Source organism: Pecten maximus, chromosome 3, assembly GCF_902652985.1.
Source record: "Pecten maximus chromosome 3, xPecMax1.1, whole genome shotgun sequence".
Classification (NCBI taxonomy): domain Eukaryota; kingdom Metazoa; phylum Mollusca; class Bivalvia; order Pectinida; family Pectinidae; genus Pecten; species Pecten maximus.
The window spans coordinates 15,580,891-15,713,212 of record NC_047017.1 but is presented as its reverse complement, the minus strand read 5'-3'; the positions used below and the strand labels follow the sequence as shown (position 1 = coordinate 15,713,212).

Genomic DNA, 132,322 nt, shown 5'->3' with positions numbered 1-132,322 from the left:
TCTATCGCGCTCGCTTATTGGTCAATAATAATAGAAAATGAAAGTAGCTTTCCATACAGGTAGCAAGGTGCTTAACGAGGTTCTTAGATCGTAAACGACACTACTATTATACCTCCGTTCGTTTCAATCTGATCAAAACGTTATCATGACCACAGACCTACATACACTCGGAACTCTTCGGATACAAGCTGAATCCACAGTGAGCTGGATTGTACCTCATGACCTGACCTGCATTAAGAAAGATATTTCTGTTTAAATGTTACCACCCCTCTATAACTCCTTGTGTCCCTGCACACACACAAACATGGAAATGGTGTCAAAACAAAATTCTCTCACTTGAATAGATATTGCACTACAAATATATGTTAAAATTATGCACATATCTGTAATAGCTAAGTCAGGAAAAATTATCTAGTAACATACCTCAAATTTACTTTTGCACAACATTCGTACCCGGAAGTATAATTGTGGTCTGAGGCCTGTATATTCTGTTCAAAAATAAAAATTCTATGGTCATTTTACTACCCCTACCCCTGGCCAGGGGCCAATTTTCACTAACTGAGCAGGGTCACCATGCAAACATTCCTGTTTTGCACACAATGATGATGGAATAGTTGCAATGAATTTATGACAATAACACACATTCAGCAGATTAATTTGTGTCATATTTTTATTATGCTCTTGAAAAAAATAAATAAGTTATAACATGTTAATTAAGAAAAACTTAAAAATTCAAGATTTTAAAAAGATTTTTGTATATATTAGTGAATAACTTTTTTATTAGATTTTTCAGCCTGTCTAACTTTTTGCATTCTGAAAGACCAGTTTTTAAAGATAATATTTACATATGATACTCATCGCTGCTTGCGAAAGCATCGCTGTTACCCCTGGAAAACTCGAGGACGAATTCTTTCCTGGAGGGAGAGTATGTAACCCTGGTAAATACTAGCCGCAATATACCGCTCGGTTAAAGAGATCGATCGGTTGAGCGTAAATCTAGTAAGCCAGAGGTCCCGGGTACAATCCCTAGCGGAGGCAGTGATTTAAATTTAATTAATCATGCGCTCTGTTACATTCTATGTAATTGATCTGTATCATGATTAGATATTTAATCTTAATTTTCGTTAGAAGAAACTTGTCGCAGAATTTTGTTTTGTTTTATATCCGTTCCGGTCATTAATGTTATATACATGCATTTCACTATCGGCTTATTTAAACAATGCAACCTCTTTAATGCTATCGAAATATTCGTTACAGAAACGAGCTTGATTTCGCCACATAAACACTTCAACCAGGTCAACCTGCATGCACCGTAATATTTTTTTTTTATGCCTACTTCTTGGAAATGACGCCAGAGCCAATCAGACGTATACTATTTTCGTTAAAAGTGTCAAATGAAGAAGCAATCGGAGGTTTCACTTATCGATTGGCAATTGAAAAATCTGAGACAAAAAACCGTATTCGACGGGTGTGAGTGCCATTTAGAGTGTGTACGAATAACCTCCCCTCGCATAAACCAGGTAGCAAGCGTAATGAATCATGCAGAAATTAGTTCGGAACACTTGGTGATAAAACAGGTCTTCGTCTATGATGTTAACGTTTTTCTATGATTTATTTATCTAAACAGATGTTACCACACATTTAAAAATCAAATCACAAACAAATACTTCGCAAAGTGTTTTGTTAGTTTTTTTTCGGGGGTGTCTCCCTAGAGTTCCGAACGAACAAACCCGCGAGGATAGCTTTAGGTAGCTGTTACACAGCCAAGGCTTGAAAATAAGCCTCCAGTTCTTTCGGTATGTCAAATGTGGAGATGTGTTAGTTAAAGATGCCAAGGTTGGTTTTCGAGAAAGGATGTTATGAAAAGACATCAACGAAATGTTTATAGACATCTGAAACCACAACCTCCGCGGGAATATCAAAAGAAATCTCGGAGCTAGTATCATACTGATATTTTACGTTTTTTTTGTAACTTACATCAAAAAGTATATAAACTTGTTTATTACTTTGAAACTGAAATCTTTTACTTTTTAAAACATTTTTGTACACAGTTTGGACACAATTATTCCAAATTAAATAACTCTGTACTTAGACACGTTAATTGAGCTATAAGGCGGCTTGTCAAACAAGATTTACATTCACAACATTTTTTGGTTATTTGTCCACTTTCCCCACTCTGTTAGATTCTCATAATCCCTTTTGTGTTGTCACTTAAGAAATCTGGTCCTGTCCTAAACATATTTTCTACCCTTTGTTACCAAATTATCGGCGTGTCAGAGTCAATTAAGGCTCAGGTAGTGTTACGTAATCTTTCGGCCAGATTGGTGTTTTTCTCTCAGTTCTTTGTCCGAACCCACGCTAAGATTCGACCAATCAGCAATAAGGTCCGACTGGACATACATTTTTTTATGAGGCCTCTCAAAGGTAAATCCAATACCTCACTTTAGTAAATACTGCGAATAACCCTCCTGGAACCTCACCGATATTGGGGGCACCTGAGTATGTAGTGTGTCGCGTGTCCAGCTAGTCACTTGAAGCTGCGACCACAATAAAGACCACATCAAACTTACCAGGCTGTCTCCATTATAATTTACAGGTGAGCAATTGTTTTTATTTTTATTATGTTGTATTTTTGTATTTTGTTTTTGTAAACTGACTTTATTCATATTCATGTGTATGAGATTATTGTTTATTAGTATTATAGACTTTTCATGCTCACGATGCATTTTTACCCACTTACTTTAAGTCACACGTAAGATAAAGAGTTTGTAATTTTCCCACTTGTTATCTGTTCGACCTTCAGATTGTTTTTTTTAACTACGGTAGAGTTCTGTTAAGTTTTGATAGGTAGAATTTTATTTAATACCCTACAAAATAATCATATTTTGGACAAAAACATTGTACTTTTCTGTAACAAAGGTCTTACACCTTTGAGAAACTAGATTTGGAAAGGATTGTAAAGATTCAAGCTAAATAGATCATTAACTAAAGCTTTAACAATTTATTTACATTAAATTTATTATTATCAAAGATTTCGGTATTGTTACCGCACTTGTTCGCACCAAATTAATCAAATTACTAGAATAGAGTTGCGTCCCCTGATGAATTCATAACATCCGCCAAAGGACGGCAAACACATGTTTGTATGATTTTAAAAGATGCAAATCCATCTGTCTAGAATTACTCAATCTAGAGTAAGTAAATTTTTGATTCTATGCATCTAATTATTATAATGTTACTAAAATTATACTCGTAAATAACTGATAATGTATTTTTCCAAAACCATGCTTTTAGAATAGTGCGTGAAAACATTCTTATCACTTTTATATGACTGAGAATTATTTATCTTGTACTTTGAAATAACTGCTAATGTGTCATGCTCATTGTAAATGTAAAGTAGACATATTGGTTCAAATAATTGATAAAACAGATGTTTATTTGTCCTTTTATAAGTCAGCAATTGTAATCACCCCTCTAGGAACTTTCATTAACCTTTTTTTTTATAAACCGGAAGTTCACTTCAAAACCGGAAGTTGCCGATGTGAACAAAAAGTGGGCGTTTCCCATGTAAACAAATGCACGTGTTATCTTCCTTTTTTTTCTTTGTAGCTGGTCTAGATTGAAAATGTTTTCAATGTCTTATTTTTATCTTGAACCAGAACAGCACTATATCAAATTCATGTAATAAGCCTTCCTACCTCATTCAGATTGAATTTATTTGTTATATTTTTATGTTGTCATGCTCGGTTAATTGTTAAAATGTTTCTTTGGTAAAGTCTTTATGCATAGAAAAACTTAACACATTATTTATCATTTTGAACGTGAGAGTACCATGCACCGAATATGACAGTACACAGGAAAAACAAACAAAGTCAAGAATGCCTTTTCTGCAATCACATTCACGTAGTAGGCCTAGACATTTTATACTTGAAAATAAAAAAAAAATAAAAATAAACGGGAAATGGATTCGCATACTTTTGTCACAAAGGTACAACAAAATGCTTATTTATAGATTGACTTTTGTCAGTTTACTGAAATCTGGACGAACAAAAAGAAAAGTGAATCACGAATAAGACTAATCAGGTTACCGGAACGTATACATGTGTACCAACATTACTTACTTCAGACCTGTTCATTTCTTTCTACACATTTTACAAATATCATGTCGTCGTCAAATACGAAGATCATACTTCAGACCTGCCAAACAATTTGTACGTTGTGATCGATGATCCATCTTCAATTTATTTTCATTTCCCACAATGCTAGATTTAATGTTTGCCAGAAATTCTTTGAGTTCAATCAAAATTTTATGAGTATATACAAGACTCGGGACTTACTTTTAGATCTATCACTGTATGTTTATCGAAATATTGAGGAGTTTCATTTTATTTTAAAACCCTTTTTATTCAAATTTTCGAAACAGTATAACTTACTTATTTGATTTCGATTTTAATAAACTTGATAACAGATAACAATTGGCCGCTTAGTGTCAACAATCATGGGCGGACACAGGATTTTCAATTAGGGTGCGTGCGAAATTATAGGGGGAGGGGGGGGGGGGGTCCGGAGGTAATCCCCCTAAGAAAAATTAGCAAGTAAATGCAAAATCCTGCATTCTAGTGTATTTCACGATAGATTCATACCTGGTGTGTTTTATAAAAACAAGTATATGAGATATTGATTTTATACTATCATTTGATTGATACGGGAATTCGTTTTTTAAGATACCTTTGACAATTATAGGGGGGGGGGGGGGCTTTCAATCCGCCAGTGACATTAGTGCATTGTAAAGTATTCTTCGTAATACTGATTATCTATGTAATTCCACTTTACATCGCATATATGATATTTAAGTTATTGATGAATTATCTGATTAATTGAGTGTGTAAACATCCAACACTACTCTAACAATGATGATCAAACTGGCTGAAGTGCTTACAGAATAAAGAAACTGAATTTAAATGAGAAAGAAAAGAGAATACTTGAGGGGTAGTAGTAGTTATTTTGTGTCAACGCCAGAATTTTATAGTATTTAGGGCTAACGTCAGAACACCCAGAATAACCTCTTATTCTTACCGATACATGTGTTGTGTGTGGTCTATATATTTTTAACTAGTCATGTAGTGGTCCATCTTTTTTAAATTGAAGATAGGCATAACCCTAAATAGATGGCAAGTTCAATAAAAAACAAAATATCAAACAACTATCAGCTATTACCCCATCCAAATTTTAACTTCGAAAAATTTCAAATGATAATGCCCCGGTCCTGTCTTGAACAAGTTACTGAGCACCGTTACATGCAATCTTTCGATTTCAAAACGAAGTTCAACAACTACCGAAATGATGCAGTTGAAGAAAAGAAAAGGACGATCTTATCACTGGCATTAAAACATGCTATCTTATTAGTCCGTGATCTCACAAACGACGTCCTGTACATGCACATGTAAAATAAAGTATGCCGAGATGACCCCCAAAAGTGCACCTGGCGGCAGCCGATTATACAATCACATGACCTTTCAACTTCGTATGTAAATGAAGAATCTGGACAGGCTGAGGGAGCCGTTTGAAAAATGGCATTCAGAGCGAGGAATTCGGCGATGTTTTCACGGATTATTGTGTTTTGGATGTAACAATTCGTATTGAGTGACACGGTAGGTTAAAGATGAATGTTTCCTGATGACGGTGGCATATAGTGTGCACCGTGTCAGTTTGAATAAATGTGTTTTTTAGTCGATTTAAGTGAGATGGGGTGCCGTTTCGCTCGTGGCGTTGTTACCAACCTTCACCTTAACAGATTACACATACCGCTGTCATATCAAAAAAAAAAATCGAAAGTAATATTTCCTATGCAAGCGCCTGTGCATCGGCGTAGAACGTTTCAATGGCGCAGTGATGGTCGGCCCGATACCTTGACATGATCATTGTGGAAGTCGTCTATAAGATTGGATGAATACCTGGATCGCAATGTACATACATGGATACGAATTGTACATATATTAGATATATTTCTCTCGGTACAACTATGACAGGAAATTCAAATCTATATCTTCGGATCACCAACACATAGTGCATATGATACATTGTGCTAATAAATAGATATATTTATGTTAGGAGAGCGTGAATGAGCATCTCGGATTGCCATTAATACATATGTGTGCAACTAGAATTTTAGTTTGTGAGTATGTGGCTTTAAGGGACTCGGTTGAATTAGAACGCAGTTCTTACTACGTTAAAAATCGAAGCTAAATGAATACCTGGATCGCAATGTATAAACATATATGGATGCCAATTGTACACATATTGTAAATATTTCACAACAAACAATTCAAAAGAAACAAACCTGCTATATCATGTGTTGTTGCTGCTGAATCTATATATAGATTCACAGATTTCCTCTACATTACAAAGGCCTCAAAATAGCCAGCCAATGGTAAGCATTCAACTAACCTCGGCCAGAGACCTATATACTAGGGACTCGCAACAACCGCTTTTCTCGCAGAGTCACGACCTCACCTTTTGTTCTCATGACCGGAAGTATATTTAGCACGAGATCTAGGGTCCCCGTGATTTTGTGTACGCCGCACCCGGTCCCGGACCCGATCCCCGTACCAGGAATATTGATGTTATTTTTTTTCTCAACAACGACTTAATGAATAAATCTCATGTTTTTCTTGTAAATCCAGATTTATATTTCCAAAATCTGACATCTCAAATGAAATAGAAGTTATACATACAATTTTAGTAATCGTCGATTTACATTTTTCAGGGTGTGATTTTGTGTACGCCGCACTCAACCGTGAAAAATTACGGTTTTTGGCTGTTTATTCGTAAGCAAGGGTTTATTTTTATGATATTTTCGATTCCATACTTCAAGTAAACCTAATTGTTGATACAAATATAAGTTTTGATTACAAATACTACTTATTTCATTTCAAATCTTGCCTTTTTTGAGATCGCGGCGATGATCACGGGGGGTTTTGTTTAAGCCCGGTCCCGTACCAAGGGCAGACTACTCCCGATCCACCGTGCTAGGACTACTGGTTTATGAGTAGCGTGTATTGTCTGTATACATATACCAGATGTTATATGGCAACCTGACTTATGAATGTTAATGTCTTTATCTAAAATGTGTAGAACCTTCAGTCATCCTATAAAGAATGTTACCGAGCTCTGCGACGAGGACGCAGTTCTACAAAGCGCCCATTGCTATATTTGTTTTACCTACCTGCCTACCTACTTACCTACCTACTTACCTACCTATACCTATCTATATCTAACTAACCAACCTACCTACATTACCTACCTACCTACCTACCTATACCTACCTACCTACATGTACCTAACCTAACCTAACCTACATACTGTACCCTGTACCTACCTACTTGCCTAGGAACATTTACTGCAATGCCAAACAAAACTATCCCTTGAAAAATGTAAACCTGACTTATCACTGACACATCTATTATGAAACCATCTGTTACAGCCAGCGTCACAAGTATCCATATCGTCAAATACATTAGAAAGATGACATCCCTCGGATTCACAATCCATAAAAATATCAAAGGATAAAGTTTGAGAATTTTTCTTTTTCCTATATTTACTGATTTTTTTCCTTGGAAATTTTGAAAATCTACCATTTGAAATGCATTCAACAAGATGACGTCTCATACAATCAGTATCGAATTCTAAATCCTCATTCCCGTTAAACCCATTAAAGCAAAATTCTACTAGGTTAGCAATAGCGAAAATTCCACAGTCAACCCCATTTGTCTGCTGATGTACGTTAGGTAAAATCGTTTTTAAAAGTTTCCTATTTTCCCCATATGCTGATGATACCTGCATTTCTAAAGAAGCTGACAAATGACCATTATGTTTAGTATTACCTATCAAACTATCAAGTATATATACTTCGCTCCCATCTACCTCTTTTACTGATACTACCCAATGGTCATCACCTGTATGATGGATTTGTGCTGCTGCTGCTGCTGTAGTTGGTTACATTCGCAATGCATAATCCAACTTACCGTTTTTCAAAACTGGTGCGTACCCTGTATCTGTGTCTACCCGTTTTCTGGAATTACGTCTAAGTTGGGCCATGTGGAGTTTTTTCTTACCTGCTGTATCATCTATTCCTATACTTAACTTAGCAGCTATAATATGGTAACACGTACCGATAGAGGGACACTGACATTTCTCTTTTGGGTGCAACTGAACAGCATACTTATCTCCCTGCGAGCCTTCAACTATAAATGTCCTGGCAGATGGAACATGGGTTACCTTTTTAGCTTGTTATTTGCTAACGCGGCTAGTGCTAACGATCTTTGCGAAGTCTGCTTATCTGTCTGCTGAATATCGGACGGCTTGTCGGTTTCTACCTCACCTACCTCATCATCACTATGATCACTTGTCTCTCGCTCATTTATCTTACCCTTAACTAAATCTAGGACATCGTCAGGATGACAAACTATTTTTGGAAACGTCTTCTATGGCATTTTTTATGGCTAATTCCCTGTCTACAACAATGACATGACTACCCTTCGATAAATTAGGAATAAGAGACTTGATACACCACCAAAAAAAATCGTGAATCCTAGTAGATTTCTTATCATGAATTAAAAAAGCTACAGGAATGGTTTTATTATTTTGAAATAAAACATGTGCATAACTATATATAAATATTCGTAGTATACACAATATTAACTTTTTTTTCTCTCACTTTTTCACTTTTGTAATTTTCGCGAAATCTTTCACTAACATCACAAAAACATTGTCCGATATAATTGATTACTAATGTATCTAGACTAAAAGTCATGTATAAATATCTGGTATTACACAATACACGCTACTCATAAACCAGTAGTCCTAGCACGGTGGATCGGGAGTAGTCTGCCCTTGGTACGGGACCGGGCGTAACCAAAAAAAACCGTTATCATCGCCGCGATCTCAAAAAAGGCAAGATTTGAAATGAAATAAGTAGTATTTGTAATCAAAACTTATATTTTTATCAACAACTAGGTTTACTTGAGGTATGGAATCGAAAATATCATAAAAATAAACCCTTGTTTACGAATAAACAGCCAAAAACCGTAATTTTTCACGGTTGAGTGCGGCGTACACAAAATCACACCCTGAAAAATGTAAATCGACGATTACTAAAATTGTATGTATAACTTCCATTTCATTAGAGATGTCAGATTTTGGAAATATAAATCTGGATTTACAAGAAAAACATGAGATTTATTCATTAAGTTGTTGTTGAGAAAAAAATAACATCAATATTCCTGGTACGGGGATCGGGTCCGGGACCGGGTGCGGCGTACACGAAATCACGGGGACCGAGATCTAGCGAGACCAAGCGCTGCGGCTGCGCAATAGGTGGATATCGGAGTTGTTTATATTAGTGACATGTGCCGTGCCAAGAGATGGCGACGGACGACCGTCTGTCTGAGATAACTTCACACTGGCGATAGTTATACCTATTCACTGTAATGTATATCGGCAGATGTGAACAACGATATTTAAGTAGAGCAAGGGTACGTAATTTCGCACAGTACGTAAATTCGCACACCTGACGATTTTTTGCGTTTTTCCTCTTAGTGGTCGAGGACTGTGTTTTTTTGTTTATATGTTGACTAATGTCAACCTTTAGTGGAACATTTCCCATTTTAAGTACATCTTTCCAGATTAAGTTCGTTTTGAAAACAAATTTTAACTGATACAACTCTCTTCCGATAAAATTGTTACCGGATGATTAAATATTTTATTTAAAATAATCCCAGTTGTTGATTGGCATGTGAATTTGCAAATATTTAAGGAAAATATCATTTGATCAGATTATAAACAAAACTGAATACAAATCCACCAAGTATAACCAATAACAGCGCTGACCTGCTGACACCCCGTCATTTTCGCCGCCTTGTTTACATTACCTCTGTAGGGAGCGGTCATTATTTAAAGCAAACATGGCAGCAAATTGACACTTTCCAATTTTACATTATTTTGTTTTTAAAGATTTTTTAATCATGGCATTGGGCTTAATCTTAGTTTAGGATGTTGTTTGTCTACAAAATGGTTGAAAACTATTTTTACTAACAAAATTTAAGAAGTTAGATGGGTGTGCGAAATTACGTTCCCGATCGACTTCAAACCCAGCAATAAACACAAGTTAACAACAGCTCCCATGCGCAGTGTTACGTGTGCGCATATCAGGTTGCACACTTGTATGTTACGAAGCATTTGTACATCTAACAATGTGAGGTATTCTTTTTTGATTTGAAATTGATTTGATGGAAATGTATTTAAAAACATACCGAAAGTGTGCGAAATTACGTACCCCCACTCTAGTGTCCGCCGAAAAAGGCACCATTTTCCGTTAAAGATTCATATAAATGTCGTTCGATTTTCTGCCATTAGCCGTACTCCAACAATGTTAGAGGTTTTACACGGCGAGATACTTTTGACAGGCGCCGTGTAACCTCTAACTGCCCATAGCTGATTTTCCCGATGCTGACGATGAAATTTTCAAAGTTCGTTTATTGAAAAAATATAGCGTGTCAACTTACATTTAAATGATCAACGGTGTCCAATATATATTTCTTTCCATAATCCAATGATTAAATGAGAATAATTTCGTAACAAACACATATTATGAAGTTTTCTTCTTCCGAAGCGGAGCAGAGCGCAAGCAGACAATACTGTCGTTAGTGATAGTAGAAATACCACGTGATTTGCTGGTTAATACAAAAATGGATTACAACCTATGTCCTACAAGCGGAATACAACAAAGTCCGTATCATTTCGTTCCATTTGAAATAACCAAACCTATTTTGTATCAACCTTTAGGCAGCCATTTTTAAAAACGACTAGAAAAGTGCTACAACGACATGGGCATGTATTTTGTGTGTTCTACACCGTATTATACTGTATATTTGTGTCTGTGACATACATATGGGATAAATATTGCATACATGATACGTATACATCGTTGTAATGACCTGTCAACCACTTAAGTGTTTTTTTCGAGCATATTTCGTTCCGCCCGGATTTCGGGCGGAAACTGCATCAAAGAATTAGTGCTTCGGAAATAAGAGGTCGCAGTCGGCAAAATAATATCCGATAGAAAAAGAGCCGACCAGCGGCCTCTTATGTTATAGGAGTACCATTAGCCGATGATCTAAATTTAGATGTATAGAGAAATATACTGACGACGATTCTTATATTTTCGATAGTGATACTGACTTCAGTCAGTGCTTCCCTAATTATACCGGACTCTCACAAGGGGAAATATAATCACCTGTTATTTTCTTTGTATCTAAATACACTTTATTAATGACAACTGTCCAAGTATTGAATTACAGATGCTTGATCTTTTCTTGCTAATGTATATATACTGACGACATGGCTTTATTTGTTAACTGCCCAGAAGATTTACAAATTATGTTGGATTCTTTATATGCATATACCATAAAATGGAATCTGGAGGTCAATGTTGATATAACTAAAATCATGGTGTTTAGAAATTGTGGACAAATAAGAAATAATGAGCCATGGAAATATAATAATGACAATATAGAAATTGTTGACAGTTTTGAATTATTGGGTATGCTGTTCAACTACAATGGGAAGTTTTACAAAACACAAAAACATTTTGCAGAACAAGGCAGAAAAGCTTTATTTTCTCTGACTTCTCTCAGAAATCATAGCTTGAATGTAGAAACTTAATGTTCTAATTTTGATTCGTATGTAAATAGTATTTTACGTTATGCATCGGAAATATGGGGATTTCATAAAGCACCGGATGTCGAAAGCGTACATTAGAAATTCTGTAAAAAAAATACTTAACTTAATAAGGTGCCTAAATCAACTTGCAATGACTTCGTTTACTGTGAATTGAGTAGATTACCATTAACTATTATGAGAAAATTAAGAGTGTTCAAATATTGGTGAAACAGTCGGATAATCTGGTATTGAAAACATGTCTTGATGAAATGGTAAATGAGAATGATGTGTGGATATGTGACATTAAGAATGAATTTGCTGCTTTAGGTATTGAGTACATGTTTTATTCTTATTCACCAGTAGACTATGCTTTTAAAAGCATTGAGCAGAGATTGACCGATGTTTCAAAACAAAACATGTTAACAGATATCTAGTTCGTCGAAAGGTATATTATATATCGATATCTGATAGATAGCCACTGTGTACAGTTTTAAACCTATAGAAACTAAATATAAATGTATGTGGAGCATCCTCACACAAATTAAATATAGAAAAGATAGACATAATAATATTACCCAAAGAAATAGAACCTGTAACAATTGTGATTTGGGTGACATCGAGGGCGAGTTTCATTTTATTTTGATATGTCCATTATATACAGGTCTGAGGGTAAAATGTATAAAACAATATTACTACAAAAGACATTCTGTTTTTAAATTAATCCAACTATTATCTGTTAATAATGTTAGAGAGTTGTCAAATTTAGGTTATTATCTATACTTGGCTTGCAAAAGACAAAATTTATTAGTGTAGATAATTTTATATTGAACAGTTTTCATGTACATGTACAGTTTATGTAACACTCTCCTGTACACATCTGTAGTTGTTTAATGTTATATATCTTGTATACCTATAGGCCTTAGAGCTCATCTGCACCCACCACTAGACCAGTGATTCGTTGATTTATTTCACCAGCAGTTTTACAGTATAAAAACCAGCATTAAAACTATGCCTTTTATCTTTTTTTTTAGAGATATTTCTTGTTTATTAGACAAATGCTATAGCAAAAGTCTTAAGTAAAATGAAAAAAAAAACAAAAAAAAAACACTGTCATGTTTGATGATTGATAATATTTTATTATTTAGTATTGAAAACTTTGATAGTACTTAGGTCATGTACCAATGGTAGATCTTTTCTTCTTTGGCATTCTGAAAAAAAAATCAAGTTTAATAAGTATTGATACATTATGGTATATGGTAAGATTTAAATTTGAAACATTCAAATTTCAAATACCCTGCAGTAAATTCATATACCCCAAATGTTGATTAAACAGATTCGTACATTCAAAATTAACCTAAAAACATATATATCTAAATATGAATGGACCCATTTAAGTTTAATTAGGAAATGAGGACACACCTGAGGGATTTTTGTCTTCCAGAGTACAGGTAAATATTTAGATTGTATACTGCACAGCATGCCTTTAGTGAACTCTAGTATTTTGGGGAGATGGACATGGGCAGCCTCAGGGCATGTGTTGACAATGAGACACACCTGTTGATTGATGTATATCTCAAAGGTAATAAAGGTGTGGCCAATGTCCTTATGGTTTGGATGGATTGGGGGAGCCCAGGTGATCACCATGACAATATTTTTTTCTGTAGACCCAGAAGTACAGGTACATGCTCTACATATATTCTGAATGGACCCCCTTTGAGTTTATTAGGAGATGCCCCATGACTAGGTGTTAATGTTTTTTTATCAAAGGTGAGGTGTGATCAATGCCCCAAAGGTTGGGGGGGGGGGGGGGTATATATATCGGTCATAATGGGGAAAAAATATATAACATTTTGATTTTATTAATTTCCCACACAATACAACAAAATATATACCGCAGTATTTAATGTTTTGCTATGTGCAAAAGATATCATAGCTATTATATTCCAACACACTCATTCCTCGATCAATCCCTGCAATTCTGTATCAAATATCTGTTTTGAAACACTAAATAATTTACAAAAAGTATAATATTTTATTTTATTTACATTAGACTGATTTATGCTTTTTTCGATTAGTTTCAATTAATGCATTTCTTTCAATAATGGCTTAATTATTCATGAGATCAATGTTAACAGAAGTCATGATTATACTATATAAAATTCTACAGATTATAGCTATCAAATCACTAATCTAATCATAAATATGATATTAAAGTTGAATTGAATATAATTAATGGATAGTTTAAATTATATACACCTTCCAGTTAAAAACAAAATAGACGAAAGTATACCAGCCATCTTTTTCTCTTGTTTTGTTTACCAATTTTCACCGGGCAATAACTAAATATTCACAATGAATTACACAACAAATTTGACTAAACGCGATAGAGTAACTATCGAGCAACAATTATTTGAAAACAATTTTGAAATTGGTCAATAAATAAAAAAGGAGTTAAACTGAAACCATGTAGCACTGTCCTTAACACCAGACATAAGCGGCCCGACATAAGCTAACCAGCGCGGTAATCGCCGTGAAAAGAAGTTGAACGGTCACATGTGCAGTCTTCCGAACATAAAGTACGACGGAATACGTTTGAAACACTAGTTTACATAAAAAAAATGCACTTACGTTTGATTCCCGTGATTTGTTATCGGACAATAGTCTTCTATGAGCTGTGATAAAGCTGACCGTGTTTCAGGCGTACTTTCAATATGGCGTCTAAACAGTAGGAGCAGCAATGCACTCTGGGATAAATCACCCGAACTTCCGCTCGGCGGTGACGTTTGGTAAGCCAATGAGCTTGTTGCGAATCCCTAGTATATAGGTCTCTGCCTCGGCCGATTCGGTATCTTTCCATCTTCGCTAGCCAAGGCTTCTGATTACGTTACACTACACGAACCAGAAGCCTTGGCTAGCGAAGATGGTACCTTTCATCAAACGTTAGATGAACAGCGCCGTGCCAAAAGTATCTAACGTTTGATGAATATTTCAGAAATACAGCAAAATAACCAATTTATCTATCTTCGCTTCTATTGGAAAAATCGGCAAGTTTCAATGAGGTGATAAAAAGGTCAGCTCTGATTGGTCATTAACGAAAAACATATTTTCACTGCAAAACTTAATGTGATTGTGGATCAAAGATGCAGTAAAATAGTCATGGCATTTTGTTTCGATCGGTAGTCTGAATGGAAACAAGGTGCCATACTTGTGTTTATGGTGACCAGCAGTTAGAAATATTTACAAGAAATGCACATATTATCAAGAAGAACTATCCCGTTTTGCATCGGGTTGGTATCCTTAGAAACATGTACAGGATGTGAATATGTTTCTTCACTGTTGGGTGATCTTTGTACCCCACGAAAAGCGTCATACTGGTTACACAATAATTCCGAATGGCCTTTCTTTACAGTAACTGTGTCCATCGTAATTCTCCATTTTCAACCATATATACCGTATCGTCATTTTCGATCAAATTTAAATTTATCATTTTGAAGTTATGACTTCACCATCTCTGCAAAATAACAAAAATAATCAGAGGATGGGTTATGCTCCTGACAGAAACATACGCGCATGCATATTGTACATTTGATCAAGGCGAATTAAAAATAGATGCCAAACTTGTATCAAATGCACATGCATCAAAAAGTATGATTTCAATAAGATATACTTTACTCATTTAATTATTAATATCAACATGTTTTAGTTTCATAGGGGCATGAACAAAAAATTGTTTGCAAACTGTGTGAATCCGCATAGCAATTTTATATATTTAATAAGGGATTCTTTTGAACAAATCAGTACGTAACGTCAATGGTCGTATTGTGACGTCACGTTTTTCACACCATTTACGTTAAGGGTATGAAAAGAAAAGCACAACCAATAAGAAAGCTGCATTCTGCTGAAAACAATGGAAAATTTATTATAATACGCTCAACGGAATATTTTTGGCATACAATTGTATGTGTTACTAGTAACACCATTGCCAATTCGTTTTATTCGATTGTTTCGCGTAAAATTATGTTTTAAGGAAACAAATTTCCATAACTATTAACCATTACTGTGTCTCTTTGAGAATGGCCTTCATAATCATAAGAAAAACTGTCTCAGCAAAAAATCAATTTTCACAAATTTGTATACAGTATCGTCTGTTGTCTCTGTCCTTTTTGACGTAATGCCATTGTTTTGTTTTTTTATTTGTGTATCAAAAAGCTTACCCTTTCAGAACACATAGCTCTGTCTCCATCTTTTCTTGTCGCTCGTGATATATTTGATTCGATTTCACTATTCTAATTAATGTCCAATTCTTGGCTTTTTCCTTAATACTGTATTCCGCTAAGCACACGTGCCGGGTCCCACACTCTATGCAAGGAATGTCGTCACTAGCTGAAAATCTGCTCAGGATTGGTATGTGTCTGCGTTGGATCCTAGCCCCTACAAATAGAACGTCCGAACATGAGATACCCTCCACGTTGCACGATAGATGACTAAAATTGATATTTTCCATTTAGGTCAACTGCTTACATATTTTCACAGTTCGCCGAGCCTCGTAAACGTTTCTATTCTCATATTCTTATATTTTCTGACGGCATTTGTAGATGATTACTAATGGAATGCGTATTTAACAAAATGCCAGAAGGACTTGCATCGATAACCTGGATATTTCATTAATCATGACAGTCAATTTATTTAAGTTCTATAACAAATCCTTTTCTTGTTTGGGATCTGATACCATGCATTGCAGTCAACAATTTCCTTTAACAAAACATTGATTTCCTTCCATTCGGCCCCTGTCCCTCAGTTTCTTGGGGGATATTCAGTTCATGTTTCCCAACAGATATACCAGAATCTAGAGGAAGGAAACACAGAAGATTCCATGTACAAGCGCTTTTCGGACACGCACCATGGCTTTATACCTGGAAGATCAACATGTTGTACGTACTTTCAAATGGAGAGAAGCTTTGACAATGGAAATTACAGATAGCTTAGAAAAATACAATGACAATATAAACTTCAATACGCTTCCACATATAACTTACTTTTCAACAATTTTACTGCTTTAAACTATATAATTGTATTGCCATCAATCCATCGCTTATCAACATAATGTGAAAAATCACCAACATAAAGTAAAAGTGAATCGCAGATTCCGAATGAGATCAGCTCTATTTTTTCAACTCGTTTGTGTTTGAAAACAGCATGCAACATACGTATTTTGAAAATATCTTTTAAAAATATTGTAATACATACCTTTTCAAGCAACTTTTCATGCCTGTGGAATATAATGAGGCAAGCGTGACTATAAAACAAACAAGAGACTCCTGGGCCTTAATATGTGATATGACACATGAATTAAACTCAAATTTGTATGAATATGAATATTATTTGTTATGATAACGACGGAATTAACATGGATGTCACCAGAGTTGTTATTTTGATACGAAATTAACACGAGGGATTTGAATTTGCGACTAACGCTGCTCGCATATTAACGCGAAAATAAATCCCACGCAAATAAGAAGTAATCTACAATATTCCAAAAGCCCAAATATGACTTGATAATTTACGACAAAATCAGCAAGAAATATATGGCCATAAGTTTCTTCTAACCTGCTTCAAATACAAAGTAAAAAAAACACAAGTCTGTATTTCTTGACCACGATGACAAAGCCACACTTATAAGGTCTGATTGATAAGTTGTGAGCCTCGTATTGAAGGAGGTACTCAAGGATCCTGCTATTCTCTGACTATATAGAGCCATGTGCTCAAGAGGCTTTTGAAAAATGGTCAAAATCGATGAAAGAGTAATGATCCAATATTTGCATAAAAAAGGTTTAACACCTAATGATATCTATAATAATATGGTAGCAACACTAGGGAAAGATGCCCCTTCATATGCTACAGTAAAAAGGTGCGTGGCGGAATTTAAGCGCGGTCGACAGAGCCTTGAGGATGGTCCCGTTCTGTTGCAACCCCAGAAATAGTCCAAAAAGTTAACGATTTTGTTATGACTGACAGACGAGTCACAGAAAGTTATATAGCCAGTATAATTGGCATTTCACAGGAAAGAGTACATTCCATTCTGACCGAGGATCTTGCAATGAGAAAACTTTCGGCCCAATGGGTGCCAAGACTTCTGATAGTTCGTAAGAAGCACACCAGGCGCACATTATTGCATGGTAGTCGTAATTTTTCGGTTTTCTGGGACGTAGATGGCATGCTGCTGGTAGATTATCTCCAAAAGGCACATACAATACTTCACTTCTGAGGCAGTTATGGGAAAATACTAAACTTAAGTGCCGCGGAAAGCTCACCAAAGGTGTATTATTCCATCAGGACAATGCTCCTGTTCACAAGTCTGTCATTGCCATGGCTGCCATTCACGATTGTGGCTTTAAATTCGCCTTATTCACTTGATCTAGCTCCATCAGACTTTCATCTACTTCCAAAACTGAAAACGGCTATTTCAGGCACCCACTTTCAGTCCGATGATGACGTCAAGTATGCATTGTATGACTTTCTGAACAGCCAAGAAAAGGAGTTATATAAAAGTGGTTTTGAGGCCCTTAAACATCGCTGGCAAAAGTGTACAGATACTGAAGGGGATTGTGTTGAAAATAATACAATATGTACAGCAAAATTCAAATCCTTCAATATGAGGCCAACAACATATCAATCAGCCCTCGTAATGTGTACACCACTTTTCATTAAGATGCTCTTAGAGGTTAATAAGTTATTGGAATAATTCGCACTTATTTGACCTTTAGTTGAAGGCCACAGTGACCTACAGCAATGTACTGCACTTCATTTTAGAGTATCCAACTATCGTAAAAATTTCATCAATATCTTCAAAAGCATGAAATGTTTGGCATGGACAAGAAATTGCTTAAAATATTGCTTTTGTTTGACCTTGAGATCAAGGTCTCATCGACTAATGCACTGCACTGACATCGGCCCTAGATGATGCAAGTAAGTTTAATTAAAATATTTTCAACGGTTTAAAAGCTATGGCACGGGTCAGAAATTATCATTGCCATTATTACTTTATAAAGAAAATGAAGAACTGGCGTGGTACTTCGAATCATATCAAGTTACTTTTTTATTTATCTTCCTTTTTTTTCAAGTGACTTTTTCATCAAATCATTATTATTTTATTTCAATTCATAATTCTAAAAATAATAAAATCAACAAAATTGGTCTGTGATAAGTGATTTAAATGCGAGTTATGTAAGGGTTATGTAAGGGGGGTGACTTTACCATGACCATGATAAAGTGACCCTCTTACCATTAAGTAACTTAAAAATGATTTGTTGTTTTATTCTATATATATGTACATACAATGTACATGGAAAATTGAAAACAAAAGTTTGGAAGGTGTCGGGAACGGAAAAAGTGAGGATGGGTCAGGGGTCGCTTTACAATGACGATAGTGAAATGAGATATTTTACCATTTTTTGGCTAATTTACTTTTTTCACAGAATACTTTGCAGTAAACCTCAATTCATTAATATATACATTAAAACAAAACTAAACTGATCTGTGATAAACGAATTTAATGCGAGAGAGGAGGCTACTTTACCATGGCCATGGTTAAGTGAAACCTCCCCCATCCATCTCTTTTACGATACTTTGATATCTTTTTCACCAAATCTTGTATATGTTTACTTCTTTCAATTATTTTTATACACCAGAACATAAGGTATCTGCAATATTGGTCCAGACTCTAGCCTTGTTTTGAGCATTTCACACAGAGATCTTCACCTCGTGGTATTCCGTTCATACAGTGCACTGTGGTTATGATGGTTTCGCTTCGCTCCTCGGACTAGACAGGGGTCTCAGGCTGCGCTCACTCCAACAGTACCCCCTAGAGCCAGGGGGCAGCTTTCAACACTTCCATCAGTTGGTGAAAGTGCCCCAGGTCAGCAGCTACAGGTTCCTATAAATGGAAATAGAGAAGTTGGAGTCGACATACTTCCACAAGATCAGGATTCCCCACTGCCACTCTCTGACATTGTGTTAGGACCGGTTGCCAATGACATTGTAGGTTCGGGTCAATGAATGTCTTTTAGCAGCATTAGCCACTCCCTAGAAGTGTAAGTTGGTTAACGCATAAAAAATCAGATCAATAGTTTGGTGCCCTTATCAAACACAACAAGTCTGCAAATTTTGACATTACTTGCCAATCCAATACATTGTCATTAGTGACTAAAACAGGACATTTCCTATTACCGTATAGCGGGAAATTTTAGCGGTCATAAAATTTGGCGATTTGGTCATGAAAACTGAAAGTGAAATTTTGGCGGGTTAAAATTCAGCGATTTCCTTAAATCTAGGGTTTTAATTTGGCGTTGAGCATATATATTACCTACCGGTATATATAGATAATTATGTTATGTCCATACATCCAATCCATGTTTATTAAGTGTTTTGTGTAGTATCGATCCTCTGCCTCGAAACCGGAAACTATTACCAAAAAAAATCAGACGAACACTTACATGTAGATTTGTCAAATTAGTGTTTATATGAGTATGTGTACAAGCAACAGACAAAGAGAATTTAATCAACCGTAAGATATCGCCATGGTCATCTATTGTATGATGTGTATACGTACAGGTAAGTTAAACAATGAGTCTACAGGTAAAGTGTTAACATCAGTTCATTGAATGGTATGGGTAGATGGCTTTGTTTTCACAAAAATTAATTATGATGCGATATATATCATACTTGTGTTGCTATACATATATCGTGAGTAGTTGTTCACTAGCTCTTCGCATGTACCTATCGGCATTTTGGCCGACAATTGCCAGGCAACATCCAACGTTACTACCAGTCGTTACTCTGGTTATCAAAGGTAAATGGCGGCCGGAACGGAAACTATTGGGTAAATTGAAATTTTCGCGTCTTTTTATTTGGCGGTGTTAAAATTTGGCGGGTTAAATTTTGGCTATCTTTCTACGGACCCGCCAAATCGCTAAATTAAAGCCCCGCTAAAATTTCCCGCTATATGGTAAAACCCTAGACCAGTGTCAGAATGTTTTTAACATTTTTATCATTGTGACCACTAAAGCTTAATATCCACAGCGAATTAAACCTTGGTAGGATTGCTGGCCCTTTCTCAGTCCCATCATTCACAACTTGAATATATCACCGTAAGGTACCCAAAAAGATCCGGGTGCATTTCACGTTATTTAACATTTTTCATACAAATTAAACCTTCAATAAATTATGGCATTTCAGACTCTGATGAAGTTGTACATTATTAAACACTAGAACACTACGCCATTGAATTAAAAAAAAATGGTCGAGGCTCATTATTAGCAAAAACTGATATCGAATCCGCGTTCCGTATTTTTCCTGTGTATCGTAAAGATTATGAATAATTAAGTATGCAGATAGAGAATCGGTACGATTAAGACAGATGCTTGCACATAGGATTCGCCGTCAGTTTTTTTGAGAAATTCATTTCAACGCTATACTGGTTGTTAAGGAAACATTTTAAAGACTTCTTGTCAAACAAAAAGGTAGCTCTACGTGAGATTCAGTCCGTTTACAAGAATGTCTTTTTTGAACTTTGCCTGTCCTGTCAATACTCCAGGACGATAATTTTTTTCGAAGACTGATATCTTTGACTTGTGGTTTGAGTAAATCTCATCATCATGTTTATATACTATACTCGCGTCAAAATGTCACTTAAGATTGTGGTAGGTTTTCCCAGAGCATTTTAACGGTACAACTCTGCTATTACCAAAAGTACATGTATAGCGAACCTCGGATACTTTTTGGATGTTTACCGATACCAGCAATTTAGGTAATGGGTCTTTTTTCGGCATTCATTGGTTTTATGGTGTTTGGCCTGATGATTTAAAAGTACACCAAATTAATATTAAAGAGGTTTTTTTTCCAATAACTAAAACAAATCGTCCATCTTAATTTAATCTGATAATTTATCTTTTGTTCACATAAACTTACAGTCTTCGATTGACCCAACAATGAGTGCTTCGTTTAGTAGTGGGAACCAGCTACTTTTAATATTCAATTTTTGGCTAGGCATATTCCTGGGCAGTTGGATGTTGCAGCTGGTTTCTTGTCTCATTTAGAGGTGCAGGCTATTCAACAGTGCATGCTGCACATGGACAGGTGTCCACCTCAAATTCCTAGGTAATTACAAATTTGACCCGGGAAAACCACAACCTTGTAGAACATTCTACTTGTCTTCACACAGTTTCGGACACAGTGTGATGCACTTCTGATACCAACTTACATAACTGGTAGTGCTAGTGACCCTCATTTAACACAAACATAAATGTGTCAAGTTAGACACATGGGATGAGCCTTTTCTGCTCTTACTGGTCTGCATCCCTTCTACATTTGTTTTTCACTAATCTGTGGTTCATAGAGGATTGTAACACTTTGTTGGAGCATGGGGTGATGCATCTCTGCTCCAAAACAATATGCATGTATATACATATTATTGTTCATTGTGCAGTGTTTTATCATACTTGTTAAATATGATATTTTCGTTAAAGTATTTCCTGTCCTACTGTTGCGGGTGGGGATGCAGGCAGTCGGATCACGGATATCTCAGCCTGCATAGAAGCATGATCCCCCGCACCGACACTTTATTGTTTTCCTTACAATGATATGAAGTGGAACACTACATGGTTATGTAGTTATGTGTTGACATATAACGTAATGTTAGGTTAGGTTATGTCGTTGTAATAAACGGCCATTTCAATCTATAATATGTTTTGTTGATTACCGTGCTTAGCTTGTAGTCTGACTAGACCTATGAGAAACAAAGAACGGAGGACAAATAGGGCTTTCTTATTTACCCCCTCCCCTCCACTCCATCTTAAAATTCTCAAAAGATAAAATAAATGTCCAATATTTGACAAATTAGCATTGCAATTTATATCAAAACGAAAACTCTTAATAAGGTCAAAATATGAGCAGAATACGTAATACATACTATACAATATGAAATCATTGCTCCTCAAGAGAAATGCAACAGATTCTGAAAATAAAAGGAAAACCTCAATTAATCGTTAATTTAGATTACCATTACAGTTTGTAAATATTTCATGGTTGTTTCATTTTACAATAAATCTAATTTAAAAAGTAATTTGATTTGAACCAATGTAAATGAAGGAGTTCCTGCGTTTTTCTCCACACGAATTTTTTTTCTTCTATTTTTCCTTGATTTATTAGTTACGAGTTTGCGTTAACTCGCAGTATAAGTTATGATATGAAAATACACATTTAATTTCTACCAGCAATATCTGCACGATATGAGAGAGGTAAACCGTTGGGTTTTTTTCGACGTTTTTACTGTACACCAACACGTGCTTTGTGCAATGTTGGCACCATTCTGTCCAAAAAATGGGGATAGTAATACCATTACTCCATAACAGTATTTTGGGTAGTAATATAGGGCAAGTTGATTGGGCACAATTTATTTCAGCATCGCAAATGTCCTCTAAACAATATAGGAGAAGAGCCATGAAATAGCGCCTTCAACAGACCCTTGTGCTATTGTAGCATACCTACTCAGTGGCAATATAGTAGTACTAAAAACAAATGGCACTGTACAATAATGTATGTTAGCCATGGGGGCCATCTTGGATAACTGAACAACCCAAAAAATAACAGCATTTGGTCAAAACCAACTTAGCATCATCATGACAGGCAAGTTTAAGTTTGGAAGTTTGAAATATGTTTATTTTCCAAAATGGCGGGAACTGCAGTTATCATGGATTTCAAACTGAACTGAAAAATAACAGCAAATGCCTAAGACCATCTCATGATCATTTCAGGAAAGTTAGAGCAGAATCACACAGATGGATGATTTCGTGAAATATTTTGAACTGAATCCCACTGATGGAACTTGAGAATTTAAAATATGTGTTGTTCAGGAAAACCATGATATTGCGCAATCATGTTAAACAATGACCCCCATAGCCGCAGTGTCAAATTTTTAAACAGGCCGGGAGAATAACAACATTTTGTCGTCTTTCCTTACTTAATAACCCCACTAATTTCCAGCTCAATTTTACCACCGAAACTGAAGAAGATTACAATAGTACAGAGATATATTTTAAGTTTTGCATTGTAGAAAGCATGAATCATTATTAAGGAATATATTTGAGTCCAGGAAATAATAGAACATTTTAGCATTCACATATAATTTCGTGACACGGTCAATTTTCACTCTTCGGGCTTTACCCTTTTTCATTATCTGGTCACAATGAATACAATAAATAATACGACAGGTATAGGATGATTGCAGGAAATATCGTATCACATTTGCTTAGCTATTGGCTGGATTTAATGCAATTGTGCACATTTCTTAATATTGAAGTGTTTATTTCTACCAAACATTTTTTCATGCTAGTATCTATTTCAAAAACAACACCCAAAGGATTCAATTTGGTCCATTCTGCGGACCCTCTGTGACAATAATTTTTGCAGCAAGATGCATATGGTATGCAACTCAAAAGAATTCTATGGGTACGTAGAAACTAAATTAATTTTTCAAAGTTTAAGTTCAAACAAATTTGATATTTGTGTGAACATATTAGTTTTTTGCTGTTTCTGCTAATGATCGATAACGTTTTACATTAAAAATCAAGGTAAAAAACATCTACAATCGAAAAGGGTCACACCGTCATAGCAACCTTTCGGGATTCAGTAATACCTGTACATGAACATATAGACGTGAAATATAAACTTCTGTTCATCTAGGTCATTAAATTTAAAAGGACACTAGGTTGATCAATAATTTTCGTCATACATTTTATATGGTTTGCTGAAAATGCACAAAAACACCACAGTGAAAAGAAAGCTATGTACCTAACAGATATACATTAACAGATGTCCGGGAAGGGGATATATAGTGATTTCCATTACCTGCGTATCGAAAGTTCACTAAAGTAATTAATGGGTATTTTCATCTTCTTTCCACCAATAAACCTTTCATAAAGGCATTTCAGCATAAATAATTGGATATCGTGGAAGAAAAAATATCCGAAGATACGCGGGAACATGATGACATTTCAAAATAGATTCACTTTACTTGCTCCCATGGCCCCATGCGAATAAAGTAAAGTGCGACGTACATGTACTTACCTTTGCATATTCAGACGACTACTCGTTTCTTCTACAGAATGGTTTTCCATCTGTTCTCGCGTTTTTCTTTAACATTCGTGGTGAAACGATAAACATTTCGCGTTAAAACCGTCAATATTTTAGCGTTTAAGCAAAACTCTGCAAAATGTGAAACTGTGCACACTTTTCCCTGTATGTTTGCATGAACATACTCTTCGATATGTCCATAAAATTGTTATCAATTTGTGTACGCTATAGCGCTACAAATATCCTAGTAAGGATCGGCCTCATAACAAAGCTTAAAGGAACCTCAATAATTAAGTAATACTACCTTTAAACATTATATTTCAACAAATTGAGCATACTTTTCCACCAGTCAGATGTGGCGTCCATTTTTTAAAATCCAGAAATAGAAGTCACAGCTGTAGCATCATGAATTATCTATATACCTAATGTCATAGAAAGCGCACATCTACATATTTGGACCAATTAGAAGCCACAATGCATTACCATGACAACAAAACTTCGAAACTGTTGTCACCGTGTTCTGCATTAAAAAAAAAGCATGTGCTTATTTTTGGCAAAACCATACATCATCCAAATTTTAACCGACAAGATGTCTTCCTTTCATTACCATGGTATCCGAGCTATTTGAAATTGCCATTGTTTTAGGCATCCTTCAAACCCCCAATGTGCAAAATTGCAGCAAAATCAGGCAACACATGTACCTAAATTTTCTTCAATCTGAAGTCAGAAAATGGCAGCCATTTTTCAAAATCCAGAAATAGAAATCGCAGTCGATTTCTGATGTCATAATACACAACCTCACTACCAAAATTTCAGTATTCCCACTGGAACTTCTGAGGTAGCCAACAAAATGAAACTTTCATGAAAATTGATATTTACATTTCGATAGATTAATTTTCATGAAAATCGGATAAAATCTAAATTACGACCGATGAGAAGCCTCAACTTGGCAGCCATTTATATTTGTTGTATCTTAGAGCATATTTTATGCTTATCCTTTCTTTAAGGTTTCATATACTTACTTCGTTTCTTAGCCCATTATCGCTCTGAAATGAGAAATATAAATTCATATTACAGAAAACACAGTTCATGTATTCTTTAACGGATATATCGATCAGCCGCTGAACATACGACATACGACATTCAAAACTTCATATCTTGTGTTTTTACCAGCCAACGAGGTAACTTTTGAATGTTCAGCGGCTGAACATACGACATACGACATTCAGATTTTGAATGTTCAGCCGCTGAACATACGACATTCAGATTTTGATTTTGAATGTTCAGCGGCTGAACATACGACATACGACATTCAGACATTCAAAATCTGAATGTCGTATGTCGTATGTTCAGCCGCTGAACATTCAAAATCAAAATATGAATGTCGTATGTCGTATGTTCAGCGGCTGAACATTCAAAATCTGAATGTCGTATGTCGTATGTTCAGCCGCTGAACATTCAAAAGTTACCTCGTTGGCTGGTAAAAACACAAGATATGAAGTTTTGAATGTCGTATGTCGTATGTCGTATGTTGAGCTAACTTCACACAGCCAATATTCAGCCACTTCGTCAATGGGGTTCGACAAATAGAACAGCCTATTTTTTCAAAATTCATTTGTCACCTGCAGATTGGCAAACAAAAACGTGCATTGAAATAATACGAAAAAAGCACAGTCTGTTCAACAATTTTTATTATTTGTGTAACAATATTGTATAAAATTTCTTTTTGAAACGTTTTAATTGACATAATAAAAACGACGTTGTCCTAGGTTTTTTTTCCATAGAGCCATAGGCCTATAATTCTTTACGTTAGTTACAAGTAGTTCCGGTGGGTGAATATATTCATGCGCGGCATGGATTGGTGTCATGTTTTGGATGTCAATTATGCCCAGATAGACTGCAAATCTTTTTGCTTAGTTTATATCGTGGCTTTGCCACCAAAATGTATATATAGGTCGATATCTTTCAAATAGCAAACTATTCGATCCAATGCCACAATCCTTCACCGAGATGATACCTACTATCGACTGTTCAACAATGGTAGCATTCGTAGGGTTTCCGGTATCCTAATTCTCCATCATCCTTCTGGCTTCAGGAAAGGAAACTTTCTGGGAATATATTTCACCCTGAGTAATTCCTTCTCTATCTTCCAGACAGGATAGTCTTGAGAGGAGGGTGCATAATTACACTGGCAGTTGGCCTTCACGTCCGTAGTGTTCACAGACACTACTCCTTCCACATCCGTTCTCGTGTTGTGTTGCCTTTACTTTTGATAGAAACACATTTCTCAATTCTGTGGAAGCTGCGGCACTGCGAACCTGATGACAAATGTGTTTGCTTTTATTGTTTGACCATTACCCCTGGACTTGATGCGTCTGGTTTCTGAAAGATGGATGTTTCTACTTACTGGAATTACTCCAGAATGTCGGCTTCTTTGTCTTTTTTCAAAGCAGGACATCTCACTACCCCATTTGAAGAACAAAGTAAAGCATGAGGTTTCATCTTGACGTTGAAGCTGCCGAAACTGGAAATGCCCATGATTCATCGTCTGTTGTCGAACAACAACTGTAAAAAGCCTGCATGTTGCAGCAAATGAATCATCCCTTTATGACAGAAAGGAAAAACTTACATTACAGTTTACAGCGCCACAAAAAATAAATCCTAAAAATCCTGTATTCAACTAAAAATAACAAATTATATTTACTCAAACCCAAATATTTATTTGTTATCCGAATTTCAAATCTCTTTCAAGAACTTAACAGAAATTTGGTCGACATAGCTGAATTTCTCCATGGAACATGCAAATATGTACATGGTTTTAACTTTACGTTACATGAGAAAGGTAAATCCAGTATAATATATGGAAGCAACGTCAGTCTCTCTAGACAAGCAACACACTTTGTAAAGCACAACCGAAACATCAACTCCTGTCGAAAAGATCGTAGAGAGGCAGTTGTCCTCTCTCGGCTCCGTACCAGACACACATATCTGACTCATTCGTTCCTTTTAAAACGAAAAGATCCACCAACGTGCCATGCACTACATTCATAGTGCAGCATTTTCTTATAGAATGTTCCGATTTTAAACACGTACAACTTTCGAATCCCCGATATGAAAACTCCGTAGATTCGAAGGCACTATATAGCTATTTGAAAGGCATCGATGTATTCTATAGATTTTGATTAGTCTACTCTATTCGTTATGTCTTTTACTATTTTAGATTTTGATTTGATTTGATTTGATTTGATTTTAATGGTCAAAATATGCAATGCTAAAAGCTTTAAAATGATCATTTTTATCTTTTGTCTTCGCCACCCACATGTGTGTTCACAATAAGGTACTTAATGAATCACCATGACTATAAATGACCGCATCCGTCGATGGGCCATTAAACAAAAACAACCAAACAAACAAGGCCTATTGGAGGTGGTAAACCTCAATTTATTAATGAGAATATCAGACCTTGTCTGTTTGACGGATTTAACATCACCCACTATTTCCTGAATTCTTTCCAGGATGGAAAGCAACTCTGCAGTATTCTTACCCGAATTCCCAGAGGATATGACCAGGAAACGAGGAAAAAACGGAGTTTGTTGATTCGCGTCATTGTTCTTATTTTCTTATTTAAACGCAGATGTGTGTGATTTTATTCACTTTTTATGTCCCAGTCACCAAGGGCACATCTGTAAGCACGGTATAATCGAGGTTCTCCCTCGATTGCTCCTAAGTCACTGTCGTCTAGAGACGTGACCTGCTGATTGATAATATAGGGACCATATCACCATCCATATAGTCTGGGTCTGAAGCCAAAATTGTGAGAAACAGAGTGGCATGATTTTTAATCAATAGCCACTATTCAACCACAACGACTTTCTCCCCTAGATTTATGGGACGCAAATCACGGCAAACGGTTTGGCTCGAAAAAGAGCTACGGAATCGGATTACTTTTTGTCTGGTTCCTCAACTTAGACCTATCTGGCATGGTTCGACCTAACAAGACATAACAATACATGTAGCTCTCAGAGGTCCGGCCAGGAAAGCTCCAAGTTTCAATGAAACACGCAAGCCTTCGGACTACGGCAATGAAGCAATCCTCCCGAAGGAGAATATACTAGAGAATGGACAGGACGAGAACATATATATACAGTATATATACTTCGTTGGATTCACTTTCAGGGTGGATTGAATTCATTTTGTACAAATGTTTTTCTATAATTCACATTAATTGTAAGCAACCTATCGTTTGGCCAGTAGGTATTAATGATCAAAAGGACTTGGTTAAACCTGAAGATAGTTCATACACCGAAATAATCTATTTTGTTAAGCATGTCACTAGTCATTTCGGTGGCCACCTTGGAATCTGTATCTATAGTATTAACCTCAAAGTGTGTGTTTAAGATATAAAAACGTTTGTTTATGATTATGAAAATGAAAACGCCAACCCAAACAGATAGCATGGTGTTGTTTTATCTTAATTACCGCATAACACAATTCTACAAATGTAAATTATACAAACTTTTGGCGGCCATTTTGAATTGTCATTTCGACCACTTTAGAGTCATTGGTCGGCTTGGCACAACTCTGCATTGGATTCGTCACACCCAAAAATAGTTAAAATTTATGAGAAACCAAAATGGTATTCAGTTCTACTTGGGATCAATATTTTTCCAAATCTCTAATAGTCTAAAAATAAAAAAAAAATGTTTAACAAGGGATTTTCATCTTAACTTTAGTAAAGGATCTGAGCGAAAATATATTCGTAACGGAAACGTTAAAACTAAATGTACGCAATATCTGACGGTACATGTACCGTTGTTGCTGACGTCACTACTAATATTAGCCTAATTACTTATCGTCAGGTAAAAATATAGATAAGATTTCACATGAATTCTAATGATTTTTCAATGAATCTTGTCTGTCTGTGCTTAGAACTTGGGGAATATCCCGACGTTTATACAATAACATGTAACATTACTACAATCTACTATGTATACTATTCCTTTGACCTGTCATTCGTCTGCATGAATTGGAATTTAAAAGTTAAAAACCCATAAAATATAGAAGAAAAAAATACTTATTTTAAAGTAAATATACACGTATGTGTAAATTAAGAAATATAAAAAGGTAAAAAAAAAAAAAGCCTTATAAAATGTAACAAAGTTACCAGTAACGTTTATTCAAACTATTTAAATGCTCTAATTATTTAAATGCAATATATTAAGTTCATCCATTTTTCCAGAGTTGAAAAGGGTTGCGTTCAACTAGTTTTGATCCTGCGATGTCGCGTTCCTTCATATGCTGCAAAATGATAATTTCATTTCTCTAGTTATAACGACCGCTTCAATTATGAAATTAATAAAAGACGAATATATCACTTCCGAAACAAAGAAATTTGTGTTGTCATTCACACACATATATAGAATGAATGAAAACATAAAGCCATTGTAACACGCATGCATGACATACACATGAAAATGAAAATCCTCGGGTTACTGTAGTTGTGAACCACCAACTGTAAACCAACCTTATGGACACTTCTGTTTATAGTAACGAAAACAAGTGTTGTTCTTTCGAATTAAGGACAAATTCATTACAGTTGTGTCCCTGCTAGATTTTGTTTTCAATATGTAAATGTTGCCAGCATCAGTATTGTCAACTGGTTATAAATAATTAATGAATAACAGAGTGATATTTCAAATAATTTACACTATTACCAAACAAAATACAATTGAGGTAAATAAAAATAATAAGATGTAGTTGTATGATTAATGTTCATATGGTATTTTATTCAATTTTACATTCTAACGTTCACAACAACAACAACAACAACAACAACAACAACAACAAAGTTTAGATTCGGTAACTTTTATTCCGAAAATAAAATGATTTCAAGATCACATTTCGATTGACATTTATCGAATAATTAAGAACAACCTCTAAAATTTTTGAGATTCAACTATTCAGTTTATATCGATCAATGAACAAATTAAAATCAAATCATATAATATCATTAACATATGTAATGTCAAAGGAACAAATATGTTTTTTTTTTACAGTTTTTGTTATGTATTCAAACGTATACCAAATAACATTCATCGCGGTTAATTGTTTTAACATGTAAATATCATTTCACATCTTTGCTATAGGTCACAATAAAACATTGCTTTGACATCACCGTGTCCACAATGTTATAACATACATCAAAAACATGGATGCAAGATACAGTTACATTTATTTGGAGCACGTAACTGACTAATGTAGATTCCAAGACAGACTTCCGACAATTTAATGATATCTTATTCAGAACACTAAATAAAATTGTTCTCTAAATATTTAAAATCAATAAAAGTCATTTCCATGTAAAGTAATCGTTTCATGTCTTTCTATATATGTATTCCTTTATCATAATGGATGTGACATCACCGTGTCTACAATGTTGTCACATACATTAGTGTACCGCTTTATAACCCTGCCTTGTGGACACCGTGTCCACAATGTTTTCACACACATTAGTGTACCGCTTTATAACTCTGCCTTGTGGACACCGTGTCCACAATGTTAACACACATTAGTGTACCGCTATATAACCCTGCCTTGTGGACACCGTGTCCACAATGTTTTCACACACATTAGTGTACCGCTTTATAACTCTGCCTTGCGGACACCGTGTCCACAATGTTAACGCACATCAGTGTACCGCTATATAACCCTGCCTGGGAGCCTGAAGTTGGTTCTGAGTTCCGAGTTCCGTTTAAGTAAATGGAACTCGGAACCAGTTCCTAGTTCCGTTTAAGAAAAACTGAAATACTATGAATTAGCTTTATTGATTAAGGTCCCAGTTCCGAGTTCCGTTTAAGAAAAACTGAAATACTACGTATTAGCTTTATTGATTAAGGTCCCAGTTCCGAGTTCCGTTTAAGAAAAACTGAAATACTATGTATTAGCTTTATTGATGAAGGTCCCAGTTCCGAGTTCCGTTTAACCAGTTTCGAGGTCCGTTTAAGTAAAAACGGAACTCGTAACCAGTTCCGTTTAAGTTAAACTGAAATACTATGAATTAGCTTTATTGATTAAGGTCCCAGTTCCGAGTTCCGTTTAAAGTATTGTTGGTATTTATAAGCTTTACGGGTTTTGGTCCCAGTTCCGAGTTCCGTTTAGGAAAAACTGAAATACTATGTATTAGCTTTATTGATTAAGGTCCCAGTTCAGAGTTCCGTTTCAGAAAAACTGAAATACTATGAATTAGCTTTATTGATTAAGGTCCCAGTTCCGAGTTCCGTTTAAGAAAAACTGAAATACTATGAATTAGCTTTATTTATTAAGGTCCCAGTTCCGAGTTCCGTTTAAGAAAAACTGAAATACTACGTATTAGCTTTATTGATTAAGGTCCCAGTTCCGAGTTCCGTTTAAGAAAAAAACTGATATACTATGTATTAGCTTTATTGATGAAGGTCCCAGTTCCGAGTTCCGTTTAAGAAAAACTGAAATACTATGTATTAGCTTTATTGATTAAGGTCCCAGTTCCGAGTTCCGTTTAAGAAAAACTGAAATACTATGTATTAGCTTTATTGATGAAGGTCCCAGTTCCGAGTTCCGTTTAACCAGTTTCGAGTTCCGTTTAAGTAAAAAAGGAACTCGTAACCAGTTCCGAGTTCCGTTTAACAAGTTCCGAGTTCCGTTTAAGGTAATGTTGGTATTTATAAGCTTTACGGGTTTTGGTCCCAGTTCCGAGTTCCGTTTAGGAAAAACTGAAATACTATGTATTAGCTTTATTGATTAAGGTCCCAGTTCCGAGTTCCGTTTAACCAGTTTCGAGTTCCGTTTAAGTAAAAACGGAACTCGTAACCAGTTCCGAGTTCCGTTTAACCAATTCCGAGTTCCGTTTAAGGTAATGTAAGTATGTAGAAGATTTACGGGTTTTGGTCCCAGTTCCGAGTTCCATTAAAGAAAAACTGAAATATTAATTATTAGCTTTATTGGTTTTGGTCCCGGTTCCGAGTTCCGTTTAAGATAAACGGTACTAGAAACCAGCTCCTAGTTCCGTTTAAGAAACTATTGCATGCGTTGTAACTTCTGGGGAAAAGGATAACAACACGACTGGTGTTGTAAAATTACGAGACATTGTTGTGTTGTAACCTCCAAGAGAGAATGTTGCAACGCAGTTTTCGTTCATGGTACATTTCTTTTCTTTTTTTACCCTTTCCTAAATTACAAGTAGCTTGTTAAAGCAGCTTTCTAGATATCGCGAAATATGGGTCCATGGAGGGATATATGAGTTTTTATTTGTAGTTAATATATCTATATGTGTGAAGTTAAAGTACACAAACAAAGCAATAACTGCAAAGTATATTTCATACACCATTTTGTTTTTCAATATGGCTTCTACTTGTTGAGGTGAAATGTCTATATGACGACTGGGGAAAAAAATCTTTAATTGGTATTACTGAAGTTTTATTCAACACAACTAAAAAAATACAATTTCATTGAATAATATTGAACAGTTCTTTCATTGGTACCTGGAAACATAGAAATACGCGGGGTAGCAGGAAACTTCTAAGGAGCTGTTGCCAAAGGCCTTCCTTGTTATTCGCTGTCACTGATTAGACTAAATGATTAGATTAAATCTACAATTTGTGATATCACTAATTCGAATATATGGTTTAAGGATATCATGAATTCTAATTTATGATATCATTTAAAGAATAAATTATATCAACAATTCGTATTGATATCACTTTATTCCTTGAATTAATGATATCAGTAATGGAATTATTCATATAAATAATTCGAATAAATGATAACCATTAATTATGTCTCCCCCGTAAGTTTCGGAGAGACATATTGCTTTGTTCCAGCGAGGAGGGGATGCTTGGGATTGCATTTGAGTTTTGTAAGTCAGAGCTCACATGATCTGCTACTGAACATATTAAATGTATTCATACGTTTGTTTCCGTGCGATATCTTGTATTCTTGTTAACAAATCGCCTCCATTTTTTTTTTTTTTGTATTTATTTTATTTTTCAAGTTTTTCAGCATAGTAAAATACAAAAATACAACCCATATACGTTTATCTTAAACGGAACTCGGAACTGGGACCAAAACCCGTAAAGCTTATACATAGTTGTTCCGTTTTTCTTAAACGGAACTCGGAACTGGTTAAACGGAACTCGGAACTACTTAAACGGAACTCGGAACTGGTTTTACTTAAACGGAACTCGGAACTGGGACCTTAATCAATAAAGGTAATACATAGTATTTCAGTTTTTCTTAAACGGAACTCGGAACTGGGACCTTAATCAATAACGCTAATTCATACTATTTCAGTTTTTCTTAAACGGAACTCGGAACTGGGACCTTAATCAATTAAGCTAATACATAGTATTTCAGTTTTTCTTAAACGGAACTCGGAACCCGGAACCAACTTCAGGCTCCCCCTGCCTTGTGGACACCGTGTCCACAATGTTTTCACACACATCAGTGTACCGCTATATAACCCTGCCTTGTGGACACCGTGTCCACAATGTTTTCACACACATCAGAGTACCGCTATATAACCCTGCCTTGTGGACACCGTGTCCACAATGTTAACACACATCAGTGTACCACTTTATAACCCTGCCTTGTGGACACCGTGTCCACAATGTTAACACACATCAGTGTACCGCTATATAACCCTGCCTTGTGGACACCGTGTCCACAATGTTAACACACACACACTAAAACAAGATGCGAGATATAATTACACATATTTGTGGCACGTACCTGATTTATACCGATTCGAAGACAGGCTTTCCACAATTAAATAATATCGCGATCAGAACGCTAAATAAAATAGATTTTGAAAAAAAAAAATTAAAAAAAAACCCGACAAAATCTATCTTCAGACACATGCTCTGTATTGTCATGTTAGTCTTCTATTCTAATGTGTCTGGAGCCTGATGCTGTAATGGAAATATTTAATATTGAATTGATATATACATATAAAACCAAATGAACCTCTGAAAGCAATTAATTATTCTCTGTGACGTATGTTTGTTATAATAAAAACTTGCTTGATGGAGTCCTCATTTTTTTTTTAGTTATAAAACATTTATTGAGGGTAACTGCGACCACATGCACACACTTAAAAATAAACAGAGTCAAAACATCATTTCACATATTTGCTATACATTTACATTTATCAAAAAGGGAGCCTGAAGTTGGTTCCCAGTTCCGAGCTCCGTTTAAGTAAAACTATAAAAATAAACGGAACTAGGAACCAGTTCCGAGTTCCTTTTAAGAAAAACGGAACTAGAAATTAGTTTCCTAATTCCTTAAAGAAAATATTCTACGTACTGTATTTCACTATGAGACCCGAATCTGAAAAAGAAATGATATGTCAAGGAGTCTAGGGACACTTATCAGTCGGGTATAAACTCTACGGGTCTTGGTCCTTGTTCCAGTTCCGTTTAAAATAAATGAAACTAGAATCCAGTTTCGAGTTCCGTTTAAGAAAAACGAACTACTATGTATAAACTTTACGGGACTTGGTCCCAGTTCCGAGTTCCGTTTAAGATAAACAGAACTAGGAACCAGTTCCGAGTTCCGTTTAAGAAAAACAGAACCAGGAATTAGTTTCCAAATTCCTTTTAGAAAATATTCTACGTACTTCTCTCATTACAAGACCCGAATCTGAAAAAGAAATGATATGTCAATGAGTGTAAGGACACTTATCAGTCGGGTATAAACTTCACATGACTTCGTCCTCGTTCCCAATGTATGAGCTTTATGGGTTTCGGTCCCAGTTCCGAGTTCCGTTTAAGAAAAACAAACTACTATGTATAAACTTTACGGGACTTGGTCCCATTTCCGAGTTCCGTTTAAGATCAACGGAACTTGGAACTCGGAACCAACTTCAGGCTCCCTATCAAATATGCATTCACATCCCTGTGTCCATAATGTTATTATACACAATTGTGTATTGCTATATAATCCTGCCTTGTGGACATCGTGCCTACAAGGTTATCACACACATCAAAACAGGATGCAAGATACAATTACAATTATGACATGTGAATGTTCAATTTTACTTGAAATATACACGTAAACAATTGTATTCGACACAGAGACAAAATAATGGCTTCAGTCTATAAGTCAGACAGATAAGTAAAATAGATTTATGATTATTTAAACTCAAGAAAATTGTAAACAAAGTAATGATTATATATCTGTCTTCAGACACATGTTCACTTTTATCACTGTTATATAATGCATCTGTCAGGATCTTGGTGTTCAAATATAAACATTTAATATTAAATTGAAATATTCATTTCAAACAAAAAAGAACTTTGAAGATTTAATAACATATTTTTGTGCCATCTTAATGCGAATCAATCAGAGAGACAACAAGCATTGCTTCAGTCTATATAACCAAAGTAATAATTACATTTCTGTCCTCATACGGGTGTTTTGTTTTTCACTGTTAGTCCCTGCCTCTAATATACAAAAGTCTATTAGTGTTAATAAGATAAACTACAGTTAATTGATACACCCTAAAGCGCGAAAAGAACACGTTATTACGAAAAAAAGTCGCTTGTTTTCTTTATAAGAAAAAGACGTAAAAACGGCAAAAACCCCACTTAATAACGCAAATCGGAACACTTTATAACGCGAAAAAAACCGTAATAACGCAAATGGACACACGTTATAAGGGAAATCGACACACGTAAAAAAGTAAATCGAAAACGTTATAACTTCAATCGATACACGTAATAACGTAATTCGAAACACTTATTAACGTAAATCGAAACACGTAATAAAAAAAGTTTGTCATACAATATCCATTGACACATCAAATATTTCAAAATGATCCGTTTCATTTATGATGATTTTTTTTTTTTTTTTTTAGAGTTAATTTAGTGGCTGTCGGATGAGTCATATTCTGAATGCGATTCATGGAACAACTAACTTAATAGTGCTTCAGTTGTTGAGATTTTGATATATCAAATGCTATTAATTTTTTCGATTCTAAATTACATTAGAACAAACTTTTGTGTGTGTTTATTGCAAAATGGTCATTGCCGACGAACATAACATAAAATAGGCACATGCATCATCATTTACAGACTTGGTTATGCCTACGGAATCTATTCTGGAAAGAGTCCAAGATGAAACGGTCTAATTTATTAGTTATTTCCAACATACATTTGTGTATTAGGAGTTCATTTTATGATTTTAAATGAGCCTTGTATACAAGCATCTACATTCACATGTATGTTCTTCTGAAAAAGCCTGTTTTGATTTGCATTGTTACGTGTTTGTTCGTGTTATAACGCCTTTTCTGCGTTATCACGCCAATAAGCGGCTTTATTTCTACTATAGTGTGGGTTTTTTCGCGTTTTAACGTGTATCAATTAACTATATTCTATCCTATTCACACTAATGAGCTGTACTAATGAGCATGAAGGTTGGTGCTGAATTCCTTTTTTTTAAGTTGACGTTTTTTAGCAAACGCATCGAAAGAACATTCTGTATTATTATTTGTGGTTGTTTGATTGTAAATTTTCATATAAAAAAATGCTTTGACATTTTACACATGTTACACTTGTTGACAACGTGTCTACAATGATGCCACACACATCAAAGCAAGATGCAACATACAAATGTGCAATCGAAAAATTACTTTGATTTGTATTTTGTTTGTTGTTATGTGAACACTATACTAATGTTAATATGTGGTTTGATAAGGTAACATTCAACTGTTGCGAAATATACATTTTTGTACAGTTTGAATTTATGTTATTGTTTATTGTTCCTTTTTTCTTTGTGGCCATTCTGCTAACTATGTACTCATAAGAAAACAAATATAAATCAGTTACTAGTTGTTATTGAATGACATGAAATTGGATGTTGTGTCAAGTATGGAACTAAGCAAACGAAATAATTTGTCACTTTTAACGGGTAAGTCGCAATTACCAAGTTTAATTTAACAAACAATTTCAAGGCCAGAATACTGTTGGTTATATAACTCGCTCAATTAGTATTTTCCTCCCTGGGTTAGTCATCGATGCCATAGTCATTTCTTAGCCATCCTTTTTGTAAAATATCAATATTATTTTTTAAAAGAAAGGAATAAAATCTTATGTAAAATGAATATGCCATTTTGAGTAGCTATTCGGTACATCGGTGACACTCGTTTCACGGTCAGTTAAGTTTATCTTTAGAATTCAAACGAAACCAGTTTTAAAAAAAAGATGTTTTGAAAACAATGTCAAAAGCTGTGAAAGTTGGTCACATACATATATCGTATAATGTCTACATGGTTTGGGTAAATCAAAACTGAGGCTGAAAAGGCAAAGACGTGGCTATCCATTTTAATCGACCAGTTTTATCGTTGCGTTTGCTACACCACGTTTAGCATGATTGACTTTCTCATGTGGTCAGTTAGAGTTCCTCCGTGGCATCGATCCTTAAAAAAAAATCAAAAAAAATCAAGATTAATGTTAGATATTGCGAATAAAATATCAAAGTCGGAATCACAATTTACATATTTACTTGAATCATGGGTGCTCGTTTCTATTAATATTTTCGTAATTGTGTTTGATCTATTTCAAGTTGATGTTTTAGCTGCCTTTCAGTATCTACATTTTTTTTGTTCATATCATCACTGTTGAGTCATTGAAGGACAAACATCTGAATTGTGCAATCTTATTTAAATGCTGTTTAATATCGTGTGTGCCTTTTGTAAAATCCTACAATGTATACCATAGCCCGAAGTTGGTTCCGAGTTCCGAGTTCCGTTTAAGAAAAACTGAAATACTATGTATTAGCTTTATTAGTTTTGGTCCCAGTTCCGAGTTCCGTTTAAGAAAAACTGAAATACTATGTATTAGCTTTATTGGTTTTGGTCCCAGTTCCGAGTTCCGTTTAAGAGAAACGGAACTCGGAACAAACGGAACTAGGAACGAGTCCCGAGTTCCCTTTAAGAAAAACGGAGCTGCAATGTATTAGCTTTACGAGTTTTGGTCCAAGTTCTGACTTCCCTTGAAGAAAAAAAAGTTCCCAGTCCCGTTTAAGAAAATATTCTATGTAATTTATCTAAATATGAGACCCGAATCTGAAGAAGAAAAACTACATGTGTCAAATGGATGCAAAGTCATTTATGAGTCACGTATGAATTTTACGGGACTGGGTCCTAGTTTTCAGTTCCGGTGAAGAAAATTAAAACTAGAAACCAGTTCCGAGTTCTGTTTAAGTAAACGGAACTCGGAACCAGAGTTCCGTTCCAGTTCCGAGTGCCGTTTAACCAGTTCCGAGTTCTATTTAAGAAAACGGAACAACTATGTATAAGCTATATGTAAAATCAATTAAGCTTATACATAATATTTCAGTTTTTCTTAAACGGAACTCGGAACTCCGTTTATCTTAAACGGAACTCGGAACTGGTTCCTAGTTCCGTTTTACTTACACGGAACTCGGAACTAACTTCAGGCTCCCGATATGGGACTACTATATCTGCTTTATAAAGTTGGTATCTGGAACATACTTAGTGGCCTTTCCTTTAATGAGTTTCCCGGCATACTCAAGAAGAAATTAGTAAACAATCTGAGGACGAATACTCCTTTACCTGAGACAAGCGTTCAAATTTGAATATTATACTATCATGTTACTTATTTAAATGAAATACAATACTTATTTTGCATGGTATATGAAAATTCAAACAGCTTTTTGCATTTCCAGAACACCATCATTTGTTTGGTGATATATGTGATTCAACATCAAATTGGAAAAAAAAGAAACTAGTTCATAAATAGTACTGTCAAAGAAAATTTTGAAGGGTTTTTTATTTTATTTTTAAGGATAAAGGTTTTTGCATTATCCTCTGGTTTATAACGCTTTCTCCGTCTTGGTGTGATATCCACCTTTCAGGTGTAAAATTTGACAAATATAATATATCTCAGTACTTTCCAATTAATAGACCACCGACATCACTTTTTTCATTATATTCTACAAATGCTTAAAAACTTAACGAATGTATTTTCGTTGTAATAATTTAATATAGTATTTCCAAATTACATGAAATCGCCATTAAAACATTATATTAATCTGAATAAGATAAACTTGTGTTTATTGACATATCAAACATTGCTAAATCCTTAAATATAGTCACGCTAAATATTTGTATAGCATTATTGCATTACATTTGTATATTATGTGGAATTTGTTACTTGTTTTAAATACACAAACATGTTTAGAATTGCGACGTATGTTCTGTATCCTCCGATAATCTCATTAAATACAATGCGCGGCATGTTTTGTTTTATTGTTAGAGAGTAATAATCAAAAATCTAATATGTATTGCTAAGTCAAAAATCTTTATATTGAACTATATATGCTAAAAAAAAGGTTGACAATGACGTACATCACTAGTAGTAAGTATATGTATGAAAAACTACAATATATTTCCCATTTTTTCCTGTTAGATTTCCAAACAAACATGTGTCCAGCCAGAACATAATCATTTGACAAACAACAAAATGGTCGAAATTCATCAAAAATATAAAATTTACAATGCTTCCGCATATAATTATATAATGCCAATGTTATAAAACAATCAAACAGAATATCATGTTTCAGCTGATAAACTTTTATGTACATCATTTACCACAAAATATTCTTAGCCATATTAAATCCCGTTAGATTTATACCCTGTTTATAATATGGGTATACATATATTCTACTTTAGTAATTACATATAAACTTATATTTACACCCTCCATATTCAGTTTTATATATTATATATACAGATATACAACAAAGTAATATACAAAACATTTATCTTGTATCATCATTAAGAAAGTAATAATAGAATAACATCAACTCACCAATGTCCAGGTGTAGTATCGGCAACTAAACTAGGTTTACTGGTGCCTGGTTTTCTTGACATTTTTGCGGGAAAACTACGGGGTGCTCAGTAGGATAGAATAGTGTTTCTTATATAGATTTACTAATGCAATCACGTTATATACCCCGTTGGTGCCTCTCATAGACAGTAAGAAACTGACCGGCGCTAGCCACTGCAGCAGGATCAGCTGCAGGTGACCCATATAGATAACGTAATTCGCTAGGTGTGTATGTGAGGTGACTTCACACAGTCTACTCAACATATTTTTCCAGCCCTATACACACGGTGTGTATCAGGGTGGTTCACAACGCTGTTATACAGTTTTCCCTTAAATATATTAAGTAGAGTTATAGTAGGCCACTAGATGTGTGTACACTGTGGACACCAAATTATGGTGTCCACAATGTAAAATGTGTCCACAACGTTGGTCTATACACCGCTTATGTGTCCACAACTCCGTAATTCTGAGAGCACACACACACACACACACACACACACATTTTTTTCAATTTCCTTGGCCACTGTAAAAATGTCTCGATTTTAACACACATACGTATGATTTTTGTGTGCAAGTCCGGGCTAATGTGCTTACAGTACATAGCAAATTAGCAAATAATATAAGGCGTCCCATAATGGCGCCACATACTACTGTACATGTACCTACCAACAGAAATTACAACAACTTCACACAATTTTAATAATTGATAATTAATTTTAATAAAGGGACGGTTGAAATGATTATACACCTATTTATAAAATGGTGCGTGACGATTCACACTAAACACACGAGTTAAATAAAAATAGGAATCGGTACATATCTTATGATTATTTGCTGTGAGTATAAATAGCTAGATCATTAACATAATACATGAATACCCTACATATTTACATGTAGCTATATATAGTGTCAATGTACAATACTTCTATTAGATAACAAAAGTATCCGTCTTGTAGATTAAACTTACACTGATATTTTGGCACATATAGCTTTGGCACATTTGGCACGGATATATCATTAGGCCATTTAAGAACGAGACTGAGTGCAAATTAGTCTTACTCCAGCAGAACATATAACAACAACAACACTATCAATAAGGTTTTCATAAATATTCAGAAACCTTATAAAAATCGAGCTTATCGACATTTATGATGCAAGTATCGATTATTTTTCTATCAGATAATAAAATGCATCGTGTGTGACCAGGAAGACAGTGATATATGACAGTAAATACATGCATAGATACCTACCTTGGACACCAGTCATTACATGTATATCAAAAGGTAACTACGCATGTGCATTAAATAGAAATATTTTGCATTTACATTATGTATGTAGGCGTAATAGTAGACTGCAAGCACGGCAGTCATGGTTCACTGACCTAACCACTGGTTGTGTGCTGAGTTGTAACTGGGTTTCGTTGGGTGTGGTTCGGTGTGTGATAGGGTATATATATCACTGGCACTTATTAAGTTTATGTAGCAAATGCTTTTGCGTAAATTGTTCAAATTTTGCATAAATAAATCGCTGATTTTACATAACATATTGGACGCTTAGTGTTCGTTGTAAACAACAAGTATTATCGAAATAATACTTCCTTATTGTGAACCACTTTTCTCCAAAACTACTCGTCCAATCCTTTTCATTTTTGGATTAATAAAAAACTGAAAAACTTCCACGGGCTCTGAATAGGATATTACAGTTTGTTTGTATCCTCACATCAGAACAGAGAAGGAAGTTGCAATACTCTATAAACAATTATAGCACTACCATTGATACCCTTCAATGTGTTAGGAGATGCAATAGAGTAAGATGATGTAAAATGTATGCATCGAGTATCCAATTATAAATTACGGTACATGAAGCAATCGCATGGTACATGGTACATTGATGAAAAGTAAACCATACTGTAAGCTCATGTAGAGCAATGACCGTAAACTATGGTATGATAGTTGCATCCACTGAAGGTTGAAGGGGGGGTATTAGAGCATGATTTAGTCCACCAAATGCAATTACCTTGATATAGCAGTTTGAATATAGATTTACTATACACGTACATATTTAGCAGTAATTTTGAATTGGCACTTTTAGCGCTGAAAGCATTCCGATGAAATATGATGTCGATAATTGCAGTTTGTGTATACTTTTTATGATACTAGATTGTCCTTACGTCAATTAATCATTGTGTATTCATATCAAAATTTGACTGCGCTAACATTGTGTTGCTTCAAAATAAGTATACGTTTACAATTTGATCCAAATGTTTCAAAATCAAGGGCGATGTAATCACAGAATTTCCATGTTGATTTTAGAGTTTTAGATAACTGTTTGATGAAACAATTCAATTAGGTGAAAAATCAGAAAGTAAATTGTTAATTATACTGCAATATCAAGATACAGTATGTAAAAGTCTAATATCAGTCTGTGATGCAGGCACATGTATTCAGCAATCGAGAAATTGCTTATGCTTAATTGAAGAAAATAATGAAAGATGCAATAGCTTATGAACGTCTCTTAGAATTTAAATGAAGCAAACATAACATAGAAAAACTTGTACGTGTGCAACAGAAATATTTTGAATGCATCAGCTATTCACATTCATTTGAAGTATATAGTTGTGTTCGTAATACAAATGTCAGTTAAAGAGAATCGGTTCATATTTCTAAGAAGATAAAAGAACTTTTTTTTCAAGTTTAATCAAATGTTTGGAGCCTTGGTGAAGGTATCCGAATTATGTGACCTTGAATTATAATTTTGTCTACTAAGTCTACCAAAGTTGTGGATTAGTAAACCTAAGTCACAGATTACTAATGCTATGCATTAGAGCAAAATATTATTGTATTGCAGTTATGGAGAATAAATAACATTTATGCAAATAATATCAAGCCACAAATTAACTAAGTACATAATATATTTTACTTAAATATTGAATCTACTATTCTAATACTTGAAATATTTATTCAAACGGCCGTCACCTCATACACGCGTATTAGAAAAATGTGTACCTGAAAATGCGTACCATGACACCTCGTACAAGCTTATTACAAAAAAATGTACATTAAAAATGCGTACTGTAACACTTCGTGCACGCAAAATAGAAAAAGCTAAGTAAAATCATTTTGTTCGCTATGATAAGTTGTGTGTGGAAAAACGTAGTTTCACATATGATATAGATGAAAGTTGCTTGGTCTCCTTAGACAGGAAGGATGTGCCAGAATGGTTATTTAACAGTTAGGGATGTGGCCAAGGCTCCAGGACATGTGACAATGATGTTAATAGATTTGTATCAAATGAGATGTGTAATGTAAATAATCTCACATTAGATATTCCGTCATTGAATGTAAATGGCCTTCGTAAGTACATTAGCCCATCTTTTATTGCTTTCTTAAGAAAGTATAATGTTGTTGCTCTGTATGAATCTTTCTCTGTGTGTAGACAAGAATTTGATGATCTTTTACCGGGTTATGACCATTATGCTTTGGTAAGAGAATATCAGGGGCGTGGGCGAAGGGCCGGTGGTGTAGATGTATTTGTAAGAAAAAACAGTAAGCAACTGCTTTCAACGTATCAATGTAGAACTTAATGACGGTATCTATTTAAATGTGACATCTGATGATGTGCATTATATGTTTGCTTTGTATATATTCCTCCTGAAAAATCATCATATTATTTAGATAAGCAGGATCAGGATGGTGTTGAGACACTTTGTAAACATGTTTATAGTACGGTACATAGTGAGAAAATATCTGGTATACTTCTCGCTGGAGATTCCAATACACGGGTTGATACTGAGCAAGACTATATTGCTGATGATGATATTAAACATCTGCAACTTGATCCAGAAATTTATGATTACGATAATTTTAATGTAAAGAGGAACTCTCGTGATGAAAATATGAGTAAATTTGGATATTTCTTGTTATCGATGTGTAGGTGTACGGGCATTCATATGTTGGATGGGCGTGTTAATGACACAAATGGAAATTTTACCTTTATGTCCCATCTTGGCAGCAGTGTTAATGACTATATACTTGTCTCATCTACTTTATTTTACAATATTTCACAATTTAATGTTTTACGTGAAGACTGTTCTGATCACTTTCCATTAGAGTGTTCTATTTCTATACCGTGTGATGTTGTACAGACAGTTATTGATGAGGAACAGTCACACACTACAACATGGAAAAGACTTAGGTGGAATTCAGAAAAACTTTTAGAAAAAAATTATATAAAAGCAAGCTTGAAAATTGTTTGTCATATTGCCAAGATGAAATATTCTCTTTCATTGAGCAACTGAATGTTAAAAACTTTGTTGAGATTTTGACTAATTGTTTAACTTAATATGTTTCCTCGTGTGGTATGTTGTTAAGTGATGCATGTAGCAAGTCAGAATTTGGTATTGTACAACCAAAGCGGCGGTGAGTGTGCGACACTGAAGAAGAACAAATTTGCTCTTTTGTACAGGCTTAAATTGTATAATAGTGAGATTGACCTGAAAGCATGTAAAAATACTAAGAATAAATTTTAACTCTATCCATAAGGAACGTCACATGTAACAAAGATGTATGGCCATACATTAAAAGATTTAAGGAGAGCAGTGTGTCTGTCAGTTGTAATATTATCCCAAGTGATTGGCTGAACCACTTTGTAAACCTTCTTTCTAATGCAAATTTTTATGTTGACCAAGATTTTTATGATCATGCTTCTGAGGCTGTTGGTAATCATGATACGACAGTAGTCGATGAGGATGAAATTCTCGATTCTGTTATCATTGACAAAGAAATTCATGAAGCAGTTATATCCCTACCTAATCGTAAAACTCCCGGTCCTGATGGCATAATGAAGGAGCATATGAAGTATGTATATTCACTGCTGAAGCCATATCTCTCTATGTTATTCAATGCTATACTTCGATCTGGATCTTTCCCGGCAACTTAGTGTTAAGTTATAATCTCTCCATTGCATAAGAAAGGTGATACGAACAAGCAAAACAATTATAGAGGTATTTCTTTATCTTCAGTAATAGGAAAGATATTTAAATAACAGATTGAGATTTTTGTGTGAAGTTTATGACAAACTCTATGAAAATGAGATTGGTTACAGAACTGGTTATGGTACTGCTGACAATATCTTTACATTATTTGCTATTGCACAAAAGTACATCACTTACAGCAAGGGTAGGTTATATTGTATTTTCATTGATTTTTCAAAAGCTTTTGACAGTATTCAGGATACATTATTAGATAAGTTCTTTTGAAAAACAATGTCAAGGGAAGATTTTTTCCTGTTATATCATCTATGTACTCTCAGTTAAAATCCTGTTTGAAGGTAGCTAATTGCTCTGTGGGTACAACGCAGGGTTATAAAATATGTACATGAAAAATGCGTACTGTAACACCTCGTGTACGCAAAATAGAAAAAAGAAACGTGTGCTTGAAAAAAGTGTAACATCATGACACTTTAGTACAGGTTCACATTACAAAACATTTCTGCTGGTACTCGAGGTGACGTCTAAAACTCGTCTACAAAACTTCAAATGTACATATTCTATTGCATTACTTCAGCACAATAACAAAGTATTGGAGTAATTATTATTGTGCTGAAGTGTGGGGTTTGATGCGGAGTGATGCAATATAATCTGTACGTTTGAAGTTTTGTAGACGAGTTTTAGGCGTCACCTCGAGTACCAGCAGAAATGTTTTGTAATGTGAACTTGGAAGATACCCCTACATGTTATATATACATTAAGACTAGTAAAATACTGTTTGAAAATAATGTCTATGCCAGCTATAAGGTATCCAAAAGCCTGTTATGAAATGTTGTATAGACTTGATCTTGCAGGTAGAATAACTTGCGCCACTTATGCGAGACAAATTCTTGGCTTTAATGAAGCTTGGCTAAGTCATGGTGTTGGAGACATTTCTGTATTTCTCTTAAAAAGTTTAAAAGTATGTTTTGTCAAGAAGATTATCTTATTCAAAACATGAGCAGTTATATGCGTACTGTACTGGCGCGTTTCAGAAGTCGAAATAATCATCTTGTGATTGAAACAGGTAGATGGAATGGTACTCCTAAAAATGACAGACTTTGTATTTACTTTCTCAATGATTGTAGAAGATCTGTGCTTGAAGATGAGATACCTTTTGTGTGCTTTTGTTCTTTGTATGATGAACTCAGAAATGAGTTGTTGTTTTTTTTCAATTTAACTTGAGAAGTTTTCTATCTTAGTGAGTGATGTACGATGTTCTAGATATTTTTTGTACTTTTTTTATGCGAGCAATAAAGCTCGTGAAGGCTATGTTCGAAATCCCATAAATTGATTATATATGCATTCATGAGAGTTATGTTACTTACTCTCTAATTATATTACGAGAGATCCATCTAAACTCACTAATATATCTATGGGCAGTTTCTATTGTACTTATTGAACTGTATATACACACATTATTTTTGAGCTTACTTCATTGTATGAAACTCTCAGAAATGAGTTGTGTTTTATATTATTATATGATGCATCTAATTTTGAGCACAAGTTAAATATATTTTATGCAAGATAAGTTTTGCACTCTGATAAATGTATTATCTATGCTCAATGCTTGGGAGTTAACTTAATAATTTGATGTTTTGTGTAAATTATGCTGCAATGTGCGATGTATATGAATTGTATGACTCAATTCATGTTACTTTTTAAAAAGTTTTTTAAGTAATGATAACTGTTTTGCATTTGGAACTACTTATATTTGTACTTCCATGTACTGTGGGCTGGAGGCCTTTGATACTGAAATAAAATGAAACTTGAAACTTAATTTTGTAGGTATCCTTTGATCAACATTTTGTTTGGTTTGGTTCATTATTGTTACGTCCTAGCAATAGATTAGGTCATTTAAGGACGGCCTCCCGTGCGTGCGACATGCATGCGTGTGGTGAGTATACATGTGTATGGGAGGCTGCGGTATGTTCATGTGAAGTCTCCTTGTGATAATCCGGAGCTTTTGCCGATTTATAGTGCTACCTCACTGAGGCATAATGCCGAAGACACCCAGCAGGTCACCCCGCCCGGTCGGATTATGCTGACAACGGGCAAACCAGTCGTCCAACTCCCAAAATGCTGCACGCTAAGCAAGAGTAGCAACTACCATTTTAAAAGACACAGGTTTGTCTCGGATAGGGGACAGAACCCAAAGCCTTCCTCGCAGGGACGAACGCTCAATTAAAGGCCAAAAGCGAGGCTGTGTCAAGGGAGACATTAGGAAAAAGGAAGTTATTGCGAAAGAAGAGAAAAGATCAGATCACAAATTTATTCGCCTCGTAAGATCATGCAATGGGGGCAGCAGATACAATCTTATAAACATTGTCATCAACTTTATTACATTTAGTATTGGAGAACAAATTTGATATGTGTTGAGCAAAATGTAGGCCGTCTAAGATTTACGATTGGTTCGAAAAAATGTATAACCATCTTGGCATTATCTTATTTAGTTTTCATTGATGAAACTGATGATAAGTAATCTTAATTTAAATCGCTATTTTTAGTTCACAGACAAAAGATATCGGACCACAGATTATGTTTATTTGAGGGAGTAGGAACTCCGAGATCACAGGAAAAGTGTACATACGATTTGTCATGGCACACATTTTTCATGTACACGCCTATACGAAGTATCATGATGTTACATTATTTTTCAAGCACACATTTTTCTATTTTACGTGTACTGGGTGACACGGTACGCATTTTTCATGTTCATTTTTTTTGTAATTTGCGTGTACGAGGTGTCACGTGTTCCATTTACTAATAGGCATTTTATTTCAGCAGGAATGATGGCCGAATTGCTGGCGGCCAGCATTTCATCCTTGTCAAAGACTATCTTATAATCACTGGCATTACTATTTTTTTTACAGTTCGCAGCTTGATAAACATTCGGAGTTGTAGTTAGGACATCGCATCAAGAACCCCTTTTCTGCATTAATTGTATAAGCTCCTTAATGTTGTAAACATCCTCTTTTGGGACAGGAAAGGTAAGGATCAGCCTCAAATATGGCTGACAGTTGCCCCTAGTAGATGGATGGATCAGCTAAGAGGTCGGATGATTTCAACAATGGGACTGATTCGAGTTTTGGCCTTAAAACTAATTGTGCCCAGTCGTGTCATCTAAAATTTACGTCAATACCCTTCATCGTATCTTTTCTTTTTAACATCAGTTGGGAACCACATGTGTTAATTGCAAACATTAGCTACCGCCGTGCCGTGACATTTATTTAGCTGAACATTCACTCATCATCATTCTTTATTTCTTTTAATAATTTCATTTATTCTATTCCCTTATTAGCTTAGCTTAATATATATTTCTGCTTTTAGACTTAGGTTTTTTTTTATTAATTTTCTGGATGCGTGTTGTGTATGTATACAAGAAAGTTACGATTTTTAATAGATAGATACTGTGTATTTATATGATAATGGTTGTTCTACGCCTAGCGAGATAAGCCATTAGTGTGAGGGACAGTGAGGTGATGGAACACATCTACACTCGCACATGCGCATCATTATTTTTCTCCATAGACCAAACCAATTAAAACTCTAATAAACGTCTCTGACAATATATAAGCCTCTACAAAGTTTATTCAATACATCACTGGCAGAATGTATAATTATATCCAGCTTTGTGGAAATTGTCTATAGTTATGCAGGTAATTCAAAAAGAATGAAAAAGACTTGCCATCTGATAAATACCTATTTCTTTACTATAAGTAGTAGGCAAAGTCCTCGATCGTGTTATTTTAAACACATTCATACTTACACAGACTGTATTTCCATGAAAATGATATATTGTATGCTATGCAATCATGTTTTATGCCAAGTCACTCACCTGTTCACCAGTTAATTGAAAATCATTATAATTGTATGAATATGGAAGAGAAGAAGTATACGAGTATTATCTTTGTGATGTTTCCAAGTGTTTAAAAAGAGTTTGTCACAGAGATCTGATAGCAAAGTTAAAAGCATATGGTATTTCGGGTAATATTTCAAAATAGCTAGAAAATTACAAAATTACATTAAGACAGAAAGCAAAACGTTCTTATCCATGAATCTTACTCTGATAATCAGGTTTTAGGAGCAGGTGTGCCTTAAGGTTCAGTGTTATGACCCCTGTTGTTTTCGATTCTTATCAATGGTATGACCGATAAACTCTTAAATGTGTCTCGACAATTTTTAGACGAAACCTCTTTAATGTATGCCTCTTCTTGTTGTTTAGAAACTGAACCTGAAATTAATCATTACCTAAATGGCTAGTTACATTTAATCCCAGCAAAGTATTATTTATTTCAAATATAACACATGATTATGATTTTGAAATGTATTTTAACGGGACAATTCTGCAATAACCAGAAAACAATTCTAATCACAAAGGAAACATACATCCGTCAGATGGGGAAAAATAAAATGAACGGAGAAAGTTGAAATTCTTAGTAAATAGAAAAGTATTCAGTAAAGTTTATTTATGTTTTATACTTCTAGCTAGTAAACAATCGAAACAGGATGGGAAACTTTCGCCCCCGTTTAGTTTTCGTATTTTTCGTGTGAATTTAAGATAAAGGCGAAAAATTACATCTGAATTGAAGGATTTATAAACCATAGTACATGGGCCAAGTGTAGTCGGATCAAAAAAATACCCTCTTACTTTTTAACTGTGTTTTATTATATAAAATCACAAGCAACATGTGCTATTTATCTACAATAAATTTATAAAATAAATCATTGCATTATTCAAATATACGTATGTGAAATTGAATCTAGATCTAAATCTAGGCCTAGCACATTTGAAATATGACGTTGATTTGAATCGAGAATGTGATCTAAAATCACAAATTAGGCTTGGTATTTTCAATTTAAAGAAACGATACATAAGTATTTTTAAAAATCAAGTCATTTTTTACAATCATGTAGTCCGGTTATGATAAAAATGAAACACAGTGTGACATGAAATTCCTGTCATGGAGAAGGCTAATGTTATGAGTTCACCGCCGATCAAGTGAAAAAACACGAGTAAGTAAAAAAGTAAGGAGAAAACTTATTTAACAAAATTCAAAACAAACAAACGCCTTAATACCTGTTATTACCGGGTTTAATTGGAGAAAGAAAACCATACTTTCTGCGAAATAATAAAAATGACACTATTTCAAATTATAGTATTACAAGTACTAGATCATATTTTATACCAACCACGAATATAAAGCGATATAAACTAGATAAAATGCATGTTGTTATTAATGTTTCTCTATACTGATTGCGGTTAAAGAGCATAAAACAAATTGAAATTGAATTTCTGCCTGGCACATGAAACAATACCTTAAAGGAGCACGAGTGTACTTATTAGTATTAGATATGAGCATTTACATGAACAATTTGAACAGAGAAAGTAGAAGTAGCAAGAGTGTGTAGCTACATTATTATGCAACATATTGTTGTAAGTGATAAATTGCTTAAAATGATATGGTCATTTGCCTGCACTTTTTAAGCTGACTCTTCTTTCACTCCACTGACTTCCCAATTCGTTTCAATGTATATAATGTGCATAAATGTCTATTGCTGCTGTCACATTTCTGAATCAAATTGTGGAGGAGAGTTTCTATAAGTTGCCATAGCTTATGTCTAATTCTCTTGTTTAACTTTGAGAAGCACTAAATATCTTTAAACTAAATAAAATATTTTGCATCTATATTCTAAAACAACGTTTTTCTCAATCAATATATTTAATTAATCTAAGGGTTTACCACCAACACCGTCTACTATCCCAACATAGAATCGATATGCAATTGGCTGCTTCCAGCATCATTTCTTAATACATTGTAACAATTCATTTAAAGTTTTTCTTTATATTTTTTGAAGTAGAAATATCTTATATTTGTAAAATGCTTTGTCTGCTTAGAAAAAATACTTAAAATACCAGAGACGCTCTACTGGAAATTTATAAAATAACCCTTTTAAAAAATACATGTCTGATTCTAAATTGAATTGACAAATACTTTCATTCACATTTGAAATTAAGAATAATAAACAAAAAATATTCATAAAGCAATCTGTATGCATCTGGTGTCACGATTCTGTACAGAAAAAAAATAAAACAAAAGTGAAAAAAAAGAAATATATACATTTATAAATCAGGAACCCAACAGTTTGGTCGCTACACCATCGTCAGCCTTAACAATATTGAAATGTTTACAGTTTTAGCCCATCATAAAAATCAATCAAAGTTCATATGTAGGTTTCCCTTAGTCCCTATTTGTGCCCATTTGACTGACCAACAGGCGGCCATCTCTAAATTTGACGACTGAAGTTGTAATCGATATTTCTTGCTGGGAGGAATTTTCTCAAAAAGCAAAGTCAAAGAAACTGCAAGTTTCGGAATGGGTGTATACTGTCTTTGTAAAGAGAAATTGGTTTTGAAGCAAGTTTTGGATTGTTTCCTCTCGTTTTAAGTTTTTTTAATGATGTGAACTATGCGTTCAACAAGTTTTCATTGATCTTGATGATTTCATTGTTTAAAAGATCAACTTTTCTTCTTAGCTCAACATCCTGGATAGAATCATTTGGATCCAATACTTCTTTGAAGTCACTCAACTTTCGAACGGATATACGGCAGTCTATGAATTTGAACGTCATTGGCTGTTTTCCCGTTATTTTTGTGGCGCGCTCGTTCTGTCTCTGTTAAACTCTGTTAAACGTCATTCAAGTTGGTTACAAGATTAAAAGTTTGTGCACCATAATCACACAATTTAAACAATTTAAGCCATAAGAAAAACCCGCTGAAAGTGACCAGTAATCATGGCAACAAAAATTTTGGAATTTGAACAGCTGCATGCACTACACATGGTACTTTACATTTTTTACATACTAAAGCAACCAAAACTTTGAAATTTAAACAGCTACATGCACATCTACACATGATCCTTAATACTTGTGTGAAGTTTCATTGGAATCAGTCAACCCGTTTAGGAGGAGTTGTCAGGACAAACTTACAAATTATGGCTCTTATTGGTAAACCTGCTTATAGTGACCAGTTACCATAGCAACCATAATTTTAAGAAAACAAAGTGGCATTCGCATTTAAACATGGCCCTTGACTGGAATTGTGGTTGTGCTGACAAGATGTATCTACAGACAGACAACCCGATTCCAGTATACATCCCCCCCACCCCAACCCCACCCCCTCCTAAGTTTGTTGCGGGGATATAATTACAAGATTCCCCATAACACTCAGCATTTTTTTCACCAACCTTTGTAGAGGTGGACTTCAAGGTCAAATGTGTTAAACAAATAGTTATCACACACTGATGTTACGTGTATGTCTTAGGACTTGTTTTACTATGATTAAACAATTACGTTTCTAATTCTATTAGGTGATATAAATAACAAGGATGGATAGTATTGCAACAGCAATACAAAGTCCCCTGCCTGACCCAGGAGTGCAACTATTTATTTCCCATTTTTTAAACTACATGTTATACTGATAACGTATACCAAGCTTCGTTAAAATCGGAAGTAGTCCGGACACGCCTCAACCAATGAAAAGCCGGCGGCCATTTTGATTTTTTTTTTTTTTTTTTTCGAAAAGAAAAATTGGGATGCACAACTACATGTTATACTGATTATGTATACCAAGTTTCGTTAAAATCGGAGTAGTACTTTAGGAGGAGTTGTCCGGACAAGTCTCAACCGATGAGAAGTCAGCAGCCATTTTGAAAATTGGTTTTTCAGACAAAAAATGTAGGATGCAAAACTATATGTTATACTGATCATGAATACCAAGTTTCATTAAAATCGGAGTAGTACTTTAGGAGGAGTTGTCCGGACAAGCCTCAACCAATCAGAAGCCGGCAGCCATTTTGAAAAATGAATTTTGAAAAAAAAAAATATGGGATGCACAACTACATGTTATACTGATCGTGTATACCAAGTTTCGTTAAAATCGGAGTAGTACTTTAGAAGGAGTTGTCCGGACAACTATTGCGTGACAGACAGACAGACAGACGGACGGACGGACAAAACCTATAGTCCCCCCGTTTTTCAAACGGCAGGGGACTAATAATGACAACAGTAACAAGAGGGACAAAAGGTAGACCCATCCCTCACCCTAATATAGGTCTATGTCCCTCTCTTTCCCTATTTCGATACTACTGTTAAATACTTGGTCTGATACCAATCTGCTGTATCCCACTGCATGTTGGTCGCAAAATGCGACTATAAATAGGTCCCCTAAAGAATCGGGGGATTTTCTTCCGGATCTTCTTTTTATAGGACATTGAAGATACAAAGATAGATCTTCTGTCTCAATTGCAACACTCGGGATCTTCATGTCTATTTTTTTCGCTAATCTGTCTTTGTTTTCTTACTCTGTATGTCTCCTTCACATCCGTCCTCACATGACTCTGACATTACATGGCTGTTGCAAGGACATTAAACTCCTAAAAACAAATACACCCTGATGGCTTCAAGGTTGAAGCAAATGACAGCAACACTGCTTTAAGACCATAAAATTTAATGTACATGAAAAGAAACCAGAAAAATGATATATCTATATGATAAATAAGAAGTTGTGTTACCTTTTATAAAACAATAATGGAACAGATTCCATGTCCATTGACATTGGTGTTTTTATGTGTACATGTTTACATATAGATATCCTTAATAATACATGCTTTGCAGAAAATTACAAATAGTTTGTGTGATAACTTGTGAGTGCATTTTCGTATTCAAGATATGTTTACATGTGTTATGTGTGGTGTAATGTAAATTATAAAAACCAATATCACTGACATGACTGCATAATACGTTTTGTCTCCTTACAATAACAAGTGCATCAATGATGTGTGACCAGACGCAAAGTGGATCCATCTTTTCTCGTTTAGACATAGATGAACAACAGTATCTACCAAGATAGTAACTTACAAAAACAATCAGTAAAGAAGGACTAAAGTCTTAGAAGCTCTGTTATATACTCTGTACATAAAGTACTAACTACTTTCTTTCCCATACTGCATTGTAACTTGTCATTACTCTAGTATACATACGTATACTCAAATATTATTAAATGCAATGTACATCCTTTTGACTGCTCATTTTTCTACATGGAACTTAAAGTGGGCCTGGATTTTCTTTCTTTTACTCCCGTTTTTACCTATGCTTTGCTTTGTAAAACTTCTTCGTACGACCCTGCAGAGTTCAGTGTGTATGTGGTACTCCCTAATCAAATGATGAGGTACTAAATCTTCTTTAACTCAGGAGGACTCTTTACCATTTGACTCCTTTGCTGCGTTTGCAGACAACCCTACAGGTACCCTCTGTCAGTGTAACCATACTCTCTGGCCAACAACAAAGTCTGGTTCTTTTGCCTTCTTAATTATCATGTTGTTTCTTGTATTTGAGTTGTGCTTTCTGTATGTTGTTTCTTGTCACTATTTGGAAAACCTCATGAGTTTGTACGAGTTTCCTTACATGAGTTTCTGCTGTTTTGGGAAGTTTTTCATTTGGGATCAATGCTGTATCAAGAGGCATACAACATTCTCGTCCAAACAAGAGGAAATAGGATGAAAACTGTGATGATTGTGTAGATGGAACTGCTCTAAAGCTTGACATGATACTTTGTAGTATTTCATCCACTTGCTCTGTTTCTCATAACAGAATAGCCTTAATGTAGTGGCAATAAAATCATTCATGCGTTCACAAGCTGCATTTGTCTGAGGGTGATAAGAAGAAGTTTTCATCTTTGTGATTTGAAAAACCCTCCAAAGTTCCTCCACTATCTTTGATACAAAGTTTTGTCTTCTGTCTGTCAGAATAGCCTTGTGAGCACCATATATACAGATAAACTCATTACTATTTCTATTGCTTCATACGAGGCCAAAGGAAATGCCTTGCACCATTTTGAGAATGAATCTACAATGAGCAGTATGTACCTATGACCTTGTGTGGTTTTAGGTAACGGACCCAGTATATCCATATGTATCCTACTGAACACACCCTGAGAAGGAAGATGTTTCAAAATTTCAGTCAATTTGACCCTTTTTAGCCCCGCCCATCAGCACCTACGGGTCAGTCAGGGCCAACATATGCATGCCATCAAACTGTTATCCCATGCTGATAATGTTGACCAGGTTAGAATGAGTTCCAATACAAATCCGACAAATTAGAGTCAAAAATGTGATTTCCCTATATAAACTATAGTAAAGTTTACCCACTCCCCAGGGACAAACATGATACCCAAAGGGTCATGAAATTTACAATTTAAGTAAAACACCATGAAACCCTTCCTTCTATGAAAAGTATTTGATTCTATCTTATATAGGTATTGAGAAGAAGATTTTTGAAATTTCAGTCAATTTGACCCTTTTTAGCCCTGCCCATCAGCACCTACGGGTCAGTCAGGGCCAACATATGCATGCCATCAAACTGTTATCCCATGCTGATAATGTTGACCAGGTTAGAATGAGTTCCAATACAAATCCGACAAATTAGAGTCAAAAATGTGATTTCCCTATATAAACTATAGTAAAGTTTACCCACTCCCCAGGGACAAACATGATACCCAAAGGGTCATGAAATTTACAATTTAAGTAAAACACCATGAAACCCTTCCTTCTATGAAAAGTATTTGATTCTATCTTATATAGGTATTGAGAAGAAGATTTTTGAAATTTCAGTCAATTTGACCCTTTTTAGCCCTGCCCCTCAGCCCCTGGGGTTCAGTCAGGGCCAACATGTGCATTCCATCAAACTGTTATCCCATCCTGATAATGTTGACCAGGTTAGAATGAGTTCCAATACAAATCCAACAAATAATGGTCAAAAATGTGATTTCCCAAAATAAACTATACTAAAGTTTATCCCCTCCCCAGGGACAAACGTGAGACCCAATTAAGGGTCTTTAAATTCACAGTTTTGGTAAAGCATCACAAGATCCTTCCATCTATGGAGAGTTTTTGATTCTACCAAATATGAGAGTAGAGAAGAAGATTTTTGAAATTTCAGTCAATTTGACCCTTTTTAGCCCCGCCCCTCAGCCCCTGGGGTTCAGTCAGGGCCAACATGTGCAATCCATAAAACTGTTATCCCATGCTGATAATGTTGACCAGGTTAGAATGAGTTCCAATACAAATCCAACAAATAATAGTCAAAAATGTGATTTCCCTATATAAACTATACTAAAGTTTACCCCCTCCCCAGGGGCAAATGTGAGACCCCAGGGTCATGAAATTCACAATTTTGGTAAAGCACCATAAGACCCTTCCATCTATGAAGAGTGTTTGACTCCACCATATCTGAGAGTAGAGAAGAAGATTTTTGAAGTTTTAGTCAATTTGACCCATTTTGGCCCCACCCTCAGGCCCCTGGGGGATGGGGACCATATAATTCACAATTTTGGTTGACCTTCAGCCATAGTAACTTTCTGCCAAATTTCATTGAATTTGGTTAAGTGGTTTTGGAGAAGAAGTCGAAAATGTAAATAGTTTACGGACGCACGACGCACGACGACGGACAAAAGGCGATTAGAATAGGTCATTTGAGACTTCGTCTCAGGTGACCTAAAAATATTAGCCCCTACTCCTGCTATGTATGTAGTAGAGGCTAACAATGTTTTCAATAAATCCTAACCAGATGCAGACATCTCTGGTGTCGAATTTAAATTTGTTGTAGGTTCTTCGCTAGTAACAAATGAAGAATATCATCGCTATTTTTTTCCTCTTTTTTCATCAATCTTTATATCGGATTTCATATGTAGGTTTCCCTTATTTTCAAATGGTTACGAGCAAAAGAACGATGATAAGAAAAGTAGACAAAAGACCAGTCTCATAGACCCAATAAAAGTAATCCAATGGGCTTGTGCACATATCCGTCTGTGATCTCTTTCTTGTGATTGTTCCCAAGGTAAGCAGATTATTGTATCCATCTATCAAACTGGTATATTTTTTCAACTGTGAGAAGAACTGAAACACAAGTTATATAATTATTACACCAGTGTCAACATCATCAAACCACTTACCTCGAAGGAAACATTGTGATATATTGGTTGAGTGTCAAACTCCTGCCTTTGAAAAGTGGATGCAGTGTGGTGTTTGGTCACAATTACCATACGTCTTCATTTCAACTGTTTCAATGATGAGTTTAAATGTGCAAAGTACAGAATCATTAACAATGAAAATGAAGATAATCATCATCATTTCGCTGGCACATAGCTGCCTATATACATATAAGCAACTGCATATACATCATTACAAATATTGTAACAAATGTTAATTTATCTACAAACGAAATATGAATGCTATGTTTAGATAATACGGATATGACTCCAATCGAACAGGGTAATTCATACAATTAGTCATTCTATGGTAGAAAGCGCAACCATTCTTTGGAAGAAATTTCAATTCACCCCGCAAGAACCACCAGCTTTAACTGTAAGTTACAGTAGAATTGGCCTGTTTGTTAAAGTATTTTGAGATCTTACTACTATAAGGCTGCATCCCAAGTTTTATGGAAATCTACTTACTAAAGTTATCATGTTCACAAGGGACATTCCAGCATGCTACAGCTGGGCTCAATATCAGGTATCCAGTCTATTTGGTTATTGATCATGAGAAAAGATTTAATCAATTCTAAAGTCTTCAATGTTGATAAAGAAGATGCATAAAATAACTCCAAAGTTATTTATATATTTTATTTATTAATTTACCAATAAACAATTGTGAAAGCATAACATTGTCTTCACAATTTTGTTTGTCTGCAAAGACTTGCACATCATTTTAAGATGATATCCTTAAGAGAAACATCCCTAGACAAGGAATATTGATCCAATGTATATACTGGTCTGACTCATGTTGTAGTGGTATATGATAACAATACATTTTCCAGAACAGCACCAATAGCTGCATGCTCAAGACATACATGAAAGTAACATTATATATTAATTCACAATATTGGCAATTTAACAAAACCCCAATTGCAGGTATTACATGACAATAATCCATAATGTCTACATCTACCAGAATAGGTTTTAACCAAGAATTTATTTCACAATTATGGACAAATACATATATGACTGAAGATTGTGGAAATGCTAGATAAAATAATTAGGTTTATTTGGCCTTTAAATCTGTACCAATATTTTCTCAGCCTCTTGATATATATTTTATGGCCTTTAAATCTGTACCAATATTTTCTCAGCCTCTTGATATAAATTGTATGGTCTTTATAAATCTGTACCACTATTTTCTCAGCCTCTTGATATAAATTGTATGGTCTTTATAAATCCCTACTACTATTTTCTCAGCCTCTTGATATATATTTTATGGCCTTTAAATCTGTACCCAATATTTTCTCAATATATGATATATATTTTATCACAAGACATTGACATATGAATTTGTTTATGAAAAAGCTATAAAGATGACTAAATATCTGAGTCACAATGCTTGAGACCGTGTGACAATCCTTTAAGTGTTCTTCAGCTATATTTATACAACATTTAATGTAAATACAAAAATATTTCTTCAAACAAACATCTATCTATGATACTTCATATGAAGCCTTTATAATACATACTGTTGGCATATTGACAAATATTTGTATAAATGATATATATCACGATGTACATTTTGCATCAATTACTGGACCCGGTTCATCTTCATACATGTATCACAGATATTGCTTTCAATCTATAAATATAATAAATATCAATTGCAACATGCATCATGCATCACAGCTGCACATGTACATACCATACTTAACCTTATAAATACCACAGTGCTTTAAATCATATTGGAAAATTAAATGATTTCAATGAAATGTCTATATGCTCTATCATGAAAGTTAATTCATGTAATGTAATGTAAATGGGTAAATACAATGAATTATGTTGAGACCTGAAAAAAATGCTGCATAGAACAACGAAATTAAATATCATGACAGAGCACTTATTAGGTAAAGCATGGTATAGCTAGAACAAATTGTATATATATACAACTCTCTCATGGTGAGGGAGTCTGTTGTGTACTCATACATCCCTGAATACATGTATATATGATACGTACTTATTGATCACCATTGCAACAGATGCACTATCGTACATATATGTATATATATGTATATATATAGGTCTGATGCATGATTCATATCAAATATCCGTCAATCTGTCTATTCACACTCGTACTTTGTACTAAGTGTACTGTACATGTACTTTGCATGCATGCGAGTATACTTTTAAATAAATCATATATTTTATTAAACACGTACATGTATATACATATGTAGTCTACAGGCAGAGATGGGTTTTATATACATTTTAGATAATTGCGAGAGGTACAATACATTTCAAACATGTTCTCTCTCTCAAGATCACTTTAGACAAAATGTAATAAATATATACATGTATCTAGTTGCCATGATCATCAAGTAATTGCCAGTCATTCATTTAAAATCATGAAGAATTTTTCCCAAAAATGCTTCAATAGCTTACACAAAACAGCTACCAGTGTTTTTCACTTTTCATACATACATTGCTGTGTACAACAGAAAACAGGCTCATGATACTTATAGGTCAAACATGCTTTATACAAGTCTATTGCTCCCAAACATATCAATCAATTAAAATAATAGCTGCCATTTGTGTTTATTATATTTTTAAAAGGTAGCTGTCAGACATGCCAAGCTTAGAATTTTCTGTTCCAGCCTTTATAGGCATGACACAGAAACACATTGGTCTTGTTGCTTAGTAACCATTTAAAACATCCTTGTAATCCTGATGGGAAGTCTATAGGATCTTGATATTGGCATAGGACAGCCACTTCCATCCTTTCTCTCCTACAGACAGCCAGCACTTGGCCCGATAGCTGACCCTTGTACACTCCAGGATACATGACCTTCTACCTAAGACCCATGCAAATAAATGCAAGGCGAGGCTTGCCACAACATCATGAGCTGCTTAAGGATCGGTTTTCTTTCAGATCTTCTGGAGTGGTCTCCCCTTTCAGGTCATTGTTACATGGACAACTTTCTTAAGCATCTTCCTGAGTGCTTTACATTGGTCTTCAAGTTTATAGCAACGTGACACCGCATCCTTTTTCCTCTCCTCCATCATAAAAAGTGTCTCCATCATATCTGCATTCTCCTTGTATAAGTCCACCACCAGCATATTTCGCTTGTCACAGTCCGAGTACTGAAACACAAAATTGTTCTGATTTCAGGCAACTATGCGTGAAAGTATACCGATATTTATCCGCAAATAAAGCCCTGGACACAAATAAGTCCCCTAGCTTCTTCATCACAGTTTCAAAATAGTAAGCAAAAAGAGGTTCACAAATAAGCCCTCCCAAAATTTTTAATTGAAAAAAAAAAAAATCACTTTCTCAAGTTGATAAGTCATCGTATTCACCTGAAAACAGGTCGATAATTGTATTATATTGTTTATTTCTAAAGGGCAATTACGTTAATGCAATCAAGCTTGTTAAGAACATCTGATCAAGTTTCGTACAATTATATTATTAGTTGTTATACTGTATGACTATGAAATATTGACCTAAACAGGCTACTTCATAGCTTCCGATAACAAACACAACTTTAGAGATACACTTTGTGCATCAACGTACTGTCTTGAAAACCTAAATATATATATATATTTGACCTCTTGTTGTGAGACAAAGGATCTAGTGTTTTATATACATGTACTTACATGAGATTTTATTTTCTCTAACTGTTCATCCAACATTTCTTGGGTGAGTCGCAGTTTCCGTCTCAAGTTTGTTTTCTCCTCCTCCAAAGCATCCATGATTTTCTTGAACTCCTCCTCTTTATCTGTGAAAAATTGAGTTTAAGAGCAAAATGACATTATCCTTCATTAGACCTGTATCAACATTCAATAATATTACAGTATCCATAACAATAGTATATAGTGTATAGAATAGTTTACTAGGTGTCTTAAGTCTCGGTGTTTGGTTTGGGTTGTTTTTGTTTAACGTCCTATCAACAGCCAGGGTCATTTAAAGACGTGCCAGCTAGGTTTTGGAGGTGGAGGAAAGCCGGAGTACCCGGAGAAAAACCAAAGGCCTAGAGTCAGTACCTGGCAACTGCTCAACGTAGGTTTCGAACTCGCAACCCAGAGGTGGAGGGCTAGTGATAAAGTGTTTCGGGACACATTTACCACTCGGCCAACACAGCCCCTCAGTCTCAGCATAGAAAATCCAGGTAATATTGTAAAAAGGAGCGATTACAACACAAGGGTTCTTTCTTAGATCCGATTTATAATTTTAACACTTTGACAATGATACACTAAAAGTAACACCAGTGCCCCAGTCTTTACAGATAACAAATACCTACAAAGTGTATATACAACCACAAATAAAGAAAATTAAATTCTGAATAAAATTGTATGCTATTTCAGTAGATAGTCCATGACATAAAAACAAAAACAAAAAAACAATTCATCCACAAAATAATCCCATACCAACAAAAAAGCCCTTAATTCTTCTTTTTGCAGAATCTTCAATTTTAAAAAGGTGAGCTAAAATTAAGTGGTTCACTTTAATTCACCCCTTCCCTCAAACTTTTAATGCTCAATTTTTATACCAAGGAAGGGGGCTTAGTTTAGGATAAATACAAAAATACAACAAAAAAGTTTAATACAAAAATACAACAAAAAAGTCAAAAACTGTCACTTTATGATTATACATTTTAAAAATTAACACTGACAATCCTATCAGCCATCTAACTTAATTGTAGCTAGTATGACTGGACACTGTGCTTGTAACATCATGTCATACGTGTATATAGAGAGTTCTGTGGTATACAAACTTTCATGGATATATGCCAAATAAAACAATAAGTAGTCTGGCATTTCAACTAAATTTTTTATATTTATTTTCATTGTTCCTCACCACCATGTAAATAGTGAATGCATATGTACACAAGGAACTTTGCTTATGTTATACACCTAGTATTCAGGAAGCTTTGTTGACATATAAATTTACATTTATCTACAGCCTGGTGTTTAATGTTAGATGTTATATGATAATTGTTTTATTTTCATGTTCCTGTTAAGGAGACAATTTAATTCAATTTAATATAGAAACACTAAAACACGGACAAACATGTAGATTAGATATAATTTAAGGCCGTACTCAAAACCAGGACATTACATTGGTGACTAGAAGATCCAATCAAACAGTGTTACATTAGCACACTCGTAACTTATAATGAAATCTATACAAGGAAACAATGTTGTCTACGTCGTGTTCAGGACTTAACATACACTGAATAATCAAATCTATACAGGGAAACATCGTCTAGGTCGTGTTCAGGACTTAACATACACTGAATAATCAAATCTATACAGGGAAACATCATCTACATCCTGTTCAGGACTTTACATACACCGAATACAATCAAGACTCCAGTACTTAAGTGATCAGGAAATATGTACCATTCTGAATGTCTATTATAGCAGTAAAAATTTCCTCATAAAATTATAGATTACACTATTGTTTATTTGTTTCCTGGGTTTATTGCCCCATGAACAGTATTCTGAGGTGGGGATCTCCTTGTAGTAGCTAGTGGCTACCTCAATGAACAACATACGGGAGGCCCTTAATTTGCATGCCATCCAGAGCAATTAGGGTAAAGTGTCTTTACCCATGCACACAACCATGACAGCCTCCCGAGAAACACAAACTGACTTTGGTAGGGCTCTTCGAACCACATACCTCAGACCTTCACCAGGGGTTATGTGGCCGGTGTCATATAAAATTTTGACCCCCATAAAATGACACCGGGTCAGTATTTCATGCATAAATATGTGAATCTTTACCTTTGAAAGCCTTGGTCTTCTCACTCTCCTTGGCCTCCAGGACATCGTGGAGGTCACGCAGTTGCTGTTGGTGCTCCACCAAATCTCCCTGTAACCTTGTAAACTTTTCAAGGTCGATCGAGTTACTGTTCATGTCCTTCAATTTATTGATCTCCGATTCATGGTCAGCTTTGTGATCAGCAAGTTTATGATTCATGTCTTCCAACTGTCAATGTAAAGTAATTAAGATATTTTTTTTATTTTTTTTTTTAAATTCTAAACATAATATTTTTAAGCTGAAAACATATTTGTGAAAAAGGTGAGGTAAAGGAAAATTTAGTCAAAGTCTAAATACATGTATTGTCAAAATTTGGAAAAATACATTGTATCAAAATTTTCTTTGTGACATAAGTATATAAGATTCAACACTGTAAAAGAGAAACGATATTTAAGAAAAATAAATTGAGTACCTGTAAATATCTTTTTACATAATTAATACTCTTTTGAAATTGTAAATGTCTTTCCGTTATCCTTTTTGTTAATTAGATTATAAATCCATGACATTTTAAAATACACACACACAAAAATACCTCTAATTTTTTTTTTTTAAATAAGACTTCATTTGAGTATTTAAATCATATGCTACTTACATGACTGGAGACCTTTGCTAATTCATTTTCCAGTCGCTCTTTCTCTAACTGAAGTGCCATCATCTTTTCCTAAAATGAAAACATCCGTTTGTATCAAAAATATTTGTATTTGGTGTAAAATAAAAAATAAGTTAATCTTCCAAAATATTACAGACCCCTACTGCACAGGGACTTGGCACTTATTCCGAACTTGTAGCCCATATATAATTATGTATTAATGGATCATGGGTTTGGAGTCCCTGTGTCACCTGCTACTTTTTGACTTACCTTTTCCCGATCCAGACTGCTAGATGTCTCCCCTAGGTGGTTGCTAAGCACATCGACCTTGACCTGCAGATTCTTGTTCTCCGAGCTGATAGTTGTATTTGCTGAGTTATAGGCCATCTGTTAGAAAGAGAATTTATCAGTTAAAAAATGTTAAAGAGATATAAGTGAATTTGTCCTTCATTATCAAGTATCTCACAAATGTTCAGTTAAATACAAAATGTATCTCTGTAGATAAATTCAAAAAAGACTTGACATTCTCTCCTATCTCCCACTTTAAACTTAATATTTTTTTTATTTCAGAATCTCTGGCATAAAACTAATGTTAATGTTAATTGTTTTAGCTGTGAAACTTTTTATTTCAGAATCTCTGGCATATATAAAACTAATATTGATGTTTCAGTTATAAAACTTTAAATTTCAGAATCTCTGGCATAAAACCAATATTGATGTTTCAGTTATAAAACTTTAAATTTCAGAATCTCTGGCATAAAACCAATATTGATGTTTCAGTTATAAAACTTTTTATTTCAGAAACTTTGGCATAAAACTAATATTGATATTTCAGTTAAGTGCAGGCTGACCACATTAACTGACCACATTAACCTAGAGATAATTGTGCAACCATTCTTATATTACAAAGAAAGTTACCCACTAAGGATGACTCCATATTTCAATACCCCTATATGTACTGTATGTACATATAAAGAACAGCAAGCTAAAGTAGTTCTTTCTCAGAACATTTAGAGAATTCAACCACATCACAATCAGAAACATGCTAAAACATCGACTGTTCACAGCAATCTTACAAAATCAGTGACAAATACCTTATCATAGACAAAAATTATAACAAAAACTTGGCAGAAAGGTAAATGTGGTCTTAAAAATTTGAGGTACACCTGTTGCATACCTTACTAAATGGTATTTATATATATAAGCTCTTTCCAAATAATTGATCTTATAATTTTTGTGTACTGTATTAAAACAGTTTTCTACATTTAGTACATGTACTTTGATACAGATTATTAGTGTTTCTCGCTATTTTGAGTCTAAGTTTATACGTTGGTGACCCGCGGCTCAAATTTCAGGATAAAAGTGGGTTTAAACATTTTTTTTTATTTTTTTTTAATATTCAACATCAATATCATCAAAAGTAAGACAAAATATAGATTTTTAAGGGTGAATTGTCTATACCTGCTGTTCAGTCAATTTTTTGACCGTGTCATCAACATGCTGTAATTTAGTTTTGGCCGAGGCCAGTGTACTGTCAAGGTCATCACGTTCCTTTCGTAGACTGTCAATCACGCTCTAAGTAAAGTGCAGGAAAAACAAACAGTGAAACACACAACACATCAATACTGGGGGTGTGGGTGGGTGTGAGAATGGAGGTCAGGGTGCTGGTGGCAGAGTAACGGGGGAAGGGGAGTACCACACTATCGTAAATTTATAAAGCATCACTCTCACAGATGATATAATGTATTTTGATGCAATCTCAATTTATGCTTGTAACAATATTATTTTCAATAGTTAAAAGCGATTTTTTAAAATTCTAATAGACTTTATAAATTCAAAAGTTCTTCTTAAGCCCATTTTTTTCAGAAAACACTCTTTTTGTATACAATATTATATAATCTGAGCAATGTATATCAATATTCAAAATGGTAGGAAATTTACTTAAATCTTTTAATCTATTGCTGTAATAAATTTCAAGAATATTTCTTCATACAAATTGGAATAAACACATTTGGAACAAATGAATGAGCTTCATCTTATAATTATATATAACCTTCTTTAATCACTGTCATATTTCCCAGTTGTTTCAAATTACATGTGTATGGAACTACGTTGTACTATTTAACAGTGCATATTAAAAATGTGCAATAAATGGGATGTATTGAAGACAACTTGAGGGGAAATGGAAATGGATGACTACCTGAGCATGAGGTGATATTGATTCTGAAGAGTTGTTATCCTTTAGCTGTTCCTCCAGCTTCTGAATTCTCTGCACATACTCGATCTTTTCTTGGTCCCAGTCATGGAATGCAGTCTACAACAAACAACAGTCGTAACAGAGTTATCTCCCTTCCAAGCCAATTCACTATAGAGATGGATAGAGCTTTTCTTGTTGTTTATTCTCTTTACAGATTGGATAGAGCTTTTCCCAGGATATTCACTGTTCTAAAAACTGACATAGGTTATCAAGGCATCTCAGCAAATATATTTTCAAGGGTTTGTGCCTTATCTCCTGTAGAGTGAGAGTCTCTAATTGTCACCCTCTCCTCGGGGTTTGTGACTTACCTCCTGTAGAGTGAGAGTCTCTGATTGTCACCCTCTCCTCGGGGTTTGTGACTTACCTCCTGTAGAGTGAGAGTCTCTGGTTGTCACCCTCTCCTCAAGGGTTTGTGACTTACCTCCTGTAGAATGAGAGTCTCTGGTTGTCACCCTCTCCTCGGGGTTTGTGACTTACCTCCTGTAGAATGAGAGTCTCTGGTTATCACCCTCTCATCGAGGGTTTGTGACTTACCTCCTGTAGAATGAGAGTCTCTGGTTGTCACCCTCTCATCGAGGGTTTGTGACTTACCTCCTGTAGAGTGAGAGTCTCTGGTTGTCACCCTCTCCTCAAGGGTTTGTGACTTCCCTCCTGTAGAATGAGAGTCTCTGGTTGTCACCCTCTCATTGAGGGTTTGTGACTTACCTCCTGTAGAATGAGAGTCTCTGGTTGTCACCCTCTCATCAAGGGTTTGTGACTTACCTCCTGTAGAGTGAGAGTCTCTGGTTGTCACCCTCTCCTCAAGGGTTTGTGACTTACCTCCTGTAGAGTGAGAGTCTCTGGTTGTCACCCTCTCATCGAGAGTTTGTGACTTACCTCCTGTAGAGCACTGAGTCTCTGGTTGTCCACCTCTAGCTCCAGGGCTTTTCGTCTCAGTTTAGACATCTCCTTTTCTAAGGCAACCTTCTCCTTGACAACCACAGAGTGCTGTAACTGTAAACAAATAAACAAAATTAATTTCATTTTTTTCACTATGATTTCTTTCTCACTACTTATTTTCAACAGAATTGCCAGAGAGCTGCCTGACCTTGTCTACCGATTCCTTGGCTTGGTGGACTTCAGTGGCCTTGGCTGCTGTGATGACCTCCTCTCTCTCAGTCAGAAGACTCTCTACCCGTGACTCCAGACTAGATTTACTCTCCTCCAGAGCCTGCTGGGTCTCCTTGTGAGCCTTCTCTGCCTGCAATACCCACGGACATGTTTTGTGATAAAACTTTCTTAAGTTCAGATCGGATTGAGTTGATGATAAAAATTGCAATATAAAACAAAAGGCCCATGGGCCATAACGGTCACCTGATTTTTGAAATATTTCAGTAAATTTGAATGAAAGAATGAATTTCAAAACAAATAAAACAAATGATAGTCAAAAATGTGATTTCCCTATAACTATAGTAAAGTTTATCCCCTCCCATGGGGCAAATGTGAGACCCCAGGGCTAGGGAATTCACAATTATGGTAAAGCACCTTAAGATCCTTCGATCTGTGAAGAGTATTTAATTCTACCTTATTTGGGTTGTAAGAAGAAGATTTTTGAAATTTCAGTTAATTTGACCCTTTTTGGCCCAGCCCATCAGCCCCTGGTGGTCAGTCAGGGCCAACATGTACATCAAACTGTCATCCCAAGCTGATAACGTTAACGAAGTTAGAATGAATTCCAATAAAAATCCAACAAATAATAGTCAAAAATGTGATTTCCCTATATAAACTATAGTAAAGTTTACCCCCTACCCAGGGGCAAACGTGAGACCCCAGGGTCATGAAATTCACAATTTTGGTAAAGCATCATAAGACCCCTTCATCTATGAAGAGTATTTGATTCTAACATATCTGAGAGTAGAGAAGAAGATTTTTGAAATTTTAGTCAATTTGACCCTTTTTGGCCCCGCCCACCAGCCCCTGGGGGTCAACCAGGGCCAACATGTACATAACATCAAACTGTAATCCCATGCTGATAATTTGAACCAAGTTAGAATAAATTCCAATAGAAATCCAACAAACAAGAGGCCCATGGGGCCTGTATCGCTCACCTGGTTGGATTTGACCAAATGTCAAAATAATGTTCATGTTCAATTTATTCATACACATACACTCTAAGAGACTGAAAGACCCTATGGATTATTTTTACAACCTAATTGTGTTTGAAGAAACTAAGTCCCTTAGGCTGGGGAAAGACCCTTGGGCCTCTTAGACTCCGCCCCTCAGGCCCCTGGGTGTTCAGAGTAAAATTTATACAAACTCTGTTCCCCTCCCCCCAAGGATGTTCCTGACAAAATATGGTTCTAATTCATTCATAACTTTATGACTTGTAGCAATTTAAAGACTAATCTCTATTCCCCTATTTGGCCCCGCCCCTCAGGCCCCTGGGGGTTCAGAGTAAAAATTTATACAAACTCTGTTCCCCCTTCTCCCAAGGATGTTCCTGTTCAAATTCATCCATAACTTTATGACTAGTAGCGATTCAAATGATTAACCCTATTTCCTCTATTTGGCCCCGCCCCTCAGGCACCTGGGGATTCAGAGTAAAAATTTATTCAAAACTCTGTTCCCCTTCTCCCAATGATGTTCCTGACCAAATCTGGTTCAAATTCATTCATAACTTTATGACTAGTAGCGATTTAAAGGATTAACCCTATTTCCCCTATTTGGCCCCGCCCCTCAGGCCCCTGAGGGTTCAGAGTAAAAATTTATACAAACTCGGTTCCCCTTCCCCCAAGGATGTTCCTGACCAAATCTAGTTAAAATCCATTAAAAACGTTATGACTAGTAGCGATTTAAAGACTAATATCTATTTCCCCTATTTGGCTCCGCCCCTCAGGCCCCTGGGGGTTCAGAGTAAAAATGTATACAAACTCTGTTCCCCTTCTCCTAAGAATGTTACTGACCAAATTTGGTTCAAATTCATTTATAACTTTATGACTAGTAGCGATTTAAAGGATTAACCCTATTTCCCCTATTGGGCCCCACCCCTAAGGCCCCTGGGGGCCAGACCAACCATTTATACAAAATTGGTTTCCCTTCACCCAAGGATGCTTCAGACCAAACATGGATCAAATCCTTTTATTCCTGCAAAAGAAGAAGGATTTTAAAGAATATGCAATATTCCCCTATTGGGCCCCACCCCCCAGGCCCCTGGGGGGCCAGACCCACCGTTCATACAAAATTGGTTCCCCTTCACCCAAGGATGTTTCAGACCAAATATGGATCAAATCCCTTTATTCCTACAGAAGTAGAAGGATTTTAAAGAATTTGTTATATTTCCCCTATTGGGCCCCACCCCTACGGCCCCTGGGGGGCCAGACCCACCGTTTATACAAAATTGGTTCCCCTTTACCCAAGGATGTTTCAGACCAAATATGGATCAAATCCCTTTATTCCTACAGAAGAAGAAGGATTTTAAAGAATTTGCTATATTTCCCCTATTGGGCCCCGCCCCTAAGGCCCCTGGGGGGCCAGACCCACAGTTTATACAAAATTGGTTCCCTTCACCCAAGGATGCTTCAGACCAAATATGAATCAAATCCCTTCATTTCTACAGAAGAAGAAGGATTTTAAAGAATTTGCTATATTTCCCCTATTGGGCCCCGCCCCTAAGGCCCCTGGGGGGCCAGACCCACCGTTTATACAAAATTGGTTCCCTTCACCCAAGGAGGCTTCAGACCAAATATGAATCAAATCCCTTCATTTCTACAGAAGAAGAAGGATTTTGAAGAATTTGCTATATTTCCCCTATTGGGCCCCGCCCCTAAGGCCCCTGGGGGGCCAGACCCACCGTTTATACAAAATTGGTTCCCCTTCACCCAAGGATGCTTCAGACCAAATATGAATCAAATCCCTTCATTTCTACAGAAGAAGAAGGATTTTAAAGAATTTGCTATATTTCCCCTATTGGGCCCCGCCCCTAAGACCCCTGGGGGGCCAGACCCACCGTTTATACAAAATTGGTTCCCCTTCACCCAAGGATGCTTCAGACCAAATATGAATCAAATCCCTTCATTTCTACAGAAGAAGAAGGATTTTAAAGAATTTGCTATATTTCCCCTATTGGGCCCCGCCCCTAAGGCCCCTGGGGGGCCAGGCCCACCGTTTATACAAAATTGGTTCCCCTTCACCCAAGGATGCTTCAGACCAAATTTGGTCAAAATCCACTGAGTAGTTTAGGACTAGTAGCGATTTAAAGGAAAAGTTGACGGAAGGACGACGGACGACGGACGGACGACGGACGCTGCGCCATGCCATAAGCCCCTTCGGGCCAGGTGAGCTAATAATAGTCAAAAATGTGATTTCCCTATATAAACTATAGTAAAGTTTACCCCCTACCCAGGGGCAAACGTGAGACCCCAGGGTCATGAAATTCACAATTTTGGTAAAGCACCTTAAGACCCTACTATCTATGAAGAGTATTTGATTCTAATATATCTGAGAGTAGAGAAGAAGATTTTTGAAATTTCAGTCAATTTGACCCTTTGTGGCCCCACCCACCAGCCCCTGGGGGTCAACCAGGGCCAACATGTACATACCATCAAACTGTCATCCCATGCTGATAATTTGAACCAAGTTAGAATGAATTCCAATAGATATCTAACAAATAATAGTCAAAAATGTGATTTCCCTATATAAACTATAGTAAAGTTTACCCCCTCCCCAGGGGCAAACGTGAGACCCCAGGGTCATGAAATTCACAATTTTGGTAAAGCACCTTAAGACCCTACTATCTATGAAAAGTATTTGATTCTACCATATCTGAAAGTAGAGAAGAAGATTTTTGAAATTTTAGTCAATTTGACCCTTTTTGGCCCCGCCCCTCAGGCCCCTGGGGGGTGGGGACCATATAATTCACAATTTTGGTTCACCCTCAGCCATGAAAGCTTCCTGTAAAATTTCATAGAATTTAGTTCAGCAGTTTTTAAGAAACGACGCACGACGCCGGACAAAAGGCGATTGCAATAGGTCAACTGAGACTTCGTCTCAGGTGACCTAAAAAGAATTTGAGGTTAAGTCAGTTTTTAGTTTTAATTTCATTAAACAACTGAGATGAATAAACCCAGCTTGCAATAACAAGCTCAAAGATATGTACCCTCCAAATATTCAAGTCATCAAAAGGCATCTAAGTTACAAAATGAATGGTAATTGTTAGTATGTAAAACTAAACAAACAATAAAGCAGTTTAGTATAAAAATTAAAAACTAATGTCTTACTTTACACAAACATTAAATTGATTTTATTTCATTTGTCTGTATGATGTTCATACCATCTGTTTTTCCCGTCGTAATGTGGAAATGGTGAGATGGAGTTCCTCTTCTTTTCCAGCAGATGTCTCCTTCATTTCCAGATCTTTCTGAAGTTCTTCAGTCTCCTCCCGGTACATATCAATCTGGCGTTGAAGTTCTGCCTTCTCACTCTCAAAGGACATTTTGAGATGCTCAATTTGCTGGGTAAACTCATCCTATGGACAAAAAGTTATTCCGTATTATCATGGGAATGTTAAAGGACAGTCCTTCTGTCAGTCAAATTTTGCAACAAAAGTAGACTTATTTTCAATGCAAATAATAATCAACATCAGTCTAGGTCACTGAAAGTCTTTGATTAAAATAGTAACATTCAGGGTTGCATCCAATCACTGAAGTGATTCAGACATGTGTAAGAACAGCTGGGGACAATACATGTACTTTAACTTGTTTCTGGTAGAAGTATTCAAGGCTCAGACCCACATCAGGCCCTTCTGGAGGTTATCAATTGATAGATACAATTTTTAATAAACCAATATTAACAGTTTTTTTCTTTTTAATAAAACACCAAGGCTGTGGTTATAAACATGTGACAATTGTGAAACACATACAGGAGTTACATGCCATTCACAAAATATTAATAAAACACACATTCCACAAAAATTCACCAAACACTAGGAAACATGATGTCACAATAATTTCTTAATCCTGCACTCTGTTAATAAATTAATTTCCTGGAAATTCAGTGATCCCCTTTTTTTTTAATCAAATTCAAACTCTTATAAAGTTTTTGTAGATCCCTTGAAAAACAATGTTATTTTGCCAACAGAAAAAGAACAGCATTCAGAGTCACACTCGGTATGATGATGTTGTTGATACCAACTATAAAACCAAGCAGCAATATGCAACAATGGCAAAATTTGGCACAAGTCTACCTGTGAGTGGTTCACTCGCCCAGTCCGCACAAAGAATTTCTTGCCGATGCCTACCACGGATATCTTGATTTTCAGAAAAATGATTAAAAAAATATTTTTACAGTACTGAGTGAATTCTATTAATCAATTATATAAATATAGATCAGAAATATAAAAGCTTTAAATAATTTTTGTCTAACTGAATGTGCATTGGGTGGAGGGAAAACATCCAAACAATGGTATGTGTTTGACATAAAAACAGTGACAATAGAACACCAGTATCATTAGACAGGATGTCTGTGTGTTTTCGTTAGATTATTTATGGGTTTAAGGTCCACTTAATTTATACGACACTTATGTTACCTCAAATCTTGTATTCTGTCTCACTTTGTGTCTCTGTTTAGTTTTCAAAAATAATGTTAAAGTCACAATTTATATTTTTTTTTTAAATGATAACTGTTTAAGGTCTTAATTTTTTGTTTCACTTCTAAACAGAAAATGACAGAAATAAAACTGAATCGTCATTCATATGCATGTGCAGCTTTAACCAACATGGACATTTTTAAATTCAAACTAAATTTTAGCATATGGCTAAATATGAATACACTTTTATAGATACAGGTAAATACATACAGGTATAGCTACAACTTAATCTTGATATACATAACCAAATATGGTTTGGTTTTAGTCACCTGGGACTATAATGAGAAAGTCTCATTGAACTATCAGCTATTACTTATCTCTAAACTTTGTTCCAATCTGGACATTATTTAGGGTATACACATCCTTCGAATCCCGACCATCGATAGCCTTACAGACTTAGAAAAGACTGATCTCCCTCCATCCCGCCTAAAAACCCTGTGTCCCACATGTAGATCTTTCTTAATGAAATGGTCTATCTCTGCATGAAATTTAGAATTAGCCTGATCTACAACGACTACTTTAAACCTTTTCACCCCTTCCTAGAACCAAATTCATGTGTGAATCATAAATCATTATTCCCAATTAGAGTTAAAAACCAGTGAAAATATGACCTTGACCTCAAGGTCTTCTATTCAGATAGTGAGTGATCAGAGACAACCTGAGTTAAGAGTTACGACCTTGACCTACCTCTAGTTCCTCCTTAATTGTCCGTGCCAGCTCCTGCTCAAGGGTTTCCCTCTCCTCCTCAAACCGCTCCTCCATGGCTTCTCTTTCCTCCTCCAGTCGCACACTGAGCCGGTCCAGCTGGCTCCGGAGACTCACAATCTGACCCTCATACTTGTCTCGGAGGTCCTCCTTCTCCTCGGCAAATGCTTTCTCTGTAAAATATCCAAAGTCTTTATTACACCAATCCACTAATTAAGATACTAGATTCCTTTCCAGTTGTTATGCTGTAGAATTCAGCAACCATGCAGTTAAACATTGAAAAATTTTCTTCTTTTATTTTTGAAAAATGAACCTCAAAAACATACCTGCGCACTATATGCGAACATTTACGGTAGTCAGTTATACTCCGGCCGCCATATCAGCTACTAAATCAAAGGTGATGTGTTAAAAATCGCTTGATCTGCTTTATTTGACATTTACCACTATACTCAATTTCAATGCCAAATAAAAAAAACATGAAAAGCCTGTACAAGTGTTTCATGCTGACTGCCCTATAATCCAATAGGCATTCTAATGAAACAAGTTCAATACTCATATTTCCCAGATTTTAAATCTTTAAGTTCGCTCACAGAAATTTTCTCATCTAATAGTCTAATCGATAAAAATCAACCATTTAAATTAAACAAGCATGATGCATATATTGCTAAAGCAATACATGTCCCCCATCGGACCCTGCTAAAAATAGTAACAGTGACCTAAACCCTGGAACTCAAACTTGATCCCTAGCTACTTATACTGAAGCTACATACTAACTTTCACCAATATACCTTTAAGCATGGCTGAGAAAAGTGCAGAAAACTGAGTGGATGGACTAACAGATGGACGGACGGGAAGGAAACCTATAGTCTCCCCCGCCTTTACCGGTAGGGCACTAATAATTGTTTGACAGCTTATAATGTAATAACTAGGGTGTGTCAATAAAGATGTGTTATATTACCCAGCTCCTGAATGCGTCCAGTATATTGCCCCTCCAGCTCCACTTTCTCATTCTCTATCCCTCGGGACACTTCTTCCTTCTGTCTTACCGCCATCAAATCCTTCTCGCTGGACAGAATGTTAAAGAAGTCCTCCTTTGTCTTTCCTTTCAGAGCATCGACACCCTGAATAATTAAAATGTCGTATTCCTATCAGTGTTTTACAAATTCAGAAATAGTCTATAGATTCAGAGCCTGATCTTTATAGGATGCTCATATAATTAATGATTTTAAGACACTAAACCTTAGGTGACCTTTAGGTGACCTTGTATGACATTGAGACCCATCCTAGATACTCTAGGGGTTATGTACACTTTCGATCTCTGCACCCCTGGAACTAATCTGAAGGTTTCTGATATTTTCTCTGCATTTAAAAGAAATTCTGATGTTGATTACAAAGTTAATTGGCCAATGTCATAATTTTAAAACTGATTATGTCATGGTAAAATTAAAGGCACATGACTAGATATTTGATTGATGTCATGAAAAAAACCTGACCAATCGCTAAGCGGATGTATTTCTTTGGAATATAACAGTGGAGCGACAACCAAGTTCAAAGCAAGACAACTGACTGACAACCAAGTTCAAAGCCAGTCAAATGACTGACAACCAAGGTCAAAGCCTGTCAAATGACTGACAACCAAGTTCACAGTCAGTCAATTGAGCAACAAACCAAATTTTTAATGAGGTAGTCACTAACTACTACAAGGAGACCTTGCCTCAAAATGACCCTAGATGTTCACGGAGCCATAAACCCAGAAAACAAATAATTGTTTCATGTACAACAAAGAACCAAACTAGTCTTTTTAATTCTATCCACAAGATAGCAGTGACTGGGCCGTTGGTTTTATTATGATATTCCAGGAGTGCAGAGAGAAAGTGAACCCTGGTTTATCAAGGAAGATTAAGATCCCTTCCTATGTGACACTAACCTCTGAGAGACTGTTTTCATATTCCTGTATCTTGGCTTGTAATTCCTCATTCAGCCTCTGAAGCTGTTCCTCATATTTCCCCTCCAACTTTTCCCTCTGTTTATTAAACCTTGACTCCAGCTCCTCTCTCTGCTGCAAAATTTGCATATCAAACTCACTCTTGTCTTCATCTCTTGCAGATTCAAAATCTGTCCTTAACTTAGATTTCTCCTCCTCAAATTGAAGTTGTAACTTATGAAAATCATTTTGGGAATTCATACCCATCTCTGTCCGAATACTTTTACAATCACTTTCAAATTTAGTCTTGAGTTTCAATATTTCCTCCTCCCGGGAATCTTCTAATTCTGCCCTGAGCTTGGTTCTCGCCTCCTCGAGACGATGCTCCATCTCCTCCTGGTGTTCAAAGAGCTTCTCCTCGAGCTCGGCTTTCTCTTGTTCCAGCTGCTGTAGCTGGGACTCATCAGGTTGTGAGATGTAGGCCTCCAATTGGGCCTTGTCTCGGGCGTAGTCCTCCCGCACGGCTGCTATCTGTGTCTCCAGGTCCTTAGTGTACTCTGATTTTAGGCTGGAGAGATGAAACACAATGTTATCAATCATAGAATTGAGGTTTACCAAGAATTTATACTTCATTGGATTTGAGAAATATTGATAATTTTTGAAAATCATTTAAATACGTACATATATGTAATCAGAATCCAGAAAATTTGTGTTGATTGTTCATGATGATATAGCCACAACAAGTATTTGGATAGAGGGACAGATGGTGAATTTTCATATAAATTCCTGAAGTTATATGAGCTATCGCGTCAATGTTAACTCACCTCTTAATAATGGCATCCTTTTCTTCTACAAATTTCTGATTTAGTGATTTTTTCTCAGATTCATGTTTGTCCATGATGTCTTGTTTTTCCTTTGCGAAGCGAGTCTGAAGATCCTGTTGTCGAGTTGCTAATTCTGTTTGCTTGATATGCTCACATTCCTCATAGATATTCCCCTGTAGACAAACACTTATGAGATTCAGTCTTGACACATTCTGAACACTTTGTAACTTAAACTGATTTATTTTATTTATTTTATGAAGGAAATGAAGTTTACAAGTTCACATATTTAAATACTCGACTTAGAGAATCTGTATTCATGGTCATATAAACTGCAGATGTTGTTTGATGGGAATCTCTTATCCTATATGGCAGAGGTTTAATCTTCATTATGAACAAACATATTTCCCAGATACTCAAATGTAACAAGGTTTGCCTAAATAAAATTAATTCTTCTAATCTCTAAGACCTTATTTATCAACCAAATATTTGTCACTGTTCCAATTAAGTATGATGTAAATTATAGTATATTGAAAACTGTGCAGTTTAATATTTCACAAAATAATACATACCTTTTCTTCTTCAAATTTTTTTAATAACATAACTTTCTGGTTGCCATGGTTCTCCTCCACCTTAGAGAGTTCCTCTTTGTAGGTATTCTCAATCTCCTTATGCTCCCTTTCCATGTGGTTTTTAAGGTCAATAAGCTCCTTTTTAAGGTTTTCTATTAGTTCTCTGTCATTTTGTATACTACTGACACCTGTGTTGAGAACAAAACCAACTCAAATTTAATATATTATCGTCAAAGACCATATCTCAACAGCCATCATTATGGTAGATATAGTATACAGTTCAGACATTACTGGTCCAATATAAGTCTAAAACCACTTACATTGTGAAGGCAAAATCTGTCGATTGTCAATATTTGTTTTTGAAAGTATTATGTAATAAAATGTTTTCTTAAGGATTAAGGTACAGGTACTTTGGGCCACTGTTTATGAGGACAGGTAATTCAGTAGAAAAGAATATCTAAATTGTGAAATCAAGCGAGGCCAATCTACTGATATTAGTAAAAATATTGTCATAAGTGAGGAAAATAAATTATTAATGAAAATAAAATGATATTTGAAAAGAAAAAAAAATCTTAACCATATATATGGTAGGATGTATTATGTGTATAAGATGTAGAGTTTAACAGTCAAGTAGTGCTAATCTCTGGAAATGCTGAGAAACCTGTTTTATAACACCAGGAGTGTTTGTTCATACTTATAGCCAAGTGACTCCATCATAGGTTATATGATTTCTAACAACAAATTACTATTCATAGGACACAGGGCTAGTATTGACAGGACATGATAGCAAATTACACCCCAGGTAAGGCTACCACTTATAACCTGGAATATATTACTACGGGGTCAACAGGCAATGTACATGTACTGACAGTACTACCAGTCAAAAATGAAAAATAAAATAAAAAGAGACCCCTTGGACCTGCATCGCTGACCTTGTATTTTCCACCTTGTTGACTCTTTGCCTTTCAGTTCAATAAAAGAAGTTGTTTGAGTGTTTTCAACAAAGCTGATTACTATAAACCTTGAGTATGAGCAAAAGTGATTCTTTATTTTTTCTGAAAATTTTTACTGGAGGTCATTCCAGAAACCTACCAGCCAAATAATTTGCGTGATTTGACTTTGATCCCTGTGACCTTGAGTATGAGTCAAGGTCATTTATTTTGCATACTTTCATATGGCCAAGAAACCTTATACAGGAAAAAGTTTGAATGAACAACGAATGACTGACAGACAACAGACATTACACCATATAGCTTGCTATACTCTTTGTTCAGATGAGATAAAATATGACCCAGGTCAAGATGTATATTGTGTCTTAATTTCTATAAAAATCTATACCCTAGCAATATCTTCAAAAGAATGAGAATAAAATTTCACAGTATGTCAAAATACCTGTGCAGCACTCACAGATAAAATTTCACAAATTGATCTTTGATAAGAAGAAACAGATTTTCTATTTTTAAAAATCATTACAACACAACCATAATTTTAATCTTTAGAGCAGAAATTTTTTTATTTATTTTTTTTAATCCTTGAATGCAGATTTTGTAAGTACATGTACTAACAAAGGGAGTTTGTTAACCCTTTAAGCCCTGATGATGCATTAATGCATCACCGGGCCGGGGCCGAATGATGCATTAATGCATCACCGTGCCGGGGCCGAATGATGCATTAATGCATCACGGAAGTAGATTTTTTTCTGCATTTTTTGAAGTGATGATACAGCGACGTAAATAATCATAACTCATTCTTACGTGAATAAGATTATGTTTAACAATAAATAATGAAACTGACAATACGCAATACGACTTAAAATGCCTAAATCTTACGTATAACGTACTTGTTTTAAACTTCTGCTCACAAGAACTTCCGGTCTGACGGGAGCAAGTAAACGACCGATTCCCGGAAAAATATTACTAAACCACTGTTTTATCCCGTGTAATAAAGCTGAGCTTATTAATGATGATTTGCCATATGTATTAATAATTGACTTTTTATACACTTGGTCAACATGTTGATGAATTTAAAACACTGAAACTAAGATACGTATGGTAATATGTATGAATCAATAGTGCATCACGTCACCGGCGCGGAAAATAAACAGTGTCTGCCACCTCGCTAGCTGTTATGATTGGATCTCTACCGTTTTTCAAAAACATCGTTCCAAAACTACATGTGTGGTTTTATATGCGTATTTCATTGTGTTTCTGTTGATAATTTATATAAAAACAAGCTAATAATTCGGATTGTAACAACCACAACAGACTGACTGAGTAATCTAATTTTAGTAACACAGATCATGATCACATGACCAAATTATATCCAAGATGGCTGTGTAAGACGTGTGAGTAAAGTCGATTGAAACAAATTCGTGTTTTTGTTTAATTTTGCGATTTTTTAGAGATTTTGAACGTGTAATTTACATCAATTTTACATTCTCGTTACTTGTCAGATGATTATATTAACCAATAAAGTAGCGATCCTTGTTGTCATGGTAGTTATTATGCGTTCTATCAAAATCTGAAAAATGTCTTCGGAAACTGAAAGTTCAGATGGCGAGAACTTCGACGGATTTGATCCCGAAGAAGCTCAAGACGCGGAAAATAACTTCTTGGCGATGTTGAGACACCAAGGCATTGGGGATGATGCTGTTAGCGATGTTAGCGAGGTGGAAACAGATGTGGATGATGCAGAAGTAGAGCTTGGTCCCGGCGGAGCGGCAGACGATCAAGACGAATGGCACGCCGGCTTTGACTATTTTGAGAGAGGACTGCCACACATTTTTACACCAAGGAGAAACACAGGACCCACAAGGTCCATGCCACCAGACAAGGAGCCAATAGATTTCCTGGCATTGTTTTTAGATCAGGTTTTGATAGATCTACTGTTAGAGGAGACCGGACGGTATGCCCAACAGCAGATTGACACAAATCCGGAACAGAACAAACAACCCTGGAAGGATGTTAGTGCTGCTGAAATGAAAGCTTTCCTGGGTCTTTGTATGGCAATGGGTGTGACAAGGAAACCTTCAGTAAAGCTTTATTGGTCAACTGATTCATACTCAGAAACACCCCTCTTTGCTAGGACCATGACGAGGGATCGGTTTAGCCAGATTCTCAGGTACTTGCACTTTGCTGACAATGACTTAGAACAGGAGCGGAATAGCCCAACTTATGATCCCCTGTTTAAGATCAGGAAACTGGTTTCTCACCTGAACGAGAACTTTGTACAGGAATATGTTCTACGCAGGCGTGTGACAGTTGATGAGTGTATGGTTCCGTTTAAAGGAAAAGTACACTTCAAACAGTATATGAGGCTCAAACCCCAAAAATGGGGTGTGAAAGTGTGGGTGTTGGCCGAGTCAGACTGTAGCTATGTCAGCTATATTGATATTTATCCAGGTAAATATATATGATCATGAAATGACTACTTGCCATACAATATTCTGGTAGTTTTGCCCCTACTTGTATTATATTCATACAGAGTTGTACTAAATGTGAATATCTGAAAAACTTCATAAAATATCCATAAAGGTTGAATTGTAATGCTGTCTCTATCACAGCTCTAGTGGGAAGACCAAATTTATTAACATTCACAAGTTAGCCACTCCTAACAAATAATTTAAAAAATCCCTATTAGTATTACATAATGACATTTTCTGTTGTGTTAATAACAAATTTGATTGTAGGAAGATACCATCATGCAGAAGGAGCTCTAGCCAGCAGAGTTGTAAAGAAATGCTTACAAGGGGCTGGTATTCAGGGTCAAGGCTACCATGTATACATGGATAACTTTTATACATCCCCTGACTTGCTCTCATCTCTTTTCAATGAGAAAACCTATGCCTGTGGTACGGTAAGGTCCAACCGCCGTGGTTTACCAAGGGATATCATGCAGAAAAGGCCAGATGGTATTGTACAAAGGGGTGATATGGCCTTCAGGCAAAACGGCCCACTTGTAGCTGTTGTGTGGAAAGACAAAAAATGTGTCACTGCACTCTCCACCATTCATGACGAAACTGCCACAGAGGTGCAACGGATTATCAAGCAAGAAGATGGTACCTTTGCCAGGGAAAATGTACCTTGCCCAAAACTGATTGCAGACTACACTTCTCATATGGGTGGTGTAGACAAGGCGGATCAATACCTTCAGTATTATTCATTTAACCACAAAACAAGGAAATGGACAGTGAAGGTGTTCTTTCGTCTGCTGGAGATAATGAAGCTGAATGCTTATCAGCTGTTTCTTCAAAGTCCTCACCACCTTCCCGGACAAGGAAAGCAGCAGCTCTCATTCCTGCAGTTCACCCAAAGCATCATAAAGGGACTGGTGGGTGGATTCACCTCTGGTGCCAGGAAAGGAAGACCATCTCTGCTGCCCTTGGCTGATCGCCTTACACAGCGCCATCTACCTGGGACACTACCATCTCGGTCATGGTGTCATGTTTGTTATATGCGTTGCAAGAGTGGACAGCAGGATAAGGCTAGTCAAACAAAATTTGGTTGCACAGACTGCAGAAAACATCTTTGCCTCCCCACATGCTTCTCTGTGTACCATTCACAAGCGAAATATTTTTAGGAATGATAGCCCTGAAAACTGTCTTGTGGAACATTTGATATTTCTGGCGGTGCTAAGTCGCGTGGGTCACTTAGTTGCCAAAAGAATATCACAAATGTAATTATGAAAATCATTTTGTGGAACATTTTATATTTCTGACAGCACATTTTCCTTGAGCTGCTGAGTTGCCAACAAGGAATATAAAAATTAACCTCATTATGAAAAAAAAAAAAAGTTTCTGCAACATAGTATCAAAATATTAAAAAAAAAAAAAAACAAAAAAAAAAAATGTTGCACTTGAAAAAAAAAATGGAAAAAAAAAAAAAAAAAAAGGCTGGCCTTTCATGCTTGCATGTGACTACCCTCCCATGGTGCAAGCGTTTAGCACTAAAGTCACTGTGTTGTTCATTGTGTTATTTTCTTTCCTTTTCTCCCCGTTTATTTTGAATATTGTCATAGTTGTTTCAAACAGTGTTTTGCTTCCTAAATTCTCTTTGCGGTGAGAGTTATCCTTCTTGAAGTTGGAACTGCGCGCGTCAAAATGGCGGCTAACAACCAAAATCGAGAATTTGCCGTTAGTAATGCATGGCTACCGCCTACTGTTCAAGCAGTTCAGTACGGTTTCCAAATACACATTTCAATCGCTAAATGTGTCAATCTCTTTAAGTATAATGGATTACTTGTTTCTATGACGAATGCATCTTTTGATCGCGCTTCAAAACGAAAGTACACATTCCCAGATTTGGTCTCGTGTTCTCCGCTTGAATTATACGCAAGACAGGCAAGTCACAGACATATTTTTCTTTCATGACCGCATTTTGTTCACATTTTAGATCGGAAATATATCCTCGATAATCATATTTACTGATATGCGTCTGTATCCTCAATTCTGCAATGCATTTCTGTCAAAAACGTGCTTTTAAAAATAATGTCAAATTGTACCGTCAATAATCGTAAATTAATTCAGGCCAGGAAAGGTCGCGTGCATATTTTCTCAGGGCCTGAATACCCATCATGCAATTTATTCAGTGACGAAAGTGTTAAGAAACCAATCAGGAATACAAAGAGTGCATGTCACAATTCAAGAAATAGTGATTCAATACAGGTATAAACAACCATTAACGTGTGGCCAAAAAAATGTGTGGGGTTTAACTTCATTACAACACAACAAGCTTACGTGTTTCCCAATCTGAAAATGATATACATTTATACTTGATTTTAAAGATTTTAAAAAAAAATCAGATGTTTCATGCAAAGTTCGATAACAAACTCTATGTATGTTGCTGTAAAGAAAATGATCATGCAGTTGGTATAACAAACTAGACCATCAATGTTAATTTACAATGTATGTACTTCAGACTTTTGTCACACTTGCAAAACATATTATGAAATTTTTGTTACTATAATTAATTTTTTATATCATAAAATACTGATAACAACCAGAAGCATATTCCTAATCAAAATAAATGAATTTCAATTTATATATTATTTCATGATATGAAATGATTTGCAATAGATAGTTTTTTTTCTTAGCTCATTTTATGGTGATTAAGATTTGTAACCTGGTATAAAGCAATATGAATATGAGAGGCTAACATAGAAAATTATCACAATTTATTCTATAAGATATATATTTCAAGGAATTTGATCATAGTGTCCGAATCGAGGCAGTAGATATTTGTGATATCAGAGGTAAATATATAAAGATATTGGTACATTAAAGTACTATATTATATATATAGGTATAAGATGTTGATTTCTACAAACAACAATGTTACAATAATAACCAGCACAGCACACTGATGTTAGTGACAACACACGCTTACGTTTGATCCAGTCTGCAGACAAATGAAACAAGGAGGTTGAATGAAGGTCAAAAGCTGGACAATGTCCTTATATATCTGTCACACTAGTTATATATAGATCAGACTGGACACATTTATATATGATATCGGTCAACTTCAATTATACACATGTACAAAACATCACTCTAGCAGCGGTTATTGGCCTTATATAAGAGCTTGATGGAGGTTTATAATTTAGGAATGGATTTTTTCCCTTGAAAACAAACAGATCTTGTGTCCCATTAGTCATCTTGTCAAATAATAGCCAATAGCCACATAAGCTTGATAATGAATTGATTAATGAAACAGACAATGAAAAAGACAGATTTTAGTTCTTTTATTTACAATACATTTTGTATAAACATGATTGCCAGTAAGCCATTTAGTTCAGAGTATATATTGATTCACAGAAAATATATAAAACAATAAAAAAAAACAGCTAGCTGACACAGGTAAAACAGCATCATGATCCCTTCATAAGCAGTATTAATATCAAGTATATAATGTAGTGAAAGGAAGTTTCGAGGATTTCTCCGATAGATGTTCACCATATTCAACACACATAAGTTTGTATAGCCATTTTTCACCAATTCTAATTCAAATATGGCACCAAAATTTAAATTTTTTCAATTTCATTTTTTTGGAATCTTTCAATTTTCTTATTCACCAGATATAAAACATATTGAGATGGATGGGTGTGTGTAAAATGTACTTATATTGTATTGTGTTGATTATGGTAAACACATTGGTTTGGCTGATGCATTCTGGGTAATTGTACTCACTTCCAGCATCCTCATCATCAGGAGCCTGTGGAAGTTTCCGACGGGTTCGTTTAGTGTAGTTAGGAGTGAGGCCTGTAGACCCAGACGATTGTGTTTCATCATCGGATGTTTCTAAAAAATAAAATATTGTAAAATACAGAGATCTTTTTATTTCACAGAGATTTCTAACTCTATATATCTAGCAATAAGCAGCTAATTGCTTTGTAATTATTAAGTCCACCCATATTGCTGTTTAATGGAATCATCAACAAATGTCATTCCATGTACTGTAATAGACGACATTTCTCACTTCCCTATATCCTTACACAGACCTTCGTAATGAAAAATATAGGCCTGCTATAATTCCTTCTCTCTATTTGGCCTACCTGGGGACATTGCTGACCTTTCCTCCTTGTGTGACTTACCTGAGGACAGTGACAACCTTAACTGACCTATCCGACGACAAAGACAACCTTTCCTCCTTGTGTGACCTACCTGGGGACATTGCTGACCTTTCCTCCTTGTGTGACTTACCTGAAGACAGTGACGACCTTAACTGACCTATCCGACGACAAAGACAACCTTTCCTCCTTGTGTGACCTACCTGGGGACATTGCTGACCTTTCCTCCGTGTGTGACCTACCTGAGGACAGAGATGACCTGTCCTCTTTGTATGACCTACCTGAGGACAGTGACGACCTGACTCCCCTGCGACCTACCTGAGGACACTGACGACCTGACTCCCCTGCGGCCTACCTGAGGACAGTGATGACCTGACTCCCCTGCGACCTACCTGAGGACAGTGACAACCTTCTTTCCTCATGTGACCTAGCTGAGGACAGTGACAACCTTCTTTCCTCATGTACATGTGACCTACCTGAGGACAGTGACGACCTGACTCCCCTGCGACCTACCTGAGGACAGTGACGACCTGACTCCCCTGTGACCTACCTGAGGACATTGACGACCTGACTCCCCTGCGACCTACCTGAGGACAGTGACGACCTGACTCCCCTGCGACCTACCTGAGGACAGTGATGACCTGACTCCCCTGCGACCTACCTGAGGACAGTGACAACCTGACTCCCCTGCGACCTACCTGAGGACAGTGACGACCTGACTCCCCTGCGACCTACCTGAGGACAGTGACGACCTGACTCCCCTGTGACCTACCTGATGACAGTGACAACCTTCTTTCCTCATGTGACCTACCTGAGGACAGTGACGACCTGACTTCCCTGTGACCTACCTGAGGACATTGACGACCTGACTCCCCTGCGGCCTGCCCTGATGTAGTCTGAGACTAATGACCCCTCCCTAACAGGGATACGGGACCCAAACCCTCGTGGTGACCGACCAACACCACCTTCCTTCTTCTTCATGGCAGGAAATTGCTGTTTTATTGTCTCTAACTCTGCAGTAAGCTCGTCATTGCGGTCTTTTAAATCCTGGCAAAAGTCAGACAGAACCAAATCAACTTTCATTTAAGAATTTAGATTTCATCTGGACACACTTTCAATTTTAAATATAACATAATGTCAAAATTTAAAGTCACCAATATGTTTTGACAAAAGACTTGCTCAAACATCATAGAAGTACACATTTTCTTATCTTGTATCATTTGAAGTAAAAGTTTACATCCATCAAGAACAGTTGCATATAATAGACTGGTCAAATACCTTATTCTCATTTTTGACCCTCGCAATTTTTTCCTCTGCCACTTTCTTTTCGTCTGGAGAGAGAACCCCAATGGACTCAAACTCATCAAGCTGTAAAAAGACACAGATTACAGTACAATCAAGATATTTTCAATCTTAATCATCTCTTGAAGTTTTATAAAAATTAACTCTGTCTCAGGTTTACTTAAGATCAACTTACTCTTGTTCAAACTTGTGTGTGATGTACCTGTAAAGCTGTACAGGTGTTTTAATTTTTTTTTTAAAGTAATATCATCGTTACCTTTCTCTGAAGGTCGTTTACTGATTGTAGCTCCTTTTGTAGGCGGGAATTATGTTTTTGAATATCTGTGCGTTTTTCTACTGATTCAATCAGATCTCTCTCTAATCTCTCAATCTCCTGAAATAAGCAAAAAATAGTGTTACCAGTGTACATTAACCTCCATCAAGCAAGCTTAAATCCCCAACTCTTCCTTTTACTCCACAAAAACTTGAGTCTTCTCTATCACAGGAATAACCTTCCAGACAATTTTAAGTTACTTGTAAGTCAAATCTATCATAATACATGAAGCTCAATAAATAGGTAAATTGATCAATGCAAGATGCAAGTTAAGATTTTCAAAACAATACACCCTTGTTCTAATCAAGCTTCTGAGCTTGTTCTAATCATGTTCTGTCTGTGCTTAGCTCATCCAAACCCATTAATATCCTTCTGAACCTTTATAAGCTTTTCTAAAATCTTACCCATGAGCCTTAATTTACTACAGGTTTTTAAAACCTTAATTATCTTCTGAGCCTGTAATAAGCTTGTATAAGCCCTTACATTCTGAGCCTCTAAGCTTGTATAAGCCCTTACCTTCTGAGCCTGTAATAAGCTTGTATAACTTGTATAAGCCCTTACCTTCTCAGCCTCTAAGCTTGTATAAGCCTTTTTTACCTTCTGAGCCTCTAAGCTTATATAAGCTGTTACCTTTTGAGCCTCTCAGCTTGTATAAGCCCTTACTTTCTGAGCCTCTAAGCTTGTATAAGCCCCTACCTTCTGAGCCTCTCAGCTTGTATAAGCCCTTACCTTCTGAGCCTGAGCTAAGCTCTCCCTGAGCTTCCTGTCCTCGTGTCGGAGCTGCTCCATCTCTCCCTCCAGGACGGTTTTCTGTGTGGCGGCCTGTGCGCTGTACTGCTCCCTCTCCTGTTCCAACTCATTCTGTAACATTTTCACCTGTTCCTGGTATTTCTTCTCTACCGTCCTGTCAATCAAACGAGACAGGTATAAAGTCTCAGGTAACACAACCAGACATGTAACATTTGGGGTACACACGCACAAACCCCTTCCATTCATATAATCAAGTCATATAAAGCAATATTTACTCTCATATACACTGTACATTATATATATACAGTACATCTATAGTCATTGTATTCTAACAGGAGAATATACAACTAGCCAGGGTTAGTAATTTATGTGCAAACATACTTTATCAACATTAATATTTATTTAACAGACTGAGAAACACTTCAATCTATTTTAGTTTTCCAGTATGATCATTTATGTTCCAGATTTTTCTATTTCATGAACACCAGCAGGCACGGAATAGAAAAGACCTTCAGCCATAATTAAACCTATGGTTATACCACATCTGAGGAGACCTAGGGATTTTTTTTTTTTTTTTTGTGCTTTTTTTTTTTTGAGAAATTCCTAATGTGAAATCTCTTACTTACCTGCCGCTAGTTTATTATTCTAGCCCTATAATCTTACAGTTAACTACAATTACATATGACAAACACACCTACACCATACACTACAATAAATCCTTAACCCAGAGTAAAACAGCTAGTGAGGAAACATTTCTAAATGGTATCAAATCCTCAATATTTGAAGCCGACATAAGACATTCAAACCACATGGTATGTGTTGTATCAATAGGAAGTTATCAGAAATCAAGGGAGTACAAATCCATGCATGACCCTTGGACAGAACTGGTATCAGAAATAAAAATCAAAAGATAAAAGTTTCCGAGCCTGGAAAGTCATTATGATTCAAATAAAGTTGAAATATGTATATTCTTCATGCTTTTCCTTCATATAGATATCACTTAATTAAGATATGGTATGATAAAACAAGAATTTCATGTAAATAAACATTTGTATGTCTATAGCCTGTTCCACTTTGCCAGTATGGAAATTTTGTTCCACTTTGCCATTAAGGAAACTTTGCTCCACTTTGCCAGTATGGAAATTTGTATTCAAACAACAAAATTCACTAAAATTTTCCATTTTTTCCCTAAAACTTTTTGAGCAACATCACAGCTGGAAACGTAACATCATTATAAAGTTTGCTTTTGTGGATTTCATTACAGTTGAGACAACAGAATCATTTCAGGAATTCATGGAAAGCAAAGAAATTACTGATGTTCTGATTGAACATCAAAATCTGCTTTACTCCAGATACAATTACAATACATATCGAGATAATTTACTGTCAGTTGATAAAATCTTCAAAACTTCATTAGAATAAGAAATTGTAGTGTGTATGCTTATAGTAAATAAGTTTATCTTCATAAAAAAAAACCACTTTAATTTGCATGTGACTACAGAATGTGTACAGAGGTTATAATTTCAATCCAATCTATGGCAGAATTTCTCACCTGAGATTGTCCCCTTTCCCAGACACAGTGTTACAACCACCCTACTTTGTGTCAATATCTACCAGTACGACCTTATTTATGTTTACTTGTATACACGTTAGACGTTGTACAATTATAATGCCATTATACTATTAACAGGGACCGATACATCCTCTCCAGGTATGTACAGGTAAGAAATTCTGTATTGACACCCGGCCCTTTAAAGATAAGACAGCCCTCATTAAGGTGACATTTCTGTATAAGGTGGAAGGAGATTTATGGCAAATAATTCAAGTCAAAGTAGTTTAATAAATCTTCCTCGAATATCATGGTTTATGCTTCACGTAAATTTCAAATCTATACCCACACAAGTTTCACCATGTAAACATTCCTATTGTTTACAAACAAAATTCTTCAGATTTTTTAACATTGAGCGACAAAATATAAATACCACGGCATGCACAGTCCAGTATCGACATTTTATATGATATACATTTAAAATAATCAATTATTTTATAGTTCTTTGTCATATAAAAAAAAAAACTCACCTACCTTTAAATTTATTTCTAAAGCATGCAATTAAAATGGGAGAATAAGATAGCCCTTCACCATTACTAACTTAAGCTGTCTACAAAGCCATGGTGAAATATAATCTAGTTACTTATATACTCACAGGTATGTTTTCTTAATCTCAACTAGTATCTTACTGATTTGCATTAAAGGTGAAATACAAATTTATGATGGTTAGTGTCATAATGCTACAAGACAAGAAGAGTTATCTCCCTTCTTTGTAAGAGAACGACTCGCTTTAAATGAAATTACTTATACTCCAACATGCAAAAAGGGCTATTCATGTTCATATTCTTTAAATCAGATACCTCATTCTAATATTCAAGAGAAAATGACTCTTCTGGTGAATTGAAACATAATATATAGCAAGATTACTTACTTATATTTAAACTGCATGATGTTTATTTAACTAAATAAATATAAATCTTATTAAACCAGGGCATAACAAGGTTCCACTGTATATACCAAATCAGACACCAGTGCAGTGTACTTTTCCAGATCAAATCAATTTTTCCCCTGGAATATCTGATTAGAGATAATTGATTTATGCTGTGTCTATTTATATAGAATAGAAAATACTCATGATGTATCTAAGGAGATATTAGAAAGTTTTTTCCTGTAAATCAAATAAATTCAAAACATCATGAAAACCACATTAGTTAATGACACACAAAGTAAGTTTGCTACCTAGAATAACATCTACAACATTTTAACTTACAGGAGCTTTCTCTCTGTACTCTGTTCCATGTGGGTGTGGCGTTCGTCAACCTCCTTGGCTAACTTGGTGTTTCTAAGGTTGGCCTCGGTCAAGTCTTGTTTTAACTTTTCTGTTTCCCAATTAAACTGTTCCAGGGTTGACCTGCATATTTAAGAGTAACTATCTCTATCTGTCATCTCCTAATGATACATTAGCTTTAATGCATTCAAAAATTGCATTTTTATATAATTATTATCATGTTTTGAGAAGTTTTTTTGTTTTTTTTTCTACGTAAATTTTCATTAAGGAATGAATGCCAATTCGAACATTCAATGAACAGTTAATATCAGCAACATTGAAAGAAACATGGTTTATCATTCACACAAATTAACGTACAAAAGATTTCAGTTTTAGACATCAAGGTTGTGCATGTATAGTCTACTCTAGCATTAAAAAGCAGTGAAGAAAATAATTACTGGCAATTTAAACAGCTGAAACGTTTTTATCATCATCATTTGAAATACTAAATTTTATAATGTGCTAAAATTTTGAAATGAAAAAAGCAGGAATTTTATATTTGATTGAAAAAAATACTCATTTAATAGTCATAATGCACACAAGCATTAATCAGGGTAGAAGATACAACAAAGGTCGAAGGTCGTACTTGAGATGTCTGATTTCCTGTTGGTATGAGGAAAGTGCCGCCTGGTAGACAGCGTTCTGGTCGTCAGAGTTGATGAGTTCCTGCTCCAGGTAAGAGGACAGCTCTGACAGACTGACCTTGGTGTTGAGGTCAAACCCTAGTGCCTTAAATATCAAAAGTCATATTATTGAAACAAGATTATAAAACAAGCATACTGAGTATTGCTAAAGAAATACATGTCCCCTAACAAACCCTAATAAAAATAGTAAAAGCGACATTGATCTTTAGCCAAAACCCCTAAAAATTTGAACTTGTCCGAGATATTTTTTTTTTTTTTTTGGTCCTTTAATTATCATATTTGTACATACATGTATTATATCAAACCAATATCCCTCTCCCTTAAAGCCTCTGGATGGTATCAAAATTCAACATCTTCCCCCTAGGAGGACGAAACAGCTGTATAATGCAATTTTCTTCATTTTTTGGCTTTGCTGTTTGCATTGAAATATGGTAATATATTGTGTGTTATTTGTACAATCCTCAGGAAGAATTCACTTCAGCATCCAACATTATGTATTTGATATTGGATACTAATTTTTAAAATAAATTTTATAACAAGTTTTAGTCAATTTGTGAGAGGCCCATTCAGTACATACCAGAAGAATGTCTGCTCCGTTTGTGACGTTGTATTTTTCCCACAGGTCGATGATATTGTCTGGCATGGCAAATCTATAATAACACAAGGACAAAATTAAATTACACTACTAAACATCACTCACCACAAAACAATGTCATAGAAAATGAATTTTTTAATGATGATAAATAGAATAATTTCAGATAACATTCAGATATTTTTTTTTTTATTCAGAAAGCTTTTTTTTTATTTTGTACATTTTTAATTTACTCAAGTCTAATGTTTTTCATATTACCAGGTACTTTAAAACTTTAAAACTTTTAAATTATTATAAAAAATCAAGCTATTTCAGGAAATAAAAATAAAATTCTTTATTTTGTACATGCGTAATTTATAAAAGACTAAAAATCCGGAATTTTTAAACATTAATCAATATTTTGTATATGTGTAATTCATATATTTTGTACATAATTAAACGTATATATATATCTATATGTGTCTGATGTATGTAACATTCCACTCACCCCGTGTTGGTTGGATCCAGTGTAGTAAAGATACCAGATACACCCGTCCCCAACACAATCGATGGTGTCAGTCTCTCCTCCGCAGTTGCCGACGCCATCACTTTGATTTTCTTCTGCGCTGAGTGTGTCCTGGGGGTAGGTGTACCAAGTGACCGGGGGGTGGGGGGACAGGCTGGTGCACTGTGCTGCAGACCATGCAGAAATTCGTTAAAGCTTACTTTTCCATCTGCGTCGGAGTCCAGTTTGTCAAATAGCTGCTGTAGTTCCTGTTAATATCAGCACACGGGCATTAATACGTTTTAAATACTTTACACCTTCACAAATGTAGCGCTAATGACGGTTAAACAGAATCCTTCACCCCCGTACACGTAGAGTAATATCTCAAACAAACGGCCAGATTTTTTGTCTACATATATATAGGGGTGAAAGATTGGGTTTTTTTGTCACCTTTGTTTATCTTTAAATACTGAAAGTTATAATAGTTAACCAAGTTTTCACACCCTTATCGATGAGATATGAAATAAAAGACAAAAATCGAGGATATTACCCAATTGTGATGTACGTGGTCATGATTGTATTAAGTGAGCTTAGATTTGATGTCTAATCCTATTGTGAGTTGTGATATTTTTAGAATAAAGGCATATGTGAGATGTCTTTTCCCTTGGTACAGAAAGACAGATTTATCTTTTCCTTACCAAAATCAGAATTGAACAAAGTGTTGGAGGAAATTTGTCATCCTAACATATATCAACGTATAGTGTGTGTCAAAGTTTCATTGTATGCTCAACTTTACACATACAGTATATAGTCTAGAATTTACTGAATAAGGCAATTTCAAAGCACATGAAGGTGAAAAAAAAATATAACAATAATGTTTATCTTTACTTACATCATCATTCATTTCATCCATGCCGATGTGATCACACACCGCTGCCAGGTCAGACAGAGTTATGTACCCTCGCTGCCCCACCCCCAGGGTCTGCCAGATATTGCATAGGTAGTCCTCTTCTGTCAGCTCCTGGGGCTGTTCTAGCTCGCTCATATTCAGGTTCAACTGACCTATATAACGAAATAGAGTCTCACTTTAACCTTGTATATACACTCATGAAACTGCAATCAAATCTCATATTGATTAATGAGCATGTCATCTATATATGAAGCTTAGTTTACATCTTAGAGTACCTACATATAGTTAACTCATAAACTTGAACTAGAACATTCATATATTTTCAAACATTTTAACAAGTTATATACTTTATATACATTTTTATGAATCACTCATGTGGGCGTGGATGGAAATGTTACTGCAAGGGTCTTACTGTCTCTCCAGCTGTGGAATAAACATTTCCATTTAAACAACTTCTTCTTAAGAACCAAGAGGTCCACGGTCATCATAGTGGGCCAGTAGCATGCTAAGTTTTTTTTACAAATGGCCGACCTTGACTTGTTTTCAAAGTTACATGGGTCTAATGTGTGTCCAATGCCAGTTAAGTATGCTGAGATGAAGGCAGGAACCAAGAGTACCGGAGAAAATCCATGTGGTTAGACAGGTGATCCCCATATCGTACTTTGGGCAATAAACCCAGCAAACAAACAGACAAGCCACACCATCCTTCAGCATAGGTCTTAATTAATAAAAGTCAAATAGTAGTAGCTATATTTTGTCTGTATTTGTTAAGAGTGTTGTCTATTTGATGATACAGTGGCTGGAACAAGGGGCCGTAACTCTATCAGTCCTATAGATATACCCCAGCTTTGTGGATGAGCACAAAACAGCATTGATCAAATGATCAAGCTTTGTAATGTCATAACTGTACATACCTTCTGCCTCAAACATCTCCCTCTCTTCCTCAGATAGCGATGATGCAGACTCCCGTAAAGGGTTATCTCCCTTGCTCTGCCGTAAAGACCTTGAGCCATCCTCCTGTAAAAGATGAAAAATCTTGGGTTACAGTGCAAAAATTTAATCTAGTGTAAAATTTCATTGAAAAATATCTTGGAAAAAAATAAAGGCATTTAAACCCATCAGATTTCCAATAAATTCAATTTCAAATTCATTAAAATACTGGCCAATTTTGTTTTTGATACCAATTAGTCATTTTTGGTGAATTGGCAACATGGCAAAAATGTATGAAAACTTTTTTAACTCCCTTCTCATATATAAATAGACTGGCAATAATGTGGTAACTATTGCCTGTGTTATCAATTCCACCTTGGTTGTGTAGGACACAGACACGTACTTAATGGATGCAAAACTTTAACCTAAATATTGATAAATTTTATTTCAAAGGTAAGGAATTGCCTGCAGTGTGTGATACATTAATTATCCTGTATGACTGTACATACATATGTATGTCTGATAAATGATAGCCTGATCTGCTTCTAATACCCATATTTATCTCCCCATTGAACATCGATCTGTATACACTTCAAAGTTTGTCACCAACGATATAAATACAGACATCACTACTGTATTGTACCCATACAATGTAAATACAAACATCACTAACATATTATACCTAAACAATGTAAATACAAACATCACTACCGTATTATACCTAAACAATAACACAAACATCACTACCGTATTATACCTTAACAATGTACAATGTAAACACAAACATCACTACCGTATTATACCTAAACAATGTAAATACAAACATCGCTACCGTATCATACCTAAACAATGTAACACAAACATCACTACGGTATTATACCTAAACAATGTAAATACAAACATCGCTACCGTATCATACCTAAACAATGTAAATACAAACATCACTACCGTATTATACCTAAACAATGTAACACAAACATCACTACCGTATTATACCTAAACAATGTAAACACAAACATCACTACCATATCATACCTAAACAATGTAAACACAAACATCACTACCGTATCATACCTAAACAATGTAAATACAAACATCACTACCGTATTATACCTAAACAATGTAAACACAAACATCACTACCGTATTATACCTAAAGAATGTAAATACAAACATCACTACCGTATTATACCTAAACAATGTAAACACAAACATCACTACCGTATTATACCTAAACAATGTAAACACAAACATCACTACCGTATTATACCTAAACAATGTAAACACAAACATCACTACCGTATTATACCTAAACAATGTAAATACAAACATCACTACCGTATTATACCTAAACAATAACACAAACATCACTACCGTATTATACCTAAACAATGTAAATACAAACATCACTACCGTATTATACCTAAACAATAACACAAACATCACTACCGTATTATACCTAAACAATGTAAATACAAACATCACTACCGTATTATACCTAAACAATGTAAATACAAACATCACTACCGTATTATACCTTAACAATGTAAATACAAACATCACTACCATATCATACCTAAACAATGTAAATACAAACATCACTACCGTATTATACCTAAACAATGTAATTACAAACATCACTACCGTATTATACCTAAACAATGTAAATACAGACCTCACTACCGTATTATACCTAAACAATGTAAACACAAACATCACTACCATATCATACCTAAACAATATAAACACAAGCATCACTACCATATTATACCTAAACAATGTAAATACAAACATCACTACCGTATCATACCTAAACAATGTAAATACAAACATCACTACCGTATTATACCTAAACAATGTAAATACAAACATCACTACCGTATTATACCTAAACAATGTAAATACAAACATCACTACCGTATTATACCTAAACAATGTAAACACAAACATCACTACCGTATTATACCTAAACAATGTAAATACAAACATCACTACCGTATTATACCTAAACAATGTAACACAAACATCACTACCGTATTATACCTAAACAATGTAACACAAACATCACTACCATATCATACCTAAACAATGTAAATACAGACCTCACTATCGTATTATTTCTAAACTTAGAAAATAATCCTTCAAATAATTCTGGTAAGTTATATTGTATTATTGGGCAATAGGTATCATAATCTAAATTAACATAAAAGTCCTTGATCTTCTTAAAGGCATATAGAATCAGAATCTAGGACATTTCCACACCAAAATCATTGTCTGTTTTTCATTGATATAACTATATTTAATTTATAATGAAAAATGTATAAAACTTTCTTTTACAATAAACATTTTGCAAGAAATGCAATTTTTGTATGTTGAAAATTGGTATGTTTTTTTTATCTGTATGAAATTAATGAGTTGGCACAAACAGTCGTCAATATCGATTATATGACAGTGAAAACAATTTAAGGTATTTTTTAAATTCATTTAATTACCTTGAGAGTTGTTTCCCTCAAAACTTGACACAAATTATTTCACATAAATATCACAGATCCAATATTAAGTTTAACATATATTGATGCATCAGTGTATATACCTCCCAAATATGTTTTTATTAATTATATACACAATAGTGTGTGCTCACATGTTTACAATCTATCCAGCACCTATAACACTCTTTTAATTACAATAATAATTGATAAATGCTATACAAAAATTCCCTACAGGAAAAATAATACAAGTGTTGGTATGCAAGATAAATCTAATTTAGGAATATGGTTCTGTCAAATTCTGTCTATTGTCCAGTTAATACAATAAATTCTGTGTATTGTCCAGTTAATGCAATAAATTCTCGTGTATTGTCTTGTCACAAGTCAACCAAATATATAGAAAATGTCATAAAATATTCTCTCATTATTAAAAATTGTCTATGAAAATATGATTTCAACTGTTTATGATCCGAACAAAAAATCATCATTTAGGAAAGCTCATTTTTGTATACACAGCATAATATTAATTAACATATTATAAACATATATTCTTGACTGTTTTATACATTGAGATATTAGCGCCAGTCAGGACATTTTAAATTAAAAATAAAATGTCAATATATATTGTGTATTGTGACCTTAAACTTCTATTCATGAAGAACTCCCCTGAGAATATTGAATGCACAATACCTTTTGATAGGTGTATTGTGTTACTTACAATGAAATATAATGTATATCAGACATGGCAGAATTTACGAATACCCTAAACAAATTCAAAAAGATTTTTAACATTTTTTCGGTGAACTTGTACACATGGGACTTGGATTAAAGATTACAGTGTTAATTTTATAATAACAGGTATTTTATCAGACATCAATTTAATAACGACCGAGTAATGAGACGTGAAATATACATACGGTGACCTAGATAAGACAAAGAGAATAAATTAACAGCTTTACTAAAACAATACACCTCACACTATACGAGATAGAGGTGGCATATGTTTAATTTATACCATTTGACTCAGACAGGGTACATTGCAAGCAATCCAAAGATTTCACCATATGACAGAATTTTATTATCAAGAAAGAAAAAAGTGCCATACATGTAACTATCTACAGCGGAGACATCAATTAGACATCCCAACTTCACTTCAACAAACAAAGTTCCTTCCCAAGAGGTGCTGTATTCATATACTTTAATTGGTAATGGTGATGTCAAGTAAAGGAGATGCTCTAAACAAAGTACACACTTATCAAAGGGCCATAACCCTGTATATTCTGGGGTATGAATCCTGGGCCACTTCAGCAATCTCAACACATAAGTGATCTTCATAAGAGTTATTCAAATACAAATAAATGATTATAGTGCCGTATGTTATATAAGATTAGTCTCAGACATATATGACACTGCATGTAAACAAATGGCCACAACTCCATATTTACATATAGCACAAGACTATATTTTAGAAGTGTCAAACTTAAAATTTATAATCAAATAACAATTGTGAAACAAGTTGCATAACTTATCATATACTCTTCCTGGGCCAGACGGAATTGTGTAGGGCGGTATAACAGTGGGACAAAACCAGAGTACCCAGAGAAAATCTCAGATAATCAAATCCTGGTCCCCATGGTGAAAGACAGTGGATTATTCTTAATGCCCGTCAATTTCAATATGGGACACTCTCAGGAAATGGTTACATGTACATACAAAATCCAGGAGTACAATATCCGACAAATTATGTTGTTTGACCGATTGACTGATTGGAATAGTGAAACCTATCATGCTTTGTGCTCTAAGTACTAAAGGAATGAAGGACACAACAAAATTAAAATGATGAATTTAATTTTCCTAGTTCTCACTACTAGGTATATTTAATACTATTTTATTATGATGATTTGAAAAAATAAACATCATTGGTACATATGTTATATTTCCCAAAAAAGTGAATACTAAATAGTTTTTTTTCTTTTTCTTTTTTTTCTTTCTGAAAATGAACCTCAAAAACATACCTGCGCACTAAAGACAAGCGGTGCGCACCATAGACACAAATTTACAGTATATGATTTAGCACAAGGATATATTGTAAGAAGAACCCTCCTGAAATCTTGCAATGAATTGGGGACAATAACAAAATATGATCTTTGTATTCAGACATATACAACTCATAATGTTTTGAATATAAAACATTCAACAGCTAGATTCCGGTAGGTGTAACCATTCAAGAGTACATATATATAGTTTACCTGTACACCAATGATATTAGATATGATAGGTTAGGAGGGATCGAACAGCCGGGGAGAGCCTCAGTTATGCACGGCCCATTGTGCCATGTTCTTGTGGCATGTAGCTATATATAACCTTATAGGTGTACACAATATTTGATCTGCTGACAAGATGATTCTTACAGGAATGCTATAACACCACTGATCAAATATAATGTGTATTGGAATAAAATACCTGCAGGTCTAATCAAAATTTACAGACACCAAATACTTAATCATATGTCATTCAATAGAAATCAAATGTCTGTTTTGATGTGAATTGAAGGAAATCAAAAGAAAGAAATGGTGTTATGTTATAATATTAAAATAACTGGCGACTCAACTACTGCTGTATATTATAGTGTAAACAAGCATGCTGGGTAAAAGTCTCCCACCAGGCCACGCTAAGCATAGCACCTGTGACCTGGACCCAAAACCCCTGAAACTCAAACATGATCTGTAGCTACTCATACTGAAGTTACAATACCAACGTTCACTAACATACCTTGAAGTATGGCTGTGAAAAGTGCAGAAAACTGATTGGACAGACTGACAGATGGGGAGGAAAGCAACAGTCCCCCCAATTTCACCGATAGGGGACTAATAAATGGCAACTTCTGCTGTATACAGTGTAAATACAAAAGTTGTTAGAAGACAACATATCGCTTGCCAAGTAGAGAAAGCCCTAAGACAATGATCTTTTTGAGAAGTAGGTCAAAGGTCACTGTCAAGGTCAACAGCTGATCCACAAATGTAGTGCATGTACCAATAGAAAGATTTTGTGACAAGGAACACACATGTCAAATATGAAAGCCATATATCATATGGTTAATTCAAATACAGGTCAAAGGTTACTCTCAAGGTCACCAAAATTGAAAGGTCTTGTTACAAAAAACGTATCTGACAAACATCTAAGCTGTATCCTCATTAGTATTGGCACAATACTGTTTTATAAGACTTTAACCTGGCTGTCTACAGATGAAACTGACGCCAGGGGTATAATGGTTTGGGGGAAATTACCCTGAGGAAGAGTCACAGTATCTCGAATGCTAAGACATTATGAGTGAGGAATGTTTGTTAGATTACACAATGATGTTATTATGTCTTTCAAAATAACAATATATATCACATCAATAAGCTTCTGTCTAATACAATTTTGGTTCCTAAAATAGGTGCTGAAATGTGATGATCTGGACTTGATAAAACAGGAGATCCCATTTCATGATGTTAATACACAAGGTCTGCAGTGTGAACGTGCATAATCTTAATTTTGAACAATGACAAATCTTCCCTCCAGAATTTACCTTCCCGACTCCTGAGTGGTGAAAATTCCACCCTTGCTGAATGACACATACATTCTACTCAGTATCATGACAACTGTCCAGGGTAAGACAAAATATCTCAAACCAGGTAAAGTGTGGACACCTGTCCAGGGTAACACAGAGATATATCACACCAGGTAAAGTGTGGACACCTGTCCAGGGTAAGACAGGGATATCTCACACCAGGTAAAGTGTGGACACCTGTCCAGGGTAACACAGAGATATCTCACACCAGGTAAAGTGTGGACACCTGTCCAGGGTAACACAGAGATATCTCACACCAGGTAAAGTGTTGACACCTGTCCAGGGTAACACAGAGATATCTCACACCAGGTAAAGTGTGGACACCTGTCCAGGGTAACACAGAGATATCTCACACCAGGTAAAGTGTGATACTGCTGTCCAGGGTAACACAGAGATATCTCACACCAGGTAAAGTGTGGACACCTGTCCAGGGTAACACAGAGATATCTCATACCAGGTAAAGTGTTGACACCTGTCCAGGGTAACACAGGGATACCTCACACCAGGTAAAGTGTGGACACCTGTCCAGGGTAACACAGAGATATCTCACACCAGGTAAAGTGTGGACACCTGTCCAGGGTAAGACAGGGATATATCACACCAGGTAAAGTGTGGACACCTGTCCAGGGTAACACAGAGATATCTCACACCAGGTAAAGTGTGGACACCTGTCCAGGGTAACACAGAGATATCTCACACCAGGTAAAGTGTTGACACCTGTCCAGGGTAACACAGAGATATCTCGCACCAGGTAAAGTGTGGTCACCTGTCCAGGGTAACACAGAGATATCTCACACCAGGTAAAGTGTGGACACCTGTCCAGGGTAAGACAGGGATATCTCACACCAGGTAAAGTGTGGACACCTGTCCAGGGTAACACAGAGATATCTCACACCAGGTAAAGTGTGGACACCTGTCCAGGGTAACACAGAGATATCTCACACCAGGTAAAGTGTGGACACCTGTCCAGGGTAACACAGAGATATCTCACACCAGGTAAAGTGTGGTCACCTGTCCAGGGTAACACAGAGATATCTCACACCAGGTAAAGTGTTGACACCTGTCCAGGGTAACACAGAGATATCTCACACCAGGTAAAGTGTTGACACCTGTCCAGGGTAACACAGAGATATCTCACACCAGGTAAAGTGTGGACACCTGTCCAGGGTAACACAGAGATATCTCACACCAGGTAAAGTGTGGACACCTGTCCAGGGTAACACAGAGATATCTCACACCAGGTAAAGTGTGGACACCTGTCCAGGGTAACACAGAGATATCTCACACCAGGTAAAGTGTGATACACCTGTCCAGGGTAACACAGAGATATCTCACACCAGGTAAAGTGTGGACACCTGTCCAGGGTAACACAGAGATATCTCACACCAGGTAAAGTGTGATACTGCTGTCCAGGGTAACACAGAGATATCTCACACCAGGTAAAGTGTGGACACCTGTCCAGGGTAACACAGAGATATCTCATACCAGGTAAAGTGTTGACACCTGTCCAGGGTAACACAGGGATACCTCACACCAGGTAAAGTGTGGACACCTGTCCAGGGTAACACAGAGATATCTCACACCAGGTAAAGTGTGGACACCTGTCCAGGGTAAGACAGGGATATCTCACACCAGGTAAAGTGTGGACACCTGTCCAGGGTAAGACAGAGATATATCACACCAGGTAAAGTGTGGACACCTGTCCAGGGTAAGACAGAGATATCTCACACCAGGTAAAGTGTGGACACCTGTCCAGGGTAACACAGAGATATCTCACACCAGGTAAAGTGTGGACACCTGTCCAGGGTAACACAGAGATATATCACACCAGGTAAAGTGTGGACACCTGTCCAGGGTAACACAGAGATATATCACACCAGGTAAAGTGTGGACACCTGTCCAGGGTAAGACAGAGATATATCACACCAGGTAAAGTGTGGACACCTGTCCAGGGTAACACAGGGATACCTCACACCAGGTAAAGTGTGGACACCTGTCCAGGGTAACACAGAGATATCTCACACCAGGTAAAGTGTGGACACCTGTCCAGGGTAAGACAGAGATATATCACACCAGGTAAAGTGTGGACACCTGTCCAGGGTAAGACAGAGATATATCACACCAGGTAAAGTGTGGACACCTGTCCAGGGTAACACAGAGATATCTCACACCAGGTAAAGTGTGGACACCTGTCCAGGGTAACACAGAGATATATCACACCAGGTAAAGTGTGGACACCTGTCCAGGGTAACACAGAGATATATCACACCAGGTAAAGTGTGGAGATATATACAGACCTAGCTGTAAGGGAGGGAGAAAAGATATCTCAGAAGGAAAAGTATGGATACACATGAAATCCTTTCTCAATGTTTCCTGACTTTACAATATATGACACTACCAGATGTATATGACAATTGTTGACAATCTAGGTTTAGCTAACCTGAAAATATTGACACAAAACTATACTGTAGCTTACTTATTGAACAGGATTCAGAAAATTTAAATGTCCCTAAAGGACTCCAGTGATCTGTTTTAAGATTAAATTGAGCTTTCTCCCGACTGTTTATTAAATACCCAACATATTCACAGTTCTTCAATAGGAAGGCCATAATTATGTAAACTAATACATTACAGTAGTCTTTTATAATTCCAAACATCTCTTTAATTAAAACTCATATTTTGGTCCAGTATGGCAGTTTATTTGGCTCCTAACTACACAAGGCTACATCTGACATTTTTAATATGTTGTTTATATATTATTGAAGTTTTGGTATGGTTTAAATGGCTTTGACAGAGGTTCTACAGTAAGCGGTACCTACTTGTGTGTCCCAGTCCTTGTCTGGTTGAAGACTCTGAACCTCCATATCAGGTGATAATTCCTTATTGGTACCCTCCGACATGATCACCAAGCGTTCATGGACCCAGTCACACAGAATTTAAATCTAAGTGATCCATAGCCAAAAACACTGTCTACATTAAACCCCTGCTCGCTTTCCTTTTTATATTTTACAGCGTAGAATTGATTTTGTCACAATGCCATTGTCACTTACAATGACAAATGAACTTACAGTATGACTACCGGCACAACACTTCACTATCACTATAATAACACATTTGGAACCTTTTTATCGGAGTTCTTACGAGGCGCGGACATAAAAACAGTTGATAAAGGATGTAATGTCCATGTTACCATCAATGTGCATGTCCTACCGATGAACAGGTAACACTTTCTATCCGTCTGCCCTTCGTGTCAACATGTAGCAGAATAAAATGTGACAACCTTTCTAACACAAAACGTTGTGTCAGTAAATTTCCTGTAAATCCATAAATCAATATAATGTCAGTGTTTAACGGCACCTTTAATCTATAAAATGGTGAGAAGAGTGCTTGACAATCAAAGGTGATCAAACAAAATTCTAAACTCCTTCACGGGGTACCATACTCCTTCAGGAAGGTACCGATCACTCCTTCGGGGACACAGATCCAAGGCCTTTAAGGTCTGGTGAAGACTTTTCAGAAGTTAAATATCCAACAATATGTTTCAGTACAATATGATATAATTTGGATCAATCCTCTAAAACAGATCGGACTATTACACACCCGGCGATAATCCGTCTTCTATAACTGTGTGTGTATATTTACACTCGAGTACATTCTTCTATGTAAAGTTCTTTGTGCCGCCCAAGTCATATCAATGGATAACATTAAATGGTTAAAGGTATATTACTTATAGAATTCATATCCGAACGACCTGGAATATTAGCATAATGCAAATATAGCCTTTGTATTGAATTGAACCCTATAGGGTGGTATCTTGACGTGTGACCACATGCCGTTATTTAAGTAGCCAGCAGGATAAATCATAAAAGCCATTCAACGACTTAACTTCACAGGTATTTAATAGGAATCAGGTGTAGAAACACAAGACATACCTGGCATTGTCTCTCTCAGGTGTGTAATATATTATATTAAGTCCGGTATCTGTTCATAATTTTGCCCACCAACAATGGCAGATGTATGTATGTATATATATATATATATATCCTGAATTTTGACAAGCTTTGATGATATTTAACAATTAAACTTCTATCAATCAACAGCGAAGAATTAATTCATGTCCATGGCCATACATGTTTGTTCTTTTTACATGGCCCTTCATAATTAACGGTAATTACATGATAAAAGTCATTAAATATACTATTGTGTTGGTATTTTAACTGATCCTTGCGCACAGAATCAATAACAACAGAACTCAAATCAACTAAGTAGTTAAACTTCGAGATAAGAACACCACGGGACACAGGTATGCACTATTATTTCACAAAATCAATACGTCATTCAAATATTTTTGTAAAATCAATATATGGCATACAAAAATTATAAACCTGTTGTGGGCTAGCTGGTAATGGGATCTGAATTGATTAAAATAACACTTAATTCATTATATATTGATTCATGTAGTTCAACACATATTACTTGAAATATGATGACCGATCATATGCCGTATTTAACCTGTAAAATGTCCAGGTGACCAAAATATGAACTTTGACTTAAACGTGGGGACTGGATTTGTTGAAGGACAATGAAATTGTTTTGTTAGCATTTTTATTGAATGGCAGTTTTTAACATGGATGGGCTGAATGCCAGGCAAATGCAATATATACAGGTAAAGCTGCACCCAGACATCGTCTGTAAAGCAGATCAGACTGATCTCCAAGTACATGTGCCAGTGAAAACAAGAATTACGCATAATCGTGTGTCGTGCCTGTCCCGCTTTGCCAACTTATTTATAACGTTTCAAGCAAACTCTGAAATTCAACAACATTCCTGTAAATCTCAACATTACTAAAATGATAGTTAACAAGAGCAACACCTTCAACACCATATAGATGAGTGTAAATATTGATTCATTGTAAAATAAATAACAAATTTTACAAAATCACTTATTACCAAATTTCCTCAAAATATGACATTTTTACCCCAAAAAACACTCTTCCTAAGAAATGAAAAGAAAAATACATCTATTGTATTACATAACTTGTTCCAATTTGATTATAAAAGAATTTGTAAATCATTTGGAGAAGCAATAAAGATTGTGTACTAATTTCTCAAAATCAAAGGTCTTTAACCCTTAATTACTAACAAAAAAATAAACTAACCTAATCTGTAGGGTGTGTTGAGATGTCCATACCAAAAAGCAACTATATTCCAGGTTTTGTTTGGATTAACATTAATACTTTCTGAGAAACTGAACATAAACTCAAAACGTTTAAGTCCAGATAGGCATCCCTAATTTCCATGGAGAGTCCGACCATAAATTCTCGAGGATATACATTTCTTTTGATTTTATTATGCAAACGAAGGTAACATGTTGCAATGTCCACTAAGTTATTTAACTATATGTTCCAAGTTTGATTTAAGTTTAAATTTTTGAGCAATAAATCTAATAAAGTGCAGAACTTTGTCAGTGCTGATGCTGACAACCCGGGCAGTCACCACCGGAAAGTAACCCAACTTTGAACTTTTTTCGCAGGCAAGACAAAAACTGAACTGTTTGAATTACAAGCTGATGCAGTTTTTGTCTCTGCCCTTATGAAACACAGTACCATATCTTAACATTGTAACTAAATCACAGAAATAATACAATATCTTCAACAGTGAAAAATATACCTTCATTTGAAATAATATATTGGTTTGAACATTAAACCTTGAATTGAGTTCCATTTTATGATGAAACGTAACCCATATGGCACAATTGGAAGTACTGTTTCATGAAAAAAGTTTTCCTGTGTGAAAAACTGTGAACCATGCATAACAATTAAGCTGTGATTCCTGTTGTTACCATGACAAAGGATCGACACAGTCTGAAATGTCACACAGCCCATCGGTACTGGTGGATATACTCCATGATTGTAGTAATGGAGAAGTGAGCGTTTGCAACACTATCCCTTTATAACCCCAGGACTAAGTCCTCATCAAAACCTGGACATACTGTTTGTATGCTCAGCAAGCACACAAGCTCATAAATGGCGAAATGGTTAGAATTTAAACCAGTTGGATCACTGCATGTGAATATGATCACACAGAGACTCTAAATCCCAGAGACAATTTTTTTTTTGTTTTTTTTTTTGCGGGGGGGTTGGGTTGGGGAGGAGGGGGTTATATAAGCATGATAGTGCCATTAAGTTTCTTGATTTCAATTAAACATATCGTTTGCATATAAGTTTATCATATAATGAGGATTTCTAGCACATCCAATATATACATGTATGAACCACAGACTGTCATTATCTTCAATTGATTCAAGGTAATTTATGTACGGGTATACCCCAAACCTAACTCAGACTTACTGCACCGGAGAAGATTTGCACTGCTGTTTTACACATCATGGCTCTTAATCTTACTCATCATTACCAGGATAAATGATTCTGTCACAGAGAAAATGTTAACACACACAATGGACACCTGATAAGGGAGGTAACTCGTATTGGCTGATTACCAATAAATTTTATTGAGACACGCATGCAAAGGCAGTTTGTTTACAGTGAAAATCTGCAGTGCATGGTAGCTGTTTCCCCATATTTTCCATCAAATGAAGGCTACTTATAATGTATGATACACCTTACATTAGCTGTCAGGGACTTTGTGCTGTTAATTGTTTCTTGCAAGTAAAAGATTATACATATGACAAGCAGTTTCAAACATTTTTATTAGACATTCAACTAATCTCACATCATATATGGCAAATAGCTGTTGGCACATCAACACTTAAAATACATTACAAAGGTCAAAGATAATACTTCATATATTTTGTGCTCCCATAACCATTAATTATATCTGGTAATCACTGATCATGCGTAGAAAGGGGCTTTAAACTGTAGTACTGGTTGAAATTTTCTATTTCTAAGGAATAAAAAGACAAAAAAAATGGACACCTTGAAAATAACAGCCACAGAACCAGTTAATGTCTATTTCATAAACTTAAATGTACATTTTTTTTTCTAGCAAAAACCATCAAAAACTCAAAAAACTTTCTGTGGTTATATAAAACTTGCTTTAAATGTTTTTATACAAATTATAAATTAAGCTTACAAAAAAAATGGAAAACTTGTTTCTTTGCATTGACAGAATTATATAAAAGAAACAATATAATAATTGTTGCTGGATATTCCAAGCTATATGATGGTGTCAATGAGCAGGTTAAATTGGCAAGAGATTCGACGAAAACTTTTTTAACTAAGATTCAAATGAATTATAGCTTAGAATTTATAACCAAATTGAATTAAAGTAAATACCAATCAGACAAAAACACAGCTCATCATTACATAGTAATTAACAGTATGAATATAATGATGAGCTGTATTTAGTTCAGCTAGATGGATCAGTATACAGTAAAGTAGGTAATATATAATGGAAATGTATACGTTACTATAAGGGTTACATGGTATTAAATTAACCACAACATCACAACAGTCATCAATATCAACAATCAAACACAGAATCATTTTAGATACCGGTATATACAATGGATCTACAATGGAAGGAAGGTAACTTCAACCTATTACAGGAGATCATTTAAGAATTGATAGGTCAGTCTTAATCACAAACACCCAATAACATAAGAAATAAAATCAATAAATATAGATATGTCAATCTTAATAATAAAAAAAAACCATAAGAAATAAAATCAATGAATATGAAGTGAAAACCATTAAATGCTTTTGGTGTTAACCTGAGTTTTAACTTTGATTTCCAACAGGGCAGGGGAGATAACTCCTGACCACTTAGAGAAAAAAAGTGTTTGTGACTTGATGTCGCTGTATATTGCAATACATGTACCAAAAATATGGAATAAATTGATAAGGAACAAAATCGATTGTAAGGGTGACACCTTGAGTTCGACAGAGCTGGTAACCATTCAATAATAAAAATAAGTGATGTTTAAAATTTTGATATAGCAGTTAAATATTGTCCTAAGATATATAAGATATTATCACAACTGCTGGCTTGATGAACATCTCTTTTTACCAAACTGTCAAAAATAATTAAAGACAAAAGGCCAGTATAGGTAAAATGGCTAATGGGAAATACTGCATATTAATTAGCAAACCAAATTTCCAATCAAATAACAGTATATAATTGTGATCATTATGGGTGTATGTTGTAAAAGAAAACAACAATTCCACAGGCTGTAGCCCGGGGCTAGTCTCTGGTACATGTATTATTTTATGAGAGTAACAAAAAATGTCTATTCATATGAAAATTTGGCATTATTTTCAAACATTATAGATAATTGTTTTTAAAATCTAATTTTGTGAAATCCTTACTGGCATTATAGAAATAATATGATAATTTTTACAATTCTTGAAAAAATCACAATCAACATGTCCGTTTAGGAGGGTCTTTGTCCTCGTACTTAGAATGCTCCTCATGTTGCTCCTTGAGGGCGGATAAGAGATCAGAGCTAAGGAGCTCACATTCTTCCAAGGTGAATGTGAAGTCCAAGCTAAACTTTGTCGTTGGAATCTTTAAAACAGTCTTAGTCACGTTAAACATGGGGTCCATTTTAATACTGTCTGTTGAAAAATTACAAAACACATTTACAGCATTTTGAATTTTTGTAAACACTTGAACTTCTTGAACAAACGTCTTTCCCTGATATATGACTTTCTCCCAGAAAGATTCATTAAAGAAATTATACATTTGATAATCTGCACGACTCCATCGTTGATGAATGGCTTGATCGCCATCATTCTCCTCATATCGATATTTTGCTGAATTGACTCGTTTGTAGATAATGTCTTTCATCGTCCAACACATCATTCGCTTGAGAAGAACCAAAGATTCGTGGAAATATTCAGCAATCATGATAAGAGCGAACTCATTTTCTGTCCAGTTCAGAAAATCTTGTACAGCTCTCGAGTTTTTACTGATATCCATCATACCTTCGGGGAATCCTGTTTTCATTCCTAGACAATGACACATGAGATTCTTGGTCACAGAAAATCTGTCCGGGATACAGTACCTGTGAGAAGCTGCCTCCGGACTTTTATAAATCTTCTCATAGGTATCTATATCTTGTAGATAAGTAGATAATGGAGTGTCGGACACAATATGTGCCAACTTCTGCATGTTGAAATAATGAAAAGTGGATTTGAAATGTGACCACGGTTCTCGTACGATAGATATGAACCTTGTCTGATGCGGAAACAGCGATTTCATAACAGACGCATTATATATCGCATGTTCAATCAAGCAGTTGTAATATCGATTTCCACTTGGGCTACTAGATGGACGATAGTCGGAACTTTCCATCATATATGGCCATCCCAGGTAGATGTTTATTCCTCGAGGTAGCAAAACACTTAATTTATTTTTTAAAGCATATCTGCGTAAAATAGTCCCCATGGTCTCAGTTGCACACTTCATACACTTGATGAACACAAAATTATGTACCTGACAGTCACGATTGTTTATCAGTTCAGGCGGCCGATTGTTGAAAACTTTTTTTGCTTCATCCTTTAAACTTTCTAGCTTTATCACTTCCTCAACATTCCCAGCATCTTCTTCCTTTTGCTCTGTCTCTCCTTCTCCCATTCCTTCTTTCACATTATATATATTTTCTTCAGTTTCCAAAATTACTGTCAGATGAAGGATAAGCATTGCCAAGACAAGACACGTGCAGAGAAGGACAAGTAGAGGAAGCATTTTGTACGTACAGAACCGTTTGGACGACCTACTGCATGTACACTGTACATAGAAAGCTTGTAGGTCTTTATACAGAGACATTCTGAAAGTTAATTACTCCAGATCCCAAACACTCACGAAGATATCTAAAAACTTTTAAAGACTTCAAGCAAGACAATACTCGTATTTACAAATGTTCCCTATTCTTGCATGTGTAACTCCTAATTTCAAACATAATATATCGCTATATCATAGCTCTGGGTCTGATTAGTATGAGAATTTCATCCATTCCTTAAGTTCTTTATAGTGAAATCCACAACCATGTATTAAATCATATCAATCCATATCCTGATTCATCTGTCCAGACTTTTCCTCTGACCCCGATGGGCATATCCAACACACAGTATCTATTGATTGTGAAGCATATATTGTCTGTCGCCAAGAAATCTTGGGTCACAGCTGACGAGAGGTAACATGTGTGTAATTTGATTTATATACAAAGAAAGCATGTCCTGTTAATTATTATATTGATTCCAACAAAAGAAGCTTTGACAAAGAAATTATGACACTCCTCAGATTACCGTAATATGTCTTAACAGTTTTCACATTGTCTTGTATACATATAGTGATATATTATTGTTGTTTAAGGAAATGTGACACTGCGTTCCTTCATTGTGTGTGGATCACAAAGGCCACACAGCTATGTAAACTCTTCCTTATCTTTGTGAGAGGTACCTGTATTGTCTACAGACAGAATAGATAACGAATGTTCCTCCAGGTAGCATTTCCCAGGTTGAAATTCTGCAGGGAATACACAAATGTCACGGTACAATCCCTTCAATGTGAAACGTCCTTTATCCCAGCAAGCATTATGTGTACAGTGAAATCTCACAGCACACACACATACACAAATATCTACTTTCACTTTGCCACCTGACCTAGAGCTGGCTCTAAATCTGCGTACTTCCTCTCACCTGTACAGGTAAGTCAATACACCTGTATATTAATGGCTGTCTATCACAGCAGTAGCATTATGGGTAACATAAACCTCTATGTATATAGGGGTCTCAGATTGACTGTGTCCTGGTAGATAACAATCGGTAACAATAAACTAGTGGTCTGTTCATACAATAGTACGTAAGTACAGGAAGGACACAGGGTGACTTTAAATCATATGTAGATATTAAGCTCCTTATATGTTACAATGGTATAACACTGATTATGTATACATATGTATTACAATATCTTTCCACACACACTTGTCAGTTTTCTAAGTGACAGATTATGTATCTTATATACACAAATGGTATAAATCCTTTTCAGGGGTGGATATACCATATTATATGATCATGATATGAAATATAATATATATTTTGTTGTTTTTTATACTTCAGAAGATCGAGTCAGAAAATTAATTTTTCTCACATACATATGCAAATTCATCAGTATGTATGAAATGCAAATAATGGCACTTAAATTTATTTGCTATAAAGGAAAGGGGGAGGGGGTACAGTAATGGGCAGAGGGGGGGGGGCAAAGTAAAGGGGAGAGAATAAAGGGGGCAAGTAAAGGGAGTAGGGGCAGAGTAAAAGAGGGGAGGGTACTGAGTAAAAGGGAGGTGGGGCAGATAAATGGGTGGGAGCAGAGTAAAGGGGAGGGGGCAGAGTCAAGGGGAGGAGACAGATTAAAGGGGAGAGGCAGAGTAAAGGGGAGGGGGCAGAGAAATGGGAGGGGGCAGAGGAAACGGGAGGGGGCAGAGTAAAGGGGTGGGGGCAGACTAAAGGGGCGGGGGCAGAGTAAAGGGGTTGGGGCAGACTAAAGGGGTGGGGGCAGACTAAAGGGGCGGGGGCAGACTAAAGGGGTTGGGGCAGACTAAAGGGGTGGGGGCAGACTAAAGGGGAGGTGGTAGAGTAAAGGGGTGGGGGCAGACTAAAGGGGAGGTGGTAGAGTAAAGGGGTGGGGGCAGACTAAAGGGGAGGGGACAGAGTAAAGGGGAAAGGGTAGAGTAAAGGGGAGGGGCAGAGTAAAGGGGAGGGGACAGAGTAAAGGGGAGGGGGTAGAGTAAAGGGGAGGGGGCAGAGTAAAGGGGAGGGGGGCAGAGTAATGGGGAGGGGCAGAGTAAAGGGGAGGGGGCAGAGTAAAGGGGAGGGGGGGCAGAGTAAAGGGGAGGGGGCAGAGTAAAGGGGAGGGGGTAGAGTAAAGGGGAGGGGTAGAGTAAGGGGAGGGGGCAGAGTAAAGGGAGGGGCAGAGTTGTGGAACAGCAGAGCAGTGAACCAGGGAGCTTATTTTTATTTGTTCCCATTTTTTTAACTTGACAGCCATAATGAAGAAAGAGATATTGACATCCTAATAGGTCTTATACCCATCAATTATGCAATCACCTTGATAAAAAGACAAAATATATAAAACATGTGAGCTAAACCTAGTTAATAATTGACCTTTGTGACAGACACAATGGGACCAGATTTTGTTTCTTAAATTTACGACTATTCAACCATGCTACTATATGATTATGTCTGTAATGTCTGTAAAATGCAGTGTCTGCAGAGTAACAATTATCAAAGTGGTAAAAAACTTATATTTCCAAACACAAAATGTTTTATAAGACTCCAACAGATTCCTTAAAATGTGTTTGATATGGACTCCGACTTTATATATATTTTGTATATTCTAACAGACAAGGAAGCTGTCCATCAATGTCTTACAGTACATGAACTTCTAGTTAAAGAGACGGAAGCTGCAGACCTAATATTACATACATGCTGGCGATTTTTACAGAGGATTATTTCTCTCTGATGTTTCTAATCTGTCTGATAGTATACCCGTATTAACTTTGTTTGGATACAAAAGGCCGGTTTGGGATGTATGCATGTATCAAATCAATCAATTGTTTCAAAGTAAAATATCACAAAGATATCATATTCAACCGGTAATAATCTCGGGCACCAACATAATATACTCTTACTGCATTCATCTGGTTAAAGATCATTTCATGTCAGTAGTACTTGAATCAGTCCATCAACCAGAAACCCAGTCAATCAACCAGAAACCCAGTCTATCAACCAGCCACCCAGTCCATAAACCAGAAACCCAGTCAATCAACCAGAAACCCAGTCCATCAACCAGAAACCCAGTCAATCAACCAGAAACCCAGTCTATCAACCAGCCACCCAGTCCATAAACCAGAAACCCAGTCCATAAACCAGAAACCCAGTCAATTAACCAGAAACCCAGTCAATCCACCGGAAACCCAGTCAATAAACCAGAAACCCAGTCCATCAAATGGAAACCCAGTCCATCAACCAGCGACTCTGTCCATCAACCAGTGACTCAGTCAATCAACCAGAAACCCAGTCCATCAAATGGAAACCCAGTCCATCAACCAGCGACTCAGTCAATCAACCAGAAACACAGCCCACCAACCAAGAACAATCAATTTAAATACACAGAAAAATAGAATTATAATGTTTGATTTCACTTACCTTTACTGTTTTGATATCTGCATCATTCACGCCTTGGCCGATGACCTTGCTCTGTGGGTACAGGGGTTTGGAACGGCGGCCATACCTCTTACCATCTTTAATATACACTGGGGTGACCTCATCAGACATGTCTGAAATATACAGGTACAATTGACTCCTAACAAGGAAATGGATTAAACACTGTTCAGTAGTGGTACATGTGTATATCTATAAAGTATATAGGCTAGCTATCAGTATATGTACCAGGTTAACTATGATACAGGGATATAAAACATGTTATAAATCAATGTTTTTTTGGAGAAATCTATAACTGTAAAATCCCTTTTATTTGACATATCAACATTTTTTTTTAGTGCATTAAATCTGTAACAGTTTTAACTCAACTGGGCCAGACAGAATCTAGACCAAGTTTCCGCCAACTTTTGGTATGTGCATTTCCTTTTTTTCATAAACATTGCAACTTCTAAAGATAAGGATCGACTTACAGCTAAAAGATCTTATATCCATGCATGCACCTGTCAAATTTGATGTAAGAAACTGATGTTGGTTCCATCAAATACTGTTTGTTGTATTTATTACATATCGAATTCGCCTGTAGGTTTCTTGGTTATTCAGAAGAAATTGTATTAAATATCTTATTGTATTTTACCACTTTGACCTTAAAAGTAGGTCAAGGTCATTAATTTCATCACTTAATGTCCTTTAGGCGGTTGAAAAAAAGTCATAGATCCAGTATTTATCTTGACAGTTTCTCTTATCAATTTCTCACAGTGTCATATTTAGGATATGAGATGAAGTTTTCAAAATGTTAATTGTGTCCATTTAATTTTTTTTATCAAACTTCTTTGGAATTTATTTCATAAATAAAACTGCCCTTTTCTGCTGACAAGTACCCTGTTTCTGCTAACAAGTACAATTATAAAGATAGTCTGGATAAAACAGAAAAATAAAACTTTCAGCTGACTTATTCCTAATGTGCTATGATAGTCCTCTTTTGCAACAAAGTTTCAAAGCCTCTATATTTTAACCTATATATCAGGTTAAATTTCAATCCAAACTAAAACAATATTTGATAAACAGAAATCAATTTTCTACCCCAAATTAACTAATTGTAAAAATAGTCAATACCACCATTAGAGGCTTTTTCAATTTATAGATTAAAGGTACACATGCTTAAGGTTCTATCTTACCTGAATCAGAGTTATTTCCCCTGAGTTTCGACTCGTCATGTTCAGTGTTAATGTGGGCTTGCTGTGATTCCTGATTAATTCTTGCTGCTGTCTGACACAATATTTGGACGAATGTGTTCTTAAACTGCTCAAATGTTACCTGTAAACCAATCATTTAAAACATTGTATTTAGCCTTTAACTCATTTAAATCATGTTTCATAATTAGTTTTTTTTTTAATGTCTAAAAGACAAGGAGGTCTGAATCCTATGTATCACTGTTTGACAAATACACTATAGGAATTGTAAAAGTGACCTTGACCTTGGTAACCTTTAGATAAACTAATTCATGATAATCTCATATGCATGGCCTTTATGTGTAGTTTGATCAAAATCTGTTACAGAATGAAACTTCGACATTGATGTTGATGATTTTCTATGAATAGTAAAGACAGGAACACAGCAAAAGTTTTCACCTGATAAAGAGTGATTAATATCCTTCTACATTTTGGCATCTTAAGTTTTTTCTGAACCTTATTAGATTTCCAATACCAAAGCTAGAATAAAAAAGTTCTATATGAAGCAAAAATATTAATCTGATTGTATATTTTGAAGAAAAAAAAATCATCCCAACAAACTGTATACCGGGTATTATGGCAGTATCTGTGTGTAGTGGATGGCAGGTCTGTACACATACATTCAAATTAAAGGGTTTAAGGTTTTACCTGGCATCAATGTGAAACCAATAAATCATAAGAGATGAGATACATGGTTCAACTAGATGAAAGTTGTATGTATGACACTTTGTTACTATAGGCTTAACAAATGCAGTTTTTCTTTTCATTTTTTGATATTTCTAATTCTTTTATGAATTATTATTATAACTTTTTTGTTGTTGTAATAATTGCCATAATATTCATTATATTAATTGTTTATGTAATGAAGAAATGAAGTAATGAAGAGATCAAATTTCATCAAAATATCTCCTGCTGTTCCAGAAAAGTAGTCTTTGAATATAAAGGAAAAGAAAAGTAGATGACAGATGAAGTAATTAGCTGATTAAGAGTACTTTTATGAAAACAGATTAAGATATGTTAATTTCAACTTGTTCCAAATCCTGTTACATATTTGTATTTTTTTTAATATAAAGTCAAATTTGGAAATGAAATAAAGTACTCCTATTGTGTTAGTATTTAGATGTATATATATCAGACAATGATATAAAATTAAAATATAAAACAAGGTGTGTTAGAAATATATATAGAAATATATATAATGTAGACATATACTTTTTTTTATTAATCAATTGATTAGTTCTATTTACAAACTAAATAATTAAAGTAATTTTCTAAACCAGAATTGATAAAAAGTCTATTTCCAGGTAGGTAGACTTTGGTTGATACTTGGCTGAAATTCAAAAAGCAAGAAGTATTTTTATATAAGATTTGACTTGAAAGCAGTGGTGTGAATTAGAGACTGTTAAAACCAAAGAGGAAGCTGATTCCAAGCCAGACCGAGACTGAGTCAGAAATACCAGCAGTACTAAAATACTACAAGCAGAGGAGTATATACCCGATATAAGTATGAGATAATTATATAGATAACAACAATACTACCAATTTACCTTTTTGTTAGCATTTTTCTTCTGAAAGATAATTTAATGATTCAAGGTGTTTTCACAATTACCTGAACATGATATTATATAAAACACATTTTAAAAAATTAATATAGATATCTTTAGTGCTAATTAAATTACACTATTATCATATTCTTTAAGCTTAAGAAAGTTGAACAGCTCTTTAATACCTACTGATAATAATATATATGTACATTGTAGAAATATATATATATATATATGTATATATATATATTTTTACTATATATATGCTTTTTGGTATTAAACATATGCAAGCACGACTTTCACATTCTACACTACAAAATTCAGGTAGTTAACCAGAACTGTTTGAATAAACCACAACAAAAAAGTATGGTTAAAATAATGTCAACTTTCATTCAAAGCATACAATGTATATCTTTTCTCTTTTCCTGTTCATATGTATCTAAAGGTCTTAGAACTAGGAGCAAACTGGTCTTTGATCTCCACAAGCTCAACTTATATACCGAGGTAGTAAACTGGTGGACATTCCGTAAATTGGTTTATCATTATCAATTTCTTAAAATATCTATTCCTTTTTTAAAATTTCAATGACATCCTTTTTCGGTGTACAGAACATTTTTAAGCATGCTAGTAATTTTTGTTTTAACATTTGAAGAATGAATCAATCATTTACAAACAGTTACAGACACCATGCACTAGCGATCTATACTACTACATGTGAGACTGAAGGTCCAAAGGTCATAGGACATTAAGGTCACAATGACCTTTTTTGGTTATGCAACTCTGCTTTTTGATTCTATACCTATTCATATATACTAAACCTCCGTATATTGTAAGAAACAGTGGCGGCTAGGTCATGGTTAATGTAACAGATATAGTCAGGCTGCATGCATTCATTTATGGCGGCAAAAACGATTTGACCAATTGGACCAGAATTTGAGGACATAGCAATCTTCCTGTATTTTACATTCTGATGAGCCTTGACAAAGATTTAACAGTCCTACATTAACGTTTACTATTCCATGAAATTTAATGCATTATTTTGTGTGTATAAACAAAAAGTCCCATGATATGTACACACCAGGAAATTATACTATTATATAGACCTCTGACTTCAGAGCAAAAATTATGAATTGTAAGATATTATTTTCATATCAATTTTGTTCTAGAAGAATTTTAATTGGTCATGAATGTAAATTCAGTCATTAAGCCCTTTTAAATCAGTCACTTCTTTTCCCGGCCAAAAGTAGCCAAACAGCGGAATGGATTGAAGGAATAAATCTCTTGACATGGTTATTTCCCCCTGATTTAATGTTTCTAAACACAGTATATGTATAGTCAAACCAGAATGACCTGTTGTGTTGACCTTTTCGTGGAATATTCAAAGTGGGTAGTTCCATTTGTGCAAAGGTGTGCTAACCTTTCATTGATGCATCGGGGCAATACAAAATATATCGATTCGGAATACAGTCCAGCAAGGTGCTGTTTTGGACCATTCATTTTTGTTAGAATTTTACTTTGACAACACAGGGGTTGTATCATTTATTTTGATGCATGGTTTACATATATTCAAGTAACTATAATGTAATCAGATGGTCACATGTTTTGTCGTTAAACCTAGACCACTATAAAAACAAATGATGCAGCTGATGATAATAAGGTTTGTTACAATATTAACTAACAGATGTACATGTACATATACAAAGCAACTACTTCCCCTAAATGACTATAGACTTGTCTGTTATCAATATGCTAATCAAAGTTCAACAATACAGGTCATTCTGGTAGGACTATACATACACGTATATGATAAAAGACAGGTTCAAAACCTCAATACAAGTATTTCTTACCGTTAAAGCACCAATGTTTTGGAGCAGTTGGTCGACAATGTCGTCTGCCTGTTCTGACAGCTGTAACTTTTGACAGAGAACGATGAGTTCATTACGATTCAGGTAACCCTTCTCCCAGGTATCACAGCTGTCAAACACCTCCCTCAGCTGGGAGATATAGAGGTCAGTGTCTTCAAGGTCAACCTCTGCCGTTCCCATGGTTACATATCATCTAAAATCAATAAGATTTTGTTAGTGTTCATTAATATTACATTTGAAAATTGAAAGACATTTTTAAAATTTGTGCCCTTTAATGTTGGTTTCAAAAATTTAATTAATTAAAAATTCACCAATGGTGACCTTGAAACTCGAGAAAGCACACTCACCAGCTAGGCCACTCATTTACTTATTGCAGTCATTCATTAATGGACCACTACCAAAATTTGATTCCTCATCACTTAATTGAATGCAAATCACATGCCAGTCTGATTTTTGTGTGATTATCAGAATAGTTCTTGTTTTAAGATCTAGACATGAATCTGTTTTCCTTTTATCCAACAATGACCTTGAACTTTGACAAACAACATACAAAATCAATATAGTGTTCTTCAGTTTTTTCTAGGCAAACATTACATACAAAACGCAAGCTGTAATTCTGAAGTAATTATAAATAGACATTCTGCTTGATCGCTGTAGCCCCCGAGGTTTTGTTTTTTTGTGTGGGAGGGTGGGTATATTAGGGATAAAATAGCCATATAATGGTCGGGATAGAGTAAGATGAAAGCTGAAGTGATTTCAGGATGATGCAGATTTTCAATACACACATATATATAATCTGATAAATGCATGATATAATTCAAAGTAATTATGATTTAAGTTAATTAAAAATATTGTGTGGAAATGATATAGCCTAAATTGGTATTATCTGGTATATCTCAGCACTACTAAGTACCAGTCACAAATCTTCAACTACCAAAAGTCAATACTGGTATACCTTGATCCATCAAGCAACAAACACCATATTGAATCACAACTATTTAGCAACATATGGAAGAGGATACATATTTATGTAAGGTGTAGATGGTTGTGATGTGCTTACAGCAGGGCATGGTTGTCCCAGGTCAATGAAGTCAGACTTGTAAGGCAAGGTTTGGAGACAAGACACATGATCATGAGTACTGTATTTCAGCATAGTGTATATAAACACAAGTCTGACTCTAAAGTTCAAATAACTCGAGTTATTGGCACACACTGCACTGTAAACCACATTAAGTTAGATATTAGCATGCTTCAGAATATAATACACATGTGGTATAAATTCTTTTGAAATTTAATATTGAAAATTATCAAAAATATCAAATTATATAAATGCCTCACCGAGATTTTGACATTTCTTTCAATTTACCTTTTTTAGCTTTTGTCTATTGCTACCTAAAGGTATCAACACTTTAGACCTGTAGCATCACTGATGAGTCCTGAAGGATGAAACAGCGGTATACTTCAATTTAGTTCATTTTGGCCTACTTTATCTGACTCTCAATTGAACGAGTTTTAATTTTGTGTGTGTCTTTTGTATAATCCTCAGGACAGACAACTTTTACCCATTATACCACTTACCTGAGGACACACTTACAAACAGTTTATTCTAATAAACTGTCACCATGCTGAAGACCATGTCTCTCACACCTACAGAGTAACAAAGTCTACATGCTGTGTTTCACAATCACAAGTATACCACATCCATATCTGATAGCAAGATTCCCAAAACATGGTTCCCATTCCTCAATAAAAGTTGTATGTCTCTTAGTGTATATACATAGTGTACATTTGGATATAGATCAGGTTACCTGGACACTGTAACACCTGTGCCCCATCACCGTGTCCTCCCACCATCACGAGGATACAGTCGATCGTCACCGTGCCCTGATCCACCATGGTAAATATCACAGGTATAAAACAATCAATATCAAACAAATGCTTCAGAACAAAACATCCTTCATCCTCTTTTGAATTTGACAAATCTCCAGATGGAAACTAAGCTCCAGAGACAAGGATCAATAAAAGACAATACTATCACTACCTCACGTTAAGGTATCTTGTCCCGTCACTTCATCACATTAGGGTAAAACAATAAATGTCAGCTTAAGGTTACTGACCAAATTCTTCAAAAATAGAAATGACCACTGCATGAAAAATCTGAAGGCAGTTATTCCTGGCATCAGATCTCTATACAAAACTGTAGTGTTGTTTATTGTCAAACAGCAGTATCCAGGTCCTTCACTACACTGCATGCTCTCTCTCTCTCTCTCTCTCTCTCTCTCTCTCTCTCTCGATCTCGATCTCGATCGATCTCGATCTCTCTCGAAATTTACCACAATTAGAACATGTTTGTTTGGGGGTTTCTATCCCTGTAGTAGCTGAGGTGATAAAAGATGGTATCCACAGATGACAGGGCCATTGACATTTATAGTGCGATCCCAATGAAATGCCACACCTGGACTTTGCAGCAAAGCACTCCATCTTGTCACTTCACATGGACAACAGACTCAGCTATGATGTATTCTTATTGTATCCTTTCCACTAATCTTAATTCATAATGTCAAATAGCAGCATGAACTTGTTTTATAGACTAACTGGTTTAGGAGCAGAGCCCGTAACTTCCCCTTCTTGAGCATATCACTAAACACTAAAGGTACCAGCAAAGATTTGCCAAAAATATGCATTAGGACCGAAAAAAAGGTAGTTATATGAAGCAGAGACAAAATATTGACCCCTAAATTGCAATCAAAGGAGCTTTTGTGCCCTCAAACAGAGGGCCCCTGTTACATGTATTTAAAATTTAATTTAAAAATTTAAATTCTATATTGGGATTCTCACATTAGTTGCCTCTCACTACACATATGTTCTAATCTAATTTCCCAATAGGGGATGTATAAATATGACTTACAACAAAACATCCTATGCTATATTTTCTATAAATTATTTTCTTAAAAGTACATTTTGTAATTTACAGTATTTCAGTGAGCTAGCTAGGGTAAAACACTTTTCTTATATTCTCCAAGTCCCCGATTCATATATATTCCTCTGAAACTTTACATATTTAAACCCTGCTGTTATGGACTTTGACCGAGGACACCTCAAATATTGGCTGACCATTACCTATAGCTGTACAGGAACACTATATAGGATCGATGCTGATTGATCCACAGGGATATGAATACAATATTCATATGTCAGGTATGTACAGGTATGTGTTCTCGGGGAAACCATTATTTGAATTCTTTTGAAACCTTTCCGATCTCATAGGGAGATGAACATCGACTACTGTATACAAATTGTTTGTAGAAGGTCATCCATTGTTAGAAAAGGTATGTCTGTCAGGTCACATCAAAAGGAAGAATATGACCCATATGGACAAACAATAAGGCCTTTTACTGTCATGGGGAATTTTTATTGACATTTGACTGACTCAATGATTTTTTTAGCCTTTTCTCATATCATCTCGAAGTACAGGGACATACGTAGCTATTGACTGCTGCTCAGCAGATTGAATTGGAAATTGCCCCTGGTTATACCAAAATCTATACCGAAGAGTTTTCAAGCAATATTTTCTACTGCAATTATTCCCTTGTCGTATCAGCTGCATCAACTCTCAATCATACCTAGAGTAAGCTACATGTAGATTCAATGCCCAATCTGTATACTATGTGTGGAGCCGACCATGGCCACCTACTTACCTGATCAGGTCTGACTGCTGATGGAGCCCCACCCACTTACCTGATCAGGTCTGACTGCTGATGGAGCCCCGACCACTTACCTGATCAGGTCTGACTGCTGATGGAGCCCCGCCTACTTACCTGATCGGATCTGACTGCTGATGGAGCCCCGACCACTTACCTGATCAGGTCTGACTGCTGATGGAGCCCCGCCTACTTACCTGATCGGATCTGACTGCTGATGTCTAGAGCCCCGCCTACTTACCTGATCAGGTCCGACTGCTGATGTCTAGAGCCCCGCCCACTTACCTGATCAGGTCTGACTGCTGATGTCTAGAGCCCCGCCTACTTACCTGATCAGGTCTGACTGCTGATGGAGCCCCGACCACTTACCTGATCAGGTCTGACTGCTGATGGAGCCCCGCCTACTTACCTGATCGAATCTGACTGCTGATGTCTAGAGCCCCGCCTACTTACCTGGTCAGGTCCGACTGCTGATGTCTAGAGCCCCGCCCACTTACCTGATCAGGTCTGACTGCTGATGTCTAGAGCCCCGCCTACTTACCTGATCAGGTCTGACTGCTGATGGAGCCCCACCCACTAACCTGATCAGGTCTGACTGCTGATGGAGCCCCGCCTACTTACCTGATCGGATCTGACTGCTGATGGAGCCCCGCCTACTTACCTGATCAGGGCCGACTGCTGATGTCTAGAGCCCCGCCTACTTACCTGATCAGGTCTGACTGCTGATGGAGCCCCGCCTACTTACCTGATCAGGTCTGACTGCTGATGGAGCCCCACCCACTTACCTGATCAGGTCTGACTGCTGATGGAGCCCCGCCTACTTACCTGATCGGATCTGACTGCTGATGTCTAGAGCCCTGCCCACTTACCTGATCGGGTCTGACTGCTGATGTCTGGAGCCCCACCCACATTCAGTCTCACTTCCTATCAGCATTTTGATTCTGAAAATAAAACAAGAAAAGTTTCACCACAGTTCCACATAAAATGATATGCCACCTGTCAGACTAAAACTGCCCTGTTGGCAAGGCAGAAGAATTGTACCTGCTGCCCTCATTACATGATCATAAGAGGCGACTAAATTTGGGATCTTAATATTTCTGTTCTTTCTACACCACTTTTTTTCCCTAAATGTCTGCCTTGACACTGCCTCACTTTTGGCATTTAGTTGAGCGTTCACCCCTGTGATAAAGTCTGTCTGCCTGTCTCCTGGCCAAGACAAACCACTCCCTAGAAATAGTAGTTGCAACTCCTGCTTAATGCTTAGCATTCAAGTAGTGGGACGACTGATTCACTTGTTGTCAGACTACAATATGACTGGGTGGAGTATCCTGCTGGGTGTCATTGGCAGTATGCTTCAGTGAGGTAGCACTATAAAGTGGACATCAGTTTCATACTATCAAAACGAAACACATACATACTGCAGTCTCCTGAAAAACACACACATATACACCACTAAAATGCCTCTTGCACACAGGGAGGCTGTCCTTAATTGACCATAGCTGTTGATAGGATGTTTAAAACATTAAAAACCAAACCAAAACCAGACTAAAATCTTTGATTGACCCAAGAGAATTAAATGTAATGTGTGGAAATTAATCTTCTATAAATAGTAACAGGGACCTTGATCAATAAAGTTTCTGAACTTTCAGTATGGATGTACTCAAAAGACTTTGATAGTATTGTTCAGAAACTGATTTCTATTTCTACACATTGAAGTAAAAGTAATTATAAATTATCAGAGTATATTTATATATATATAAATTATAGGAAATTGGTATCTGAGTCATATTAGATTATTCAAACATAAATTCTGACTGAATTGCTCATTAATTTTAGCTAAAAGATTTTTTTAAGGAATTTCCTTAAGGTTAGGCAGCACAGATGTAATGGGGCTTTAATTTAACTTAAAAATTACGCAAGTGCACCTGAAGTTCCTATAATAAGTCAACTGACCCCATTACAGGTGTAACACTCTCTGACAATTTGTAGCTGACATCAATATCCTATCACAGAATATGTCTGTAAGAGCCTTTGTGTGTTAAGTCAATGGTCAAGTACTTGTGACCAGACTCCACAAGAATCCGGTAGCTGTTACGGTCATCGATTATATCCCAGCTAGGGAGTTAAAGTAAAACCATTCAGGAATCAAGTTTGGATTGCAGCGTTTATTTTTGGATGTAAGAAACAAGCCCCTGGATGTAACATAAGAATGCAAAAAGCGTCAATCAACTTCTATATGTATTCAACTTCCAGTATTCTTTTTAGCCTAAGAAGGCTTGAACTGCTTCAGATCTAGACGGCTTGGTCAGCATCACTCACTAACACACAGTAAATCACTAAGACTTCATGAATACATTATTTCACAAACTTACCTCTTCAGGTATATTTATGAATACATGATTTTGCAAAAACTGAAATAACTTTCAATTCATGTATGATGAGCCGTTAGACTTTGTAAGCCTCATATACAATGTATCGGTAACCAATAAGCTTGGTCACCAGGTGTTAATTTTGAATTTTCGCTACGGAGTTTGAATTTTTGATTGACTCTCCGTCCATGTAAACACAAAAATAAATTCCCCCTAAATAAGTGATTAGCAGTCCTACCATAATTTAAATATAAAAGTAATTTTCTTAAATAAATCATTGTGAGTCGGTCCAATCCACAGTTAAATTCTTTGGAAGGCCATGAAAACAGTAACTGCTTATTTGAAGTCTTCTTGGTGAAATAAAAATATGTTAACTGATGGTACATGTATTCTAAAACGAATATAAGCTTTTTATATCTAAGTATTAATGATCTTGGTCATGCTTCTTGAAATACTTTTGATCCTGATACAGGGCTTATCAAATGATAAATACAGTATATAGTCTGTACGACGTGTCACAACACTTGTGAAAGCACTTATATTACACACGAACTCATGTTAATTAGAATAATTAATCTAAACCTTTAACAATTGTTTTATTGTTTTGATATGGTGGCATATTTCTTCAAGGCTTCACAAGCTTCTGAAACATCACAAAAGAACCAAAGAGTAACTACCAGTTAAAATGTATATTGACACCATGTTTAAGATTTTAATGAGCATGAGAAATATTTTCAGGAATATTTGATATATTGATCAATAAGTGAATAAAAGTACCGGGTAATTATAATAGGCCAGTGTGGTTACCAGACCATACTTCTTTGACTTATGCAGTATAGAGTCTCAGATTATCACACCGAAGACCCAGGTTTGCATCAATCTACTATCATGGACCATATATAGTCACAAATGTTCTGTTTAAGTTTGCCAGTCTGGCTAAAATGGACTCATTTCCTAAAACCTGTACTATCACAGATAAAATGACAATGGAAGCAGATGCTTTTTACAAGATATGATGTCATAACAATATCAACTTGAAATTTCAAAATGTTGGAAAAATAATTCACTTGGGCTTAAACAGCCTTAGTGAATATCAATTTTATGACTTATTTTCTCAACCACTAATTTAATATTCCAGTCTGCAATATAAACGGGATGATTATATTATTTATTTATTTAAAACACAATTGTTCAATAGAAAGGAGATTTAAAGTTTATTCATAAATGTGATCATAAAAATATGACACTTCATTAAAGTCTCCCAATAACACAAAGTTTACGTAATTACTTACGTATGATCTATAACTTACCTGATTGTAATTCCAGTATTGTCAGGTAAGATTGTGTATTGCATGTCCTACCTGTGCATGTACTTATAGTTTATGTCAATATAGGTGTAGGTGTATTTAAATCCTAGGACAACACTCCATCATACTATTCCACACTCCTACTCACTACCAAGCAGGTCCACCACGATACAGTAATCGATGGCTATCAGGTTCCCCCACAAAAGCTTTCCTACAGCTGTAGGAAGCAGAAATTGTACTGTACATTTGTCCTGAATCTGTATTGTTATGTTAATTTGGGGAGTAAATCTTACATGTAAAATGTGATGTCAAGATATGAACAGGTTTTATTGATTTGGATATTATCATTGTTTGTGACTGAGATTTAGAACAGGACGGGAAAACTCGAACTTTATATTTATAATTATAATAATAACATTAGTGTGGAGTTTTTCATACTGCTATATCACAACAACATAGCCATTTCAAAGTGGTTCACAAATTATCATCAGTGGCCTTCAGTAACCAGCCAATGTCATTCTCATAACCCCTTGGCAGCCGGAGCTGCCATTTCAGCTAACAGCTTACACACGATATATCTTGCACTGCCCTACCATTTACATTTACAGCTGAGTCAACTGGAAGACAAAAGAGTAAAGTATCTTGTTCAAGGATACAACACAGTACCCTTCCAGATCTCGACGTAATGACCCTAGGGTCACGTAGCCCAGGTGTGACATTCCACTAGACCATCATGCTTCCAATTGTGGGAGTATTTGTAATGTTAATATAGAGTTCAAAAATTATTCATCTGTTGCCATTGTTTCTGCAAAATATAGTCCCTGAGGCTGTCAGACAACTGAAGTGTGACATTCTGATGACATCCTGAGGATGGGGACAACTGAAGTGTGACATTCTGATGACATCCTGAGAATGGGCACAACTGAAGTGTGACATTCTGATTACATCAGAGGATGGGGACAACTGAAGTGTGACATTCTGATGACATCCTGAGGATGGGGACAACTGAAGTGTGACATTCTGATGACATCCTGAGAATGGGCACAACTGAAGTGTGACATTCTGATTACATCAGAGGATGGGGACAACTGAAGTGTGACATTCTGATGACATCCTGAGGATGGGGACAACTGAAGTGTGACATTCTGATGACATCAGAGGACAGGACAACTGAAGTGTGACATTCTGATGACATCCTGAGGATGGGGACAACTGAAGTGTGACATTCTGATGACATCCTGAGAATGGGCACAACTGAAGTGTGACATTCTGATTACATCAGAGGATGGGGACAACTGAAGTGTGACTGATTACATCAGATGATGGGGACAACTGAAGTGTGACATTCTGATGACATCCTGAGGATGGGGACAACTGAAGTGTGACATCATGATTACATCAGATGACGGGACAGCTGAAGTGTGACATCATGATTACATCAGATGATGGGGACAACTGAAGTGTGACATTCTGATTACATCAGATGACGGGACAGCTGAAGTGTGACATCATGATTACATCAGATGACGGGACAGCTGAAGTGTGACTGATTACATCAGATGATGGGGACAAATGAAGTGTGATATTCTCATTACATCAGATGACGGGACAGCTGAAGTGTGACATCATGATTACATCAGATGACGGGACAACTGAAGTGTGACATTCTCATTACATCAGATGACGGGGACAACTGAAGTGTGACATTCTCATTACATCAGATGATGGGGACAACTGAAGTGTGACATTCTCATTACATCAGATGATGGGGACAACTGAAGTGTGACATTCTCATTACATCAGATGATGGGGACAACTGAAGTGTGACATTCTGATGACATCAGAGGACAGGACAACTGAAGTGTGACATTCTGATTACATCAGATGATGGTGAAAACTGAAGTGTGACATTCTGATGACATCAGAGGACAGGACAACTGAAGTGTGACATTCTGATTACATCCTGAGGATGGGGACAACTGAAGTGTGACATTCTGATTACATCAGATGATGGTGAAAACTGAAGTGTGACATTTTGATTACATCAGATGTTGGTGAAAACTGAAGTGTGACATTCTGATTACATCAGATGATGGTGAAAACTGAAGTGTGACATTCTGATCATATCCTGAGGATGGGAGCAACTGAAGTGTGACATTTTGATTACATATCTTACAACCAAAAGCTTTCTTTATAAAACAAACAAATGTACATTAAATGTGTCAAAGTATATTGATGATGATTATAGTCAGTCTTATATTGATAATACACATACATTATTGACAGTCTAGTCTACTTCAATTATCACAATTTGTGTGCTTATAGTTTGATAATGGAGAAAAGTTTCCAACCTTCTTTCTGCTGTCAACTTAACAACAGAAACAGAATTCTGTATCAGGGTAATATTCTAACCTTATATGTACTTAGGCAGCTTTTGTCACTGTTTAAATTGTGATCATTGATCATGTTTGTTCGGGACAGCCTAATACTCTACATTATCAGAGATCAGGGTAATTATCTCCCCTAACGCTGCTCACATGCTCAATGTGTGTAGTTCATTTCTGAAATCTATATCATTCACAAAATAAGGGGACCACAAATAAAAAATAAATAAAATGTTCTCATATTTTACCAGGAAGTCAACGCTGCATGCCACCGAGTGTTTAAGAGTTAATTCCAATGTACAGCCTTAGTATGAAACATCCGTTGTACTTGTTTTAGTACAGAAACTCGAGATATGGGAGGTAAATATTGACGAGATACACCTGGTGTAGATAGCGTTATGATAACACATTGTAACTATTGATAACCTATAGTTCATCTACACGGCAATCATCATAGCTTTTACCTACTGTACAGCCATTATTCATTGTTGATAGCATGGTTTATGAAAAAGTTGGTGTTTGTAGATAAAATATTATCAGCCTATTGTAATCAATGATACCTATAACAATTGAAAATTTTATGCTACAGTTTCGCAATATATAAAGATATCAGACATGATGTGAATCTCTATACAGGTATCTTTTAAGGTCAAATTTACTCCTTTCAGTAAGATATATCTTTCGAAGTCTCAATGTACAGATCCTTGTGTAACAGAGGTGATTATCATATATTTATCTCAGCATGTCCTCAAAGGATCAAACTCGGGACCCCTGGCTCACCAGTTTGATCCCATACCGTTCGAACAAGAGAAATTCTGTTAAGCTGCAATGGTTAGAAGCAGCAAGTGTCTTGCCAGAGTGACACTTAATTCTTTTCTTTTACCTTACCAGAACAACAAAGAGAGTCAGTTTTCACTGGACCTAACAATTTTCGAACATTATGTAAGTGGGATTACTTATAAGTTTTACGTCAATATTCAGATATACAGGGTACATTTAAATCGTAAACATAACATATATATCTATATTAAGTGTACATAACTGAAATGGAATCTGGTCTAGATACCTGCAACATTGAGTTCCCAAACCACATGCTGTTGGAATGTATTGAATAATTCCGCACAAAAGCCGTAAATCCGGCTGAAATATTACACTGATAAGTTTATCCTGTAAGGCACATGTAGTTGGCAATCCACAGTCATACAAACCCCTATTGTGATACCTTGTACAGGTATATATACCACCTTGACAGAAATATTGATTCCGTAGATATAGACCTCAACTCAATGAGGCATGTGACAGGCTTAACTTCACCAGAAATAAACGAGAAGAGAAAAATTCAATATTTTAAATGCCATTTTGCTAATGTCGATCCGTAAAGTACATGATTTGATTTGTAAATACAATATTTGGATGTTTATACTTGTCAATCAGTTTAATATAGATACTGGTACATCAAAGGTTACTGGATCAGACACTTGAGAGACATTTAACTCTATATACAGTGGTGACTTTAAGGTAATGTGAACACCACTCCACAAGTTATGATAATGAAGAACACCACACAAATAATCTTCAATAGTTCCGAGTTACGAGTAAATGTGAGATAACACTGTCACCCTCACTGGTGTGGGATGGGGCATTTTTGTCTCATTTTGGGAAGAAAATTCGTGAATATGAGAAAGTTTTTTCATGAATAAACTACAAATTTTGATAATTTGATTTAAGTGTGAAATAATTTCAATTGGGAATGGGGGCCCAAAAAAGCCTACAGAAAAGGCCTGCTCTGGCATCGCTGACAGCATCAACGTTCACCACAAAACTTTTTCGGAGTAATTAATTTATACATCCAGTAACAGGAAAAAGAGAAACTGTAGCAGCCAGAGCAGGGTTCAAACCTGGGACCCTCCAAACTCTAGATGAACACTGAGCTATCTGGTCGCCGATGATCAACCCAGTCGACTACATTCCTCCCGCCTTTTTTTCCAAGTCTTCATACCTGAAGACTATAAGTTAAGATATCCCCTTGCTAAGCATACTCCCAATGCTTTAAACAGGGGTAGACAAGCTCACCAGTTATGTAACAGGAGAAAGAGAAATGGTAGTGACCAGACCAGGGTTCAAACCTGGGACCCTTCAAACTCTAAACGGACACTCGACCAACTGAGCTACCTTGTAGCAGATGATCAACCCAGTCCAGTTCAGTGAGTGCTACCCATCCTACAACCTTCCAATTGGTATTAACCTACATTATAGGTCTAGGAGTGATGAAACAGAAGAACAATATGGAATTCATTTTTTTTCTTTCTTTTTTTCAATTTATGTTAATTTTACAATGTTTTGGACTTTTTGCATCAAAACTCATTTTAAAATATAACTAGAACACTGACACGTCAAGTATACTTCCCATACCCCTGTCTTTATATAATCATTATAGGTCTAGATATGATAAAATGACAACTGAGTGTTGGAATTTGAATAATTTTCTAATCTAAGTTTCACATATTTTAGATTTAATTGTTCATCGAATCTAAATTTGTTGACATTATCTTTCGAATTTGAATCTTCACAAAATAAAATATGGCTTATGTTTTGTATCAGATGCATTAATTTGACATTTGAGAATTTATATCCCGATTAGTTACTGAAATTTTATTATAAGCATTTTGCGGGGTTGCCGACAGTGAGCTTCACAATCATTAATTGTACTTGTTTTTCTTTACTTGGAGCATGCTTCCTCAAAAGTCATATTTCTCTTTCATTTTGTTACTTTGCATTTTAAACTCCTCCTTTCAAATTTTGCATCCCCTCCCCTATAGAGTCCAACATTGTTGTGATAAGGAAATAATGTTAACTTAACTGAAATTAAAAAAGCAATATCTAAAAGATGATGTTTTGCAATGATTCAATTTAATATACAGTACTTATCAAGCTCAATCATCATATTAACTGATTTATTCCTAACAGGCATTTTTGTCTCATTCAATACAAGTATTTCATAATCCAAACATCTGCATGACTGAGACTACTGAAATCGGCATTCATGCTGCTACACAAACCACTTTTCAATCAATCTGAAAATCTGTGTTTACAAAACAGAGATTCCAACACCTTTATTAACTTTCTCGCTGCAGGACAGATGTGTTGTGTCGAAATTGAACGTAATTATGAACTTTAAACCAGACTGCTTACTTTAAAGATTCCAATTTTCATTGCTATCCGTGGTATCTTGAGATTTAAAGATTAAGGATAAACTGACCGAGAGATTATAACCTAATAGTATAATCCTGTTTAGAAAATAACTCACATTTCAGATTCAAACTTTGATAACCATGTCCCTTTAAATTATAATTAACAGAGATTTTGACTTTTTTGTATGTATCTGTGCTTATCAAGACCCCCTCAAACAAGCCCTGTTCTCTCGCTGCATTGTGGGGGACAATTAGTGGTCAGATTTTACTCCTACATAAAACTATTTTAATGAGGTCTTAAATATGATTGGTAGCTCCTTCACTTAACAATGGTTTCCTAGCTAGTACAATTTCATTTGACTAAACTTGAATGTTGATTTTTATTGTCAGCAGTTTTTGGAGTATTTTAGCTACTATGAAAATTTTCTAAGCATCAATGACATACATCTAAAATAACAATTGATGAGAAAACTTATAATGCATCTATCTTTAATGTGAGGCAAGCTTTGATTTTTAAGGATTTGCAATAAAAGATAAAATATTCAATGATATGGTTCAACCCCAATAATTCAACAAGTTCAGAATTTTCTGAGAAATATTTCCACTGAAGTCTTTAAGAATCAATGCCTCTGAACACAAGCCAGTGTCCATCTTAAAAAGTTTTTTTAAATAGTTAAAATGTACGCCATGAACATATAGATACATATACATGTATGTACAATTTTTGCATTATCAGAATTTTCATATATATGCAAATAAGCAGAGTTCAGTATAAAAGTCTATGTAAATACCTGCAGTTAAAATACAAAGAGAAAGAAGGAAAAATTCAAGACCTGAATATTTTATGCATATAAGCAGGTTATGCAAATAACCGATCTACAAATAAGTGGATTGCTCAGTACATAATTTTTCTGGAGGTAGAATCCCTTGATTTTCATTGTGTTAAGACAGTACAGTTGCCATGACAACGGAGTGATATACAACTTACTTTTGTGTTAAGATATCCACGTCATCTGTTGTCTATATGTATAGAACACTATATCCAGTTAGGTACTACCACGATTCCATGTCCCATTCACACTCTAACAGCTACTACTGGTAATATCTTCTAAGCCATTCAGCTATTGAATATCTACCCAATACACACGGCAGGATTACGGTAAAGCTTTTAAAAGTCTGATGACCTCAAATTACCAACAGATCTTAATGCTTAAATTTCAAAGTCATTTGATATTTGTTAATTTACAATTCAAATGACAAATTATGTTTTTTTGCAGGTATATATAACCATTTCATCAGAATAATTGACAAGACTTTGAATGGTGTATGCAAATTATCTCCCTTTAATTATCACTGAAGGAAGAATATTTCTATCCAGGTGGGAGGATCTCTTGTGATAAAAAATAAATACATTTATAGATTTCCTTTTGAGATCTTATACCTTAAGCGCTACATATCTTAAGTTGCTCTTTCTTCTATTAATTAATTTTATGAAGTTATGCACTTTTAAAAAGTATTACTGTTAATTCGTGTGTAAATTTAGGTTCCAAATTAAATTGGAGTCTCCTTCCACATAACAAGGGTTGATAAGTGCAGAACTGTACATGTGTATGCTGTAATCATTCAGAGAAAGTCTGGGTTGTCCAGTCACTTTTTACATTGTACTTTGGGAACAAATTTCTCATGTGTATCTGTATAAAAAAAAAAAATGATTTTCATGGATTTTATTTAATTTACATGTACAACTGAAAAAGTTAAAGGAGTATAATCAATATCAGTAGACATAAATTACAGTGGAACTTCGTTAACTCGAAGTCGACGGGACCACGAAAAAACTTCGAGTTATCCGAGTGTTCGAATTAAGCGAGATTGGTGACTGTTTCATTTCTACACCTGTAAAAACATCAGCCGGGTAGATCTACCGGTGTGTCAGAGATTAGTTCCGCTTGAGCGAACGGGTAGATGAGTTGTTGACTATCGTGTGT

General features: G+C 35.7%; 2 protein-coding genes across 11 annotated transcripts; both read right to left on the bottom strand.

Moving 5' to 3' along the window:
* Positions 1 to 58,420: 58,420 nt before the first annotated feature.
* LOC117323339 (ninein-like protein) lies at positions 58,421 to 131,447 on the bottom strand. Of its 10 annotated transcripts, none has more exons than XM_033878489.1 (35): positions 131,326 to 131,446; positions 121,956 to 122,027; positions 117,368 to 117,578; positions 115,524 to 115,544; positions 113,923 to 114,061; positions 112,733 to 112,863; positions 93,450 to 93,552; positions 92,518 to 92,687; positions 91,629 to 91,894; positions 91,127 to 91,199; positions 90,492 to 90,634; positions 89,849 to 89,989; positions 87,009 to 87,183; positions 86,223 to 86,339; positions 85,943 to 86,032; positions 85,513 to 85,711; positions 84,285 to 84,395; positions 83,485 to 83,496; positions 82,836 to 82,847; positions 77,102 to 77,289; positions 76,533 to 76,705; positions 75,712 to 76,276; positions 74,743 to 74,905; positions 73,767 to 73,957; positions 73,020 to 73,052; positions 71,766 to 71,960; positions 67,545 to 67,697; positions 67,334 to 67,450; positions 66,401 to 66,514; positions 65,662 to 65,775; positions 64,471 to 64,587; positions 64,204 to 64,272; positions 63,575 to 63,779; positions 61,445 to 61,566; positions 58,421 to 60,931 (listed from the first exon to the last, which is right to left on the bottom strand). In XM_033878489.1, the coding sequence occupies exons 3-35, from the start codon at positions 117,563 to 117,565 to the stop codon at positions 60,743 to 60,745; spliced, it is 4,809 nt and encodes a 1,602-aa protein (XP_033734380.1). In that variant the 5' UTR covers positions 117,566 to 117,578; positions 121,956 to 122,027; positions 131,326 to 131,446; the 3' UTR covers positions 58,421 to 60,742. The 10 variants fall into 10 exon arrangements, with proteins under 10 accessions (XP_033734380.1, XP_033734381.1, XP_033734387.1 ...); XM_033878490.1 differs by lacking the exon at positions 131,326 to 131,446 and adding an exon at positions 128,213 to 128,325; XM_033878496.1 differs by lacking the exon at positions 65,662 to 65,775 and having other exon boundaries at positions 131,326 to 131,447.
* On the bottom strand, positions 106,253 to 110,288 carry LOC117323341 (galactosylceramide sulfotransferase-like). The gene has a single exon (XM_033878500.1). It carries the CDS (start codon positions 109,350 to 109,352, stop codon positions 107,943 to 107,945), a length of 1,410 nt encoding a protein of 469 aa, XP_033734391.1. The 5' UTR covers positions 109,353 to 110,288; the 3' UTR covers positions 106,253 to 107,942.
* Positions 131,448 to 132,322: the final 875 nt, after the last annotated feature.

Excerpts from the sequence above, each read along its gene's own strand:
- LOC117323339 (XM_033878489.1), bottom strand. The coding sequence starts at position 117,565 with ATGGGAACGGCAGAGGTTGACCTTGAAGACACTGACCTCTATATCTCC. Across the intron at positions 114,062-115,523 it reads AGAAAAATGCTAACAAAAAG|GTAACATTTGAGCAGTTTAA; the intron begins GTAAATTGGTAG and ends ATTGGTTTACAG. Across the intron at positions 91,200-91,628 it reads CTGGATCCAACCAACACGGG|ATTTGCCATGCCAGACAATA; the intron begins GTGAGTGGAATG and ends GTGTTATTATAG.
- LOC117323341 (XM_033878500.1), bottom strand. The coding sequence starts at position 109,352 with ATGTCTCTGTATAAAGACCTACAAGCTTTCTATGTACAGTGTACATGC.